This window comes from Rhinopithecus roxellana, chromosome 21 (assembly GCF_007565055.1).
Source record: "Rhinopithecus roxellana isolate Shanxi Qingling chromosome 21, ASM756505v1, whole genome shotgun sequence".
NCBI lineage: Eukaryota > Metazoa > Chordata > Mammalia > Primates > Cercopithecidae > Rhinopithecus > Rhinopithecus roxellana.
The window spans coordinates 5,639,208-5,765,542 of record NC_044569.1 but is presented as its reverse complement, the minus strand read 5'-3'; the positions used below and the strand labels follow the sequence as shown (position 1 = coordinate 5,765,542).

The 126,335-nt window shown below is 43.0% G+C and overlaps 1 protein-coding gene across 6 annotated transcripts; it reads left to right on the top strand.

The window, feature by feature from the left end:
• Positions 1-27,265: 27,265 nt before the first annotated feature.
• PTPN2 (protein tyrosine phosphatase non-receptor type 2) lies at positions 27,266-122,157 on the top strand. 6 transcript variants are annotated; one of them, XM_030925787.1, is made up of 12 exons: positions 27,266-27,547; positions 52,475-52,565; positions 74,116-74,216; positions 80,015-80,113; positions 85,893-86,027; positions 92,595-92,663; positions 94,515-94,724; positions 96,111-96,263; positions 102,321-102,502; positions 112,851-112,952; positions 113,767-113,859; positions 121,791-122,157. In XM_030925787.1, the coding sequence occupies exons 1-11, from the start codon at positions 27,479-27,481 to the stop codon at positions 113,816-113,818; spliced, it is 1,263 nt and encodes a 420-aa protein (XP_030781647.1). In that variant the 5' UTR covers positions 27,266-27,478; the 3' UTR covers positions 113,819-113,859; positions 121,791-122,157. The 6 variants fall into 6 exon arrangements, with proteins under 6 accessions (XP_030781647.1, XP_030781646.1, XP_030781648.1 ...); XM_030925789.1 differs by lacking the exon at positions 113,767-113,859 and having other exon boundaries at positions 27,271-27,547; XM_030925786.1 differs by lacking the exons at positions 113,767-113,859; positions 121,791-122,157 and having other exon boundaries at positions 112,851-113,658.
• Positions 122,158-126,335: the final 4,178 nt, after the last annotated feature.

Genomic DNA, 126,335 nt, shown 5'->3' with positions numbered 1-126,335 from the left:
CCAAATGCAGGTTATTTGGATGGCGGTACTTGCGGAGTATAAAGTTACAGCATAGAACTGCTTTCCCCTACTAGTTCTCTCCTTCAGGTCCCGTATTTTGAATTAGGATAATCTTGGATTTCCTTGCTACCTATTTTGTGTTAAGTCCTCCAGTAAAGAGTGCCTTCTGCTTTCCTTGACCCTGTTTTTCAGTATCCTTTCAATATCCTTCAGTATCCTTCTTCATTGTCCTACTTGGCCGATTCTACTTGCGACTAAATCAGTATGCCTACCACCAACCTGTGCGTCTTCATAATTGTCACTGGTGTGCATTTTTTCACCTTGTGATTATCTGGGACATTTCTCTCCATTGGAGCCTATGATCTCCGAGAAGTCCTCCTAATTACCAGTGTTCCATTCTGATACATACGTCAAGTGATGACAGCTCACTTTATTTTTAAACTTCTTAAGGGTTGAAGTGGGATTTGGTATATCAGGAAACAACCAAACTAATTCTAAAACTATACCTTTATAATTATACTGAACTGAAATATAATATTGTTTGTAGAATAGAATTGTTATAAAGTGATTTTTTTTACCATATTTAATATTATATATCCATCAGCTTTTTTGGGTTGCAATCATAAACAGAGACAAGATTTATTGGAGAGCTTCTGGGGCTCACAGAATCAACAGGAACCTAGAGAATAGGAGGGAAGCAAGGGAGCTTTGGAAGCAATGGAAACTATTATCATTCATGTATTCATTCAGTAAGTGTTTAGTGAGCATTTACTCTGTGCCAGTATTTTAACCAGTCTTCTACTGCTTGGCATCCAATTTGTTGCTATTATAAACAGTGCAATCTAATGAATAGATTTTTAAAAAGTTCATTTTCTAGAAATGTATTTTTTTTCCGTGAATTATTTACCAAGCTTACTGGCATACTGTTTTTCATTTGAGGGGAATTTGAGGTCAGGTCTTTATATATGATCTTGAGCTCTTGAGCATTATGTTTAACTTCATTGCCTTGAATGATACATTGACTTCTACAAATTAGTCATTAAGACAAAATATTGGCCGGGCGCGGTGGCTCAAGCCTGTAATCCCAGCACTTTGGGAGGCCGAGACGGGCGGATCACGAGGTCAGGAGATCGAGACCATCCTGGCTAACACGGTGAAACCCCGTCTCTACTAAAAAATACAAAAAACTAGCCGGGCGAGGTGGCGGGCGCCTGTAGTCCCAGCTACTCGGGAGGCTGAGGCAGGAGAATGGCGTGAACCCGGGAGGCAGAGCTTGCAGTGAGCTGAGATCTGGCCACTGCACTCCAGCCCGGGCGACAGAGTGAGACTCCGTCTCAAAAAAAAAAAAAGACAAAATATTTATTTATTTATTTATGAGATGGAGTCTCACTTTGTTGCCTAGGGTGAAGTGCAGTGGTGTGATCTCAGCTCACTGCAACCTCCATCTCCCGAGTTCAAGTGATTCTCATACCTTAGCTCCCAGGTAGCTGGGATTACAGGCGAGGACCACCACGCCCAGCTAATGTTTTGTATTTTTGGTAGAGACAGAGTTTCACCATGTTGGCCAGGCTGGCCTAGAACTCCTGACCTCAGACGATCTACCTGCCTCGGCCTCCCAAAGCGCTGGGATTACAGGCATGAGCCACTGTGCCTGCTCTATTGTTTATGGAAATGTCCCATAGTTAATTTTTTTTCTTAAGCAGCTAAAACATGAACTTTGATGTGCTTATGAAAGCTTTTTTGGTAAACGCCTGCCTACTTTACTGTTGAAATGCCTAAAAGATTACTGGAAGAGAGGCTGCTTGATAGTATAAATGGAGTCATTTCCTCCTTTACCAATCAATGCTGCCTACTTGGAAACTAATAAACCTGTTACGCATCAAGAGCCTTATAAATATGACTCAGGCAAAGCTGGTGAGTAGACAGTTACTGTGGGTCATTTTCCTTGACAACACAGAGACCACTGAAGCTAACAGGAAGATGTTCTGGTGCTGATGCAGAGAGGAAAGTCAACATAAAAACGCTCTCAGCGATGTGCACACTGCATCCCTGTTCAGTGTCCTCCTTGTGCTACCCACAGATGGCTGAGGTATCAGGGCTTAGGTGCTGCACGGTGACTGTATTAAGCCCAGACACCCTCGCTGTCAGGACAGCCCCCGAGTGTGACACCGAGAGTGTGAAAGGGAAAGTGTATTTTTCTATGACCTGTGGTTTCTTCTGGCCTCACAAAGCTTTAGGCTTGTTTGTGTTTGACTTTTTGCTGTTTTTGCACTTTCAGAGCACTGCGGTTTGGAGGTAAAACTTTTCAAGGTTCTTGTTAACATTTAGTTTGGCACAAAGTTTGCAAATGGGCGTGGAAAACACAGCACCTTTTTCGCTGTGAAGGCGGCTGCGTGGTTTCAGCAGCTTTTATTTGTTTGTTTTTTTAATTTTTATTTCCATAGGTTACTGGGAAACAGGTGGTGTCTGGTTACATGAATATGTTCTTTTGGGGTGATTTGTGAGATTTTGGTGCACCTATCATGCGAGCACTGTACACTGCACCCAATTTGTAGGTTTGTTTGTTTGTTTTTTACTGAGTCTGGCTCTGTCACCCAGGCTGGAGTGCAGTGGCACTATCTCGGCTCACTGCAACCTCTGTCTCCCAGGTTCAAGTGATTCTCCTGCCTCAGCCTGCCAAGTAGCTTGGATTACAGGTGCTTTCTACCACACCTGGCTAATTTTTGTATTTTTAGTAGAGATGGGGTTTCACCATGTTGGGCAGGCTAGTCTTGAACTCCTGATCTCAGGTGATTCACCCACCTCAGTCTCCCAAAGTGCTGGGATTACAGGTATGAGCCACCGTGCCTGGTCTAATTTGTAGTGTTTTATCCCTCATCCCCTTCCCACCCTTTCCCCGGAGCCCCCAAAGCCCATTGCGTTACTCTTATGCCTTTGCATCCTCATAGCTTAGCTCCCACTTATGAGTGAGAATATATGATGTTTGGTTGTCCATTCCTGAGTTACTTCACTTAGAATAACAGCCTCCAAGTCTCATCCAGGTTGCTGCAAATGCCATTAATTCATTCCTTTTTATGACTGAGTAGTATTCCATTGTGTGTGTGTGTGTGTGTGTGTGTGTGTGTGTGTGTGTGTGTGTGTGTTCTTTATCCACTTGTTGATTGATGGGCATTTGGTTTGGTTCCATATTTTTGCAATTGTGAATTGTGCTGCTATAAACATGCGTGTGTAAATATCTTTTTCGTATAATGACGATTTTCCTCTGATAGATACCCAGTGGTGGGATGGCTGGATCAAATGGTGATAGTTCCACTTTTAGTTCTTTAAGGAATCTCCACACTGTTTTCCATGGTGGCTGTACTAGTTTACATTCCTGCCAGCCGTGCAGAACTGCTCCCTGTTCGCTGCATCCACACCAACATCTATTCTTTTCAATTATGGCCATTCTCGCAGGATTGTGGTATCGCATTGTGGTTTTGATTTGCATTTCCCTGATCATTGGTGATGCTGAGCATTTTGATTTGCATTTCCCTGATCATTGGTGATGCTGAGCATTTTGATTTGCATTTCCCTGATCATTGGTGATGCTGAGCATTTTGATTTGCATTTCCCTGATCATTTGTGATGCTGAGCATTTTGATTTGCATTTCCCTGATCATTGGTGATGCTGAGCATTTTGATTTGCATTTCCCTGATCATTGGTGATGCATTTTTTCATGTTTGTTGGCCATTTGTGTATGTCCTTTTGAGAACTGTCTATTCATGGCCTTTAGCCCACTTTTTGATGGGATTTTTTTTTTCTTGCTAATTTGTTTGAGTTCTTTATAGATTCTGGATAATAGTCCTTTGCAAATGTATAGCTTGTGAAGATTTTCTCCCACTCTGTGGATTGCCTGTTTACTCTGCTGACTGTTCCTTTTGCTGTGCAAAAGCTCTTTAGTTTAATTAAGTCCCAGCTATTTATCTTTGTTTTTATTGCATTTGCTTTTGGGTTCTTGGTCATGAAATCTTTGCCTAAGGCAATGTCTAGAAGAGTTTTTCTGATGTTATCTTCCCAAATTTTTATAGTTTCAGGTCTTAGATTTAAATCCTTGATCCAGCTTGAGTTTATTTTTAGCAGCTTTTATTAAAATCACTAAAGTTTTAAAATAATGATTCTTTAATGTGACATTTTACAAACTCACAGTTCATTGTACCTTTCTCTCCCGTAGTAGCATATATGTATGTGTGAATTTCCAAGTCAGGGTTCTCTCCAATTTATTTATTCAAATCTAATAAATTTTACAAGCATTATACCAAGCTGAAGGTTATTAACTAATTCTCAACAGAATTGGGGTGAAAATATCACTGGCTAGATTCAGGCTTTCAGTTCAACAAATGGACCTGCCTGAGTTCAGTACAATCAACCTTTCCTGTGTGTCTACGTGAACTCAGATAACTTACATGACTGGTAGACCCTATTTTGTTTTAAGGGCAACTCTGAGTTGAGACTACCATAAAGATCTGTAGATCATAAACATAAGCCTGTGAGACAGAGTTGTCTTAAAGAAAGAAAGGTTATAATTTCCAAGCAGAAGGAGAAAGCACTTTTTTTGGTTACACGCCTGGCATGTTATGAAAAGCTGGAGTTAAGTATTTCATTCTAAGAAAAAAGAAATGATAAAATTTCTAAAAGTGTTAGACTAGGAGGAGAGAGAAAGAAACACAAAAGCTTTAGGTACCAGAAACGGGCTGGGTGCGGCGGCTCACGCCTGTAGTCCCAACACTTTGGGAGGCTGAGGCAGGTGGATCACTTAAGGTCAGAAGTTCAAGACCAGCCTAGCCAATATGGTGAAACCCATCTCTACTAAAAACACAAAAATTAGCCGGGCGTGGTGGTGCATGCCTGTATCCCCAGATACCAGGGAGGATGAGGCAAGAGAATCGCTTGAACCTAGGAGGTGGAGATTGCAGTGAGCCAAGATCGCATCACTGCACTCCAGCCTGGGTGACAGAGCAAGACTCTGTCTCATAAAAAACAAAACAAACAAACAAATGAAACCAGAAATGGCACCACCTCATAACACTGTCACAATCTCTGCCTGAGAATGGGCAACTTCAGGAGAATGGAAGAACATGATGATAGTCTCATTGCTAACAGGTCTGAGTTAATTCTAGTGTAGCTAACAAAGTGAAAATACTGGCTGGGGCGCGGTGGCTCAAGCCTGTAATCCCAGCACTTTGGGAGGCTGAGATGGGCAGATCACGAGGTCAGGAGATCAAGACCATCCTGGCTAACACGGTGAAACCCCGTCTCTACTAAAAAATACAAAAAACTAGCCGGGCGAGGTGGCAGGCCCCTGTAGTCCCAGCTACTCGGGAGGCTGAGGCAGGAGAATGGCATAAACCTGGGAGGCGGAGCTTGCAGTGAGCTGAGATCCGGCCACTGCATTCCAGCCTGGGCGACAGAGCGAGACTCCATCTCAAAAAACAAACAAACAAGCAAAAAAAGTGAAAATATTAAGGAGAAAGGTAGCATTTATGAGACACTTTTAGCACTAATTAAATACTTTATTGAATAAATACAATACCAAAGCCTAGGTGTCAGTAATCACACCTGTAATCCCAGCACTTTGGGAGGCCGAAGTGGGCAGACTCCTTGAGTCCAGGAGTTCAAGACCAGCCTGGGCAACATGGTGAAACCCTGTATCTACAATATATGCAAAAATTAGCCATGTGTGGTGGCCAGTGCCTGTAGTCCCAGCTACTGGGGAGGCTGAGATGGAAGGATCACTTGAGTCCAAGAGGTCGAGGCTGCAGTGAACCAAGATGGCACCACTGCACTCCAGCCTGGGTGAGAGTGGGACACGGTCCCACAACAAAAAACAAAAAACACAATACCAAACAAAATGCATTCAAATGCTTTCTTAAAAAACAATTTGAAAGGCCTTTCTACTCAGGCTAATGACAAACGCAGTAAAGACAGATACGGTCATTTAACATAGTCAGCTGATTTTATACAGCACTTACATCTTTTAGTCCACAAGTATACGATTAAATGATAGAGAACATTGAATACAACCATTTCTACAGAACTATGAAATAAATTTCTAAAGAAGAAAGATTTTACAGATCCCATGTTTTATACCCATCCCAACAGTCTAACTCTAAAGAGGATAAAGCCAAAGGCTTTCCTCACAAGACCTCATGACTAATGCCACTTTGCTATCAAAATCTGTATTTCTGGTCCATTATGAGTATTGAGACAAGATTCAATATTCCCAAAGAAAGAGGCATAATGGGCGCGGTGGCTCAAGCCTGTAATCCCAGCACTTTGGGAGGCCGAGACGGGCGGATCATGAGGTCAGGATATCGAGACCATCCTGGCTAATACGGTGAAACCCCGTCTCTACTAAAAAATACAAAAAACTAGCCGGGCGACGAGGCGGGCGCCTGTAGTCCCAGCTACTCGGGAGGCTGAGACAGGAGAATGGCGTGAACCCGGGAGGCGGAGCTTGCAGTGAGCTGAGATCCGGCCACTGCACTCCAGCCTGGGCGGCAGAGCAAGACTCCGTCTCAAAAAAAAAAAAAAAAAAAAAAGAAAGAGGCATAATGCAGGTTGTGATCCCCATTCAACAACATTGAGCCCTGCATCCAAAACTATCTCATCCCAGGAATTAAATAAGGTCAGCCACATTCATGGGCATTTCCTCCACTGTAGTAGTGTATAGAAAGTGTCAGTGTCACCAAGAATCATCCTGTCTTCTTCAGTAACAAAGCTTATAGCCACACCTTTCTTCCTAAATCAACCACCTCTGCCAATTCTGCAAATGTCGTTTTCACAATTGGTAGATGGATCATAGTTTATAACCAAAGACACTTATTGCACATCAATCCCAAAAGCCAACAAATCAGTAGTGATCAGAACATGGTTTGACCCTGATTGGAATTCCCTCATGATGACATCTCTCTCCTTCTCGTCCATGTCACCACGCAGAGCAGAAACTGTGAGGTCCGTGGCATGCATTTTCTCAGTCAGCCAGTTGACAGTGTGCTTTGTATTGAGAAAAATAACAGCCTGTGTAATGGTCAGTGTCTCCTACAAGTCACAGAGTATCTCCAACTTCCATTACTCTCTCTCAATATTAATATAAAACGGATTCCTTCAAGGTTCAATTCTGCCTTTTTCACCAGAATTCAAATTGGATCTCTCATGGCCTTTTTGGTCACTTCCACCATATCAGTTGGCACTGTGGCAGAAAGCAACACAACCTGAATACTTGTATTTAATTTTTGGAAAATCTCATTGATTGGATTCTTAAATCCTTGGTTCAACATTTCCTCTGTTTCATCCAAAACAGAAGTTTTGATCCATTTTGGAGAAAATATCTTCTGTTTAACAAAGCAAACACTCTCCCGGGTGCACCAACAACAGCATGCGATGCTTCAGGCTGCAGTTTCTGCCTTTCATTTCGAACATTTGTTCCACCAATGCAAGCAAGACAATGCAGGCTCCCATGTAGTCGGTGCCGGAATTACTGTTTGGATCTTTAATGCAGAAAATACTAGCTCTCTGTCGAATAGCTGGAGGCTTCTCAAAACCATAAGCATAGATGCCCCGAAGAAGAGACTCCTGTTAAGTTCATATCATCAAAGTTATCAACAATCTCATCCCAGGTGCTCTAGATGACACCACCTGAGTCTATTCCCTCTGGGCCGCCATGTTCTCTGTTATAATCCGAGACGTGATTTGGAAAACCACTCAGCACCCAACTGAAAAGACCAATTTTCTTAAAAAACAAAACGTTCTGGGTGACACAAGCACTTATGAGCAGACACAGTTCCTGATCCAACACCACAAGGCAAATCTATGGCCATCACGGGCGGAGAGCACCGCGGCCCTGGGCAGGGTAAGAGGCCCGGCCAGGGCGCTCCTCTGGGGGCTGCCCTGTCGCCTCCCCAACGACCCGTGGAAGGAGGAGGCAGAGCTGCCCGACAGTTGCTGTGCTCCTTGGTCTGAGCAGTCACCGGGCCGTGCGGGTCCGCAGAGGGGTCGGGCTCCGCTGCCTGGTGTGACTGCAGCGGGGCCGGGAGGGGAAGGGAGCTCGTCGCAGGGCCCCGCGTCCCCGCGTGCAGCGCAGCACAGCGCAGGGGTGGGAGGAGACGTGGCCTGCAGGCCCAATGCGCACGAGGCACCTCCAGGTCAGCACCGCCATTACGGAGCTCAGACTCTCTCTGTCCCCGGCTGCGCGGGCCCACGTTGCGGGGATTCTGCAGTGTGCAGCGCCGGCTCGTGGAGCTCCAAGGCGGGCCTTGCGGCCACAGCTCTGCCTGCGCTTCTTTCTGCGCTCCCGGGAAGCCAGCCGCCCGGCGTGGACGAACACGGGGCCTCCCGCACAGCTTGCTGCGTGGACTCCGCCGGTTTGTGGACGGACGCCAGGGTAGGGGAGACCTGATCCGCGTCCTCTGCGCACTGGCGATGTCGGGATCCTGGGAGCTGCGCTCCTCGCGGTGCCCCTGGGACTTCCAGCGCCGGCGGCGCCCATGAACCCCGGAAGAAAGGGTGTTGGCGGAGCGCGCGGTCGCCTTGCGCTCCCGGAGCTCCTCGATAGGTGGCAGGACGCGGGATCCTCGCCTGGCCAGGCCTGCCAGCTCCTCCAAGGGCTTGCCGCGGTCCCCCGGCGGAGACGGGCTGTTCTTGGAGATCAGGAACTGGACGCGCACGCGGGCAGGTCGGAGTGCGAGGGCTCCTCCTTGGCCAGTCCGATGGCCGCGATCCCCAGGCGCCAGAAGCCTGCCTGGAAGCCGCAGGCCGCGGCTGGCGACCTCAGACGCCCTCCGGAAGGGGCTGCCGAGAGCTGTTCCAGTCGGCCTGCGCCTCTGTGGGCTGCCCCGCCACCCCGGGGTCCGCCGGCTTCGCGTGGCCCTGCTCGGAGGGCAGCACGCTGGCGGCTTCGCGTGTCTGGAGTTTCTTGCGTTGGGAGTGCAGACAACAGAGGCCCTCCGGGACCTCCCCAGGGCCGTGGCGGGCCGGTCTCCTCTAGGGGACCCGAGTTCTGCAAGTCTTGCGCGCTGCCGCCGCTCTGGCCCTCCGTGGGAAACCCACACTGGGCGGCAGGAGCAGCGTGGACTCGGGGCCGCCGCACAGCTGAGCGCAGGGATCTCCTGCTGGGCGTCCTCCGCCTCCTCCGGGTCCGCTGCCTCCTTGGTGCGGGGGTGGATGCCCTTGCGCCCCTCCCAGAACCAGCTCGTGCCGATGCAGTGGAGCGTGGTGAAGAGCTAGTCGGGCCCCACTCGCGACTGGCAAGTCCCCGGGGGCGAGCCATACCGCGCCTGCAGCCTGGGAGGCGACTAGACCGGGCAGGAGTGCAGCGCGGGCCCGCTCCCGCCTCCGCCCACTCTCGGGGCCTCACCCGGCCTCCCCCGGCCTCCCCCAACCTGCAGCCTCCGTTCGCCCGGGGACGCTGGGCCTCCCCGTCTGCCAAGAAGCGGGCTCCTATGTAGGAATAATGTTAATCGATGCAACTATCTGTAGGGTTGTGGATTAAAATGTTAATACACTTCAAGTACTTGAAACAGTTTCTGACATAGTAAGAGTTGAAGGCATATTGGCTGTTATTATTAAGAAAAATTCTGTAGAATTCATATGAGGAGAGTTCTATAAGCCCTGCACTCTGCACAGATGATTGGAACAAATGGAAAGGAAGATTAAATACTGTAAAGGCAATTTCCCCCAAAATAATCTATATGTTTAAAAGAGTTTCAACCAACAAGATTTTGGTGGACTTTTAAAATTTATTCTAAAGTACATTTAGATCAATAAAATTTGTACATATTAGCTAGAATGAAAAAATAGTATTGGCCGGGTGTGGTGGCTCTCGCCTGTAATCCCAGCACTTTGGGAGGCCGAAGCAGGCAAATCACTTGAGGTCAGGAGTTTGAGACCAACCTGGCCAACATGGCGAAACGCCATCTCTACTAAAAATGCAAAAATTAGCCAGGCGTGGTGGCAGGCGTCTGTAATCCCAGTTACTCGGGAGGCTGAGGCAGGAGAATCGCTTGAACCCGGGAGGCAGAGGTTTCAGTGAGCCAAGATTGCACCACTGCACCCCAGCCTGGGTGACAGTGGGAGACTCAGTCTCAACAAAACCAAAAACAAACAAACAAAAAACCCATAAAACAGAAGGCACTCGTGTCTGGGACTTTTTTCTTTTCTTCTTTTTTTTTTTACACGGAGTCTTGCTTTGTTGCCCAGGCTGCTGGAGTGCAGTGGCCAGATGGCTCACTGCAACCTCTGCCTCCCAGATTCAAACTATTCTCCTGCCTCAGCCTCCTTAGTAACTGGAACTACAGGCGCCCGCCACCACACCCCGCTAATTTTTTGTATTTTTAGTAGAGACAGGGTTTCACCGGGTTAGCCAGGATGGTCTCGATCTCCTGACCCCGTGATCCACCTGCGACGGGCTCCCGAAGTGCTGGGATTACAGGCGTGAACCACCGCACCTGGCTGGATTTATGTTTGATAGAGATGTGAACACAATGATTTCTGACAGTAGATTTACTGAAAATGAACTGGTGCTCCTCATCCCTATAATAGCAGAGTACCTTCTAAGCCCAGATATTCACTCATCCCCACACAGTACTGCAATATAACGTGAATAAGAGTGTTAATAGCGAAGGTCTGTCTTTTTTTTTTTTTTGAGACGGAGTCTCGCTCTGTCGCCCTGGCTGGAGTGCAGTGGCCGGATCTCAGCTCACTGCAAGCTCTGCCTCCCGGGTTTACACCATTCTCCTGCCTCAGCCTCCCGAGTAGCTGGGACTACAGGCGCCCGCCACCTCGCCCGGCTAGTTTTTTGTATTTTTTTAGTAGAGACGGGGTTTCACCGTATTAGTCAGGATGGTCTCGATCTCCTGACCTCGTGATCCGCCCGTCTCGGCCTCCCAAAGTGCTGGGATTACAGGCTTGAGCCACCGCGCCCGGCCGCGAAGGTCTTTCTTGGCCACTAAAGTCCTGTGTCCAGTTCTCTCCTTTGATGAAGCAATGAATTCTTAGAATAACAACTATAAAAAGACCTTTAAGGTATAACAAAATGGTATTTTATATCCAAAACATGTTGAAAATTAGGACTAGAAATATAAAGGAATTAGCCGGGCGCGGTGGCTCACGCCTGTAATCCCAGCACTTTAGGAGGCCGAGACGGGGGGATCACAAGGTCAGGAGATCGAGACCACCCTGGCTAACACGGTGAAACCCCGTCTCTACTAAAAATACAAAAATTTAGCCAGGTGTGGTGGCAGGTCCCTGTGGTCCCAGCTACCCAGGAGGCTTGCAGTGAGCCAAGATCACGCCACTGCATTCCAGCCTGGGCGACAGAGTGAGACTCTGTCTCAAAACAACAACAACAAAAGAAATATAAGGAATTACATATCTTTTTAAAACATCTTTCTGAGGGCAGGGAATATGCATTCCTAAAAAATGCTAACATTCTTGATTCTTCTGTATTTTTCAGTACCACCTTGCTTTTTATATGTTGCATGTGGCAAACATAGGAAAACCACAACTTCATGTCTTTTCCCAGCCCCACTATAGATGACATTGGTGTCATGAGATCAGGCTCTATCATTTGAAATGAATTAACTTCTAAAAGTTTTAGTTAAAATTTCAAATCTCAAGTAAATCAAATCTTGATTAGAACAATATAACTTATAATTTGAAATCAGTGTTACTGAACAATGGCGTTCCTGGGGGTGGTAAGGAGTCTTTGTGAATGCACCACAGCTCTGGCAGTCTTCCTGGCGTGGGCCGCTGACATCAGGGCAGCGTTTAACAGGGGAATTAAGGAGCTCGACAGTGCGGGAATTACTTCTGTGACATCATCTATGTTATGCTGCCAGTAAATGTTCTGAAAAACTCTGCTTCAGAAAAGCTATGTCTGAATGAGAGAAGTCAGTTTTCCAAACTAATTCTCACCAACTCCTGCCCTCAAACAACCTAACCTTGTAAAGCAGAGAGTAACATACAAGTAGTCTTTGCAAGGCGGTGTCACTGAGAATTCATGCTGAAAGCATTGTCTGTTTGTCCTGTGCTTTAAACACAGACATAAAGTGGATATGTTAGCTAGGTGGTCTGTAATTATGAATCCAGAAGCTTATATTTTCTTTCTCTCCCTTCCTCTCTTCTTCTTTACTTCCCTCCCTCCCTCCTTCCCTCCCTCCCTCCTTCCCTCCCTCCCTCCCTCCCTCCCTCCTTCCTTCTCTCCCTCCTTCCCTCCTTCCCTCCTTCCCTCCTTCCCTCCTTCCCTCCTTCCCTCCTTCCCTCCTTCCCTCCTTCCTTCCTTCCTTCCTTCCTTCCTTCCTTCCTGTCTGTCTCTTTTCTCTTCCTTGGAAAAACATTAGAAAGACAAAACTGCTAGCATAAAGTTTTCATTTGAAAGCTGATCCTAGCGTCTAAAAACCCAGGATGGGTAAAGACTTAAAATTTGAGCGATTTTAAAAATCCATGTAACGAAGAAACAATCACTGTTCGCTCTCATAATGTGTGAAAAATTTCTTTCCCGCTTGTAAAAGATAAAAAATTAGGTTTATTTATTTATTTTATTTTATTTTTTGAGACGGAATCTTGCCCTGTCGCCCAGGTTGGAGCGCAGTGGCACGATCTCAGCTCCCTGCAACCTCCACCTCCGAGTCTCAGCCTCCTGAGTAGCTGGGACTACCAGCACCTGCCGCCATGCCTGGCTAATATTTGTATTTTTAGTAGAGACAGGGTTTCACCATATTGATCAGGCTGGTCTTGAACTCCTGACCTCAGGTGATCCGCCTGTCTCGGCCTCCCAAAGTGCTGGGATTACAGGCATGAGCCACTGCGCTCAGCCGAAAAAATTAGCTTTAAACAATCCCAAGCTGCCCACAAGCAGTCCCTTAAGCCACATATTTTTGTTAATTAAATCATTACTTTCATTTTAAAACATTCCCAAAAATGTTGTAGGAAGCATCAGTACAGCATTTTCCACAATCCAGATTCTGAATCCTTTGTTTAAAAAAAGTCATTACATATTTCCTGGAACTGTTATTTTAAAAAGTCATCCCTATCTATTTTGGCAAACCTTGTAAAAACATTAGCCTTCCTTAGAATAGCATTTTAAAAGTTAGTCTCAGAGCTTAGCCGGAGAGAGTCAAGGATTCAAGAGCCTATGAAGCAAATCTAGAGCTAAAAGAGTATTACTAAAAAATAAGCATTCGAAGTTATTTTTAGTGGATGAGAACGGTGTGTTCCCGAACTTCCCTTTCTATATTTTATAAGCCATTACTGTACATTTACTAACAGTCTGGCTAAACAGAGTGCTGGGGTACCCCTGGCTGGAAGGCACAAGGCTGTCTACATTTGCTCCCTCCCCCAGCAGTGGTAATAAGAACAACCCCTCGCTGGGGTGAATGGATGGAAAAAGTCACCATTCAGTGACTGCTGCAGGTAGAACTCAGCCTTTAGACGCAGGTGCTGTGCCTCCGAAGCCTGCTTTGTGCCGCCTTTGTAACATGTTCCAAGCCCCCGCTGGGCCTGGCTGACTGAGTGGGTACCCCAGGTCCAGACCAGGACTCTAGGGGTTTCTGTACCCATTTCTGTCCTTCAGAGCACACTCTGACCCTCTGCTTCCCACCCTGAGTGCAGATCCACAGCCCAAAGTGCTGGCCAGGGCTGGAGGGGTGGGAAGAGGGTGGGGAAGACTCCCTGTCCCAGAGGGTACGAGTCCATGCAAGCTCTTACTGGCACAATGCCTCTCCCGCTGAATCTCAAGTGGCCGGGCCACCAGAGTGTCGCCGACACACTGGCCATGGTGACTCTCGATTGCCTCAGGTTCCTGGCCAGCTCAGAGCACTGAGTTACTGACGGGCATGTGTGCGGACCAGCGTGGCCCATCTGGGTGCGATGCTGCCAATGGGCCACAGCACCTGAGGACAGCGGGGGTGGCCTCAGTGTCCTGTACCCTGTGCCCCTGTCTCTGGCACCCAAAGGGGTCGCTTCGGCCCCTCTGCAGGCCGCATGCTGTGTCCTCTGAGGACGTGTGTGACCTTTGCTATCCACTGCTCATGGGACCTGCAGTCGTCCTCTCTTGCCTCCAGTCAATGTGACCATCTCTCATTTTACCTGGTCAGGCTTAAGTCCTTCAGGATGAGTTTCTGGCTTGCTGGGAAGGTGTGGGCTCCTTGCTACCCACCACTGCACTGGTGGCAGGGTGTGGACAGCAGGTTGGGCTCAACCTGGAGAGAGATCACCTTCTAAGACTGCAGTGATTATGCTAAAGAGTTCAAGGAAAGACGTGGATGGAAGATTCTGTTCTACCTTCATGCTATAAAATCCCAAGTAGTGAATTTACAATGACCAGAAGAAGCACCAGCCTTTGTATTCTCCTGCATCCTACCGGTAGGACTGGCATTGGTGATCATCAAGGAAGCCCAGAAGCAGCTTTGAGAGCATCAGCAGAAGCCAGCATGCATGGCAGCAAGCGATGCTGCAGCCTCACGAGTGGGGATGCCACCAGTGGGGTATAAGTCCCAGGCAGCTGCAGAGACAGGAAGGTCGACACTGCTTCAGCACAAACGAGTTCCTGAGAGCCACAGCATCGGCAGTGCTGATAGCTTTGCTACCATTTCCTCCTGGAGATACGACTTTAGCCGGGAGAGGCACTTGACAATAAAAAGCAAGAAGCGATGGTGCCTGGATACTACAGAGAACCTTCATATGCATTGGCTGGATGGTAAAATACAGAAATCCCTCTTATCTCTCTATTATTCTAAATCCATTATGATTTATCAATAAATCTATATATATCATGTGGACCTATGAATATTGCAATGCATTTTAAAAACAAGTTGTTTACACATTTGTATTAGAACAAGCTGTGTGTATTTGTCCAGGATGCTGCATACCAGGAGTAGTCCCGGTGTTCAAGGCTGACTTGTATTTCCAGACTCGGTTGCCCTAGTCACACAGAGCACGCTGCCAATTGGAAGGGGATGGGTCCGGTGTCTCTGTAAGGAAACTGGAAAACCGGTTATCCAAATGCTCTTAATTGTACTGTTATTTATTTATTTTTGAGGGGGTGGTTTTGTATATTTTTTGAGACAGAATCTTGCCTGTTGCTCAGGCTGGAGTGCAGTGGTGCAATCTCAGCTCACTGCAACATCCACCTCATGGGTTCAAGCAATTCTCACGCCCCAACCTCCCCAGTAGCTGGGATTATGAGCCCGTGCCACCATACCTGGCTGATTTTTGTGTTTTTAATAGAGACGGAGTTACCCCATCTTGGCCAGGCTGGTGTCCAACTCCTGATCTCAAGTGATCTGCCCACCTCGGCCTCTCAAAGTGCTGGGATTACAGGCCTGAGCACCCAGCCCTGTACTGTTATTCTAATAGTGAAAAGTTGGAAACAATCTAAACGTCCAACAACAGGGGATTGAATAAATACATTGCAGCAGGACATTTAAATGAAACTACTAAAACACAAGCCTAGGCCATGTGTGGCGGCTTATACCTATAATCCCAGCACTTTGGGAGGCTGAGGCAAGAGGATTACTTGAGGCCAAGAGTTCAACACAGCCTGGGCAATATAGGGAGACCCTGTCTCTACAAAAAAAAAAAAAAACTAAACTAAAAAATTAGCAGGACTGTAGCTTCAACCACTCAGGAGGTTGAGGAGGGAGGATATCTTAAACCGGGGAGGTCAAAGCTGCCGTAAGCTGTGATTGTGCCACTGCACTCCAGCCTAAGGGCCAGAGTGAGATCATGTCTCAAAATAACAACAACAACAATAATAAATTAACCTTAGCTTATCACAACATCTTTTAAATTTAAATTTTTAGATATAGAGTCTTGCTTTGTCGCCCAGGCTGGTGTACAGTGGCATGGTCATGGCTCACTGCAGACTCGACCTCCTGGGCTAAAGCAACCGTTGTGCCTCAGCCTCCCAAGTAGCTGGGACTGTAGGTGCACAATCATCTCATGCAGTGAGCTGAGATCGTGCCACTGCACGCTCCACCTCCCGGGTTTACGCCATTCTCCTGCCTCAGTCTCCCGAGTAGCTGAGACTACAGGCATCTGCCACCTCGCCCGGCTAGTTTTTTGTATTTTTTAGTAGAGACAGGGTTTCACCATGTTAGCCAGGATGGTCTCCATCTCCTGACCTCATGATCCGCCCGTCTCGGCCTCCCAAAGTGCTGGGATTACAGGCTTGAGCCACCGCGCCCGGCCTTCTTTTCTTTTCTTTTCTTTTCTTTTCTTTTCCTTTCTTTTCTTTTCTTTTCTTTTCTTTTCTTTTCTTTTTCTTTTCTTTCTTTTCTTTTCTTTTTTCAAGACAGGGTCCCACTCTGTCATTCAGGCTGGAGGGCAGTGGTACAATCATGGCACGCTGCAGCCTCCATTTGCTAGGCTCAAGGGATCCTCCTGCCTCAGCCTTCTGAGTAGTTGAGATTACAAGTGTGCACCGCAACACCCAACTGGATGGATTTCTTTTTTCTTTTTCTTTTTCTTTTCCTTTTTTAAGACTGAGTTTCACTTTTGTTGCCCAGGCTAGAGTGCAATGGCGCCATCTCAGCTCACCGCAACCTCTGCCTCCCAGGTTCAAGCGATTCTCCTGCCTCAGCCTCCCTCGTAGCTGGGATTATACGCATGCACCACCACACCTGGCTAATTTTATATTTTTAGTAGAGACGGGGTTTCTCCATGTTGGTCAGGCTGGTTGCGAACTCCTGACCTCAGGTGATCCGTCCGCCTTGGCCTCCCAAAGTACTGGGATTACAGGAGTGAGCTACCGCGCCCGGCCTGGATGTCTTCATATTTACAGTGTACCTCCTACACTCTGATGCACACTTCTTACCAAGGCAGCCAGAGGACTTGCGACTTCCCGCCTACCAGGTCCAGTTAACATGACATCCTCAAACAGTGGGCTGATGTGACATTCTGCAGATTCCAAGAAGATCAAGACCCTGGTGGGCTATGTTGTGACAGAAAGTAGAGGTTCTGGGGCAAGACAGTGAGTGTGATGAATGTTGTTAATTCCAAGTAAAAACTAACTATTTTGATCCTCTTTATCGGCGGATGTTGAGAAGTATGATATTAATGGTTCAGTAGCCACATAACACAACAAGCTTTGAAAACTATGTGGATTGTTCATACCACATACCACAATGTTCAGTCCATGCTACAGTCCATACCACCTATGATTGGGGCTTTATTTATTTATTTATATATTTTTTGAGATGGAGTCTCGCTCTGTTGTCCAGGCTGGAGTGCAGTGGCTTGATCTCGGCTCACGACAACCTCTGCCTCCCAGGTTCAAGTGATTCTCTTGCCTCAGCCTTCTGAGCAGCTGGGACTACAGGCGTGCACCACCACGCCCGGCTAATTTTTGTATTTTTAGTAGAGACGGGTTTTCACTATGTTGGCCAGGCTGGTCTCGAACTCCTGACCTCGTGATCCACCCGCCTCGGCCTCCCAATGTGCTGGGATTACAGGCGTGAGCCACCGCGCCCGGGCTATTTATTCATTCATTTATTTATTTTGGAGACAAAGTCTCAGTCTGTCACCCAGGCTGGAGTGCAGTGGCGTGATCTCTGCTCACTGCAACCTCCGTCTCCCAAGTTCAAGCAATTCTCCTGCCTCAAACTTCAGAGTAGCTGGGACTACAGGTGCATGCCACCACACCCAGCTAATTTTTGTATTTTTAGTAGAGACGGGGTTTCACCGTGATGGCCAGGCTGGTCTCAAACTCCTGACCTCAGGTGATCCGCCTGCCTCAACCTCCCAAAGTGCTGGGATTACAGGTGTGAGCCACCACACCCAGCAGGGCTCCATTTAGTTAGGGGTACAGTAGTCCACCCTCATCTGCCACGATCCATGTAATTTTTGTAAGCACCACTTAGGTAAATTGAAGGGGACCGCCACCCTCCACCTTTAAAGTTGCTTATGGTGGTGCTAATCTCTGCAATTCCTTCTAGCATTGCTTCTGATTTTTCAGGGACTTCTCCCCTATGTCTTCTCCCAATGTCTACACGTCAAGAAATCATTGTAAGGTTTCTGCCAACTACTAGGTATCTATCTATCCTAATTATACATGTGGGAGCTGAGAAAATAACGACAGGCCATGTTCCTGGACCCAGTGGACCCACTGCAGGGTATACTTGGGTCAGAACTCGATGTATCATCTGCCCTTCAAAAGCCCTGAGTATAACTGGAGGAACATACTGGGATTTCAGGTCCCATGGTATCTGAAGTTTCAACTCAGATTTTCTATCCATTTCCTTGGCACCATTGGGCTGCTAGGTGGCTGTAGGTTCTATTGATGAAGGACTAGGGTAATATTTTTCATCTGTACTTTTAGTGGTGGTGCAGAGTCTTTCATTACAGAGAACTGGCAGGCTTCCCTTCAATCAATGTGCATTAGGTCTGTGAACTGACAGATCTAGCTTTGGAAACTGAATGAAGGATTGTGATTTTCCATTGCAGTGGCTAATTTCAAACTTCAGCTTCACAGCACTTCTTTTTTTTTTTTTTTTCAAATTGTCCAAGTCAAGTCACAACCTAATTGTTGTTCACCCATCTCAGCCCCTGGAACAGAGCTCACAGATCCTAGCAGGTCACAGCAGCCTAACTGCCATGCTGGCCTTGCTGCTCATGATAGCGACTTCCTTCCCCTTCTGCTGCTGCCTCCCTTCTGTGATTGCAGAATCCCATCATGCCCATTGATACCTGGCATCCATTGGCAGCATCTTCCACTGGCTGGCTCTGGCCTACAAAGCGCACTTCCTACCAAGCTTCTCAAAGATGATCAAGCCTCCCTCTCCAGTAGGTCTTTGCACTTTATGAAGGGAGTCTCCTCTGAGTTTTCCCAAAGAGCACAGCCAGGAAGTGGGTTCTCTGATCCCACACACTAAGCCTATTCTAATGTCTAATTTCCCTGAGCTCTTCTAGTATTCTGCCAAGGAAATTAAAGCATCCTCACCTCATTCACTGTAGGGCATCATCCTGCCCAAGCTTCAGGAAACTATCCGAGCAGTGGATGAGAAGTGGGTTCAGATGCCCTCACTAGGACTCCCAAACCAAGGGGTATATTCCTATATCAATAAATCCTCCTCTACTCATCCTTATATTTGCCTCTTTCTTGGCCCAACACCTTAAGCTTTATAATTGCCCATTTTCCTCTTCTTCTTGTTGGTCCACATGAGCCAGATCTTACAATTCTTTGGATACATAAGATTTCTGCCTGGAGTTTGGACTGTGTTTCCTGCCCAAGCTGTGTCGGAATCAGACCCTGCTTCTCGGTATAGAGGTCACAAGTGGTGGCAGGGGGTGCTCTCGAGAAGCACAGCATCGTTTGAGACGCTTTCTCATGTGAGGGCTTCTGTGAATCTAGTAAGAATGGGGGTGTGCATCTGCTGGCCCGGGGGAGCCAAAAAACTTGGGGTTGCAAGGTTCTCAGGCTGGTCTAAGTCCACCCAGGTATTTCTCAAGTCAATGATTTGAGGACAAGACTACTTGTGACTGTGCGTTCAGGCTCCTTTGTATCTCTGTTTTCCTAATAACCCAGTGCTGTGCCTGATTTTCATCTGCACACTCTATGAGTAAGATGAGCGTCTCCTTGAATGTGGTTATGGAGCCCCTTTGCTTCCACACCTGCCTCAAGCTGACAGTTGTGGGCAGAAACCTGTTTCACTTTTTTTTTTTTTGAAGACTTTCGGAGCATTTAACAAAGACCAGGAATCTCCAAAATCGTTATAGTTCCCCTCGCCCTAATACCACTTAGGTGCCAGAGCTGCCACACAGCCCAGTGCTTTACCTTCCCCCTGCACCTCATCCCAAGCCACCAAGGTGAGATCCTTAGCAATCGTGATGTTGCCAGATGCCACTCACTCCAGTCTTGTGTTTCTTAGCTCTGTGTTTCCCAGCTCCAAAATCCCATCCTGAGAATCTGCCTCCTAGGCCCATGTCTGTGACTAATTACCTTAGCCTGAGTTCCCTGAAAGCAGACTCTAAGAGCAAAGCTTGTATGCAAGGACTTTTTTTGGGAAAGTGCTTCTAGAGCGCGTCAGTGCAGGGAAGGGGGATGAACAGGTGAGGAGGAAAAGCAAACATGAGAAAGCCTTCTCACGTCCATCACCAGGCACAAATGATGCTTGTTCACACTGGGACTTTCTTCTTTCTTTTCTTTTTCTCTTTTTTTTTTTTTTTTAAGACAGAGTCTCACTCTGTCGCCCAGGCTGGAGTGCAATGGCGTGATCTTGGCTCACTGCAACCTCCGCCTCCTGGGTTCAAGCCATTCTCCTGCCTCAGCCTCCTAAGTAGCTGGGATTACAGGTGCCTGCCACCACACTCGGCTAATTTTTGTATTTTTAGTAGAGACGGGATTTCACCATGTTGGTCAAGCTGGCCTCTAACTCCTGACCTTAGGTGATCCACCCTCCTTGACCTCCCAAAGTGCTGGGATTACAGGCGTGAGTCATTGCGCCCGGCCCCCACTGGGACTTTCTAAGGAGCCTTAAGAAGTGCAACTGAGAATCGGCCACCTGGAGGCTCAGTGCAGTGGCTCACATCTATAATCCCAGCAACTTTGGGAGGCCGTGGCAGGAAGATCCCTTGAGTTCATGACTTCAAGACCAGCCTGGGCAACATAGTGAGACCTTATCTCTACAAAAAAACTTGTATTAAATTAGCTGGACATGTTGGCATGCACCTGTAGTCCCAGCTACTCGGGAGGCTGAGGTGGGAGGATCACTTGAGCCCAGAAGGTCAAGGCTGCAGTGAGCCATGATCACACCATTGCCCTCCAGCGTGGGCAACAGAGCAAGACCTTGTTTCAAAACAAAACAAAACAAAAGCAAAACAAAACAACATCAAATAATTGCCTGCCTGGGGTGTGAAAGGGGAAATCCACATCGGTGAAGAGTGATGCCATTGGTGCTAACTCCTGTGCACATCTGAGTTAAGAATGTTTGAATGACTGGTGTGTTCGTTTAAGTGTTGCAAGTTACGGCATCAGAGAAGCCCCAGAGCGGACAGGAAAAGGTGCTCAGAGATGATGGTTCATATGGCTGTGAATTCATTAAGATTCAGGGATTTGAATGTGTCTCCTCATGACAAGAATATACAATATACTTCATGTAAATTTTTCTAGTCAAAGAAATGTTACTTAAAACTGTCTGAACTCTGTTTCACCTGGGAGAAAGTATGTTTTTGCAACAACATCAATTCTTTTGTGTTTTTTATTAACATGATAGTATTTCATTTTAGAAGCTGCCTGATATGTACTTAAGCATAAAATAGTAAGAAGTGGGAAGTAGCTGTGGATAAAAAGAAACCAGGCCAAGTGCAGTGGCGCATGCCTGTAATCCCAGCACGTGGGGAGGGCAAGGGAGGAGCGTGGCTCGAGCCCAGGAATTCAAGACCAGCCTGGGCAATATAGTAGGACTCTATTAATTATTTTTATTTTAAAAAAGAAAGCAAAAGAAAAAACAGTGAAGTACATTTGACATTCTGTTAAGAAAATTGCAACTACCAGAGTTAATAGGGATGTGGGCAAGCATACAGTTCTAAATTGCTGCCTATAGCATTATGCTGGTTCTGTTCTTTCATACAGCAATTTAACAGTGGATTTCAAAAGCTATAAAAATATCTGGCTGGGCACAGTGGCTCACACCTGTAATCCCAGCACTGTGGGAGGTCAAGGCAGGTGGATCACTTGAGTCCAGGAGTTCAAGAACAGCCTGGGGAACACGGCAAGACCCCCTCTCTACAAAAAATACAAAAATCAACTGGTCATGGTGGCACACGCTTGTGGTTCCAGCTACTCAGGGGGCTGAGGTGGGAGGATTACTTGAGCCCAAGAGTGAGCTGAGATTGTACCACTGCACTCAGCCTAGGTGACAGAGTAAGACCCTATCTCAAAAAAAAAAAAAGAGCAGCAGGTGCTTTGAGCACATTTCTCGCATACCTTCAGCATGTACTTCTACACCCAGAGGCTATTTTCTGCTTTAATTTTTTTTTCTGGCCATGGAAACAAGTTCAGCTTACACACAGGGCAAAGTAGGAGTGCCAGAGAGCTAACTAGCTCTAGAAACAGTCTTCAAACCATGACAGGTGGGGAGTCTGTGGCTAACACTGAGTTTCCTTGCCCTTTGGTTTGGAAACTTTGACAATATGTTCTTTACTGCCCCCGAGAGTTTCCCAGCACGCTGGAAGTCCTCCTGTTGCTCACAGTGCTAACTGGTTGTTGATAAACATGCCATTGGCTTTCTTCTTTTCCCTGTTTCCCTTCCCCTCTCCCTTACTGGTGTTTCCTGGCATCACCTCCCATGTAGGACACGCTCAAATCTCCATCTCAGGTTGGCTTCTAGACAAACTCAAATGGAGGTAATAACCTTTTGGACCAATAATTACACTTCTGGGTATTTATCCAAAGGAAAAATTCTTAAAAAGAAGGGAGGTGGGCCAGGTGCAGTGGCTCACACCTGTAGTCCCAGCACTTTGGGAGGCTGAGGCGGGTGGATCACCTGAGGTCGGGAGTTCGAGACCAGCCTGACCAACATGGAGAAACCCTGTCTCTACTAAAAACACAAAGTTAGTCGGGCGTGGTGGCACATGCCTGTAATCCCAGCTACTCAGAAGGCAGAAGCAGGAGAATCGCTTGAACCCAGGAGACGAAGGTTGCAGTGAGCCGAGATCGCACCATTGCACTCCAGCCTGGGTGACAAGAGCGAAACTCCATCTAAAAAAGAAAAAAAAGAAGGGAGGAGTTATGCCTGAACAAGATATTACATATTTTTATGTAATAGGAAATTTGGAAACAATAGAACGTCCAACAAAGATTCACTGTTATTCTTGCAATCACACTGACTTTCCATCATCATAATCAGGCACCATACTGAGGCACCACACTGGTACCCAATGGTGGTACCCAAGGGAAGTTCGAGCATCGGGATACAGCAGGAGACAGGAAGAGGAGAAAATCTTTATTAAGGCAGCAGCAGGGGGAGACAGAGAGCAGAGCATTGATTTGAGAGATTTAGGAGGCAAGACACAACAGAAACCAGCGACCCATTAGATACAGAAGATAAAGGATAGAGAGATGCTGAAGATGACTTCCAGGTGTGTAGCTTGGTTGAATAAGTGATGCCATTAGCTGTGATAGGGAAAACAGGGAAAGAAGACAGTTTTATACAAAGGTCTTTTTTTTTTTTTTTTTTTTGAGATGGAGTTTTGCTCTTGTTGCCCAGGCTGGAGTACAGTGGCATGATCTCGGCTCACTGCGACCTCCATCTTCCGGGTTCAAGCGATTCTCCTGCCTCAACCTCCCAGGTAGCTGGAATTACAGGGGCGCGCCACCAAGCCCGGCTAATTTTTGTATTTTTAGTAGGATGGGATTTCACCATTTTGGCCAGGCTGGTCTCAAACTCCTGACCTCAGGTTATCCACTCACCTCGGCCTCCCAAAGTGTTGGGATTATAGGCGTGAGCCACTGCGCCTGGCCTATAGACAAGGTCTTGAATTCAGATGTGATAAGCTGAGCTGGAGAAGCTTTAATTGCTTCAACACTGTTTCACTTCTATGAGCCCTCATACTAGTTGAATATGAGCCAGGGCCCCTGGACTCCTTGTGGTCGTTTGTCACAGCAGCAGTAGGAAAGGAATACAGTGTGTGTTCCTGCCGAAGTCACGGGCCTGCTGTGGCTGTGCTCCTTCAAAGAAAGCCACAGTGCCCATCTGGCAGCCCTCTCCTGCCCTCTCTCTGGGTTTTGGTAACTGCTCCTGTCCCTTGCACCTTCAGACCCATCGATTGGTAGAATTTCTGCACAGTTGCTAACCCTGAGTGTTTGGCCCTGCTTTACTGATTTATTCTAATCTTGTTCACAACTCTGTGAATCGTTCTGTCCTTAAACTCTCTAATTACCTTTTTCAGTGTGCCAACTGTTTCACAACTGTACATCCTCTGGGACAGTGACGGATGCAGACTCAAAACTATCAAAATAAATAAAAAGCCCTAGATTTCAATAACTAAGGAGACTTGAGAACCATCTAACACATACAAAGGAATATGGTTCTAACAAAGTACTCAAGAACTAATCATTTTAGGGTCTGGCATGGTGGCACGTACCTGTAATCCCAATGCTTTGGGAGGCCAAGGCAGGAGGATCACTTGAAGCCAGGAGTTTGAGACTGGCCTGAGCAACATAGTGAGACCCCGTCTCTACAAAAGAAATTTAAAAATTAGCCGGGCGTGATGCGTGCCTGTAGTCCCAGCTCTGGAGGCTGAGACGGGAGGCTCTCTTGAGCCCAAGAGTTGGAGTCTGCAGTAAGCTATGATCGCACCACTGTACCCCAGCCTGGGAGACAGAGTGAGATCCTTGCTCTAAAACAACAACCACAAAACACACATGAATCAGTTTTAGAATCCTGATCAAAGTCACCTAGTTTTCACCTTCCTTTATTCATTATTTATTCTTCCTTCCAAGACTAATCAAGGCAAAATTGTGATATTTATCTTAACAATGTGGTAAAGTATATACCTGTTACTCTCTGGTAACTTCCCTTCCAACAGATTTTTATGCCACCCTTTGTCCTCTGGAATGGTTCAATGTGGCTTGATTTGCTAGGATTGTACTTCTACTGTAGAACCCCAAACTCAGACCTGTGTACCCCATGAGCAGTGGGGGCCAAACACTGAGACACTGGTGCTTCTGGACGTCAGCAGCCGGTTGTGACATCCTTAATGGCATCCATTCCCTCTGCAAAAATGTTTTGTGACCTTGAAGTTATCTCCTTCTCTTGACGAAGAAACAGCACATCAGCAGTTTATCATTATATTGAGGGACCAAGAGATATTGGCAGAAAGTGGGCAGTTAACATGTGCAAGTAGGCAAGGGCCTGATCAGAATGTTCATGGTTTCAGCCACTAAAAATGCAGGGTGCTGAAATCTCAAAGGGCCCAGTTACACTCCTCTCTCCCCCAGTCAACATTCATTCACTCTGCAGGTGTAAGACCTATAGCTGCTCCCCATTTCGGTCACTCTGGTGGGGTGAGGTAATATCTCATTATAGGTGTAACTGGTATATTCTGTAGTGACTAATGAGGGTAAGGTTCACGTGCTTACTGGCCATTTAGATATCCTCTTCACAAAATACCTACTCAAAAATATCTTGCCCATTTTCCTATTAAGCTATCTGTCTCATACGGACTTGTAGGCATTCTTTGTTTTGGGCCTGAGTCTTTTTGGGACGTATTCATTGGGAAACTTCTACTCCACAGTTCAACCTTTCCCTTAATGCTGTCATTTGCTGAACGGAAATCCTTAATTTTAAGGTACTTCAATTCAAAAGTTTTTTTTTTTTTTTTTTTTTTTTTTTGAGACGGAGTCTTGCTCTGCCACCCAGGCTGGAGTGCAGTGGCCGGATCTCAGCTCACTGCAAGCTCCGCCTCCCGGGTTTACGCCATTCTCCTGCCTCAGCCTCCCGAGTAGCTGGGACTACAGGCGCCCGCCTCGTCGCTCGCCTAGTTTTTTGTATTTTTAAGTAGAGACAGGGTTTCACCGTATTAGCCAGGATGGTCTCGATCTCCTGACCTCGTGATCCGCCCGTCTTGGCCTCCCAAAGTGCTGGGATTACAGGCTTGAGCCACCGCGCCCGGCCTGTTGTTTTCTTTTCATCCCCGGGCTTCAGTGAAGCCCTGTATAGGTATTTTTCTGGAGCAATCGTTCTCAAACTTCGGGGAGGCATGGGCATCCCCAGGAGAGCTTGTTTAAATAGTCTCCCGGGTCCCAACACCAGAGATTCTGACTCAGTAGGTTGGGGTGAGGCCTTCAAATCTGCATTTCAAAGAGCTCACAGCAGATGCAAATAATGTTGGTGTGAGAACCGCTGCTCTAGATTATTTGCTGCACTCAGCAAACTAAATAGGCAAATACAGCTCCCCAACCAGAGAGGCTGACAAGTGAGTTCCAAAGGGATGCTGAATACTTGGCGATAAGAACTGTCGCTTTGAGACAGAGATGCCCCTCCTTTCAGGGAAACACCCTCACCATTGCCAACCTTGATTTTAGGTGGGAGACTTGTTCTCCCTTGATAGAACACAGTATTCTTTGGTTGGAAAGCAATCTGATGAGCAGACTAATGCGAACGGTTACAGGATATTGTGTGAGATACCACGCCTTTAATCAAAACAAGCAGATTCAATGACAGAATTTCAAAACCAAGGACCATGAGACATTGTGGGGTCTTTCGGGAGAAGCTTTCCTGTATCCCTAAACCACACTATGTAAGTAGAAAGCTTGCTGACTGCTTCATGTTTTGTTACTACGATTTCTTCTAGTTCCGTAGCCAACTTTTTTTTTTTTTTTTTTTTTTTTACCTTCTGGCTAGGGTTTTCATTCTTTTATGTGATTAAGGACATTTTTCTGCCCCAAGTATTTTAGTCCTCTCAGCCGGCTCTGTCCAAGAGAACTGTCTTTGATGATAGAAGCGTTCTACATATGTACTTTGTCACACAGCAGCCACTAGCCATACGTGGTTATACCACATCTGAAATGTGGCTGGTGCCACTGAGGAACTGAATTAGTATTCAAAATTTAAATCCCAATACTGGATAGCACGGCTAAACCTTTCCTAACCCTTCACGTTTCCTATGAAGATTATATAGTAGGATATTACAAGCACTAAAAAAGAACTATCTTAAATCTGAAGCAAGATGACTTCCCTAACTAGTACGTTCGTTTGGTAAAAGAGGACGTGCTCTTTTTCACAGTTAACTCTAATTCTTAAGTTGTAGAACATTTTCTTAACAAGGTGTATTCTCCCAAATTCCGGGAGAGGCTGCCTTTCCTTTTGCTCCAGCGGTTTATTTGGCATAAAAATCTGCAGGCTTACAGGAGCAGAAAAGAATGAGGAATCTGTTCCCAAGTTGGTCACAGGCCGCTAAACTGACCTAGAAGATGTTTAAAATAAAATCCAAATACCGCACTTTAAAAAAATACGAAGGCTGAGAAGAAAACGAGAAATGGGAAAGCAGGAAGGCGGAGTGTGCCGGCGACTTCTCTGGGGACTTCCTCAGGGGGTCCTATTCCAGTAACCCCGCGCTACCCACACCACCGCCTCCCTCGTGTCGGAAGAAGCTAGCCCAAGAGGCTGCCACCCCGTGCTGCGCGCCGGGACCACGGCCGCCCGGCGGTCCCCGGCCCCGCCCCCTCCCACCTGGCCGCCCCGAGCCCCGCCCCCCGAGCGTCCCGCTCCGCCCCGCCGCCGACTCCGCGCGGCGCTCGGGCGCAGAGTCTGCGCGCTGACGTCCGACGCTCCAGGTACTTTCCCCACGCCCGGCCGGGCTTGGCGTGGGGGCGGGGCGCGGCGCGCAGGGCGCATGCGCCGCAGCGCCAGCGCTCTCCCCGGATCGTGCGGGGCCTGAGCCTCTCAGCCGGCGCAGGCTCTGCTCGCGCCAGCTCGCTCGCGCCAGCTCGCTCCCGCCGCCATGCCCACCACCATCGAGCGGGAGTTCGAGGAGTTGGATACTCAGCGTCGCTGGCAGTCGCTGTACTTGGTGAGTCGCGGAACCGCGCGGCGGTCGCCGAGCTCCTCCGAGACCCGGGCTCGTGCCCTGCCCGCAGGCTCCCTCCCGCCTCCCCCGCCTCTCGCATCTAGCTCGGGGCGGAAGTGGCGGCGCGGGCCGCGTCAGGGGCGCGCCTGCGCTGACCGCTCTCTTGCTCCTTTTGGGGCAAAAAAAAGGCATGCTCGTGTTGAGCTGCCTCATGGTTAGCGCAAGCGCAGTTAGTTCTGGAGGGCGGCGCCAAAGCGCCTTCTTGGGGAGCGCGTGGATACGCCAGCAGCGTTGAGCGGCCCGGGTCGGGGTCCTTGGTGAATCTGTGGGGGCGCTCGGGCAGCCAGTGTAGGGGCCCCGGACCCCGCAGTCTCGCCGTTGCTCCCACGCCGCTGTGCGTGGTTCTTGCTCGCGGACAGCTCGTGGTTTTTCTCTGGCCGGGTGTTTCGTGGCCGGGCAGGCAGCCGGCGTCCCCGGGAGCGGCGAAGGCGGGGGCGGGTGAGCTGGGCCGCGGCGTCCGGGTCCAGCTGGCGCTCGCGCAGGACCTGTCGGAGCAGGCCGCCGTGGGCGCCGGGCCGGCAGCCGCAGCCCTCTGCGAGGCGAAGCCCGCTCTCCCGGCGGAGCCGCGGTGGTTGGGGGTGGCTCGGGGCCTCGGGCGAGGGCAGCGCTCCCGGCACCCTCCGTCTTCGCATTCCCCCGTAGCCCAGCGGCGCCCAGCGTGGGGTCTTCCCCCACAGAATCTTCCCGGAACGAAAGAGGCTCTGCTTGTGTTCGTCCAGTGATAGCGTGTCATTTTCTTTATAGTTTTCCTTACTGAGGTATGCTTTCCCTGCAGTGAAGCGAAGACCTCATGGGTGCTCCCAAACGAGTGTCACAAATGAATCTTCCCTTGCAAGCCCCCTCAAATCAAAATAACCTTTCCTTGCCCTGAGATAGTGCTCTCGTCCCCTCCCCAGGGGCACCCTGTTCCGACGCCTGTCGCCCTAATCGTGCCTGTTAAGCTCACATATATGCAATATGTAGTATAAACACCTGTGATTCGCTTTTTTATGTCAACTAGACTACCTTTTAATTCAAACAAAACTTTCTCTTAAAATGATTTAATTGCTTTCCCCTTTTTAATCCTTGCCGTATTCCCAAGATTGAATTTGGTGACGGTTAAATTAATGCTGCTTCTGATGTTTCGTTCTCTGTGTGTAAAGTAAAAGAAAAGACGGGCTTTCCTGTAAATGTGGATGATCCTGGGTTTTTCCCCTTTCCATTTAATTAGATGACAGTGAAAAATGTGTTCAGAAAGTAACGTTTTCTTCTTGAACACATTAGTGGGAAGTATAAATATCCTGAATCCCATGATACAGAGTATGTTAGAATAGGGCTCTAAGTTTTAAAGAATGCTGTTAAGGACTCTTCCAATTATAGACAATCTGAAACGCTAATTCTAGTAGGAATCTTAATGTGAGAGAGAGCCTGCCAGCTGCATCTTCTCCAGTTACATTTGTTTTAGCAGAGGCTGCTGTATCTAAGGCTTAGGTTATATATATCGAAATGGATTTGAAAAGAGAAAAGTGAAGGTAACTTAATTGAGCTTAACATTTTGGTTTAAAAAATTTGATTTTCTTTGGTATCGTTAATATCCTTGAAAATTCAGTAAGAATTCGTGATTCCTTTTTCCAGAAAAATAAACTTACTCGCATCCACTGGAGTATTTCACATCCATTTTCCTTTTTTTTTTTTTTTTTTTTTTTTCTTTGAGACAGAGTCTTGCTCTGTCACCCAGCCTGGAGTGCAGTGGCGCGATCTCAGCTCACTGCAAGCTCCGCCTCCCGGGTTCCCGCCATTCTTCTGCCTCAGCCTCCCAAGTAGCTGGGACTACAGGCGCCGCCACCTCGCCCGGCTAGTTTTTTGTATTTTTTAGTAGAGATGGGGTTTCACCGTGTTAGCCAGGATGGTCTCGATCTCCTGAGCTCGTGATCCGCCCGTCTCGGCCTCCCAAAGTGCTGGGATTACAGGCTTGAGCCACCGCGCCCGGCTCCATTTTCAAAAAGATCAGGAAATCCTTCTATAGATTCTTACCGAGGAATCCTGTAGTTTAATTGGTTGGTCAATACTCATTTTTTCCTAGTGGAAAACAAGACCATTAGTTTGGTAATGAAACCATGACCATGCACACTGGTGTTACAGTAAAAGTAGGTCACAAACCATGAAGGTTAGTAATGGAAAGCAAGTCAGAAGGTTTGGACTGTGTGTTTTCCTGCGGCCTTAGAATTAGAACATCCATTCACCCATTCCACAAATATGCGCGGACCCCCAGTGGCGTTGCAGCTTTTGCTCCTGGCCTTGGGGATTCAGCAGAGAATGCTCCTGACAAGGTTCCTGCCCTCGAGGTGCTCACGCTCGAGGGCTTATTCTTTTGGGGTCTCATCGTAGTTCCATATTTTCATTCATTAGTTCATAACATGCTTGTTATGTGCTAGTGTTAGACAGAGAATTCTTGTTAAAAGACAAGAGTCCCAGTTTTTCAGGATGCAGCCCTGTAAATAGGTAAGCAGATGAAAACGTGAAAGTGATACATGTAAAGCTAGCCTGAAGCACAGGGTGTTGTGGAGTTGTGTACCTAGATGTCCTGTATTTCCGAAAAAGGGGTGCACATGGGAGTTCTGGTGAAGCTTCTGAGGGGAGGGAGGACTTCACCGAAGTCTTGAAAGACATTGGCCAGGGGAAGAGGACAAGGGAGGTAAAGGGAATTAGTGTTCCAGCAAGGAGGGAGTGCACAGAGGCACTGAAGGAACGCTGAGAGAACCACCCACAGTTTGGCTTGGAGACTGGTGTGAAGTTGAGATGCTGGAGAATAAGGCAGAGCCTAGAAGGCCCTTGTAGATCAGACTAAGGAATTTGAGCTGGTTAATGGGAACTGACTGTGGAATTGTAAGCCTGGAAATACCATGATCATATTTACGGCTTTTTTTTTTTTTTTTTTTTTGACAGAGTCCTGCTCTGTCGCCCAGGCTGGTGCGATGTCAGCTCACTGCAACCTCTGCCTCCGGGGTTCAAGTGATTCACTTGCCTCAGCCTCCTGCGTAGTTGAGATTACAGGCACACACCACCATGCCTGTCTGATTTTTTTGTACATTTAGTAGAGACAGGGTTTCGCCATGTTGGCTGGGCTGGTCTTGAACTCCTGACCTCAGGTGAACCCCCTGCCTCGGCCTCTCAAAGTGCTGGGATTACAGGTGTGAGCCACCGCTCCCAGCTGATCATATTTACTTGTTAGCAAGATCGTTCTGACTGCTAGCAGGCTGGATGGGGAAAGGGTAGGCACGCGGCACAGGGCAGTAGTCGGTTGGACTAAACCTGAACAGAAATGATGAGCTCCTGCACTTAGTGGTAGGAGGGATGGAGGGTAGATAAGAGATTTGAAATGAAATGGTAAAGGTGTATATGTTATGTATAAGTTTGGTTCTGAAACTGTTTAATTCAATTTGAGGTACCTTCGAGACACTGAAATTAAGCAAGTTGAATGTATAAATTTGGAGTTCGGGAGAGAGGTCTGAGTAAATGTGATTTTGGAAATCATGAACACATGGGTGATATTTGAGGTCTTAGACGTTGATGAGATCATCCAGGGAAGATACAGAGCGTTTGGAAATACCAAAGGCCAAGGACAGAATCTTGACAACCTTTAAAAGGATGGGTAGAGAAAGAGGAGCTTGCAAAAAAGACTGGCAAGGAACAGCCGCAGAAGTGGGGAGGAAAGCAGTGGAGGGAGTTGAGGGTGAGCAGGGCCGCCTGACAGGTAAGGGCCAGCCTGAGATGGCCATTACATTGAGCAGCCAGATTAACAGCTACCTTAAAGGGAGTCATGTCAGCAGACTACACAAGACAGATACGAGGAGTTCGGGAGAGAGGGTAGGAAGAAATGCAAACTACGAAGTGTACACTGCTCTTTTTAGAAACCCAACTTGAAGAAGTGGGGAGAGGCAGCTAAAACGAAGCAAAATTGTGTGACTTCTCATTTAAACGCTTTATCGGCTTCCTGTTGCTCACAATGTAAAGTCAGCCCTTCCTCTGGCTCACAAGACCTCATGGCCTGCATTTCTCACTTGATTTCCCCTATTGCTTTCCTCCCCCTTTTCCACTGTGTTGTATTCTTGGAAGGGTGTGTGTCCATTCTCCCCTTAGGGCGTTTGTAAATGTCGTTCTCTCTGCCTTGGCACAATTTCCCCCCCTTCTCTTTCCTTTCTTGCTTAAAGTACCTCCTACTCATCCCTGAAGTCTCACTTCCTTGGCAGGCCTTCCTGACCTGCCTGTGCTGGGTACGAGCCCTGGGTGCGCACTTCTCTAGCATCCCAAGACTTCCCCTTTCATAGCGGGAATTGGATGTCATACAGCAGCCAATGATTTCGGGAACACAATTTGCATCAGGCAAACCACTATCTTTAAAGGAACACAGTTTGAGTAGGAAAAGAGTGTTTAAGGTGGCTTTCTGCTTTGTTTAGCACAACAGTGGGTGATGTTTCTGATAATGTATTTGAAGAGTTGTGCTTTTTTTGGTAATGCTAATGAACCTGGGAAAAGAAAGGCTTTGCTCTTGAGCAAAAACTGGATACAACTAAAAGCTGGACTTAGTAGTAGGGGAACTTGATACCTTGCTGAAATTCTTGCAGGAAAAATGAATTTAGTATTTTGAGTCTGAAACTCTGGTCCCTTATTCCTTTTTGCTCCTGTTGAACAGTGTCTTTTATTTCATGACTTTGATAATAGGAGGTTTCTTAGAAATGAATTCTTAGGTTGGAGCAGAACAGACTCTGTTAATCTGAGTTATATTTTTTACTACCTCTTCAGAGTTTCATGAAGGCAGTGCCAGCGCTTTGCACAGCACCAGATGCTTAGTAAGCACTTGAAAATATGTGCTGAATGAATGACTTTTTACAAGGAAAGGGCAACTTGATGTATTGACGTGATTGCAGGGATGAACCTAAAGAGAGAGGTGGAGGTTGAAATAGAAGGGATGATGGTTGGAGCCAGAAATCTTGGAAAGCAAGAGTCAGTGGGACCGAGAGCAACAGGCAGAAGAATTGATCGGGAACTCATCCCTGTAATCCCAGTGCTTTGGGAGGCTGAGGTGGGAGGATCCCTTGAGGTCAGGAGGTTAGGGCTGCAGTGAGCGGTAATTGTGCCACTGCACTGCAGACTAGGTGACAGAGTGAGATCCTGTCTCTAAAACAAGAACAACAAAACAAAGGGTGCAATTGGAAAAGTTTAATTTGGTCTCATTGCATGAGGTTAATTCTGACTTTGACTAATGTTCATGATCCCTTTTTGGCTTTTCCTTTCGTCACTACTGATTGCTGTCTGTATCAGGCTGACCTTTGAGAAAGGCAGAGAGAAGGAATGGAGTCTATGTGCCTACTGAGGAAAAGAGTAAAACTGGGGAATCGCAAAAGCCATGTTATGGGATGTTTCTAAGAAGTGATGACTCAGTTTATTTTTAAATTCCTTTCTTTTTTAAAGATGGGTTCTCACTCTTGCCCAGTCTGAAGTGCCAGTGCAGTGGTGCGATCATAGCTCACTGCAACCTCAAACGCCTGGGCTCAGGTGAGCCTCTCACCTCAGCCTCTTGGAATTTGGTTGATTAATCAGGGTTTATAAACAGTGGAACTCTTGACTGACTTTTCATTTTTCTTTTTTTGCAACCGAGTCTCACTCTGTCACCCAGGCTGGAGTGCAGTAGAACGATCTCGGCTCACTGCAACCTCCGCCCCCCGGGTTCAAGCAATTCTCCTGCCTCGGCCTCCCAAGTAGCTGGGATTACAGGTACCCACGACCAAGCCCGGCTAATTTTTGTATTTTTAGTAGAGACGCAGTTTCACTATGTTTGTCATGCTGGTCTTGAACTCCTTACCTCAGGTGGTCCACCCGCCTCGGCCTCCCAAAGTGCTGGGATTACAGATGTGAGCCACCATGCCTTGCCATATTTTTCTTTTTCTTTTCTTTTCTTTTTGAGACTGGGTTTCACTTTGTCACCCAGTCTGTAGTGCAGTAGCATGATCTCAGCTAACTGCAGTCTCAACCTCTTGGGCTTAAGACATCCTCCTGCCTCAGCCCCCCACATAGCTGGGCCTGGCTAATTTTTTTGTGTGTTTTTTGTAGAGACAGGATTTAACCATCTTGACCAGGCTGGTCTTCAACTCCTGAGTTCAAGGAATCCGTCCACCTCAACCTTCCAAAGTCTTAGGATTACAAGTATGAGCCTCTGTGCCTGGCCATTTTTCTTTTTTCTTTCCTTTTTTTTTTTTTTTTTTTTTTTTTTGAGACAGTCTTGCTCTGTCGTCCAGGCTGGAGTTCAGTGGCGCCATCTCGACTCACTGCAAGCTCTGCCTCCCAGTTTCAAGCAATTCTCCTGCCTTGGCCTCCCGAATAGCTGGGACTGCAGGTGCCCACCACCATGCCTGGCTAATTTTTTGTATTTTCAGTGGAGACGGGGTTTCACTGTGTTAGCCAGGATAGTCTCTATCTCCTGACCTCGTGATCCACCCGCCTTGGCCTCCCAAAGTGCTGGGATTATAGGCGTGAGCCACCACGCCCGGCTGCCATTTTTCTTTATTAGAAATTTGTAGTTCAAATATTGTTAGAGAACAGTTTTTACCATTTGTGAGTCAGCTAATTTGTAGAAGTCAGATGTCAGGTGCACATCTTGACATCTCATACTTACAGTGGGGCAGCCAGTTAGGCAGGTGAATCAAAGCTGTCTTATTCTAAAACGCTTCCCTTGCCTGCTAGTTACACATTCTCCTGCCTGCTGTCTAATCTCAGTGCTTTTACATGGTTGCACAAACTGAATTCCCTCGAAGATTGGCTGCTCTCTCACACCTTGGAGTCTTCGTATGTTGGATATACTCCATGCCTACCGTATCTGTTTGGGAAACATCCAGACTAGACTCTAGTCTTCTCGGGCAAAGTTATATATGCTGTTCTCATTTCTTAGTTCACTGTATTCTTTTATTAGAATATGAACCGCATTGTTTTGTAGCTATTTGTCTGTGTAGCTCCTTGAGGGTGGTCTTCTTTTTCTTTGTTTTCCTGCCACTTACCTATGGGACCTGAAACATGTGAGATTCCTGGTAAATATTCAGTAAACACAGGAAAGCTGCTCCCTTTTAAAATGTCAGCACCTTAGTTTATTCCAGACCCCTCATTTGTGGCTGAGGAAACACTGAGCTAACGCTGTTGTGACTTACCTGATGTTACAATATCTGCTAGTGACATAACTAGGACTCACATCCAGTCCTGATTCTGATTTCAGCACTGTCCTAATTTACCCATGTGACTACCTATGGTGCTTTCTTCTTGTCTATTTGAGATCAGTGGCACAGAGGGAATCATCTTAATTTTGATGGCTAGGAGGGAATGGATGGATGTGTTATAGTATAGGTAGGGTCATTTTGGGACTTGAGCCCTTTAAAACAGTGTCTGGGATCCAGGGATCAGACTTGAAAGGTATTTGCAAATCTCCTGAAACTGCTAAATTTTGTGTACGTGTGTTCCCAGGTATTTCGTTTCTAGGTGATTCCTTAGCTTTTGTCAGTTTCTTAGTGGATATGTCTGTGATCCCTCAAAATGTAAAGACCACTGCTTGAAGGGAAAGCAGCCTTGGGAAGGGTGCCCCAATGAGGAATGTATACCTAGAAATCATATTGTTTTGCCTTTGACATGTGTTTTATAGATTACTGATATCTATAATTACAGAAATCCAGATAGTTGCATTTGTCCCCTAGCTTTTCTAGTTGCCTGTTTTTTGATTTCTTGATTTTAAACAGAATCTTTTTGTTTTTGATAAGGGGTCTCACACTGTCACCCAGGCTGGAGTGCAGTGGCGTGATCATAGGTCACTGCAGACTCCCAACTCCTGGCTCGAGTGATCCTTTGCCTCAGCCTCCGGAGAAGCTGGGAGTACAGGCACACACCACCATGCCTGACAAATTTCTTCTCCTCCTCCTTCCCCTCCTCCTTCCCCTCCTCCTTCCCCTTCCCCTCCTCCCCACCTCCTTTTATTGTTGTTGTTTTCCTTGGCCAGGCTGGTCTGGTCTTGAACTCCCAGCCTCAAGTGATCCACTCACCTTGGCTTCCCGAAGTGGCGAGATTACAGGCATGAGCTACCATGTCCAGCCCTTAACCAGAATTTTTTGTTTGAGACAGGGTCTCACTCTGTCACCCAGACTGGCGTGCAGTGATGAGATCATGGCTCACTGCACAGATGGCACGCCACCATGCTTGGCTAATTTTTTATGTTTTGTAGAGACGGGTTCTCATCATGTTGTCCAGACTGGTCTCGAACTCCTGGGCTAAAGCGATCCTCCCGCCTCACCCTCCCATAGTGCTGGGGAGCCATAGTGCTTGGCCAACCAGAATCTTAAAAGCCCTTTTTACTTTTTCTAGATTGTTACTCTGCAGAGGATTCCTGATTCCCAGCTGGAGAACCATTATAGCTCTCTCAGTCTCCTCGTGTTCTTTTAGCTGCCTTGTCTTCGTCCTCTTACCTGCGCACTCTCTTCTCCCCTTCTTCGCTTTGGTCCTCAAAATAGTCTGGGTAAACCGGAGAGATGGACAGATAAGGTCTGGGTATGCAAAATTCAAATTAACATAAGTGTGCTCTTCACTGTCTCGAATAAACGTTACGGATGATTTGTTTCCCTTGGAAATACTCATCTAGATTCTCTGCTCTCTATTCCTTAACTTAATGCCCCATTAAGGTAGTTTTTTCTTAATGGAAAGCTGTTGAGAGTCAGAGGCTATTTAAACCAACTAATAAACTGGAACTTTTAATAATACCAACCTTACTTTGGATAAGAGCGATTAGCCATATACTAAGTCCTAAATCAGTTTAACATATACACTTTAAGACACAGCAGATGATAACTGAGGAAGAGATACAGTTCCACAGACTGACTTTAAAGAATATAAGCTCTGACTCTCCTGAGTAGAAGAAAACTAAACTTTTCTGTTACATTCTTTTTTTTTTTTTTAATTGAGACACGGAATCTTACTCTGTCACCCAGACTGGAGTGCAGTGGCACAATCTTGGCTCACTGCAACCTTCACCTCCCTGGTTCAAGCGATTCTCCTGCCTCAGCCTCCCAAGTAGCTGGGACTACAGGCACCTGCCACCACGCCCGTCTAATTTTTGTGTTTTTAGTAGAGATGGGGGTTTCACTGTGTTGGCTGGGCTAGTCTTGAACTCCTGACCTCAGGTAATCCACCCACCTTGGCCTCCCACAGTGCTGGGATTACAGGCGTGAACCATGGCGTCCAGCCTGCTATATTCTTCTTCTTTATTTATTTATTTATTTTGAGACAGAGTCTCGCTCTGTTGCCCAGGCTGGAGTGCAGTGGCGTGATCTTGGCTCACTGCAAACTTCGCCTCCCAGGTTCACACCATTCTCCTGCCTCCGCCTCCTGAGTAGCTGGGACTACAGGTGCCGCCACCACGCCCGGCTAATTTTTTTGTAATTTTAGTAGAGACGGGGTTTCACCGTGTTAGCCAGGATGGTCTTAATCTCCCGACTTCGTTGTCTGCCCACCTTGGCCTCCCAAAGTACTGGGATTATAGGCGTGAGCCACTGCGCCCGGCCCAGCCTGTTATATTCTTAACTGGAATAACATTGCCTTACAGTGCCATTGTCTGAAATAGCTTTTAAAAATGAATGTAATGCCATTTTAAATGTATTTAAATGTAGTGCTGATTTAATGTTCTATATATGGTACAGTAGTACTAATGGTTCAAGAAGTTGTTTTGACTTAACAGTGAAATCCTTGCTTTTAAAGATCATAGATGCCTTTAGACACGTTTAAAATGAACCATGTTAATGAGAGGAAATGTCCACACAAATACAGCCCCCCAGACTCAGCTTGTGATGTTAGTGGGTTCATAGGCCCACCTGGTGATCCCCAGAATAAGAAATTGTGGTCAAGAAACTGATTCCAGGGGCCAGGCTGGTGGGTCACACCTGTAATCCCAGCACTGTTTGTCTCAAAACAAACAAACTGGTTCAAGGTTGGATACTTTTCAAACGAAAGGAATGGAGGAAAGGAATGCAATGAATAACTTTTCAAATCCAGGACGTCTGATTTAATATGCCGTTTGCTCTATCAGTTTTGTTTGGTTCATGTCACTGATCATTTATAACCTTTTTTCAAACTGCTTTAATTCCTCTAAGGAAAATCTGATACTGAATTATTTTATTTCTTCTTTCACTATATTTGAACAGTTTTATACTCTGAGAGCTATCGATTTCTCATTACAGTTTGCTTTATAGTACACAGGAATTCTTCCTGTGGTTTGAGCTAAGGCTACAGGATTCCTAGAGTTTGTACCCCTCTAGTCCCAGTAAAGGACCTGGTACGTCAGGGTAGCACTAGAAAGTTGGAGTAACTTCGTAACAGTGGGAACTGCTTCTGTTCTGTTTTTTGTTTGTTTGTTTGTTTTTTTGTTTTTTTTTTGAGACGGAGTCTCGCTCTGCCGCCCAGGCTGGAGTGCAGTGGCCGGATCTCAGCTCACAGCAAGCTCCGCCTCCCGGGTTTACGCCATTCTCCTGTCTCAGCCTCCCGAGTAGCTGGGACTACAGGCGCCCGCCACCTCGCCTGGCTAGTTTTTTGTATTTTTTAGTAGAGACGGGGTTTCACCGTGTTAGCCAGGATGGTCTCGATCTCCTGAGCTCGTGATCCGCCCGTCTCGGCCTCCCAAAGTGCTGGGATTACAGGCTTGAGCCACCGCGCCCGGCGTTATTTTTTGTGTGTGTGTGGTTTTTTGTTTGTTTTTGTTTGTTTGTTTGTTTTGAGACAGAGTCTTGCTCTGTGGCCCAGGCTGGAATGCTATGGCACGATCTCGGCTAACTGCAACCCCTGCCTCGCTTTGAGTTCAAGCGATTCTCCTGCCTCAGCCTCCTCAGTAGTTGGGATTACAGGTGTGCACCATCACACCCAGCTAATTGTTGTATTTTTAGTAGAGATGGGGTTTCCCCATGTTGGCCAGGCTGGTCTCGAACTCCTGACTTCAAGTGATCTGCCCGCTTCCCTCCCAAAGTGCTGGGATTATAGATGTGAACCAACACGCCTGGCCTACCTCATTCTTTGTACTGTAATAAAGTCCTGGTTGAGCAATAATCTAAACATAAAATAAATGAAACCATAAAATTATATAAGAAAACGATAAAATTTTTTGTAATCAACAGAATAAAAAAGGATTTTTTATGCCATGTCACAGAAACCTAGAGAAAAAAGGTTTAAGTTTGATTTCATAAAAATTTAAATTTTTGACATGAAAAAATAACGTAAAGATCAAAAGATAAAAATTTTTAAATATTTGCAATATATGACAAGAACTGAACTTTCTATGTAAAGAACTGCATATCAAAAAGAGGGCGGAAATACAAATGGCTTTTAAAAACAAGAAAAGCTGTTCACCTTCACAATAATAACATAATTGCAAATTATAACTATAATAAGACCATTTTTCACCTATCAAAGATCAAAAAGTTTGTTAATTGGGTAGGTGAAGCTCAGGCACTTTCTTACATTGTTGGTGACAGTATGCGTTGATATAGCTTCTTTGAGAGGTTATTCATAGCAACATAATTTGTAATAGCTAAAACCTAGAAATAACCTATATGTCCGTTATAGATGACTGGCTAAGTAATGAATACTATTCTTTTTTTTTTTTTTTTTCAGACGGAGTCTCACTCTGTCGCCCCAGCTGGAGTGCAGTGGCCGGATCTCAGCTCACTGCAAGCTCCGCCTCCCGGGTTCACGCCATTCTCCTGCCTCAGCCTCCCGAGTAGCTGGGACTACAGGCGCCCGCCACCTCGCCCGGCTAGTTTTTTGTATTTTTTTTAGTAGAGACGGGGTTTCACAGTGTTGGCCAGGGTGGTCTCAATCTCCTGACCCCGTGATCCGCCCGTCTCGGCCTCCCAAAGTGCTGGGATTACAGGCTTGAGCCACCGCACCCGGCCATGAATACTATTCAGTTGTTAAAAATAACTTATCATCTATATGGAAGTATTTTGTGTTTTTTTTGGAGACAGAGTCTCGCTCTGTCGCCCAGGCTGGAGTGCAGTGGCGCCATCTCAGCTCACTGCAAGCTCCGCTTCCCTTGTTCTCGCCATTCTCCTGTCTCAGCCTCCCGAGTAGCTGGGACTACAGGCGCCGCCACCATGACCAGCTAATTTTATTTTTTTTTATATTTTTAGTAGAGACGGGGTTTCACCGTGTTAGCCAGAATGGTCTCAATCTCCTGACCTCGTGATTCGCCCGCCTTGCCCTCCCAAAGTACTGGGATTACAGGCCTGAGCCACTGTGCTCGGCATATGGAAGTATTTTTAATATATACTAAGTGAAAAAGTAAAGTGCAAAACAGTATGCTAATATCTGTTTTGCGAGGGTGGGATGGATATATGGATGGAGGAAGACAGGCAAGCAGTCTGGCTTATATATGGATAGAGTATCTTTTGGAAAATATAAAAGACACTGGTTACAGTTATCACCTAAGGCAAAGGATTGAGGGAAAGGAGAAAGTGACTTGACTTTTTCACTATATACCCTTTTGTACAGTTCAATTTTTGCCATGTCCATGTAATCCATATATACATAGGGAGCATATGTATATAAATATATGTAAATATAAGTAAAAAAATGTGCTAAAGTACTGAATTCCTATCTGTATCTACTGCCTAACTGCAGTATGGTCTTGGAAGTCTGTTTTCTTATTTGTTACCACGTCTTAGATAACATATATAAAAGCACATAGCACATGCCTGACACACAGTAGGGTTCAGTGACAACGAGCTATTCTGTTCTCTAAACTCTTTTCCTAAAGGAGAGCTTCTCAAAGAAAAAAAATTTGATGAAGAAAAGAACTTATTCCACCAGAGATCTTCTCTCTCCAACCAGTGACAGGCATATTTAGGGCTATAAGTAAGTGGTTATTTTACTATCCTGAAGTAATGGTGTTTCAAAGTATGCAAGATTCTTCATACTTCACTGTGTCCTTTTCTGAGCATCTTTATAGAGAGTATATGCACAAACATCTGACTAAAAAGGGAACATTTTTCATCGTACAATTTAGGATTCACTCAGAGTCCTAAAGAAAGAAACTTAGATATGTTATCCCATAGGTAGAAACTCATTATCAATTTGGGATTATCTTAAGGTCCTACCTTATAAAATTATAAAATTAACAAGAATTCTTTTCCAGTTTCTTATTATTTGCGTCTACATTGTAGCAGTTCAAGGGAGAATATGGTCTAAGAATGTAATGTTTTCTGTATGCCATACGTAGAAGAAAGCTGTGTACGAAATACTAAAAATAAGATTTGACGTAATTTAATAGAATATTATAATTATTTTACCCCGATAATGATGGAAATTAAGTTGCAGTAATATAGATTTTATAAATAAAAGCTTCAAAACCAGGCGCCATGGCTCACGCCTGTAATAACAGCACTTTGGAAGGCCGAGACAGGCAGATTGCTTGAGACCAGGAGTTTGAAACCAGTCTAAGCAACATAGCAAATAAAAATAAAAAATTAGCCAGGCGTGGTGGTGTGCCTGCAGTCCCACCTACTTGGCAGGCTGAGGTTGGGGGATCACTTGAGCCCCTGAAGTCAAAGCTGCAATGAGCCGTGATCACACCACTGCATTCCAGCCTGAGCGACAAGGCAAGACTTTGTCTCAAAAATATAAGTAAAATAAAATCAAAACTTTACTTACTTATTTTTTTGAGACGGAGTCTCTCTGTCACTCGGGCTGGAGTGCAGTGGCGTGTTCTCGGTTCCCCGCAACCTCTGCCTCCTGAGTTCAAGCGATTCTCCTGCCTCAGCCTCCCGAGTAGCTGGGATTACAGGTACATGCCACTGCACCCAGCTGATTTTTGTGCTTTTAGTAGAGATGGGGTTTTGCCCTGTTGGCAAGGCTGGTCTCAAACTCCTAACTTCAAGTGATCCGCCTGCCTTGGCCTCCCAGAGTGCTGGGATGACAGGCGTGAGCCGCCGTGCCCGGCCTTAAAACTCTAAAACTCAGAATATGAGCCTTTGCTTTATAGCTTCACTTGTTAAAACGTAAATCAGGGGCCAGGCGTGGCTGGCTCACGCCTGTCATCCCTGCACTGGGGGAGGCCGAAGTGGGCAGATCACCTGGTCTCAATCTCCTGATCTTGTGATCCGTCCACCTTGGCCTCCCAAAATGCTGGGATTACAAATGTGAGCCACCACGCCTGGCCTGAAGTTTGATTTTTTAAAAAGAAAGGGAGTTGTTAGGCATAATTGTGTAAATAGCGGTAAAAATTGACAGCAAGAAAGGCGATAGAAAACTATGACAAATGAAGATGATGGCTCACGCCTGTAATCCCAGACTTTGGAAGGCCAAGGCGGCCGGATCACCTGAGATCAGGAGTTCAAGACCAGCCTGGCCAACATGGTGAAACCCTGTCTCTACTAAAAATACAAAAATTAGCCAGGCATGGTGGTGTGCACCTGTAATCCCAGCCACTTGGGAGGCTGAGGCAGGAGAATGCGCTTGAACCCGGGAGGCGGAGGTTGCAGTGAGCTGAGATGGCGCCACTCACTCCAGTCTTTCCGGTCAATCTAGACAGAGTGAGACTCAATCTCAAAAAAACAAAAACGAAACAAAAAAAAAAACTATGACAAATGAGTATCATTTTCCAGGACCATTAAGGTCTTGTAATCCCAAACGCTGGAAGCTTTTGTTGTTTTCTGATTTATCATTGAAGTGACCAAAGCACAGTGTAAGAAGAAACCTTTGTGATTACTTGACACTAGAGAAGGGTCTTTCCCACACATTTGAGACTTAAGGAATTGATAGTGAACAGTATAAGGAGCCACACAGGTGTGGGTTAAGAACTGATGTATTTATTCACTTTCTGTAAAGATGACCAAACATATGTTGTTAGACAAATGAAAAATTGACCCCAGGATCATTGAGGGCATGCAAAATAGTATGAGATAGAGGAAGCTGTAATTCAGGTGTCCAAATACAAGAGCAGGTGGAGAAAAGAAAATAAACTGAGAACAGTAAAGAGTTTTTTTTTTTTTTTTTTTTTTTTTTTTGAGACGGAGTCGCACTCTGTCTCCCAGGCTGGAGTGCAGTGGTGCTATCTCGGCTCACTGCAAGCTCTGCCTCCCAGGTTCACGCCATTATCCTGCCTCAGCCTCCCGAGTAGCTGGGACTACAGGCGCCAACAACCATGCCTGACTAATTTTTTTGTATTTTTAGTAGAGATGGGGTTTCACGGTGTTAACCAGGATTGTCTCAATCTCCTGACCTCGTGATCCACCCGCCTCGGCCTCGCAAAGTGCTGGGATTACAGGTGTGAGCCACTGCACCCGGCCTGTAAAGAGTTTTTAAAGTTACAACACACAATTGTTAAAATAGAATGTTCAGTACCAAGCTAGCAGAGTAGATAATGCAGAATACTGAGGTGGCTTGAGAAAAGTCTCTCAGAACTCAGGAAAAAGGTGTGAGAAATGAGCGTTAGGAGAGAGCAGCACTTCCCCGAGTCTGATAGAAGTTCCTGAAAGGGAACAGAGGAGACTGAAGCGAAACTCTGTTAAGTAACAAGGAAGACTCAAATGGAGAAACCCAGTTCCGACGAAGACTTGGCAGATATGTATAATGTATTTTTTTTTAAGTCAGCCGAAAGAAAATTTAAATTTAAGGTAAATTTAAATCTGAAAGAGTAAGCAATACAGAAAAATCTCGACAGCAGCTGAGGACCAAAAAAAAAATACCAATATTGTTGAGTGTGAGGCAAAAACCTCACTTTCAGTCTTTCTTGAGAAATATTGGCAAAATATGCCCTTGATTCAGGAGTTCCATTTTTATTTCATTTCATTTTATTATTTATGTATTTTATTTTTTGAGACAGGGTCTCACTGTGTCACCCAGGCTAGAGTGCAGTGGTGCAGTCACTGCTTACTGCAGCCCTGACCTGGGTTCAAGTGATCTTCCCAGCTTTGCCTGCCAAGTAGCTGGGACTGCAGGCATGCACCACCATGCTTGGCTTTATTTTTATTTATTTTTAGTGGTTTTGTTTGTTTGTTTGTTTGTTTGTTTTGCATTTTTTTGTAGATATGTGGTTTCACCGTGTTTCCCAGGCTGGTCTTGAACTCCTGGCCTCAAACGATCCTCCTGCCTTGGCCCAGAGTGTTTTTGTTTTTTTGTTTGTTTGTTGTTTTTTTGGAGACAGTCTTGCTCTGTCACCCAGGTTGGAGTGCAGTGGTGCAATCTTGGCTCACTGCTACCTCCGCCTCCTGGGTTCAAGCATTTCTCCTGTCTCAGCTTCCCGAGTAGCTGGGATTACAGGTGCCCACCACCACACCCGGCTAATTTTTGTATTTTTAGTAGAGATGAGGTTTTACCATGTTGGACAGGCTGGTCTCAAACTCCTGGCCTCAAGCAATTCACCCACCTCGGCCTCCCAAAATGGTGGTATTACAGACGTGAGCCACTGTGCCCAGCCTCAAAATTCCTTTATTTGTTTATTTATTTATTTAGAGACAGGGTCTAACTCTCATCCAGACTGGAGTGCAGTGGCAGAATCTTGGCTCATTGCAGCTGCAATCTCCCTGCGCTCCCACCTCAGCCTCCGGAGTAGCTGGGAGTACAGGTGCACACCACCATGCCTGGCTAATATTTATTTTTTTATTTTTTAGCTACGGGGTTTTGCCACGTTGCTCAGACTGGTCTGGAACTCCTGACCTCAAACGATCCTCCTGGTTCAGCTTCCCAAAATGCTGGGATTACAGACGTGAGCCACTGCACCGGGCCCCCAGACTTCCATTTTTAAAGGGTTACCAAGAGGGAATGGATGTGGTGGCTCATGCCTTTTATCATTTCGCGAGGCCGAGGTGAGAGGATCATTTGAGCTGAGCAATTCGACATCAGCCTGGGCAACATAGTGATACTTCATGTCTATTTCTTTAAAAAAGAAGTGCCAGGAAGTTGAAGAAGTATGTATAATAATGTCTAAGGATATTCATCATATTGTTTCTAGCAATCGTGAAGTTTTTGAAATTTAATTGCCGACGGAATTGGGTAAAATGATAGCATATTCTATAACAAAAGATTTTGCATTTTGTGGTTGCTGTGCTCTGAATGTGTATCCCTCCAAAAATTCATATAGTGGAACCTAAATCCTCAATGCAGTAGTATTAAGTGGTGGGGCCTTTGGGAGATGATAGGTGTTGAGTGCAGAGCCCTCACGCATGGGATTAAAGAGGTGTGAAGGAGCCTGCATCCCCTTCTACCATGTAAAGATACAGCAAGAAGGCACCATCTCTGAGGCAAACAGCAAGCCCTCCCCAGACACCAAGTGTGTGGCTGGATTGACCTTGGGCTTCTCAGCCACAGAACTGTGAGAAATGATTTTCTGTTGTTTATAAATTACCCAGCCTAAGATACTAATATTTTGTTACAGTAGTCCAAATGGACTAACACAGTAGTCTTTAAAAATGATGATGAAACTGTATTGACAGGAAAAGATATCTTTATTTTAAGAGATTAAAGCGGGTATATAAATAATATGCTTGCATAGTCCCATGTTTATTAAAAAAATGAAACGTATATTGATTCAACCATAAAGTAAAAAACCCGGAAAGTTTAGATTATCTCTGAATCTTGTGGTAGTAGACTTGACTAGTTTTCCTTTTGGCTCATCAGTGGAGTCCTCAGTTCTAACAGTGAATATATATGAATTTATTAAAAGGTAAAGATACTGTAAAAGATCTCACAGTTAAAAAAAAGGTGAGGGGTGAAGGTATTAGAAATTCAGTGGGCTTGGCTGGGCGCAGTGGCTCAAGCCTGTAATCCCAGCACTTTGGGAGGCTGAGACGGGCGGATCACGTGGTCAGGAGATCGAGACTATCCTGGTAACCCGGTGAAACCCCGTCTCTACTAAAAAATACAAAAAAACTAGGTGGGCGAGGTGGCGGGCGCCTGTAGTCCCAGCTACTCGGGAGGCTGAGGCAGGAGAATGGCGTAAACCCGGGAGGCGGAGCTTGCAGTGAGCTGAGATCGCGCCACTGCACTCCAGCCTGGGCAACAGAGTGAGACTCCGTCTCAAAAAAAAAAAAAAAAAAAAAATTCAGTGGGCTTCCAGGAAAAAAAGAAAAAAAAAAAGGTAAAGATACTCGTTTCTCTCCAAGGAAGTCACACAGAAACTAAAAGCACTCTGTGGCCACGTGGAGATAAAGAGTTGTATTTACTTAACAATCCCCTGAGGCTGAAATTAATGTGTGATGAAAAGGTTAAAAGATACTTCTTATATTTTTGTTTTAGGAGACTGATGAGTTTTAGAAATAGTTCTGTGAAAATGTAAATATTTTACACTTTAAAAAATATCAGTTATTTAGAATACTTCCTTTTTTTTTTGTTTGTTTTTAAGATAGGGTCTTAGTCACCCAGACTAGAGTGCAGTGGAGTGATCACAGCTCACTGCAGCCTCAACCTCCCAGGCTCAAGCGATCCTCCTACCCCATCCTCCCAAGTAGCTAGGACTACAGGTGTACACCACCACGCCTGGTTAGTTTTTGTATTTTTTTGTAGAGGTGGGAGTTTTTCACCATGTTGGCCAGGCTGGTCTCAAAATCCTGGACTCAAGCGATCCTCCCACCTCTGCCTCCCAAGTAGCTGGAACCACAGATGTGTACCACCATGCCTTGCTAATTTTAAAATTTTTAAATAGAGATGGGGGTCTCTCTGTGTTGCCCAGACTGGTCTCAAGTGATTCTCTTGCCTCAGCCTCCCGAAGTATTGGGATTACAGGCATGACTCACAGTGTCTGGCCTCAGTTTCCTTAAACTCCATCCTATAACACCAAATTAGTTTGAGGATTCTACGAATGTCTGCTTAAAGACAACCTTCTGAATTCTGTGACTCTCTTGAAAAGCTTGTTGCAATGAAAAACAGAGTATAGTGATGACTTTATGTGAAGTATACTATTGGAATTTCTTAAGCAGAAGTACTGAAACTTTTGAGTCCCTAAATTTAAATAGTACCATTTAGGCACAGTTACTGCTTATGAAATGAAGAGTAGCTGGATGAATATAAAAAGTCTTACTCTTAATTTCAACCCAGCATTATTTGAGCCCAGCAAAATTACTTCTATAGTAGAATTAGTTTAGTTCCTTATTTTAAGCCATACATATGTATCGATATATATATATATATATCAAGAGGGGTTAAATGGTATTATGTGAAAATATTAGGAGGTGAAATAATAGGAGAAAGTAAACACATTGAAAGTAGGTATGCTCAGACTGGGTGCGGTGGCTCACACCCGTAATCCCAGCACTTTGGGAGGCCAAGGCAGGCAGATCACGAGGTCAGGAGATCGAGACCATCCTGGCTAACACAGTGAAACCCCGTCTCTACTAAAAACACACAAAAAATTAGCCAGGTGTGGTGGCGGGCGCCTGTAGTCCCAGCTACTTGGGGGGCTGAGGTGGGAGAATCGATTTAACCCAGGAGGAGGAGGGTGCGGTGAGCTGAAATCGCACCACTGCACACCCCACCTGGCAACAGAGCAACACTGTCTCAAAAAAAAAAAAAAAAAAAGAAAAAGAAAGTAGGTATGTTTAGAATTTAAAATCTTTGGGCCTGGAGATAAGCTGTAAGGTGATTGATTAGAATGGACCATTTCATAATGTCCCAAAAGTTAGACGACTTTGGAAAAAGAGGTTGGGGGGTGGTCTTAATGTAGGCAATGCACGTGTGTATAAATTTCAGATACAGCTAAGGAGCTAAGTGGATTTTTTTTTTAACCAAATAGCATGTATTAATAGTAGCTCAGTTCCATTTACTGATTTGTTTTTCCTTTGTTTGTGTCATATGTTATCTTTCTGTGAGACTGTGAGTTTATGCTACTGCCAGTGTGGTATGAGGCCGGTTTTTAAAAGAGCTGCATGATACTCAGTTGGATATACCACGGTTTGTTCAACCCGTCTTTTCTTTGTCGTTAGACATTTAGTTTATTTAAAGCCTTTCAACATTATAAATAATTGTGAAAGGCATCTTTGTGCTGTGAGTTGCCTACGTTTTGGATCATCGCCACTAAGAAAGAAATTAACTAGTGACTCAATTCTTCCTTGCTTTTTCTGAGCAGAAATCATATTAAAAAGAATTAGATTTAAAATTTTTGGTTAAATTATACTTGAAAGCAAAGATTCTTGCCATTTAGATCTAGTTTTGATTAAAGGTGTGGTTTGGTATTAAATGAGAACGGTGGTTTTCAACTGCCTGTTGGTGGGGGATATGTTCATGATGGATTTTGCTGTCAAAGGACATTTGGCAATGTCTGGAGAGGTTTTTGGTTGTTACAGATGCAGGGAGGGGTGCCGCTGCAGGCTGGAGTGCAGTGGCAGGATCCTAGCTCACTGCAGTCTTGAACTTCTGGGTTCCAGCAGTCCTCCTGCCTCTGCCTCCCAAGAAGCTGGAACTCCACACGTACACCACCATCTCCGGCTCATTAAATTTTTTTTGGCCGAGCTGGTGTCTCATTGTGTTGCCCAGGCTGGTCTGAAACTCCTACCCTCAAGTGATCCTTCCACCTGGGCCTCCCAAAACACCAGGATTACAGGTGTGAGCTGCTGTGCCCAGAAGGAAACCGTTGGAATGTCTCTGTGATAGAAGGGGAAAGTTTTAGCACCAGAAGACAAGTAGAACTGGCTTTGCCTTATGTGATAGACCTAGCGAATAGCTCAGCTGTCTGCTTTCCCAATGCCAGTTAGACAGACACAATATATTTTATAGCTTATGCAATGTACTTAATAATTTTTTTTTTAATTTTGAAAGGGAGTCTTGCTGTGTCACCCAGGCTGGAGTGCAGTGGAGCGATCTTGGCTTACTGCAAACTCCACCTCCCAGGTTCACCCCATTCTCCTGCCTCAGCCTCCCGAGTAGCTGGGACTACAGGCGCTCGTGACGCCTGGCTAATTTTTTTGTATTCTTAGTAGAGACAGGGTTTCACCATGTTAGCCAGGATGGTCTCGATCTCCTGACCTTGTGATCCGCCCGTCTTGGCCTCCCAAAGTGCTGGGATTACAGGCGTGAGCCACCGCGCCCGGCCAGTGTGCTTATAAAATTATTTAGTTTTGTGTCTTGGGTATTCCTGAAAATGCCTTATCAGTGACAGATCTAGTTGTTGAGATTTGGTTTTGCTGTGTATATTAGTTACAGACCTAATTTAGCTACATGGGAAGGAAATTTCATCAGTAACTGATTTAACAAATAGGAGTTTAGGTTTCTCGTGTGATACGAGTTCTGGAGAGAGAATTCAGGGCTCTTGCTGTGGCTTCTTGATGTCACCCATGACCCAATGCTGATCTTCCTGCTTAGCTTTCTTAGGAATGTACGTTTTACCTTTGTTGTCACAGGATGGCTCCTGCCTGTTCCCACCCCTCACCCCGACAGCAAAACCTGTGTTCTAGGCAGGCAGCAGTGAGGACAAAGGTACCTGGAGCCAGTCCTCTCTGTCAGCGTTTTCCTGCAGCCCAACCCAGTGGTTTCTGCTTATTCCCATTGGCCGGACTGTCACAGGACCTTAGAGACTGGGACAGATAGTTTTCAGCTGGGCTCATTGTGGTCAGAAAGCAAAAGCAGATACCTTTAGTAAGAAAGAAAGGATGTTGGGGCTGGGCGCGGTGGCTCACACCTGTAATTCCAGCACTTTGGGAGGTTGAGGCAGCCAAATCATTTAAGGTCAAGAGTTCGAGACCAGCATGGCCAACGTAGTGAAACTCTGTCCGTACTAGAAATACAAAAATTAGCCAGGCACGGTGGCGCATGCCTGTAATCCCAGCTACTCAAGAGGCTGAGGCAGGAGAATCTCTTGAACCCGGGAGGCAGAGGTTGCAGTGAACCAAGATTGCACCACTGCACTCCAGCCTGGGCATCAGAGTGAGACTTTGCCTCAAAAAAAAGAAAGAAAGAGAAAGAGCATATTGGAATAAACAGCTATTATGCATCTCTGGGAGCTGCTTTGTGAAATACTGGTTCTTCTAAGTTCACTGAAATTTTTTTATAAAGTAAGTAGAACAAATGATTAATGTTGGAGATTTGAAAGAATGGACTCAATGCAAGAGATCTTACTAGCTGAGAAAATAAAATGTATTTATGTTATGAATGTATTTCTTAACCCCAAGAACTTGGCTGTTGTATTGTGTTTTGTAAATTTTCAATCTCCCTACCACTATACTGGGGGCCCTACCGTCTTCTGTATAGTGCACACAAAGAAGTGTGTTTCTCTGAGCTAAAAATAGAAATCTGCACCTGACAGATGGCCTTAAGTGTGGAAAATGGGTGTGTATCACAGAAGTGGAAGAAGTGGAGGGAGTCCTGTGCTGCTTGTTGTTTTAAACCTCCTCTCCCCGCAAATCACTATCTTTCCTATACACTAGTAATGGCCAATAGGTTTTTGTTTTGTTTTAATGCCATGTACAGTAGCGACAAAGCCTATCAGGTTTCTGAGAATAAACCTTTATCATACATTTATGCTAACCTTTAGCATACCTTTATGAAGAAAACTACAAAATTAATTAAAATATCATGAACTGCAATGCAAATGGGGAGAATAGAGGACCACTTGCCTTCCAGATACATTGATTACAAAGCTGTAGTAACTAAAATTTGATACTATCTCAAGGGCAAGCAAATGCTTCTGTGAAGTAGAGTGAGGATCCGGAAACAGACCCCTGCATGTGCTGAAACTTGGGTTATGATAGAGCAGGTGTTACTGATAAATGCAGAAACCAGTAAATGGTATTAAGTCAATTAACTTTCCATTTGAAAGGGATGCAATTAAATTTCTCTTCCACATTGCAGGCTAATAACAGTGTCTTGTATCTTGCAAAAGTACTGTTACCAGTCCATTCACGTCCAGAAAAATGTATGTATTAGAAATTTGTGCGTCATGTTCCATAAATAAAAACTTCAGATACTTGGCTGACAGTGATGGCTCAAACCTGTAATCCCCGCACTTTGGGAGGCGGAGGCAGGCGGATCACTTGAGCCCAGGTGTTCTAGACCAGCCTGGGCAAAAAATGAGACCCTGTCTCTATAAATTATAAACAAACAAAATGGCACCTAACTTTTAAAATGCTTCTTCTTACGTGTGATAGTGTGAGCAAAAGCACAATTTAGTGTTGGCCATTAAAGCATGCTTTTTTTTGGTTTCTGTTACACTTCTGTATTTACTTTAATTCTTGGAATACTGTTTCCTGGAAGATCAAACCTGGTCATTCTGGATACATCAGTAATGAGAGCTTAGTGCAGATACAGCCTTACAGAATGTCTTCCACGTTGAAGTGCAGAGAACCCGAGGGCACCTAGGATGAGCCTCAGGCCTGCTGGTTGTTGCAGTGGTGCAATCTCAGCTCACTGCGATCTCCGCCTCCTGGGTTTAGCGATTCTCATGCCTCAGCCTCCTGTGTAGCTGGGATTACAGGCACTTGCCACCATGCCTGGCTAATTTTTGTTTTGTTTTGTTTTTGCCGTCTCACCCTGTCACCCAGGCTAGACAGTACAGTGATGCGACCTCAGCTCACTGCAACCTCTGCCGCCCAGGTTCAAGCAATTCGCCTGCCTCAGCCTCCTGAGTAGCTGGGATTACGGGTGCCTGCCACCGTGCCTGGCTAATTTTTGTAGTTTCAGTAGAGATGAGGTTTCACCATCTTGGCCAGGCTGGTCTTGAACTCCTGACCTTGTGAACCACCCACCTTGGCCTCCCAAAGTGCTGGGATTACAGGTGTGAGCCACTGTGTCCATCCTAATTTTCGTATTTTTGTATTTTCTTTTATTTTATATTTTCTTTTATTTTTATTTTATTTTATATTTTATTTTTGATACAATCTTGCTCTGTCACCCAGGCTGGAGTGCAATGGCGTGATCTCAGCTCATTGCAACCTCCACCTCCCGGGTTCAAGCAATTCTCCTGCCTCAGCCCTCCGAGTGGCTGGGATTACAGGTGCCCATCACCACACCTAGCTGATTTTTTGTATATTTAGTAGAGACAGGGTTTCGCTATGTTGGCCAGGTTGGTCTCGAACACCTGAGGGTGATCCCCTGCCCTAGCCTCCTAAAGTGTTGGGATTACAGGTGTGAGCCACCGCACCCGGCAAAATTTTTTATTTTTCATAGAGCTGGGGTTTCACAATGTTGACCAGGCTGGTCTCGAACTCCTGACCTCAGGTGATCCACCTACCTTGGCCTCCCAAAGTGTTGGGATCATAGGCGTGAGCCACTGTGCAAGGACTGTTGCTGAACATTTATGGCTCTAGAAATAATTTTTTTTTTTTTAAGGAGAGGTAATGACAAACATGATAGAAATAAAATTTGAGGATATATCTGGGTTCAGAATAAAGTAACAGTTAAATAGCATGAAGATGAAGAAATAAATATTTTCAGGTAGAAACTCCAAAATTTAGGTACATGCTATGAGTTTTAGTCAGAATTTGAATGTGATGTGGCTGACCATAGATACCTCCATTCCATTAATTCTGCTTCATAAAGAGTTTGATGCTTGCTTGTGGGTGTTGAATAGAGCCTAATTAGCAGTAAGTAAACAGATCTAGAGCACAGACTTTGGCATCTGGAGGACCTTGGTTCAGTCCTGGGGCTGCCACTTACTAGCTATGGGACTTTTGGTGGATTTTTAACCTTTGAAAACCTTTCATCCCTCAGATAAAATGGGAAAGAAATCATTTCCATTAGTATTGTGAGGATTAACTGAGATGATGTAGACAACGTGCTTTGCATAGTACTTGGCATATCATAAGTGCTTAATGTTATTTTACACTGGCTGGGAAGATGATGCTTTGCTGTGGAAAATTTAAGAGGGATATTAAAATATATTTTTGTTATTTTAAGGAAATTCGAAATGAGTCCCATGACTATCCTCATAGAGTGGCCAAGATTCCAGAAAACAGAAATCGAAACAGATACAGAGATGTAAGCCCATGTAAGTACTTGTGGGTTTGTGTGCATGTGTATTTTTTGGTTTGTTTTAGGACGCAGGATGTAGTGAAAAGGAGGGCTTGGGGTCAGTGTTGATAAATACATTATTTTTTTTCCCCTGTTTACATAAGACACATTCTTTAAAGAAGAATTTAAAGGTGTAGAATAGTAGAAGGAAAGGTAATTACCCATAATTATTTCATCCTTCAAACATAGGCACCATTATTTTGGTGTATTTCCCACCAACCTGGTTTTCTTATGCACAATTTTTCTTTCTTTAAAATAATTGTAATTATAGATGTCTATATAATAACCGTATATATTTCCTTTTTGTATTATTCTATGGCCTTTGTAAGTTTTGCTTAAAATAGTTATTGGTGTAGTTTGGTTTCTTTCCTTGCCCAAGTTATAAGTGTAGTATGCACTCACTGTAGGAAACTTAGAAAACAGAGAAAAGTAAGGAACAAACTTACTTAAAATTAAATAATAACAGGTTTATATTCTTTGGAGTTTTTAAAAATAAACATTTTAAATGGAAAATTAGAATCTTGCACATACTTATTTGTAGCTCTTCTTAGCAGCACATTGTAAACCTTTTATTATAAACACAATTTTTAATTGCTGTGACAGTGGCTTTGGATATACCACTCTTTTGCATAAGTTCCCCTGTTGTTGGACATTTAGATTATGATGTATACACATACACAATTGTGTGAACAATTATAATACTAGAGTTCTGGTGTATTCGTCATGCAGTGATTTTATGTTTTGTTCTGATTCATGCAGCTTATTCAGATATTAAATTGGGCCTCCTTCCTGCTTCAGCATGTTTCCCTGTGTTTGATTTTAGTGGGCTAAATGTAGGTTTTCTCTTTAGGGCTCCTTGTTAGTAGGGACTTGAAAAACAGTATCAGATTGATCATGTTCTGGTTTTTGGTTGTTTCTGGTTGTTCCTCTGTTGACTAGGGTATGGTGCTGCCTGCCAAGATGTCCTATGTAAGTTGAACGATTTCACTCTGTTCAAGGACACAGACTGTATACCTTTATATACTTTGTAGCCATTAGTTCTAGGTAAGATATTTAGGGTCTGGATGTACCACTGAAAAATTCATCAATTACTGGAAAAAAAAATCCTTATTTTTATTCTTACACGAATAGAATGTTTTTCTTATGTTGACCAAGTATGTTTCCAAGAAGGGTGTATTGGCTGATTTTGGGCAAATCAAATGAGAAGCAGTCTCTCAAAATAGTTCATGTTTGTTATAAATTACTATTAAATACTATGTTTCTCTTACATGCTTTTTTCTTTACTACCAGTTAGAAGTGTTCTTAAAGATAAGTAGCCAGAAGAGTGGTTTTCCATTTTCTTCAGTTGCAGCACACTTGAAGATATGACCCACTTCCTCTGAAACATGTGGCTCATCACGGTGGCAGTTCTGGTGTGAGAGTGTGTTCAGGGAATAGCGGGTGTGGGCAGTAATTCTAATACTTAGGTGCCCTTCCCCTGCCTCCAAATCTCTGAGAATCCCTGAGCTAGAGAGAATAATTCTCTAATGTTACCATGAGTTTTGAAGACAGTATTTTCCAGTTGTACACCTTGCTTTGATGCCTTTAATTTTTTAAAAACTTTTTATTTTGAAAATTGTAGATTTGGATGCAGTTGTAAGAAATAATACAGAAAGATCGAGTATACCCCTCACCTAGTTTCCCCCAGTGGTACCATCTTGCATAGCTACAGTCCAATATCACATCTGGAAACCTAAATACAGTCCATCCAGGTTTCACCAGTTTTACATACACTCATTTGTGTGTGTGTGTAAGTTCCATGCAGTTTTATCACGTGTAGATTCCTGGGATCACCACCACAGTCTGGATGCAGACCAGTGGAGCATTCCCGTCACAAGGTCACTTGCACTGCCTTTCTGGGGCCACAGTCTCCTTGCTTGCATTCTCCTTCCCCAACCTGGTCTTGCCTTTAATTTATATATATTTGTTGTAATTGCAATTATTGGATGTACTACACTACATTTGAGTCCTGTAATTAGTTTTATCAAATTGATCTAAATGGAATTTTTGTTTGTTTGTTTGTTTGTTTGAGAGGGCGTGTCACTCTGTTACCCAGGCTGGAGTGCAGTGGTGTGATCCTGGCTCACTGCAAACCCCTGCCTCCTGGATTCAAGTAATTATCCTGCCTCAGCCTCCCGAGTAGCTGGGATTACAGGTGTGCACCACCAAGCCCGGCTTATTTTTGTATTTTTAGTAGAGATGGGGTTTCACCATATTGGCCAGGCTGGTCTTGAACTCCTGACCTCAGGTGATCCACCTGCTTCGGTCTCCCAAAGTGCTGGGATTACAATCATGAGCCACCACGCCGTACTGATAAGTTTTTTTTTTTAACTGGAATGGAGACATTTTATTTTAAAGTAAAAACATTTGTAACTTAAGTTATCCTCAAGTATATACATCAATAAAACTCTTATGATTTGTCTCCTTCGCTTTTAGACTTACGTTGTCTACCTGCAGTTGAAGGCTGCAGGGAGACTCTGTTTAAAATGTGCATGTCAGGCCTCCCTCCATCATCATTGGTACCAGGCTCTTCCTGTGTGCCTTCTCATTGAAAAGCACTTAGCCTTAAGAGAGCCGAGCTTCCCTCCTGCGGGTCACACAGTGGTTGTCCACTGGAGCTGTGCTCTGCTGGGAACAGCCCCCAGTGCATGTTCTCCCCACTCTCCTTCTTCTTTGCCCCCTCCCTCCCCACACACGCCTCCCTAGTAAGCCATGTTCTCCCGAGCTCTCAGATGGAGACGGCTCATTCTTGCTTCTCATGTAGCCACAGGATTTTCTCGTCTGAGCCAATACCCTTCAGCCTGCAAATGGAAATGATCTCTCCCAAGGCTTGTGCTGGCCAGCCCATCGCCACACCACCCTGGCGCCTCTCCTTTCCTGACTTTAGTCATTCACTGTCTTTCTCCTTACCCTCTCCTTCCCACTTTCCTCATTCTGGGGGACTTCATGTCTCTGGGAAAGAACTACGGCTCATTGCGCTAGAGTTCCTAGACCTGTTCAGCTCCAGTGACATTGACCTTGAGTCGTGTTCACCTCTGAAATCTGAAACTCTGCTGCCTTGAGGGCTGCTTTCCGTCATTCCAGCTTCACTTGCTTACTCCCACTGCACCTGCTCTTTGACTTCAGCAGGATCTTTAGTTGACTTTTTCATGTATTGTGAAGTTGGAAATGCACTGAACGGAAAATTCGATTAAAAAATGTAGTGTAGTATACTGCGTTGTCCTCTAACCTAACTATTAATAACTTTCTTGCTGTTTTTATATTTAAAAAATAACTGAATGTTTTAATTTCACCGTTTTGTGAGGCTCCCGCTTGGAAACAGTCATTCGTCCTCCCTGCCCTTTGGGCAGATGAGTGTGTGCTTTGGGGGGACTCCAGGGTCAGGTGGGCTTGGGGTTGCCTTGCTGTCCTCATGCCCTCTTCAGCTCTGCTGCCACTCTGCTCCAGCTCTGCACCGAGTGAATCATCTCTCAGAGCCCCTCACCACACTCAGAATATCATCCTGCTTTCAATTCTACAGATAAAAGTTGTAAAAATCAGGAAACATCACCTCAGCTTCATGTTCTAGCACCTGGAAGCTCACTCTCTTTTGCCCCATCCTTCCCTAAAGTCCCAGGAGAGAAGCCTCCCCTCCCTCTGTCCTAGCCGAATCCTTCGTTCCCATCCTCCTCATGGGCACTGCTCCTCGTCATCACTGCTTTTTGTGTGTTTTCAGCCTCTTTCTGTCTCATAACTTCTTCCCTTTTGTATAAATGTGGTTCGCTCTTTTTTGTCTCAACCCTTATATCCCACCCCAACCCCAACATCCTTTCTTACCTGCATGGATGGTACCTGCATGGATGGACATTTCTTACCTGTGCACAGGCACACACAGGCTTAAAAGAATCACTGTGCCATTAGTCTCTCCACCCTCCCCACCATGCATGCTTCAGCCTATGCTTCTTCCCCAGCGTCCCCACTGAAACTTATTCTGAAAGCACTGTAGCTCCAGTTGTCAAATGCAATGAGAGTCTTTCCACTGGTTTCCTTCTCTACGACTTTTGACATTATTCTCCTGCGTCAGCCTCCCAAGTAGCTGGGGTTACAGGCACACGCCACCACGCCCTGCTAATTTTTGTAATTTTAGTAGAAACAGGGTTTCACCATGTTGGCCAGGCTGGTCTCGAACTCCTACCTCGAGTGATTGGCCCACCTCGGCCTCTCAAAGTGCTAGGATTACAGGTGTGAACCACCGCACCCAGCCGACTGTGCCTTTTTTCCTAACCCCGTAATTTCTCCAATTTTCCTCTTTGGCCGCTCCCCTATTTTCAGGGTGTCTCCTCCTTACTTTGCCTTTATTTCTTCAGGAGTCTGTTTCTCTCTTCTTCTCACTGTAACACTTGGATGAATGATTTCGTCTGCTGTGAGTCTAGTTTCCATCTCTGCTTATAACCCCAAATCTCGCCTGCAGTCGTGGATTTTTCTGTCTACAGGTCTGTGCATCCAAGTCATCATCTCTGTCTGGGTGTCCTGTAGCCACCTCAGACTCAGTATGTCTGCACACTGAGTGTGTGTTCCTCCCTGACACACTTCACTGGCCTTAGCCCCACAGCTGCCTTTTCTCCTTTTCCCCATGTTCATAAGTGGTGCCATTATTTACACGTTTTCTGAAGCCGGAAACAGATTCTTCCCTCGTTCAGCTCCCACGTCACTAAGTAATACTAATTTCTATTTCCATGATGTATTCTTTTTTTTTTTTTTTTGAGACAGGGTCTGGCTCTGTCACTCAGGCTGGAGTGTAGTTGCACAGTCTCGGCTCACTGCAACCTACACTTCCCAGGTTCAGATGATCCGCCCGCCTCAGCCTCCTGAGTAGCTGGGACTACAGGTGCATGCTGCTGTGCTGCTAGTTTTTTAGATTTTTTTGTAGAGACGGGGTTTCGTCATGTTGCCCAGGCTGGTCTCAAACTCCTGGACTAATGCAGTCCACCTGCCCCGACCTCCTGATGTATTTGGGATTACAGGTGTGAGACACCGCGCTCAGCCTCCATAATGAATTTTCTTTCTTTCTTTTTTTTTTTTTGAGACAGAGACTTGCTCTGTCACCCAGGCTGGAGTGCAGTGGCGCGATCTCGGCTCCCTGCAAGCTCCGCCTCCCGGGTTCACTCCATCCTCCTGCCTCAGCCTCCCGAGTAGCTGGGACCACAGGCGCCGCCACCACGCCCAAATAATTTTTTGTATTTTTAGTAGAGATGGGATTTCACCGTGTTAGCCAGGATGGTCTTGATCTCCTGACCTCATGATCTGCCCGCTCGGCCTCCCAAGGTGCTGGGATTACAGGTGTGAGCCACCGCGCCCGGCCCGTAATGTATTTCAAATGCGTTTTCTTCTCTGTTCACATTGGCTTGGTTCAGGCCCTACTCTGCTTTTCCTCATCATTACATTAAGCCTCCAAACCGGTCTCCTTGTTTCCCTTCTGTCCCCGCTTCAGTCCGTTTTCACAGTATCTGGAGTAATTTTTGTATAATGCAAGTGCGTTTTCCACTCGCCTCTCTGATAGTGCTGCACAATTTTTATGAAAAAGTCAAACTTCTTTAGCAATTACGATGCTGGGCTTTCTGGGGATTGACCCCTTTACACACCTCTCTCAATCTTTTCTAGCCGTTTTCCTAGAAATTATTCATTTCAGTAAAACCTAATCACTTGGAGTTCTTCCAGTGTGACTTGGTTTTAATACCTCAGTGTCTTCAAATATGTCATTCCCTTTTTGAAATATCCTTCTCCTCCTCTCTCCGACCCACCTCAATCAAAATTCTCCTTCTGCAAATACCAGCTCAACAACCTCTGTCCCGTGAGTGGTGTTCTCATCCAGTGGAGGTGGTGGTTCTCATTCACTAAGTCCAGAGGGGCTCAGGAATGTGTATTTTTAAAAAGGTGGGATGGTGTTGGTGTGCCTTTTCTAACTGATAGTCATTATGTCATTTAAAAATGTGTTTCTGGGGCCGGGCGCGGTGGCTCAAGCCTGTAATCCCAGCACTTTGGGAGGCCGAGACGGGCGGATCACGAGGTCAGGAGATCGAGACCGTCCTGGCTAATACGGTGAAACCCCGTCTCTACTAAAAAATACAAAAAACTAGCTGGGCGAGGTGGCAGGCGCCTGTAGTCCCAGCTACTCAGGAGGCTGAGGCAGGAGAATGGCATAAACCCGGGAGGCGGAGCTTGCAGTGAGCTGAGATCCGGCCACTGCACTCCAGCCTGGGCGACAGAGCGAGACTCCGTCTCAAAAAAAAAAAAAAAAAAGTGTTTCTGGGCTGGGCGCGGTGGCTCACGCATGTAATCCCAGCACTTTGGGAGGCAGAGGCGGGTGGATCACGAGGTCAGGAGATCGAGACCATCCTGGCTAACAAGGTGAAACCCCGTCTCTACTAAAAAAAAATACAAAAAAATTTGCCGGGCATGGTGGTGGGCGCCTGTAGTCCCAGCTACTCGGGAGGCTGAGGCAGGAGAGTGGCGTGAACCCAGGAGTCAGAGCTTGCAGTGAGCCGAGATCGCGCCACTGCACTCCAGCCTGGACGGCAGAGCGAGACTCTGTCTGAAAAAAAAAATGTGTTTCTGGCTGGGTGCTGTGACTTATGCTTATAATCCCAACACATTGGAAGGCTGAGGTAGGAATATTGCTTAAGGCCGGGAGTTTGAGACCAGCCTGGGCAACATAGTGAGACCCCATCTCTACACAAAAAATTTTTTTTAATTAGCTGGGGCGTGGTGATGCATGCCTGTAGTCCCAGCTATTCGGGAGGCTGGGACAGGAAGATCACTTGAGATCGTTAGTTCGAAGCTGCAGTGAATTGCAATGGCACCACTGCATTCCAGCTTGGGTGACAGAGCAAGAATGTCTCTAAACATTTTTTAAATGCGTTTCTATACATAGTACTTGACAGTTGTTGATTTGGTTCAGAAAACATTTGTTGAAAACCAGCTACATGTCTGATACTGTGCTATGTATTGAGGACGCAATGATGAATATATGTGGTCTGCCCTTGAATAATTTACGGTATACTTGAGGAGATTAACACATAAGCATGTTACAGATATTTTAAGATATGACAGTGCATCAATGGAGCTGAGAAGAGGCTCTGCCCAAGGAGGCAGGGATGGCTTTTAAGAAAAAGAATGGTAGCCCCAGCTAGGTAAATAAAGGGGAATGGAAAAAGAATTTTTTAAAAATTCAGAGTCCCAGATCTTTCTTTTCTAGATGTGGATTCAGCCGGTCTCGAAATGTTTATTTTTAAACAATCTTACATGATTCTTTTACACTCACCATGGCACCATTCCTCAGACTGACATATGGAAACTACATTTGGAGTTCTGAATATGAGAAACATAAAGAAAAAAGGATATTTTAAAATAGAATGAATTAGGCTGGGTAGCAGCACATGCTTGTCCCAACTCATTGGGAGGCCGAGGAGGGAGGATTGCTTGAGCCCAGGAATTTGAGGCTACAGTGAGCTATGATTGTGCCACTGCACTCCAGCCTGAGCAGTGTGAGACCCTGTCTCAAAAAATGAAGAAAATTTAAAGGATTTGAAGAGGTCTACAATTTTCATTTAATTGCTACAACCTAGAGATGCCTTAGTTATCTCAGTTAACTGTGAGACAGTATAGAAGAGATGGACAAGAACTTGGTTGTTTGAAAAGAGAGTAGCTAGTGATGGTTACTTTGGGAAATGTCTTTATGCTATTAGAGACTACCGCCAAATTTTTGAAGCCTTCCTATTTGCAATACAGGTAGAAATCCCAGTTTACTATTTGGTCTGAAAGGGAGTGCCAGCAATTGAGTCAACTGTCATGTCTTTTCACTGGCCATGAAAGAGTGTGTGTGTGTGTGTGTGTGTGTGTGTGTGTGTGTGTGTGTGTGTGTGTGTGTGTTAAAAACCCATAACATAAATTTCTTGTAGGTTTATATTAACAATATTGTTAACTGTATGAACATTGTTGTACAGTAGATTTCTGGAACTTTTCCATCTTGTATAACTGAAACTAAATCCATTGAACAACTCCGTATTTTCCTCTTGCCCCAGCCCCTGGCAGCCAGCATTCTGCTTTCTGTTTCCATGAGTTTAATTACTTTAGACACTGAATATATGTATAATCATGCAGTATTTGTCTTTCTGTGACTGGTTTGTTTCATTTGACATACTGTCCTCAAGGTTCATCCTTGTGAAACAGTCAGACTTTAAAGGAAATTAACAGAGACTCATGATTGTGGTAGTGTCAGGTTACATAGTCCATGGTTTGTTGCTGCTACAAAACAAAAAGATTCTCAAACATACTTTTTAAATGAGTTACTGGAGGGGGAAGAAGGAAGGGAAAACTTCTGTACTTCCTGCCTGCTCCTCCCTATGATCTTAGCAAGTGGCATAGCTACTTTGAATGCAGATGTCAGTATCAGCTCTGAGATTTGTATGCAGCTAATAAAGTAGCCCCAAGATGTATTAAGCAAAAATGAATAGAGTTGTGGAGAGAAATTGACAAATCCGTGTTCATCGGCTTCTTAATAAGACAAGATATTTGTAAATAAATAGATTTATGCAATATTATTAACGTTAATATAAGAAGAAAAATACATAGAACCCTGTATCCAGCAATTAGAAAATGCACATTTTTCTAGGAGTTACATGGGCTATTTGTAAAAAATAGACCATTGACTAGGCTATCAAGTACATCTTAAAATTTAAGAATTCCTGGCCGGGCACCATGGCTCACGCCTGTAATCCCAGCACTTTGGGAGGCCGAGGCGGATGGATCACCTGAGGTCGGGAGTTTGAGACCAGCCTGACCAACATGGAGAAACCCCGTGCCTACTAAAAATACAAAAATTAGCCGGGCGTAGTGATGCATGCCTGTAATCCCAGCTACTCGGGAGGCTGAAGCAGGAGAATTGCTTGAACCTGGGAGGCAGAGATTGCGGTGATCCGAGATCACGCCACTGCATTCCAGCCTGGGCAACAAGAGTGAAACTCGGTCTCAAAAAAAAAAAGAAAAATTCCTATCTTATAGCTCAATTTTTTATCTTAATGCAATTAAAATATAGGTTATTAATAACAAGATAAACATTTCCATAAATTTGGAAATTTTAACATTTCTAAATCATGAGTCAAGACAAAATTATAATAGAAACTTAAAAATACTTAAAAATATACAATATATAAAATACTGCTTATCAAACTTGTATAAAGCAGCTAAAACAGTACTGCAAAGAAAATATATTGTCTTAAATATTTATATTATATTATACTTATTGTTAATTTTTAGATGGAGTTTTGCTCTGTCACCTAGGCTGGAGCGCAATGGTGTGATCTCGGCTCACTGCTCTGCCTCTCGAGGTGCCTGCCACCGTGCCCAGCTAATTTTTGTAGTTTCAGTAGAGACGAGGTTTCACCATCTTGGCCAGGCTAGTCTTGAACTCCTGAACTTGTGATCCACCCACCTCAGCCTCCCAGAGTGCTGTGATTACAGGCGTGAGCTACCGCACCCAGCCTCACTTTTGTAATTTTTTTTTGATAGAGTCTCCCTCTCTCGCCCAGACTGGAGTGCAATGGCATGATTTTGGCTCACTGCAACCTCCACCTCCCGGGTTCAAGCAATTCTCCTGCCTCAGCCCCTCGAGTAGCTGGGACTACAGGTGCCTGCCACCAGGCCTGGCTAATTTTTGTATTTTTTAGTAGAGACAGGGTTTCGCTATGTTGACCAGGCTGGTCTCAATCTCCTGACCTTAAGCGATCTGCCTGCCTCGGCCTCCCAAAGTGCTAGGATTACAAAAGATATTCTAATGTTAGCTACCCTTATATTCATGCAATAAACTTAATGTGAACATGATGTATTATCTTTTTAATACATTGCTATATTCTGTTTGCTAAACTTTTGTTAGAATTTCTACATCTATATTCACTTGCATTCATTTGCATTATTATGAAACATGCCTGTAAAATCACCTGGTCCAGTGTTTTTTTTTGTGGATTTTTGTTTCTTAATGTCTTTAACTGTAAGTGGACTCTTCAGACTCTACTTCTGCTTGAGTCAGTTTTGGTAAGTTATATTTTTCTAGGAATCTGTTCGATTTTTTCTAATAATCGTATTTATTGCCATAAAATGGTTGGCAGTATTCAATTCACGCTTTAATTCCTTGTATACCTATATTTATGTGCCTACTCTTTCTTCTTATATTGTTTATATGCACCTTCTTTCTTTCTTGTTTGATTGTTCATGCTCAATCTTGACAGAGTTGGTCAGTCTTAACCGAGGTCAACATGGTGAAACCCCGTCTCTACTGAAAATACAAAATTAGCTGGGCGTGGTGGCTGGCACCTGTAATCCCAGCTACTCGCGAGGCTGAGGCAGGAGAATTGTTTGAATCTGGAAGATCGAGGTGGCAGTGAGCTGAGATTGCTCCATTCCACCCCAGCCTGGGCAACAAGAGCAAAAAAAAAAAAAAACAAAACTTCATCTCCAAAAAAAATTTTAAAAAACTTCAATTTTAATCAAAGCCACATCAAAGCTATTTATAATGTTAATAATTTATTCCTGTGAGCCATTGATGCACTGGAGTGGTTCCAAGGAAGAAGAACTAGAACTCTTAGAGAAGAAGCTAGCATTGATTAGACAGGGAAAGAGAAAACCTAAACAGAACAGCGTGATAGCTGACTTCAGATACCTGAACTTTTATATGGAAAAAGGAGTTCTTTATCCTGTGTTAAGCCCAAAATATAGAACTAGGGTTCATGAGCAAATAATAGCCTTGGTGAGTATCAGGTTAGCATTAGCTCTTAAAAACTGTTTTAAACCTACGAATGAACCCTCTGAACTGGTACACTTGCTATTGGAGGTATTCACGCAGAGGGTGGATCTCCTCACTGTCAGATCTTCTAGAGAATATTTGTGAATGAATTATAGAGGGTTGTATTAGATTACTTTGATCTGTTTCTTGTGTGCTTCATTTCTTGCCCCTATTCATCTCTTTCTCACCTTCTTCCTGCATTCACCTTTTTGTCCTGTTATGTTGTTAATTCCTTAACAGGTGCAGCTTTTTTTTTGACTGATAACAAATATTTTGTACATAGTTTTGTTATAGGGTAGTAAAGGCGGTATTAAAGATATCATTAAGCTTCTTCTTCTCTCTCCCTGAATAATTAAAAGCACTTGGGGTTGGGCCCACATGTGGAAGGCATGTAAGTAAAGGTGGTAATGTCCTTGAAGATGAAGCCTGTGATGTTGGGTTGGCATTAGTGAATCCAGGTACAAATGAATGCGTGGTTTCAGTGAGTATAGATACACAGATAGATATGAACGTAGGTGTGTGTATATACATAAATGTCTTATCCCTGTCCGCTGAGAAATTTTGAGAGCAGTGATAGCTGATTAGCACTGGGTATGCTTAGCTTTTGATATCCAAATTTTATTCTCCACTAGGAGGAAAATAGAGCTTTGGAGAAATGGCTGGTTCCAGGTCACAGACAGGGAAAGTGTAAGAATAGCCTGGAATGTCTGGTAGTGACAGAACGTAACAACATGCTCAAAAAATGATGATGACATATCAGAAGGATGTAGAAGCCAACTTGAGTCCACTGGCCAAATCTGGGATAATCTAAGCATGAAAATAAATAAGATTGCAACCTATTGAATAAAATAGGAATTAATGAGCCTATACTGATGTAAAGAAACAAATGAATACATAAATGAGGGATAGGGAAAGTTCTACCTTTGTATAGGTTGCCAACTAATAAATATTGAAATGGATGCTAAACTTAAGTGGGTGAAAATTTGGTGAAGGACAAGATATTCACATAATCTTGAAGTATCCCTTTATAAAATACTTACTAAATATAAAAACAGGAATAGTAGCTCTACACTGGAGAAGTCTGGCCAACACCAGCCTTAAATATGTGATCATGACCCGTAATGAGACCTGAATCCTGAATCACGTCAGAATCCTGAACCACCCGATCAGATGTAGTGAGCACATAGCATCCCTCTGAGATGAACGTGCCGGACATACACAAACTGAACTCATCTGTAGGGAGAGAGATATCTGACAACTCAAATGGAGGAACACTGTGAAACAACTTACAGTTTTCAAAAGGTTAAAAAATACCAGAAAGAACAGAGTGTATCCTTTTGTTTAAAGGACATTATTGGGACACTTGGTGGAACTTGAATGGTGTCTGGTCTCTGTGCTTGGAAGACTGTTAACTAAAATATCCGTGAGACTTTGATGACTATACTGTAAGTAGGATTATGTCATTGTAGAAGATAAAAAATGGAATCATCAGTTATGTTTGCAACTTGCTGTCATGACTTGGGAAGAAAATTCTTTGTACTTTACTTGGAATTTTTCTATAAGTTTTAAAATTATTTTAAAATACAAATTAAAAATAGATATAAACGGGATACTGAATCCTAGCCAATACATGAAGTCAAGAAAAGGAAATAAAAGGCATAGACGTTGGAAGGGAAGAGATAAAAATGACCTTATTTGCAGATGACACGTAGAAGATGCCAGAGACTCTACCCAGCAGCGTCCTGGAATTAGTGAGTGAGTTGAACCCGTTGTGGGATACAAGGTCAGCATACAGAAGCCAGTTGTGTTCCTGCGTATTAGCAACAAACACGTGGAAATCAAGACTAAAAACACATTGTTGTTTACAGTTGCTCTAAGAGAATGGAATATGTTGGAATATATCTAACAAAATATGTATAGGACCTGTATGTTGGAAAGCACCAAACACACTGATAAAAGAAATCAAAAGATGACCTAAATAAATGGAAAAGGCCTACCATGTTCATGGATTGGAAGACTTAGCATAGTGAGTCAGTCCTCCCCAAGTTGTTCTATAGGTCGATAGTGACTCATGGTGTCAAATTGTTCCTAAAGAGCTATCACAGTTTCTGTCAGAATTTCAGGAAAATTTTTTTGTAGATAAAAACAAGCTTATTCTTTTATGTGGAAAGGCAAACGAAGTAAAATAAAATGGCTAAAATGATCTTGAAAAGTAAAAACTAGAAGAAGCAGTCTACCTAATTTTAAAACTTAATGCATAGCTACAGTAATCAAAACAGTGTGGTAGTGGCAGAGGGATGAATACATAAGTCAGTGGAACAATCTAGAAATGGACTTGTAAAAGTATGGTGAACTGATGTTTTGACAGAGGTGCAAAGCAATTTAAAATGAAATCTCACACCTTACACAAAAGTTAACTGAAGATGGATCATAGATGGATCATAATGTAAAAGCTTTCATAAGAAAATGGGAGAAAATTCAGAATGTGAGGCTGGATGAAGAGTTCTTAGCTGTGACACCTAGAGCGCAATTCATGTAAAATATCAATAATTTATACTAAATCAAAATACCTTTGCTCCTCAAAACACCCTGTTAAGAGGACGAAAAGTTGAGTACAGACTGGGAGAAAATGTAAACCACATATCTGACAACTTAGATCTAGACTATATATAGAACTCTCAAAATGTAACAGTAAAAAGAAACAAAAACCCCAGTTAGGAAATGGGCAAAAGATATGACACAGATGGCAGATAAGCCTATGAACATATAAAAAACTTCATTAGCCATTAGGAAAATGCAAATTCAGATCATGGTGGTGGAATGTCACTAGACATCTGCTAAAACAGCTAAAATAAAGAGATCACAAAACCCTAAAAACGCAGAGAAGCTGGATCTCATATATGGCTAGTGGGAATGTAAACTGGTCCAGCCACTCTGGAAAGAATTTGGCAGTTTCTTAAAAAGCTGAACGTATACTTCGCCTGTATGACCCAGTGCTTGCACTCCTGGGCATTTATCCCAGAGAAACGCAGTCGTCTGTCCACACAGAAGTGTGTGCGTGAAAATTCACAGCAGCTCTATTTGTAGTAGCCCCAGATTCGAAACAACCCACGTGTCCTTCAGTGGGTAAGTGGTTAACTGTGGTGCATTCATAACACAGAATACTACTCAGCAATAAAAAGGAAGAAACTTGATGTAACAACGTAGATAGCTCTCAGAGGACTTACGCTGGATGAAAACAGTCCAGTCCCCAGTGGTGGCATAGTACATGATTCCATTTATATAACATTCTTGAAATGATGAGACTTCTCGAGAGGGAGAGCAGATCGGTGGTTAGGGGTGGAATGGGGAAGAGTGTGCCTGCCAAGGGGCATACAGAACCTTTGTGCTGATGGAATAGGTATGTCTTGTGGTGGTCATGTGAATTTATTTGTGGTAAAATGGCATGAAACTGTACATACACAAATGAGTGCCTGTAGAACTGGAGAAATTAGAATAAGGTCTGTTGATTGCAGCAGTGTATTTTCATGCTTCTGAATTTCATGGCCTTCTGGAACTAGGCTCTGGACAGCGAGCGCATTGCTAGGAGTGGGGCTCTGTGGTGAGCCCGACGGTGTCCCTGGCTGCAAAGAGCTTAACTCTGGCAAGAAGGCTGCTACTGGTCAGGCTTGACAGCTCCTGCTGCCCTCCCCCAGTGGAGCTGATCAGAATCTTGCCCTAAGAGGCCCCTCTTAAAAGCCACCTTCCTTGGGTGGGCTGGCCTGCCCTAGAGCACTTAACACTGGGCTGAGGGAGCTGCGGAAGCGTGCAGGGGGAGTGCTGGAGTCCAGGACAGTCAGCTGTATGTGAGATTGGGGCGAGGGTGTGGTTGTTTCTAGATTAAAATGCAGATACATGATCAAGTAGAATTTTGAAATTCCTGTAAATTTTTAAGGTAAAATAGTAATTACCAAGGAATTTTGTTCTTTAATACCCTCTTAGGGTATTAAGGAGGGTTTGTCAGTGAAAATGATCAAGAAGGACTGGTCCAGTCGAACCACTGATTTTGACAGACAAGAAAACAGACCCCAGAGTGCCCCTTATCACAGGACTGTCAGCGACTGGGATGCTGATAATGTTTCTCAAGTAGTAATCACCCTTCTCTGGGAAATCGTGGCTCTGTCTGAAATCATGTAGGCTGGTAGAGCCAAAGCAGAGATCAGAATCCACATCTTTAGATCCCTCAAACTCCCCTCACCCATGTTTTTCGTCTGCACCGCAAAATTCCAGATACCTGTACTAAAAGTCCTGAAGGTTTCTGCACTGAATTAGTTTACGCTTAAGAAGGTCAGTTAACGTCAGTCCATTTCCTGCTTATGTTTCAGAATGGGTTGGTAGTGATTTGTCATTCTGACAAAATTCTAGCAGGCGTAGGAATTTGAATATGTGAAAATCTTCTGGAATTCATCATATAAACAGTGCAAATACTTGGCTGAATTAAATTGTTATGACACTCTACTAGGTAGGCCCTCTGAGAAAATGGAAGTAGCAGCCCTTTTTCCCTGATAGTCAAATTTAGGAGGTGAGAGGAATGAATCAGTACAGGATTTCTCGACTCTCCGAACCTAAACTGCAGACTGCTCCTCTCCCCTTTGTCTCCGTGGCTCAAGCCACATTCTTCATGTGCCTCAGACATGTTAGGTATGTACCACCTTAAGGCATTGGTCGTTCTCTGTGAGACTGAACCCTTCCACATCTGTGCTTACATGTGACCCACCTGCGTGGTCAGTCACAAGGCCGATCCTGCCCACCTGTTTAGAATTGCAGTCTACCCCTCTCCCCAGTGCTGTGAATCCCATTACTCTACCTTTTTTTGTAGCATTTATTACTCATGTACTTTACTTAGTTATGCTTAATGCTATATCACCGATTATAGATATTTGGTCCACATTGTTTGCATGGTGTCTCATGGGCCTTTGGATGTGATGAAAGTAAAATCCTTTCCCCTAAGTCCCTCTACCCTCAATTTATTTAGGTTCTATCTCTCCTAGAAGCAGAGAGTCTGAGTTTCAAAGAAAATGGTGCAATACTGCCGGGCGCTGTGGCTCACTCCTGTAATCCCAACACTTTGGGAAGCCGAGGCAGGTAGATCACCTGAGGTCAGGAGTTCAAGACCAACCTGACCAACATGGAGAAACCCCGTCTCTGCTAAAAAAACAAAATTAGCCAGGCATGGTGGCACAGAACTGTAATCCCAGCTACTCGGGAGGCTGAGGCAGGAGAATCGCTTGAACCTGGGAGGCGGAAGTTGCAGTGAGTTGAGATCGCGCCACCGCACTCCAGCCTGGACAACAAGAGCAAAACTCCATCTCAAAAAAAAAAAAAAAAAAGAAAAAATGGTGAGATACTTACTGATTATTTTAAAGTGAAGATTAGTATGTCTTATTTTATACAAGCTACCAAAGAGGAAAAATTTCCGTTTTCCAAACTAATGAATTTTACCTAATTTGTAAAGACACTTCTCAGGTATTCTTTCCATTGCAGACTCTTGGGGACAGATTAAAGAGGACTTTTTCAATTAGGAGATTTGTGGAATCAGAATGTAGTGTCATTGTCCTGTCAAGCTTAGGATCTTGAAATCATGATGGGTTGAAAGACACTGACAATTTCAAGGACAGTAAACTATTGTTTGGAAAAGGTTGAACTGACCAAATGTTTCCTAAACAATGTTTACTTTATTAGCAAGGTTGTGATGGTGCTACCTTGGAAATACCCTTTCCATTCCCACTGCCACTGCTTGATTCAGGCCTCATCACCTCTTGATTAAGCTTTCAGTGTATTGGTATATGAAGTTGCCTTCCTCCTTGTTCAGTCCATCTTATATGCTGCTGAGAGTTATTTTCATGAAAATCAAATGTGTTTACACCAGTCCTTTAAAGAACTTCATTGGCTCACGCCTGTAATCCCAGCGCTATGGGAGGCTGAGGCAGGCGGATCACGAGGTCAGGAGTTCAAGACCAGCCTGGCTAACATGGTGAAACCCCATCTCTACTAAAAATAAAAAAAGTAGCCGGGCGTGGTGGTGCATGCCTGTAATCCCAGCTACTCGGGAGGCTGGGGCAGGAGAATCGCTTGAACCCAGGAGGCGGAGGTTGCAGTGAGCCGAGACCACGCCACTGCACTCCAGCCTGGCAACAGAGCAAGACGCTGTCTCAGAAAAAAAAATAAATAAATAACTTCATTGGGGCCCTGTCCACAGACTGTGCTTGTAGCACAGCCCACATCCCTTCAGGGTCTGCCCTTACTGTGTTTGGGGACCCCTCTTTCTAGCTAGCTCGTCAGCCTTTCTGAATTTGCCAGTCCTGCACACTACACCATTCCCTTTCATTCCTCTTTATGATGTGCCCTCTGCTGGAATTTCCCCTTCCTGCTGATCTCACTAGGCCTATTCAGGTAGCAGCTACTCAAGCTTATTTTATGCGATAAAGTATCAGTACTCAGAATCATCGCTTGATAGAATTTCTTTTCTCCTTTTTAAAAGCTTCAAACAAATAATGTCTTACCTTTAGATCCCTATAGGTTAAAATATATTTGTTGACTAAAAATTGTGTATGATTACCGAAAGTGTTCAATGCAGGGAACACATCAGTTCATCATGGAGGCATTTCGTCAGAGAGTCTAGTTAGAGAAGATATGTCATGGACTGCGTCATCACAGAAGTGGGGTTTATGTGAGAGAGGAGTTGGAAATCACACCTGAGTGGAGAGCAGTGTGAAAGGTGATGTCAGCAAGAATTTAGGATGTATGGAAAGGATAGTAAAGACACCAGCTGGATGGATCAGGGAGACATGGAATGCAGAATGCAGGAAATACGTAATCTCTTAACTTGCACAAACCTAGGTTTCATTTTTGTGTTCTAGTGTGTGACACTGGTGATGACTTTACTTCCCTGAGTGACCGTGAGATGGGTGTGGTCCATATTCATATGCACTTCATAGGGCTGTGAGGACTGAGAGAGGCGACCCAGTGACTAGTGTCACACAAACGTGACATGTCGTAGGCACCAGATGATTCTAGACAGTGGTTCTGGTTGGTTTTGTGGTCAGTTAGAAACCTTTCATCAAGTGAAACTTTCTTTGCAGAGCAAACAATTGAACAGTTAATATAAAATCTATATGTACTAAAGTTTGTATTCTCCATTAATATGGGGGAGTATATGGTAACCTGGTGTTTAGTGCTAGCTGTGTTTTTGGCTCATTGCTCAATTTATGAGAGAGAACGCATAATATTTGTTGTTCGACCATTTTACTTGCAGGATTGAAGAGAGTTGGCATATCTAGAAAATGCTTTGAGTTCTTGGACATGACTCTTTGAAAACGTACCGATTACCCTTAGTTGAGAATGGGAAAATCTAAAGGGGAAAAGTCACTGGTTGACGCTGTACTATTAGAATTGGTCATCTTCTTGCCTGACTTGTAAGTTAAGGATGCATGATCTTTGCTGTGATGTAACTTGTTGAGGATACATTGTAACCAGTTACAATGAACACAGATTCTCCTCTGTTTGACCTGGAAAACTTTCCAAAAGGAGATGTCTTTACAATGATGATATATTTGGTGAAATCTGTGGGTTTGTTTTTTTTTTAGAGCTGATGATGACAGTATTGAAAGAGGAAACTAATCTGTATTGTCAGCACAGCCACAGCTAGCACTAGTCATTTCTTGAGAGGTGGAGCTGTTTCTCAGAAAACACGCTGTTTGAGGGTAGGAGGTGAAGCTCCTTGTCAGAAATTGGCTTAATTTTTATCCAAGTTATAAAACACAGTTCTGTTTGGGTATTGCATTTCTTCATTCACTCAGTGACAAGAATTAAGGCAGATGATGCCTGTAGAAAAAAAAGTGTATGTTCTTGATAGTTCTGCTACTGGTGCTAGTAGAGGTTGAGAAATAAGATTTCCTGTGAAGTGTGGTTTGGTTGTTTTTGTGGTATCTCATGCAAAACAGTTAGAACTATCTTCATTTTTCTCCGTTTATTGGATCCTTTAAAAGATAGGAAAGGGTGAGATAACCAACCAGACTTACGATGGTAGAGTATTGTGGGCTTTGGACTCCCTTATATAGACCAAAGGTTATGGGATGCTGCTGTTACGATAATCTCATTTCAGAGGTTCCTATGGAAGAGGAGAAAGGATGTACCTTTCTGTGTGTTCTCATTCAGAAGTCAAAAGTTTTTAATGATTTTTAATGGTTTTTAATGATTCGTTTACAGATTTGGGACTGACTGATAGTATCTGGGCAGGGTAAAGAGACCTGTGACTCAGGTTGTAAGGGAACCTGTGTATGCGCTCACAAACTCGAAACTATGTGTTACGATCCTTAACTGGAGAAGAGGCAGTGCCCTTCTTTGTTATCTTCACTAAAGAGTATAAATTATAAAGTCACAGTTTCTCATAAAAAGGCTTTCATAGTTTCACTTCCTGAAATGTGTATATTCACAATCTTTTGCAATAGTTATTTTAAGGTGATGTGTTTTAGTTAATTTTTGTCTCTACAGCCTCTTCTAAATCAAAAAGTTATATATACTTTTTATTTTATATTAATCTTTTTAAATTTTTGTTTTTTGTAATTTTAATATATTTTTAATTTATTTTAAAGTTTTATTTCTCTTTTTTACTTTAAGATTTTTTCTTTTTAAATTGTTTTTCCTTTTTCCTTCGTATGTATTTTTCTTAATAGAACAGAAGAATTAAAATAATATCTAGTGATGTAGGTATTTGAGTTTTGTTTTTAATCAGCCTTGAGAAGAAAATGTAGGCTCAAATAACATTTGTAGTCAGTTGTAAATAGCTATAGAGTGTTCCCAAGGATTACCTTTCTTAGTATTATCTGATAACAAAATTAAAAAAAAAAAATCCTGAGAAAATTCACTGTTCCTTTGCTTTTATTGACTCTATAAATTAATATTAAACAGGAAGCGAGGCTACTGCCAGGGGCTGAGCCCTGTAGACCCAGTGCCCTGCAGGTAGTGCCCTCCTCCATACTGCCTCCCAGGACTGGATCTGGGCTTTTCTGGTTTGTGGTTACTGTGCTTATAGAGCATTGAGGTAACACCTGGTGCATATTTTACAGATTGAAGGAAAATAACAGTGAATTATAGTTCAGAGTCCTGAGGGTGAGGTATCAAATACTCTGGCTGAAGGTCTTTCTCTAGGTTTACTTCCTCCATAGCTGGGCAAGGGTGTGGGGTGGTGCCATGTGGGGTAACCAGATTCCCAGCACCCTGTGAGGTAGACCTTCCCAGGTTTTATGGATTCCTACCGCATGTTAGCCAAATGGCTGTTTTCAGTTGTGCAATAGATATGAGTAGCCTTTGGTTTGTGTTCTTTCTGTGATTACAACATGAGGAAATACATTCCTCTGGTGTGATATTTTAGTGGAACTTTAATTTTAAAATCGTGTAGCTTTCTAAAACCAGGCATTATTTTTTTGATATGTTGTCTAGGAGATACGTGGTCTTTATTTTAATTAGGTTGCTGACCTTTTTACTGTTTTACATAACAGTTAAAGGGTGATTAAACTGTTAAAAAAAAAAGTGATTTTTAAAAAAGTGCTTGTTGACATCATCTTTCCGAGAACACTAGTATAAGTGATTTACTATAACAAGATCTTAGTTTTTCCTGTTGGCAAATGACATGTAATATTTACAGAGGTCTTGGGTTTAGTCCAGCAGAAACATCTCAGATAAATGGATGTGTGAAACCAAAGCCATTTTACATTTCCTTTCATATGGGGATAATATAAACAGTTTTTTCGTTTAAAAGTAAAGAGAGACTGGCTATTTAGTATGGATTTCTTTGAGGGGACAACTTGTAGTGTAGTATATATTCTCTAGAGTTAAACATCAAACACCGTGTTTTTAGTTTTATAATTCAGTGGTATGCATCCAGCAGTTGTGTGTTGAGGATTCTGAGTTAATTCATGGGCTTTTTCTCCTGGTGTCATGCTTGTCTTCCTTTTCCATCTAAATGTATAAGGTCACATTTTGTATTTCACTTATTTAAATTAGCATAAATTCTCAATCTATGAGATTTTTACTTTTAAAAACTAGAAATATCTCTAAACTGTTAACAGTCTAAGTAGTGAAGTATCTTCAGTGGTCTTTTAAATACAATTGGAATATTCCAGCTGTCTTTAAATGTTTTCAGCATTTAACCTAAACACAGTTCAGTGCTAAAATTTATTTACAGTGGAATTCTTATCTATTGAGCAGTGAAGAGGGTGAAATAGGTTAACCTCGGAAATCTAGTCTCATCTATTTGAGACCAGTTACCGTTTTGTAGGTAGACCCGTCAATTCTTAGGTACCAAGAAGCTGAATGATCCTTTTACTTTTAGGAAAGTAAGTACTTTATTCATTTAACTATGTTTACTTCTGTTCGATTTTTCAAGTCACAATGGCTAATGTGCTACAAACAGAAGCACTTCCCTTCTAGCACTATAGTAACAAACAAGATTACATTTTATAGTTCTTAAAAAAAAGTAGAGAATAGTTTAGGATTTGTCTCAACTCTCTTACGATGCTAATTCATTTTTCTTATTTCTTCTATCCTTTTGTAAATACCTAGAATATTAATATGAAGATAAGACAATGGTAAGTTTGAAATGACATTGTGGTTTATCATTCTCTGTTTTCAGATGATCACAGCCGTGTTAAACTGCAGAATGCTGAGAATGATTATATTAACGCCAGTTTAGTTGACATAGAAGAGGCACAAAGGAGTTACATCTTAACACAGGCAAGTAGATACCAAGCAAATGTCTGAAAATGATGTGTTTGTGGTCGTTCGGCTGTAAATCATAGGGAAAAGTATATCTTGATTTCTTTTGGAAATGAAATGGTAATTTAGTTTTTTCTGACGATGTAATGAATTTTGGACGTTATAAAGTTTTGAAGCTTTGAGTATTTAAGATAAAAGGCAAGTTATTTTTAATATTACACGTTCTGTGAAGGAAAATTCTTATGAAATGGCTTAGGCCAGTTCTTTGGGCAGGTTGTTCCTTACATTATGTCTGACACAGAGCTCTGCGAATGCTTCTTAGCGTCTGCTGTTTCTCTTCCCATAACCTGTGGCAAAACCAGAGGCCCTAGACGCCTCTTCTGTAGCTCTCCCTGCCTCGCATATACCTTCAGAGAGTACGCCAAGCCCTGGATGGTGTCTGGTCGTCTTTGAGGACCTGTGCAGGTGCTGAGACCAGGTGCTCCAGAGGCCCAGCTGCAAGGCCTTGTGCTCCCTTTGGCCTTCTGTCCAGTTGTCTCTGAGCACATCAGCCACACCTGTGTGCAAGCATGATTTTCTTTCCATTCTGAGATAATAGGAGAGATTTTTGTGTATCCACAGCTACTCTTTATTCATCAAGTAATAAAGACTTGATTAATGGTGCTGTCACTTCCCCCTAAAGATTTTTAAATATTCAAGAGATACACCATAATATTTGATATTTTTGAAAACATAACTTGAATCAGAATGACTTACTTGAAAGAGAAAAATGTTTGATAAGTAAAAACATATGCAGATTAATGTAACTAGGAGCTATTAGACTACATCAGTCCAAAGGAAACTAAAATGCATTATTTTACTTGAGGTAATACAGCTCCTGCAAGTCAAAAAAAGAAAAACAGCCCATGAAGAAAACTGGCATAGGACATAAATTCCTAGTTCAAAGAATGACACAAAGGTGGACACTTTGCACATGAAGAGATGCCCCCTTCATTCAGCAACCAGGGAATGGGCCACCCCCTGTCAGAACAGGAGAGATTTCAAAGTGTGTGGAACTCAGTCTTCAAATACTCTGACCGACCAAGAAAGTCTACTTAGAGAAATACAGTCAGACATAAAGACATACATGATAGGCCGTATGTCTCATGCCTGTAATCCCAGCACTTTAGGAGGCTGAGGCACATGGATCACCTGAGATCAGGAGTTTGAGACCAGCCTGGCCAACATGGTGAAACCCCATCTTTACTAAAAATACAAAAATTAGCTGGGTGTGGTGGCGGCCACCTATAGTCCCAGCTACCCAGGAGTCTGAGGCAGGAGAATCGCTTGAACCTGGGGGTTGGAGGTGGCAGTGAGGCAAGATAGCGCCACTGTACTCCAGCCTGGGCAGAAGAGCAAAACTCTGTCCAAAAAAAAAGACATATGTGATCATGTTCATTGCAGTCTTATTTTAACGCATCAGACTCATGCTGTCTGTGAGGGACTGGTTAAATAAGTTAATCATACATACACCATTAGTGGTTATTTTTGGAGCTTGGGAATAGAGACTTTAATTTTCCATTTTCTTCCTTTCTGTAATATTGGAAGTTTTTTTAAATGTGCATTCATATTTTAAACTACTATTTAGAGTTAAAAATTTTATTTTCTGTTTGAAATAACTACAGTTGACCCTTGAACCACACAGGGTTGAACTGTACTAGTCCACTTACAGGCAAATTTTTTTCAACCAAAAACAGGTCGGAAATGCGGTGTTCATGAGATGTGAAATCCATGCATACAGAGGGCTGACTCTCTGTATCTGCAGGTTCTACAGGGCCACCAGTGGGGTTTGGACATGTGTGGATTTTGGTATACTGCAGTGGAGGGGGGCGGATTGGGTCCTAGAACCAGTCCCCTGTGTATATCCAGGAACAACTAATAACATTACAAAATAGAGAAGAATTACCACCCTAGATCCCTTATCACAATACTTTCTCCCTCTGTACCATTTTTCTCCTTTTTTTTTTTTTTTGTTTTTGTTTTTTGTTCTCTTCTTAGTTCTTAAAAACATAGGTCTTTCTCAAGATTCTAAATTAGCTTTTTTTTTTTTTTCTCCCCTCCAGTCTGCACCACAGCCCTTTAAGACCATGGTTTTAACCTTTGTAACCTAAGATAGGGTAGACTACTGTCATGGTACCTGTGCTTGAATCTTGGTGCCAGCATTTCATTGGGTATTCACTGACCCAGCAAAGGCTTACTGAGACCTACTCTGTGGCAGGCATTGTTTAAATAAAACAGACTTGTTAAATAAAACCCTACTATTATGAATTTTACATTCTGGTGGGAAATAAAATTAATAGCAGTTAATAATTTTGTAATAGTGTTTTTACATGCTTTGTATAATTTAAACCTTAAGACAACCCTCTGTGGTAAATAGTATTACCTTTATTTTATACACGAGGAATCTAAGGAGGTCCAGAGATATTAAATAACTTTTTTTTTTTGAGATGGAGTCTCACTCTGTTGCCCAGCCTGGAGTGCAGTGATGCGATCTCAGCTCACTACAACCTCTGCCTCCCGGGTTCAAGTGATTCTCATGCTTCAGCCTCCCAAGTAGCTGGGATTACAGGTGCTCACCACCACTCCCAGCTGATTTCTGTATTTTTAGTAGAGACAAGGTTTCGTCGTGTTGCTCAGGCTGGTCTCCAACTCCTGGCCTCAGATGATCCACCTGCCTTGGCCTCCCACAGTGCTGGGATCACAGGTGGGAGCCACCACGCCCAGCCTCCTGGTGATTGTTTTTGAACTTCTTTTCGCTGTGTGTGTCCTGAAGGAGCCCTGCACATTTAATGCGAGCACTCAGAAGCCCGTGTCTGGCTTTTTGTTCTCTCCTGAGTTCCTCTCTATATTTGTCAGGTCTCTATTGGATATTTTTACTGGATTTCAAAATCTGCACGTTTTCTATCTTTTTTACCAAGGCAGCTGCCTTCCTGTTTTTCTCATTGGGATTGAAACTGTCCTCATTGTCTGCCAAGTTCTTTCTGATCTTCTGTTGCCCCTCCCTTTTTTCAGAGCTCTCTTCAGTTACACCTGTCCTATTGCAGCAGCTTTTTAAGGTCTCCCCTTGCCACCATCCCTGTCACTACCGGTGTAATTGCCGACTACATCCCTCCACTTCCACCTCACTGATCTATTTGTCTTTTCCCAAATATGCCCTAAACTTTCATGCACTTTGCCTTATGCTTGGAGGGCCTGGAATGGACCCTAACTGCCTCCCATTCTTCTGCATTCCCTCTCTGTGTTAGGACGTTTTCTGAGGCTCTTCTGTAGTTTCCTTCCCAGCCTTTTCTGCTCCCTAAAACCTGGGTTTAATTTACTCATATTCTTGTGGTACTTAAGTGTGTCCATGAGTCATACAAGTACTCCTTGCCACCTGTGCAAGCTCTTCAAGAGCCAAGACTGCATCTCAGTCTAGCTCTTGGCCTTGCACCTAGCAGGTTGTTGAGAATGGAGGATACAGAAAACTAGAGATGCAAAATGCTTGTTACCCCAGCGCTTCTGGTTGTCCTTTGTAGATTATTGTTTCAATCATCTTTTTCTTCTGAGTTGTATGAATTAGTATTTTTTTAAAAGTCACCTCCTTGGTGTGTTATGTCTGTTCTGCAGATGAAGAAAATTGGTAGCATTGCTAGTAAATAGAAGAGCTGAGATGTGAATCTCTGTCCCTCTGATTTAAAAACCTGTGGTTGGGCGTAGTGGCTCACGCCTGTCCTCCCAGCACTTTGGGAGGCTGAGGCAGGCGATCATCACCTGAGGTCAGGAGAGTTTGAGACCAGCCTGGCCAACATGGTAAAACCCCGTCTCTACTAAAACTACAAAAATTAGCCGGGCATGGTGGTGCATACCTGTAGTCCCAGCTACTCAGGAGGCTGAGGCAGGGAGAATTGCTTGCATCCAGGTGGTAGAGGTTGCAGTGAGTTGAGGTGGTGCCATTGCACTCCATCCTGGGCAACAGAGCAAGACTCCATCTCGAAAAAAGAAAAACCAGTGTTCTTTATACTATAGCAGCTATGTTTATGTTTATTATTTAGTCTTTAGGATCACCAGTGGAATGGCATGGGATGTGATTGTGTGTATACACCAAGGAGTGACCTTACTGGGAAAATGCTACATCCATTTTTTTTTTTTTTTTTTTTTTTTAAATAAAAAGGCATTCATTTTACTGGGGATTTCCTCGTTGCTGTTTTTACCTCTACACTCTGTTTTGTTTTGGAAGTAGATCAAGTAATAGAAAAACAAGTTGAGTGAGGAAAACGCTGTTCTCAAATATTAGGTCGTAGTTTGTCGGGATCCTCAGTAGACTTCTAGCATTTTTACAACTTAACCTTGGTTTATTCATTTAAGTAATATTTATTGAGTATCTGCTACATACCAAGGAGTACACCGGGCCTAAAGATGCTTTTAGTCGGCCAGGCACCATGGCTCACACCTGTAATGCCAGCACTTTGGGAGGCCGAGGCAGGTGGATCACTTGAGGTCAGGAGTTCGAGACCAAACTGGCCAACATAGTGAAACCCTGTCTCTACTAAAAATACAAAATTTAGCCAGGTGTGGTGTTGGGCGCCTATAATCCCAGCTCCATGGGAGGCTTAGGCAGGAGAATCTCGTGAACCTGGGAGGTGGAGGTTACGGTGAGCTGAGATCGCGACACTTCTCTCTAGCCCGGGTGACAAGAGACGCCATCTCAAAAAATAAAAAATTCTTTTAGTCTAGAACCACTTTGACCCCCTTGTTGCACGTGGGTCTGAAGCTCTGGGCAGCCCTAGCCCCCACTCCTGACTCTGCCCCTAACTCTTCCCACTCTGCTACATTCCATGAGAGTTGAATGCATGTTCAGAGTTATTTTAGGTGTAGCAAAACTACATCTCATTTAGCCTTCTCATTTAAAACTAGTTAAAATTTGTACATAGGCTTTTCATCTCTTATTAGTCCTTTCTTTTACCCTATGCTATCATTAAAATGTGAAAGCAATTGGAAATACATGAAATATTTTGCTTTTATCGCCATGGCGTTGTTGTAACATGGACTGTTGCCCCTTTTTAACTCTGCCCAGTACTCTTCCATCAAGGCCATACATACTGTGCATTTGTAGATTAACAGTTTCATTGTGGTTCAGGTACTTTAATGATTCCTACTTTTTCTAGAAATCTTTTTGTAGTTGACTTGAGTTGATTGGCTGGCCAGTGATAGTGGACTTTTTTCTCATGGATCTTCTATGATGTGTGGGAGGCAGGTCCTGTCTTTTGACTGTGGAAGATGAAGAGGACAGAAATTACCTTTGTCTACCTTCTTTGCAGCTAGAACATGATCTGTCAGATACTCCTACTTGTGATTTTGTCTCTGGTTTGCCTATAGATTGTTTATGAATACTACGGCCACCTTCATATGGCAGTGCCAGCAAAAGCAAGGGGATAGTAGTGACAATATCAAGAGCAGCATCCCAGGTTGACTTTCTTTGTGGCAGGACCTTGCTTGTGCCTCAACCCCTTGGTTCCTACCCAAGCTTGGCTCTCTAGTCCTCAACTCTGAAAGCCACCTGATATCTTAATTCATTTTTTGCCTAAGAAAATAAAAGTCAATTTTAATCATTTACAACCAAAAATCCTAAGTAGCACAGACCTGGTTTTGAAATCAGGTGGATTGGAAGTCTTGGTTTTCTTCTTATAAGCCCATCCACTGTCTGTCTTGTAACATCCCAGGAGCAGACTTGACGAGGCCTTCCTGAAGCCTCTTTCTGTCTGCTTGCCTCATCTGCTCTCTCTCCTCTCTCCTCACAGGGTCCACTTCCTAACACATGCTGCCATTTCTGGCTTATGGTTTGGCAGCAGAAGACCAAAGCAGTTGTCATGCTGAACCGCATTGTGGAGAAAGAATCGGTGAGTAATATTTAATATTTACAGCTTAGTATACTGTATGTGATCATTAGCATATAAAGATTTTCATTTTGGGGCCAATATTCATTCCTTAGTTTTGGCCTTTAATTGCTAAAGGCTAGTGGTCAAAGTGTTTCTGTCCAGAAAAACTTATTCATCCTTTTCCTTTCTTATTTTAAGTATTTATATAACAATTGCAGACCTTTCATCTCCAAGATAGAAATATAATGGAATAAATACTGACTAGCAGTGATACATAGATCTTTGGAATCCCTAGGAATCCTTGTTGACATATTTGTCACTAAGTCCCTCTTCCAGCTTTAAGATCTTGTACTGTTCTACTTCAGATTTCTTACTTTATTCTACATTTCGTAGTTGCTGGTTTTTACTGATGATGAAAATTTCCTAATCCACTGCTAATCAGATGTGGCAATGACATGCCAGAATTTCCGGCAGTGTCAGCGTAGTCATTTACAGTGGTTTTTCCTGATCTTCAGTATCATTTAAAAATTAAGGATTAGGCCATGCACAGTGACTCAAATCTCTAATCCCAGCACTTTGGGAGGCTGAGGCAGGCAGATCACTTGAGGGCAAGAGTTTGAGACCAGCCTGGCCAACATGGTGAAACCTCGTCTCTACCAAAAATACAAAAATTAGCCGGGTGTAGTCCCAGCTACTTGGGAGGCTGAGGCAGGACAACTGCTTGAACCTGGGAGGTGGAGGTTGCAGTGAGCCGAGATTGTGCCACTGCACCCCAGCCTGGATGGTCAAGTGAGACTCTATCTCCAAACCACTGCACTTCAGCCTGGGCGGTAGAGTGAGACTCCATCTCCAAAAAAATAAATAAATAAATAAAATTAAGGATTATGACATTGTCAGTTTGAGCAGCATTGCAAACTAAATGATTTGCAAATTTCATTCTCTCATTTTGGAGTATAATTACTGTATTAATAAGATAACACTGCCACCAGAATTTAGAAATCATGCTGATGGTGGTTGGACCTGGATGGTTAACAAGTGTCAGGTTTAATTATTTTGGGGAAGATTCCTTCAGAGGTGGTGGGTAATGTGCTATTCATCAAGAGACCCGTAATGTCTGATTATTGTTCTTTTTATTTTATTAATAGCCATTATTGGTGCTCAGCTTCTTAATTCATTATGGGTTACAGATGGTGATAATCCAATTCTGTCATTACCTCTCTTAAAAGCAATTTTCCAAAAAAAGTGGATTCCCTATTGAGGTCATCTGTCCTCAACAGATGACCAATTAGGAGTTTTTCTGGTGGAGAGTGGCAGGAGAGGATGAAGTATTATGGGTTTAGACATATTGGGTTCATTTTACTCCTTTGCAGTTATTTTCCTTATTTTTGATCAAATTATCCTGTCATTCGCTAGCAGCAATCTCTTTAGGTTGGGTCCTGAGTCCTTTTTGTTTTTGAGATGGAGTCTCGCTCTGTTGCCCAGGCAGGAGTGCAGTGGCGTTATTTCGGCTCACTTCAACCTCCATTTCCTGGGTTCAAGCGATTCTCCCGCCTGAGCCTCCCGAGTAACTGGGATTACAAGCACCCACCAGCATGCGGCTAATTTTTGTAGAGACTGTTTTACCATATTGGCCAGGCTGGTCTCAAGCTCCTGACCTCAAGTGATCTGCCCATCTCAGCCTCCCAAAATGGTGGGATTACAAGCATGAGTCACCTCACCCAGCCCTGAGTCCTTTTTAACAAACCTTTAATAGTTTCCTTGGCTGGGTGCAGTGGCTCACACCTGTAATCCCAGCACTTTGGGGAGTTAGGTGGATTGCTTGAGCCCAGGAGTTTGAGACCAGCCTGGGCAAATGGTGAAACTCTGTCTCTGCAAAAAATACAAAAATTAACTGGGCGTGGTAGCACATGCCTGTAGTCCCAGCTACCTGGGGGACTGAAGCAGGAGGATCGCTTGAGGCCAGGAAGACGGCTGCAGTTAGCTGTGACCCTGCCACTGCACTCCAGCCTGGGTGACAGAGAGAGACCCTGTCTCAAAAAAAAAAATGTTTTTTTTCTTGCTGTCTGTAATGACTGCATATTGCAGGCTCATCTCAAACTCTTGCTGCCCAGACCTGGAGCCAGCCGTTTCTCTGAGGAGCTTTGGTTTCTTTTAATGGGCAGTAGTATTTCAAGATCACAGCAAAAATAAGGATGTGTGTTGCTCCTGGACTGGCCATTGTTGTGAGGGCTTTCAGTGGACAAAAGCTGAGGAACAATATGTATATGTTACGATAACATACTTTAAGAGTTCATAATATTTCCAATTTAAATTTGGAGCTGTAAGGGCCGCTTAGCCCCTTCTATCTTATATCTGCTGTTTCCTTTTTCATACCAATAATCCTGGTTCTCAAAGAGATGAGAGAGATAAGCTATCTTGTAATGACTCATTTCCTTCTTCCCATATCACATACAAAACATAGCCATAATCATATCATCTACTACCAAAATAATTACTGAAAATGGTTTACAATTTTTAATATTTTTTTCTCTTCCTGATGTTTCTGAGTTGTCCTTTACAAATGTAAGTCTCTCCCTTATATCCCTTGTAGACTCTTAGTTCTACAAGCAAGCATTAGTTAATATTCATCAACAGTCTTTCTTGATGTCTCCCCAGTCATTCTGACTACAGCTCATTCTCTAGTGGATCCTAAGGAAGGACTTGTGAGCATTATAGTCCCCGATTTTTTTACATGTCAGTGATGGTTCATCTGCTGTCTTAATATCTGAAAGTCAGTTTGGCAGGATATGAAATCCTTGACTCCCGTGCTATTCTTTGAACAGCTTAAACATTTTTCCATTTCCTTCTGGTCTTCCACCAACGTCTAATGGACATCTTACTTCCTTTATAAGTCTCTTGTTCTTTTTTATCTACACTACCCAATAAATTCCTTTTTTCTTTTTCTTCAGATATTATTCATTTTACCAAAAATATGTCTTAGTGATTGGCCATTCTGGGTCAGTTTTTACAGGTACACGATGTCTTCTTGAGTGTTTGACTTCAAGTACTTTTTTCTTACTTTTTAAATACTTTTTGTTAAAGAAATATTTGTTGAGTTACAGTCCTTAGTATTTGTTCTGCTCCCTTGCTTGCTTTAATGCTCCTCTTTGGGTCTTCCTATTATACATATGTTGGATTTTCTTTGCCTATCTTTTTTGTTTGTCACATTCTCTTATCCTGTTTATCTCTCTATTTCTGTTTTACTTAAAAAAGATTTGCTTTTTCTGGCCAGGTTTGAGGGCTCACACCTATAATCCCAGCACTTTGGGAGGCTGAGGCAGGAGGGTCCCTTGAGCCCAGGAATTCAAAACCAGCCTGGACAACAAACTGAGACCCTACGTCTATAAAAAGTACCAAAAGTAGCCAGGTGCGGTGACATGCACCTGGAGTGCCAGCTGGGGTTGGGAGATCGCTTGAGCCCAGAAGATTGAGGCTGAAGTGAGCCAGGTTCACCCCAGTGCACCCCAACCTGGGCTACAGAGCTCTTAAGACCCTGTCTCTTAAAAAAAAAAAAAAAAAATTATTTTCCTCTTAAGGCATTTTTATCTATTGTGTTTAGTTCTCTCTTCCTTCCAGTTTAATCCTCATTTGTGAAATGATGTGTTCTATTATTTGAACTTTTCTATCTCCTATCTTGTTTCTGAGTTCTAAATTTTAGTCTTTTACTTCTTATATCATTTTTTGTTTGTCCTTTTTTTTTTTTTTTTTTTTTTGAGACGGAGTCTCCCTCTGTCGCCCAGGCTGGAGTGCAGTGGCCGGATCTCAGCTCACTGCAAGCTCCGCCTCCCGGGTTTACGCCATTCTCCTGCCTCAGCCTCCCGAGTAGCTGGGACTACAGGTGCCCGCCACCTCGCCCGGCTAGTTTTTTGTATTTTTAGTAGAGACGGGGTTTCACCGTGTTAGCCAGGATGGTCTCGATCTCCTGACCTCGTGATCCGCCCGTCTCAGCCTCCCAAAGTGCTGGGATTACAGGCGTGAGCCACCGCACCTGGTCTTTTGTTTGTCTTTTAGCACCTTTTAAAGAATTAATTCATAGTATTTATTGGTTTGGGAGACATTTTTATTGTTGTAGCTGTTATTTGGAAAAGGAGAAATGGCCATTTTTAAAAATACTTTTTCCTGGTGTTTTGTCCTGCCGAGATGACTGCCTTGCTTCAGTCTGCTGGCTTCATACTTCGGCATTTGGGAAGATATGTTTATTGTCACAGATTTGAATTTCGTATCAGTAGTTCTGCCAAACTCTACGTAAAAGGGGCTTATCTTCTCATTCTCTCCCCCAGTTTAATTTTAGTACGCAAATATACAATGTTATTTCTAAATGTCATTTTTTTGTTTGGTTTTTTTGAGACTGGGTCTCACTTTTGTCATCCAGGCTGGAGGGCTGTGGCACAGCCTCAGTGCAGCCTCGACTGCCCATGCTCAGGTCATCTTCCCACTTCATACTCCTGAGCAGCTGGGACTACAGGGGTGCGCCACCGCACCCAACTTGCCACCGCACCCAGCTCATTTTTTTTTGTATTTTTTGTAGAGACAGGAATTCGCCATGTTGTCCAGGCTGAATTTCACCCTGTTGCCCAGGCCAAACTCCTGGGCTCAAGTGATCCACCCACCTCAGCTTCCCAAAGTGCTAGGATTACAGGCGTGAGTCACATGTGCCTGGCCCTAGATAGAATATTGAGTAGTAGATTCATAGGCATTTGTGGAAAATACTTGTAAAATAAAGCCGGTTCAGCAACAAATTTTTTTTTTTTTTTTTTTTGAGACGGAGTCTTGCTGTGTTGCTCAGGCTGGAGTGCAGTGGCGCGATCTCAGCTCACTGCAAGCTCCGCCTCCCGGGTTCACGCCATTCTCCTGCCTCAGCCTCCCTAGTAGCTGGGACTACAGGCGCCCACCACCACGCTTGGCTAATTTTTTGTATTTTTAGTAGAGACGGAGTTTCACTGTGTTAGCCAGGATGGTCTCAATCTCGTGACCTCATAATCTGCCCACCTCGGCCTCCCAAAGTGCTGGGATTACAGGCATGAGCCATCGTGCCCGGCCAGCAGCATTTATTTTGAAGATAAAATTATTGCAAGGGTTTGATAATTTTAGAAACGTAAAGTGAATGTCCTGACGTTAAAATATAGGTAATCATGCTTTAAAAATGATAATTTTTATTTTATGAATATGATATCTGTGGCTTTTTTAGTTTATAAGTTACAGGAACACTTTAAAAAGGCCTTATAAGACCGGACGCGGTGGCTCATGCCTGTTATCCTAGCGCTTTGAGAGGCTGAGGTGGGTGGCTCACTTGAGGTCAGTAGTTCAAGACCAGCCTGGCCAACATGGCAAAACCCTGTCTCTATTAAAAATACAAAAATTAGCTGGGTGTAGTGGCAGGTGCCTGTAATCCCAACTGCTCAGGAGGTGAGTCTCACGACTAGCTGGGATTACAGGCGCCCGCCACAGGCCCAGCTAATTTTTGTATTTTTAGTAGAGATGGGGTTTCACCGTGTTAGCCAGGTTGGTCTTGAACTCCTGACCTCAGGTGATCCTCCCGCCTCAGCCTGCCAAAGTTTTGGGATTACAGGCGCGAGCCACACCTGGCTGTAAAATTTCAATCTTACTAAAATACATTAAGCGTAGAATATAGTAGTGACTTCTTAGTTTTGGGTACTTGAAAAAATATAACATGTACATGTGTGGTTTGTTTTCATTTTTTAACTTTATGGTTTCATGATGTCTATAAACTAAAAAAAAATATACATATTTCTAAATTTAGGTTAAATGTGCACAGTACTGGCCAACAGATGACCAAGAGATGCTGTTTAAAGAAACAGGATTCAGTGTGAAGCTCTTGTCAGAAGATGTGAAGTCGTATTATACAGTACATCTACTACAATTAGAAAATATCAATGTAAGACCTTTCTTGCCCAGAAGTCTGGACTTTATATGATGGTTTAAAGAATTACTCTTTATTATTAGATTTGAAGTTTGATAAGCACATGCATTTGGATAATACCTATAGTATCTAGTCATAATCACTTTGTGTGCCTGCACGTAGTAGCTTTCTGAGGACTCTAAAGAAACAGTAGAAACTACAAATTTCAAAGTTCAGGTTGTTACTTGGGGTTTGAAAATTAATTAATAGAAATACATGAGGATTAATAGAGAGGGCTTTAGAGTCAGGCAAGCTTGAATTCAGATCCAGCTCTGCTGCTCAGTAGAGGTATAATTTAGACTTGTTCCCCGCCCTCCCTGAGCCCTTCCTCATCTGTAAAATGGAGATTACCACGCCTCCCCTCCAGGGCTGTCCTGAAGGTCAGATGAAGGTGTGTATGCAGAGCACCTGACCTCAGTAGATGCCCAGGAAACAATAGCTCCCAGGACCTGTGACTGCCAAGAATAGCAAAATCCTCAAGAAAATAACTTACAAAGCTATTGTTAAGTGATTCACAACACAAAAATTTGTCCTTACTGAGTTGTGAAAAAATGGTGTTTTTTATATATATGTAACACACACATACGTATATCCATACATACATATACATGTATAAATGTAGCATGTGGTCTCAAGAATATTTACTTGGGTGTTTGGGTGGTTGGTTGATTGGTTTTTTGAGAGAGTCTTGCATTGCCACCCAGGCTGGAGTACAGTGGCATGATCAGAGCTCTCACTGCGGCCTCCAACTCCTGGCCTCAAGAAATCCACCCACTTCAGCCTCCTGAGTATCTGGGATTACAGGCATGAGCCACCATACCTAATTTTCTTTTTTTTTTTTTTGTAGAGATGGGGTCTTGCCTTGTTATCCAGGCTGGTTTCAAACTCCTGGGCTCAAGCGATCCTCCCACCTTGGCCTCCCAAAGTGTTGAGATTACAGTCATGAGCCACCATGCCAGGCCTTACTTGCAGTTTTCTTCCCCAGAAACATATGAAGTGTTCCTTGGGCCTTGGTTGAAATACACACACATAGTGGGTTACGAACCTGCTGTTGCCAGGGTGATGATCGGGGCATTTCTCCCCCTTTTGCCATTTACCTCTTTTGCCTTCTTTGTGTTATAATTAGAATAAACTAGAAAATAATGAAATGAGAGTAATTCTGAGATGCTAATAGAAACTGTGATAGCTTGAAAACAGGAAAATGTTTAGCCTCATATGACTTTAGGAATGTATGTAGTCTTTAACTGAAATACTGTTTTAGTTAACCATTAAGTAAATTAAGTGATCACTAACAACACAAAGCCTTAAAGAGAAGGGAGAGATATATATATATATATGTATACACACATGCTTTTTAGATGTGTGGCAATCCCTTTTATGGTGGATCCCTTGGAACACTTGTGTTTTTTGCTGCATTGAGTAAGCACAGGTGCAAGCTCTGTGCGTGAGGCCTAGGTTCTGGTTTTCCTTCTGTCCAGCTTCCCATGACATCCATAACTAAGCTTATTATGCAGTCTCTTCAGTCACCTAAAAAGGCTCAAAATTAGGAATGATAATGCTTAGATTTATTTATAAATTCCCATTAGTATATTTGTTTTGTCACAACTCTTTCCATTTACATGTGTCTTAAAAAGTGCATTGAGATACATCAATAACTCTTTGATATTGGACTGAGCTGTACATTATTCATTCCCAGAAACAGCACTATATTTCCACAAGGTTCTCAAAGTTCTCTGAATCATCTTCTCTTGGTATTTATCCCAGGTAATTACTCATTTGCTTGTGGCATTAAAATTGATTTAGATGAAGGGCATAGAAGTGTTTCCCTACTTCTGAAACAGTCCTTATTGAGAATTGATGATACCTGAAGTAATAATAAAATAGAATGATTTTTGTATTTTGTTTATCAGATTCCAAAATGCTTTCACATTATATCATTTGACCAATAGTCTTCAGTTAGTGTGGACAGTGTAAATATTCTTATTATCCCCATATTTTACATTATAAAAATGAATAGTTATGTTAAAATCCATTCGTTTATAGGACTTTTTCCACTGATTACTTAGCGATTAAGTGACAGACTGAACTCATTAGTTCTCCTGGTCCCCTATTTCTTTAAGACAGAGTCTCATTCTGTTGCCCAGGCTGGAGTGCAGTGGCATGATCTTGGCTCATTGCAGCCTCCACCTCCTGGGTTCAAGTGATTCTCCTGTCTCCTCCCGAGTAGCTGGGACTACAGGTGTGCACCGCCATGCCTGGCTAATTTTTTGTATTTTTAGTAGAGATGGGGTTTCGCCATGTTGGCCAGACTGATCTCGAACTCCTCCTGACTTCAGGTGATCTGTCCGCCTCAGCCTCTCAAAGTGCTGGGATTACAGGTGTGAGCCACTGTGCCCGGCCATCTCCTAACTTTTGACATGGGGATAAGTCCTTTTGAAAAGATGCTAATTGTTGTAAAGAGAGATTATTGATTCTGAAGCATCTTTCTGGAGTTGAGGCCGTCATGTGAGTTGGCCAGCCACCGTGTTTTAGTTGCTAGCAACTGTGTGGTATAATGACATGGTCACTGGATTTTTTATTGGCCTGGGTTTAGAACATACCATAGTATAATAGCAAGAATTTATTTGTGTTCTACTTTATAATTTTTAACTAGGGATTCTTTATTCGTTAGAAGGATAAAGTGGCATTTCAGTATGGAAGGCAGAATTACATTTGCCTAAGTAGATAAACTGTAGAATCAGATAGCCTGACTTTAAATCCTGACTCTGCCACTCTTGCTGAGTGACTTGGGTCACATTACTTCACTATGGATGATAAACAGTACCTGTTTTATCATCTATGAAATGAGGGTGATCATGTACCTACTACATAGGATTGCTGTAAAGATCAAGTGAGTTAATATCATGACAGTGTCTAAGACATAATGCGGGAGCCGCAATGAGCTTTTTAGTTGATTAGTTTCTTTTCTGTAGTAGTCATGAATTGGAAGGGACAGCAGAAACGGGGAGTCGTTGAAAAGGATAAGTTTAGAGAGACGGAAAGAACCAAGGGAGTGACAAAAAGTGATGATGAAGTAGGGAGCTGATAGCCAACCTCAGCTATCAGTCAGGACCCACAGATCTCTGTCTTTATTGAGGTCTCTGCGGTGCAGAGATCAGTGTGCATCTAAGGGAGTCTGACTTACATCTATTAACAGGTCCAAAGGTAAAGCTGTTGTCTGAGCAAGCCCTGCGCCTCCTCCAGTCTAATGGAGCAGCACAGTGACATACCAGGAGTCCTTTTCAGTGACTTACTTAAAGCTAAAAGTCTGGACTCTTGCTCTTGAACGAAGAGATTGCATCTCTGCTTGCAGCGTGGCCTGTGGCTTAAGCTATGGAGATAATTGTGAGGGGTTTTAAAAATACAAGGTCATCTAGAGTACTTGTCTTTTAGTTTTTCCTTTTGGTTGCCCTTCAATATTTTTGTCATATTGTTGGCCAGCTTTATGTTTAGTGAGTTCCAGGAATACTGTTATAATGCTGACTGTCTTCTATTTCCCTGTCCCTATAGATTAAGCAAGATGAGACTCTAATTATTATGATGCTCACCTGGGATTTGATTCAAAATCGTTTAAACAGTTTATTCTACCTAGAATGTCCTCTCTCTTCTCTGCCTTTATATCCTACACATCCTTAGTAACCCCTGTGGCCCACTTCTTTCTTAGGTCTCTCCTGACATATATCTGTGACACATTTATCCCTAACAGCTATGATTCTTACACTTTTTCAGTAATTTAAATATTATCATTCTGCTGCTTGTTCAGTACTTCTCTCTATCTAAATCTTGACTCCATAATGAGGTTTTTAACTTCCAAGGGGTTGGGAGTTATCTGCTGCCTTGGTACTCCCTGGCCATTGGATGGAGTACATTTTAAGCACATTGCACCTGAGTGATTGTTGTAAAACACAGATGCAATCTTTCCACCGGCCTCTAAGAATTCTTCTGTAGCTTCCGTTGGTTACTAAAAAAAGTTATCTGTCCAGTGCACACGACTGTGACCCATTCCAGCCTGGTCCTTGCCTCCTTGTCTAACTCCCTCTCCTTTGGGTATCCAGGATTTGTCCATGCTAACAGACAGGCTTCTCTAATAGGTTAATTCCTTGGTGGGGGTGGGTGGCATACCTTTGCATATTGCTTTCTCTCTGCTTAGAATGCAAGCCTGTCCGTAGCCGTTTCTGCCACTCCTCCTAATCTGGTGAGTTCGATCTGTCTTTCACAATGAATTGCAGTCAGTAAATATTTATCACTGACATACTGACTCTGGCAAAAATTGATGAGAGACCCAACTAAGGCAGTGATAGTGAAGGTACAGATTGGACATCTGGTTAGGACATAGGGTTGACAAACTTTGTCACTCTTTAGGTGTAGAGGAAATACCCAATGAAGAGGTTGAAAATGTGTTGAGTTTTACAATTGACTGGAGCTTTCTAGGGGCCACAATAAAGGCAATTGGTGAGTATAGTTGTTTTAAAAATACCCAGTATCTGTTACGCATTTACCATGTGCAGGGATATGGCAGGCACTTCACATTAATTGTTTCATTTGTTCGTTAAAACAGTTTTGTAAGGTAAGTAGTATTATTAACCCTATTCACAGATGTCAGAACTGGGGCTTAGTGAAAGTCTTTTAGAAACAAAATCTTGATACCCTCCATATATACCTAAAGTGTGAAAGTAATTGGGCCTGGGGTCATAGAGCTGTATAGATTTTTTATAATTGGAAAATATATACTCTTATTATATATTTATGATGATTATTAACTTGCATTTGAAGGCTGTGAACAGGGCATACACTTAAATTGCTGTGGCCTAACAATTCCTGTTGTTACACCTGCTCAACTCACAGGTTATTTTCCTGGCTTTATATATACAAGTTTGCCATCCCTATAAAAATACTTTAAATTTAGAATTCTCTTTTAAAAATGTAAATGGGATTTTGCCTTAGAACAGCAAGCCGTTGACATTTTGTGCAGAATGTAGTATACATAATGCAAAGTTTTAGACAGAAAATTTGGCAGGCATGTGTGGAACAGCTGCAGACAGGGACAGCCTATAATTGTGGGTGCAACCCGGGTGTGTGTAGGGAGTGGGGTGAAGCGGCGAGAAGGCTGGGGGGCAGCGGCTGGGGATCAGAGAAGTAGTGTGACTTGGTGACCAAGGAGAAGAAAAAGGTGCTTCCGCAGTTTTGAAAATAAGGAGTTTGCCAAAAATTGTAAAGTCTAAATGCAGACCTTGTTTGGAATAAAGATGAGTTTTGTTTTAGCTCTGTATCCTTTGGCAACCCTTTTTTTTTCCCCCCTCTTTTTTTTTTTTTTTTTTCTGCATGAAAAAGAGGGAAAGGGGTCCATCCAGTCATGCATATGAAAGTTTTTATTACCAGAGTAGTAAATATATGAATCTTATGCCTTCATGTGGTCCTTTGTAACTGTGAATTACATGATTTTGGAAAGCTGTGTTTTTTGAATCTTGTTTCTGTAAGGATAAATTAATCAAAGTTAACCTCTCAAAAAGTCCTGGCTCTGTAGGGGGGGAGAAAACAACAACTGATTTTCAAAAATCTATTAGTGGGGAAGACGTTATTATACAAACAGTCATGAGCATTTCTGGGAACTGGCTTCCAGTATCCCAGACAGTGTGACCTGAATTTGAAAAAAATTGAGACCAGTAGTCTTGAGCCAAAATCATACAAGCAAAGAGAAAGCAAGCCGTGCCCAAGATTGTAGGGTGACCGTGTGTTTGAGCCAGGACATGATGAAGTAATTACACGCAGGACCCCAGGACCCCATAGGAGCTCTGGGCCGGAGACCACAGAGCACTGCAGGCTCCTGCTCAGAGCGGACCAGAGAAAGGCCCACACAGACTGAGTCTGGTCCTGCCGGTGGCCACAGCAAGTAAGAAACAAAGTGGGTTGTTAATGTCACTAGAATCTTAACCTCGTTTACAGGAAAACTTGACTTGGAGTTAACTGTGTCCCCCGCTGTCAGGAACCTGCCTCTAGCCCATTCCTGTCGGTGTTGCCTTATTAACTGCCCATCTGCTGTTTTGTAAAAGGAGACTAGAGTTTACCCTTCTTATTTTAGAATGTTTTGAATTCTCTTTTTTAATGCAATAAATTTACCTTTTTTTTTTTTTTATACCTACAATAAGATTGACTCCTTTTGGTGTACAGTTATGTGACTTTTGACAGTGCATTCAGTCATGTAACCACTGCCCACAGCAGAAACGTAGATCGGTTCTGTCACCTCTCCCCTGCCCCAGATGTTCTTGTGTTGCTTGTGTACAGTCAGTCATGGTCTCTACCCCCAGCCTCTGGCAACCAGTGATCTGGTTTCTGTTACTGTGTGATTCTGCCTTTTCCAGAATGTCATATAAATGGAATAGTATAGTATATAGCCTTTAGTCTGGCTTTGTTCATTTACCATAATTAATTTAAAAAGAAATGTCTTAAAACGTAGAAACCGTGATCATTTTAATTCGTAATGGAGAAATTTTTTATTGCTTTTAGTATATTGAGAACTTGTGGATCACACTGTATTTGAAATTATTAATGCTGGATGTTAAAAGGTCACTAAAAGTATGTACTTTTTAAAAAATTTATTTCACTGTACTTTATTAGTATTATACCTTATATACTGAGTCTGGGACGTAGAAGTCAATTTCTACTGCAAAATAGGGGGTTTTGTTTGTTTGTTTGTTTTTGAGATGGAGTTTTGCTCTTGTTGCCCAGGCTGGAGTGCAATGGCATGATCTCAGCTTACCGCAACCACTGCCTCCCAGGTTCAAGCAATTCTCCTGCCTCAACCTCCCAAGTACCTGGGATTACAGACATGCCCCACCACGCCCAGATAAGTTTGTATTTTTAGTAGAGATGGGGTTTCTCTGTGTTGGTCAGGCTGGTCTGAAACTCCTGACCTCAGGTGATCCACCCGCCTCGGCCTACCAAAGTGCTAGGATTACAGGTGTGAGCCACCGCGCCCGGCCAAAAATTTATATTTTTAAAGTGAAAGCTAACTTCAAATTTTGGAAATTTTTATTGGGAGCAGGATAGTATTATAATAGTCTTTAGTTATTACACCATTAAACATCAAGGTTTTTTACGTTGTTTCTGTGCCTCCTCCCTCAAAAAAAACCTCCTACAATAAAACTGAAAAATTGCGCAAAGATGTATTAGTGGAAGACCACTGCTTAATTTACACCAATGAAGAGTATAAAGCAGAGAAGTGCTCCTTGGGGCAAAAGGCAATTGGCAAAAAGCTGAAGAACATTTTCATAATGAGTTAGAAATACAGATCATCAGGAATATCCAGGAAGCGTTAGTGAATGCCAGGCAGGCCTAAGAGACAGGAAACATTTAGCATGTTGGTAAACCATTTTAGCACATCAGCAAAAGCATATAAACAGCTTTAGGACTGGAAATTATTGCCATGGGGAAAGGCAACAATTAGAGGAACAATTCCAATTAAAAATGTAAAGATTGGTTGTTTAGATTAATTCTTGAGTTGCTCCCCATGCCTGTGTAGCAGAATCTAACAGATAATCATGTTAAACAGGAGATTACATTTAAAAAATAAACTTAGAAATTCATAAAAAGGAAAATGTTAAAGAATGTAAAATTACACTGGTAGAATTTTTTTTTTTTTTTGAAAATAGAGTTTCACTCTTGGTGCCCAAGCTGGCATGCACTGGCATGATCTCTGCTCACTGCAACCTCCACCTCCTGGGTTCAAGCAATTCTCCTGCCTCAGCCTCCCAAGTAGCTGGGATTACAGGCATGCACCACCACGCCTGGCTAATTTTTTGTATTTTTAGTAGAAACGGAGTTTCACCATGTTGACTAGGCTGGTGTCGAACTCCTGACCTCAATTAATCTGCCCACCTCAGCCTCCCAAAGTGCTGGGATTACAGGCATGAGCCAGTTGCGCCTGGCAGACATTTTTTAAAATAGAAAAAAATAGTCCATTCATGATGCATGAATTAAAGAAAATATTGGTAACGTGTATAGTAACAGATTAGTAACTGAGAACCCAAAGGCTGCCCCAGGTTGCTTCGAATCCTGGTTCTGCCACGTTCCAGCTGTGTGACCTTGGGCATACTACTTACCCTTTGTTTCAGTTTCTTCATCAGGAAAATGGGTTTTAATAGGATTATTGTGTGGATTTAGTTAATAAGGAAAGTGCTTAGAACAGGCCTCCAAAATAGTAAGTGTTGTATGTGTTAGCTATTATTAATACATCCCAAATTTCCACTAAAGAAAATCTTACCTAATTTGTATATGGGATTGTCAGAAAACAAATGGAAAAATCATAGTATAAACAGCCTATATGGCTGTAAAGGATTACACAAAACACATGATCTTTCTGAAGTAGTTTTTTTAAAAGAAAAAAAAATAGAACTAACTTCTCCTCCCTTGATTTTCACTTTTTAGAGTGGTGAAACCAGAACAATATCTCACTTTCATTATACTACCTGGCCAGATTTTGGAGTCCCTGAATCACCAGCTTCATTTCTCAATTTCTTGTTTAAAGTGAGAGAATCTGGCTCCTTGAACCCTGACCATGGGCCTGCGGTGATCCACTGTAGTGCAGGCATTGGACGCTCTGGCACCTTCTCTCTGGTAGACACTTGTCTTGTTTTGGTAAGTGCTGCTTGTGATCTCATTTTAATCTCATTGATTTTTTTTTTTTTTAAATTGCTTCCACTGGCAAGGAATAAGCACTGATGTTGTATCATAGAACTGAGGTTTTTCAACTTTTAACTTCTACTTTTGGAAAAACCTAAAAATCTCATTTCCACCTTTGCAACTGCGTCTTATTCATGACTAGTAGAAATGTATCCAAGATGATTTTAGAGATTCCTAAGAAGATGTTTTTCTTCCTGGTAGCTTTATATTACAGAAATAATAGGTCTCTTCCCCTCATTTTTTCAAATATAAATCCATATGTAACACTGACTTCCTCAGACAAATACTTTATCTCATGTTTTTAAATTTAAAAACTAGGGATAGTGATAGACATATTTCACAGGGTTGCTGTGAGAATTCAATGAATTAATACATTAAGGGACACGTAGAAGAGTCCCTGGTGTTTTCTGAGCATTCCATAAATGTCAGTATTACTGTTACTCGCCTGAGGTTCCTGTCTCTGCCCCCAAGGGCTAATTCTTTCTGCACCAGTTAATCCCAGTCCCAGCCTGTATACAGCCTAAATCTTTTTTTCTCTTTTTAGGACCTTTATTTTTTCCTTACTGGTCTCTTTCCCACCATCTTTAGATGGGTGCTGTGTATCCAGACATTGTGTCTGTAGTGCAGACATGAAGGAGGCGGAAGGGCAGTGAGCAGAAAGGTTGACTCCTGCCATGACTTAAAAAAAAAAAAAAAAGTCCTTATACTAGCCAGAACTGATTATAAATCCTTCCTTTAACCAATGACTGGCCAGAAGGAATGAGATTACTATGATTGGTTTGGAATCAGTTGTGAATCAGCTAAAGAATCAAAGTCCTCCATCTACTTGAGTGGTTGAGATGTGGGGAGGGATGAGTAGGCTGGGATAGTTGTTGTGTATGTAACAGTTATAGCTGCAGGGTTAAATTATCGTTGTTCTTTCAGAGGAGAAAATGCAGAGCAAAAATCTTAACAATGGGCCGGGCGCGGTGGCTCAAGCCTGTAGTCCCAGCACTTTGGGAGGCCGAGATGGGCAGATCACGAGGTCAGGAGATCGAGACCATCCTGGCTAACACGGTGAAACCCCGTCTCTACTAAAAAAATACAAAAAACTAGCCGGGTGAGGTGGCGGGCACCTGTAGTCCCAGGTACTCGGGAGGCTGAGGCAGGAGAATGGCGTAAACCCAGGAGGCGGAGCTTGCAGTGAGCTGAGATCCGGCCACTGCACTCCAGACTAAGCGACAGAGCGAGACTCCGTCTCAAAAAAAAAAAAAAAAAAAAATCTTAGCAATGATCTTGCATTGATTCTGTTTCCTGGGTTCCAATAACAAAAGATTTGTCTGATTTTTGCCTTTCTTGCAGATGGAAAAAGGAGATGATATTAACATTAAACAAGTGTTACTCAACATGAGAAAATACAGAATGGGTCTTATTCAGACCCCAGATCAACTGAGATTCTCATACATGGCTATAATAGAAGGAGCAAAATGTATAAAGGGAGATTCTAGTATACAGGTAAACTTTATACACGTTTAAAATCATATCTATTTGTTAAATACACATAGCATCAAATAACTGCACTCCACTTGAGCCCTTGTCGTCTTTGTTTCAAAAAGTATGTTTGAATTTTTGTGGTTAATCCAGTTGGCTGTCTTAAAATTGTAAAATTTTAGCTAGCTTCCTCATATATACTCAGCCTCAGGTTAAATCCTGTCTGTTACTTAAAAGCCCTTGTAGAAACAAGATTTCATTAAAGAAACGGAATTTTTCATTTTGGGGGTGGTTAAGCTTTTAATTATTAAAGTAACTGGAAACTTCAGATACTTTTGCCCTCATTACACACTAATACTTGGTTTATGTAATATTTGGTTTTATAACAAGCAACTTGAATATTTATGGCAGATATAATGAAATTCCAGCAAAATGTTACATTCTTCTGGTTGATGGCTTTATTCTCATGAAGGTGTTTTTACTGCATATTTGTAGAACCTAAATTCTTTTTTTTTAATGGCCAAATAGTATTACTATATATGTGTGTGTGTATATATGTGTGTATATGTATATAAAACATATATACGTGTATAACGTATATACGTATATATGTATATATAATGTATGCATATATGTGTGTATCTATAACGTGTACGTATATATGTTGTAGATACACGTATATGTATATACGTGTGTGTGTATATATACATTCCACATTTTCTTTCTCCCTCCATTCGCTGATGGACATTTAGGTTGATTCCATGTCTTGCCTATTGTGAATAGTGCTGCAGTAAGCACAGGAGCACCACTATGCCTTTGAAATCCTAATTTCATTTCCTTTGGATAAATACCCAGTAGTGGGACTGCTGGATCATATGATAGTTCTATTTTTAATCTTTTAAGGAACCTCTATACTGTTTTCCAAAATGGCTGTACTAATTTACATTCCACAGCCATGTACAGGAGTTCCCCTTTCTCCACATTCATGCCAGCATTTATCTTTTGTCTTTTTGATAATAGTCATTCTAATTGGGGTATGGTAATATCTCAGTGTGGTATTGGTTTGCATTATTCTGATGATGAGTGATATTGACCATTTTCTCATATAGCTATTGGCTCTTTGTATGTCTTTTAAGACATGGCTATTCAGGTCTTTTACCTGTTTTTAATTGGATTATCTGTGTTTTCTGCTCTGCTATTGAATTTTGTTTGAGTTTCTTACATATTTTGGATATTCATCCCTGTCGAATGTATAGTTTGCAGATATTTTCTTCCATTCTGTAGATTGTCTCTTCAGTCTGTTGATTGCTTCCTTTGCTGTACAGAAACTTTTTAGTTTGATGTAATCCCATTTGTCTGTTTCTGCTTTTGAGGTCTTATACAAAAGACCCTTCCCTTGCCCAGACCAATGTCCTGAAATGTTTCCCCTATCTTTTCTTTTAGTGTTTATATTTGGGGTCTCATATTAAGTCTTTAGCCCATTTTGAGTTGATTTTTTAATATGGTGAGAGAGAGGGGTCTAGTTTCACTCCTGGACATCTGGATATCCAGTGTTCCCAACGCCATTTATGAAAGAGACTGTCCTTCACCAGTGTGTATTCTTGGCGTCTTTGTCAAAAATAAATTGGCTGTAAATACGTGGATTTATTTCCATGCTCTCTCTCTGTTTTATTGGTCTTTACAGCCATTTTTATGGTAGTAGCATGCTATTTTGGTTACTGTAGCTTTGTAGTATATTTTGAGATCAGAGAGTGTGATGCCCCCAGCTTTCTTTTTGCTAAAAATTGCTTTGGCTTTTGGCGTCTTTTATGATTCCATACAAATTTTAGATTATTCTGTTTCTAAGAAGAATGTCATTGGTGTTTTCACTGGATTGCACTGAATCTGTAGATCACTTTGTAGCATGGACATTTTAACAGTATTAATTTTAATCCATGAACATAGGCTGTCTTTCCATTTATGTCCTCTTCAACTTTTTCCTTTAATGTTTTATAATTTTCATTATAGAGATCTTTCACCTCCTTGGTTAAATTTATTCCCAGGTAATTTTTTTGAAAATGGAATTGCTTTCTTGATTTCTTTTTTTCAGGTAGTTTGCTAGTGATGTATAAAATTCTACTGATTTTTATTTGTTGATTTTGTATCCTGCAACTTTACTGAATTTGTTTATTATAACAGTTTTTTGGTAGAGGCTATAGAGTTTTCTATGTATAAGATTATGTCTTCTGCAAACAGAGACAATTTGACTTCCTCCTTTCCAATTTGAATGCCCTTTCTCTTTCTCTTGGTTAATTGCTCTGGCTAGGGCTTACAGAATTATGCTGAATAAAAGTGTTGGAAGTGGGCATCCCAGCCCAGTGCAGTGACTCACACCTGGAATCCCAGCACTTTGGGAGGCTGAGATGGGCAGATCACGAGGTCAAGAGATTGAGACCACCCTGGCCAACATGGTGAAACTCCGTCTCTACTAAAAATACAAAAATTAGCTGGGTGTGGTGACACGCGCCTGTAGTCCCAGCTACTCGGGAGGCTGAAGCAGGAGAACTGCTTGAACCCGAGAGGCAGAGGTTGCAGATCATGCCACTGCACTCCAGCCTGGTGACAGAGCAAAACTCCATCTCAAAAAAAAAAGAAAGAAATTGGGCATCTCTGTCTTGTTCCAGATCTTAAGAGGAAAAGCTTTCAACTTTTTCATGTTCGGTATGATATTTACTATGGGCTTGTCATACGTGGCTTTGTGTTGAGGCACAGTTTCCTCCATACCTAATTTGTTGAGAGTTTTTATCATGAAGGTATGTTGATTTTTCTTTTTTGAGGCAGAGTCTTGCTCCGTTGCCCAGGCTGGAGTGCAGTGGTGCAGTCTTGTTCCACTGCGCCTTCGCCTTCTGGGTTCCAGCGATTCTCGTGCCTCAGCCACCCAAGTGGCTGGAATTACACGCCTGTACCACCACATCCAGCTGTTTTTTGTATTTTTAGTAGAGATAGGGTTTCACCATGTTGGCCAGACCGGTCCCAAACGCCTGACCTCAAGTGATTCACCTGCCTCAGCCTCCCAAAGTGCTGGGATTACAGGTATGAACCATTGCGCCCAGCTGGTATGCTGAATTTTATCAAATGGTTTTTCTGCATCTATTGAAATGATCATATGGTTCTTGTCCTTGATTCTGTTGATTTGATAGATCATGTTTATTGATTTGCATGTATTGAACCATCCTTTCATCCCTTGGATGAATCCCACTTGGTCATGGTAAATGATGTTTTTAATATACTGTTGAATTCAGTTTCCTATTATTTCATTCACGATTTTTGCATCCATGTTCATCAAGGATATTGGCCTGTAGTTTTCTTTTTTGTTGTATCCTTGTTTGGTTTTGGTATCAGGGTAATGCTGGCCTTGTAGAATGATTTTGTAAGATTTCTCTCTTCAATTTTTTGAATAGTGTGAAAAGAATTAGTATTATTTAAATGTTTGGTAGAATTCAGCCATGAAGCCATCAAGTCCTGGGCTTTTCTTTGATGGGAGACTTTTTGTGACTGATTCAATCTCACTCTTTATTGGTCAGTTCAGGTTTTCTATGTCTTCATGGTTCAGTTTTGATAGCTTGTGTATGTCTAGGAATTTAGCCATTTCCTCTAGGCTTTCCAATTTGTTGGCATACAGTTGTTTATAATAGTCTCTTACAACACTTTGTTTATGGTATTAGTTATAATGTCTCCTTTTTCATCTCTGATTTGAGTCTTTTTTTTTTTTTTTTTAGTCTACTATAGGTTTGCTGATTTCATTTACCTTTTCTAAAAAATAATCTTTGGTTTTGTTGATCTTTTGTATCTTTTTTAGTCACTTTATTTCCATTCTTCTGGTCTTTATTATTTTCTTTGTTCTGCTAATTTTGGGTTTAGTTTATTATTTTCTAGTTCCTTTACATCAGGTTGTTTGAGATCTCTCTACCCTTTTTTTTTTTTGAGGCAGAGTTTCTCTCTGATCCCCAGACTGGAGTGCAGTGGCACGATCTTGATTCACTGCAACCTCTGCCTCCCGGGTTCAAGTGATTTTTATGCCTCAGCCTCCCGAATACCTGGGATTACAGGCGCCCACCACCACACCCGGCTAATTTGTGGTAGAGACGGGGTTTCACTGTGTTGGCCTCACCTCCTCACCTCAGGTGATCCTCCCACCTCCGCTTCTGAAAGTTCTTGGGTGTGAGCCACCCGCCTGGCCTGATTGTGAATTTTTTCTTTTTTTAATTTGTTGAGACTTGTTTTGTGGCCTAATACATGGTCCATCATGGAGAATGTTCCGTGTGCTGATGAGAAAAATGTGTATTCTGTGGCTGTTGGAGGGAATGTTCTGTAAATGTGTGTTAGGTCCATTTGGCCTAGAGTGCAGTTTAAATCCTATGTTTCTTTGTTGATTTTCTGTGTGGATGATCTGTCCATTGCTGAAAGTGGGATGTAGCATTCCCTGCTATTATTGTATTGCAGTCTATGTCTCCCTTTAGGTCTAATAATACTTGCTTTATATTGTGTGCACCAGTGTTGGGTGCATAGATATCTAAAATCATTACATCCTCCTGCTGAATTGACCCCTTTGACCTTTGTTTCTTTTTACAGTTTTTGACCTAAAGTCTACTTTATCAAAATATAGCTACTCCTGTTCTCTTTTTGGTTTTAATTTGCATGTAATACCATTTCTCATGCCTTCACTTTCAGTCTTAGTGTGTCCTTACAGGTGAAGTGAGTGTCTTGTAGGCAACATAGAGTTGGATTTTGTTTTTTGTTTTTTCATCCATTCAGCCGCTGTATCTTTTCACTGAAGTATTTAATCTGTTTATATTCAAGGGTATCATTGATAGATAAGGACTTACACCTGCCATTTTGTTAATTATTTTCTGTTTGCTTTGCATATTCTTTATTCCTTTCTTTCTCTCTTATTGTTTACCTTTGTGGTTTGGTGATTTTCTATAGTGAGAAGCTTTGATTTCTCTTATTTGTGTGTCTGCTGTAGTTACTTTTTTTCTTCGTGGTTACTATGAGGCTTACACTAAACATCTTATAGTTGCAATAGAGTGTTTTAAGCTGATAACAACTTAATGTTTGTCTCATAAAATATTTTTGACTTTTGCCCTCCCCCAAACTTATACTTCTGTTGCTTAATTTACATCTTTTTATATTGTGTGATCCTTAACAACTTGTAGCTGTAGTTACCATTAACCATTTTTTACCTTTAACCTTCATAATGAGGATTTGAAAGATTATATTCCACAGTTATAGCAATGGAGTTTTCTGAATTTGGTAATTAATTTACCTCTGTCGGTGAGATTAGATTATCATATGTTTTCATGATAGTAATGATACTTTTGCTTCCAGTCGAAGCAACTCCCTTAAGCATTTCTTGTAAGGCCAGTCTATTGGTAATAAATTCTTGCAGCTTTTGCTTGTCTGGGAAAGACTCCATTTTTCTTTCATTTCTGAAAGATAACTTTGCTAGTAGTTGTTATCTTTCAGCACTTTGAATATATTATCCCATTCTCTACAAGCCATTCTTTCTTGGCATGAACAGGTTTTCTGAGAAATCTGTTGATAGGAACCTGCCGGATTCCCTTACATGTGACTTGATCCTTTTCTCTTGCTGCTTTTAGAATTCTCTATGTCTGACTTTTGATGGCTTTATTATAATGTACCTTGGAGAGAGGACCTCTTTGCATTGAATGGATTTAGCATGCTGTGAGTTTCGTGGATCTGGATACCAATATTAAAATTATGTAACTATGACTAATAGTTGAGTGTGGTCCTAGTATGGTTTGCCCTCAAATAGGTAAAAGTCCATGAGATTTTATTAAGATTATTATATTCAACTATATATTGATGTACATAAATATTAAATGCTTTATTATAAAATTTTGAAATTAAAATAAGCGTAATTACAAGCTACAGTATGGCAAAATGCCTTTTTCTTTTTCACTCATCTTTTAGCATCATTGGGTTTTCTTAACTTGAATATATGATTTTAATTCATAAATTTCTTTTATTTAAGGAAAATAAATTTTTAGTGTTTGTTTTTTATTTATCTTCCCTACCTAGAAACGATGGAAAGAACTTTCTAAGGAAGACTTATCTCCTGCCTTTGATCATTCACCAAACAAAATAATGACTGAAAAATACAATGGGAACAGAATAGGTCTAGAAGAAGAAAAACTGACAGGTGACCGATGTACAGGACTTTCCTCTAAAATGCAAGATACAATGGAGGAGAACAGTGAGAGGTAAGCTTTCTATAACTACATGCTGAAAGATGAGGCTTTTTGATTTTAAAAATAAATTTTATGGGACCAGGTGCCATGGGATTTCAGGTATGTAATTTTTTTTTTTTTTTTTTTGAGACGGAGTCTTTCTCTGTCGCCCAGGCTGGGGTGCAGTGGCCGGATCTCAGCTCACTGCAAGCTCCGCCTCCCAGGTTTACGCCATTCTCCTGCCTCAGCCTCCCGAGTAGCTGGGACTACAGGCGCCCGCCACCTCGCCCGGCTAGTTTTTTGCATTTTTTAGTAGAGACGGGGTTTCACCGTGTTAGCCAGGATGGTCTCGATCTCCTGAGCTCGTGATCCGCCCGTCTCGGCCTCCCAAAGTGCTGGGATTACAGGCTTGAGCCACCGCGCCCAGCCCAGGTATGTAATTTTTATATTAGGAAAACACAATCACGCCTGTAATCCCAACACTTTGGGAGGCTGAGGCGGGAAGATCACTTGAGTCTAGGAGTTTGAGACCACCTGGGCAGCATAGTGAGACCTTATCTCTACAGAAAATAAACAAAATTATCCAGGTGTGGTGATGCGAGCCTGTGGTCCCAGCCACTCTGGAGACTGAAGTGGGAGGATTGATTGAGCCGGGGAGGTCGAGGCTGCAGTGAGCTGAGATACTACCACTGCACTCCCACCTGGGTGACAAAGCAAGACCCTCTCATAAATAATAATAAATAATTATGTGGATATGATTGATATATGATATGAAATAATATAGGCCCTTTTTTTATTGAATTAATATAACCTTTTTTTTTTTTCTCTGTCACACAGGCTGGAGTGCAGTGGCACAACCTTAGCTCACTGCTCCACCTCCTGGGTTCAAGCGATTCTCCTGCCTCAGCCTCCCATGTAGCTGGGATTACAGGCACCCACCACCACACCCAGCTAATTTTTGTATTTTTAGTAGAGAGAGGGTTTTGCCATGTTAACAAGGCTGGTCTTGAACTCCTGACCTCAGGTGATCCACCCGCCTCAGCCTCCCAAGGTGCTGGGATTACAGGCGTGAGCCACTGTGCCCGGCCAAAGAGCCACTGTGCCCGGCCAAATACATACAACCTTTGTTTCTTACCTGAGGGTATTTGATGACAAAGATGTTCTCAAGGAGCTTTCAGCCAATACTTATAAATAGAAACCAATTCAAAAATCCTTTGAAACAATCATGATTGAGTGTAAAAGTTAATATAATTAGGTGCTAAAATATATGCTATGGTACAGAAAGTAAGTAATATGAATATCTGCCATTTGTACTATAGTTACAACATAACTGATAATATGCCTTTAATAAAACATTTAAACATGTAAGCTTAATTCCATTACTAGAGGAAGAAAAAGGCGTTTTTTAAAAAATCCGTATGAATGTGGCATCTATTCAGAATTTTAAATTACAACTACATTTCTAAGACTGTCTGTCACAGATTAGGAAGCTGTTAACCTGGTATAAGTCACATAGCAAAGTGAATGAGCTTTTTCTTTGCTCTGTCCTGCATCTCTGAATACCTTTTCTTCTTCTCTTTTTGCCAAATGTACTTCTTGTTGTGGGGAATTTTATCTTGTGGTTATATTTGTTAGATTGGAATGAAAATAGTCAAGGTCTGCCATACATTATAGCTTCACTGCTCTATTTTCCTAATATAAAAATTAAACACCTGAAATTTTATCAGTGCTAATAACATATTCCAATACATAATACATGTATTATTATAGATTACAGTGGAAGAGTTTTCTATGATTTAGCAATGTTATTCCTAATTTTTGGCTTCAGTAGTTTTAGACTGCAAAAGAAAGAATGATGTTTTGTGGTTCCCTTTTTCATCTTAAATAGAATACCTTTAAATCAGGAAATAATAGTTCTAAATTACCTTAGATTTTTCAATAATAAGGCTTTTAGATTGCTAGTGTTATTGCTTTTTTCCCCCTTTTATCTAGTACTATCTGCAGAATTAAATGAAAAACAAGCTTGGTGACTGAAATGGCGTTCTTAGTATTTCAGAAGTGTTGAGTTTTAATCTACAAAGATTCAGACCAACCATGTTAATCCCAGTGAGTTAAATCACTCATCCAAGGTTGTGAATACAGAGGAGACTAGAAAAACCACTCAGGAGTTATAGAGTGATTGCAAAAGGCTGTTTTATGGGGTCTGTGTGTGTTTATGTGCCTGTACATGTTTTCACATGTGGTGGCGGTGTTTTCTTCTTTCCCTTTTTTCCTTTCCTGTCTGATAAATGAGACTGGTGCGTGTTTGAAAGCAGAGAGAGAGTCCCAACAGAAAAGTAAGCGGAGAAGGCTGATTGCAAAAACAAGGTTACAGAAATAAAAAAGAAGAGGCCGGGCGTGGTGGCTCACGCCTGTAATCTCAGTGCTTTGGGAGGCCAAGGCAGGCAGATCACTTGAGGTCAGGAGTTCGAGACCAGCCTGGCCAACATGGTGAAACCCCATCTCTGCTGAAAATACAAAAATTAGCCAGGCATGTTGGCACACACCTGTTGTCCCAGCTACTTGGGAGGCTGAGGTGGAAGAATTGCTTTAACCCAGGAGGTTGCAGTGAGCCAAGATCATACCACTATACTCCAGACTGGGCAACAGAGCAAGACTCTATCTCAAAAAAAGAAAAAAAGAAATGTAAAAGAAGAGCATAGGATCAGGGGCGTGAAATAAAGGTTACTCTGAACAGTTTTAATTTTTAATCAGTCCCAGTATTTTTAATACCTATAGATAGCTTTGCATTAAAGATCCTAATAAGTCTTATCGAAAGAATTTCAACTTTTTTTTTTTTTTTCCTACAAGATGGAGTCTCGCTCTGTCACACAGGTTGTTGGAGTGCAGTGGCGCAATCTTGGCTCACTGCAACCTCCGCCTCCTGTATTCTAGCAGTTCTCCTGCCTTAGCCTCCCAAGTCACTGGGATTACAAGCCCCCGCCACCACACCCAGCTAATTTTTGTATTTTTAGTAGAGACAGGGTTTCACCGTGTTGGCCAGGTGAAACCTCCTGACCTTGTGATCCTCCCACCTCAGCCTCCCAAAGTGCTGGGATTACAGATGGGAGCCACCACCATGCCGGGCCAGAATTTCAACTTTCAAAAGAAACAGAACACAGTACTTTCTTGTATTCATTTTCATTGTTGAATATCCTCCAAAGCAGTGTTTTTCAAATTGAAGGTCAAATCACATAGTTGTGAAGTTTATTGGATTATAAACATTTTTTTTTTTTTTTTTTGAGACGGAGTCTCGCTCTGTCGCCCAGGCTGGAGTGCAGTGGCCGGATCTCAGCTCACTGCAAGCCCCACCTTCCGGGTTTACGCCATTCTCCTGCCTCAGCCTCCCGGGTAGCTGGGACTACAGGCGCCCGCCACCTCGCCTGGCTAGTTTTTTGTATTTTTTAGTAGAGACGGGGTTTCACCCTGTTAGCCAGGATGGTCTCGATCTCCTGACCTCGTGATTCACCCGTCTCGGCCTCCCAAAGTGCTGGGTTACAGGCTTGAGCCACCGCGTCCGGCCAGATTATAAACATTTTTTAAAATTATCAGCATATCAAAAATAATAACATGAATTTAACAGATGCTGGCAAGGTTGTGGAGAAAAAGGAAAGCTTAAACGCTGTTGGTGGGAGTGTCAATTAGTTCAACTATTGTGGAAGACAGTGTGGTGATTCCTCAAAGACCTAAAACCAGAGATACCATTCAACCCAGCAATCCCATTACTGGTCTACACCCAAAAGAATATAAATCATTGTACTATAAAGACACATGCACGCGTATGTTGATTGCAGCACTGTTCACCATAGCAAAGTCCTGGAATCAATCTAAATGCCCATCAATGATAGATTGCATAAAGAAAATGTGGTACATATACAGCATGGAATGCTGTGCAGCCATAATAAAGAACGAGATCATGTCCTTTGTAGGGGCTTCGATGGAGCTGGAGGCCATTATCCTTAGCAAACTAATGCAGGAACAGAAAACCAAATACCACATGTTCTTACAAGTGAGAGCTAAATGATGAGAACACATGGACACATAGAGGGGAACAACACACACTGGAGCCTGTCGGAGGGTGGAGGGTGGGAGGAGGGGGACAATCAGGAAGAGTGACTAATGGGTACTAGGCTTAATGCCTGGGGGATAATAATCTGTACAACAAACCTCCACAACACAAGTTTCAAGCTTATGTAACAAGCCTGCATGTGTACATAACTGAACTTAAAAAAGAATTTTAACCTGTTTTTATACATGTGTGTGTGATGTATAGATTCTATATATTGGCATGCACACTGTGCACATATGTGTGTGTGAGGGTACTCTGTTGTGTGTGTGAGGGTATTTACATGCACACTGTGTACATATGTAAGTGTGTGTGAGGGTATTTACATGCACACTGTGTACATATGTGTGTGTGAGGGTACTCTGTTGTGTGTGTGAGGGTGCTCTGGTGTGTGTGTGAGGGTACTCTGTTGTGTGTGTGAGGGTGCTCTGTTGTGTGTGTGAGGGTGCTCTGTTGTGTGAGGGTGCTCTGTGTGTGAGGGTGCTCTGTTGTGTGTGTGTGAGGGTGCTCTGTTGTGTGTGAGGGTGCTCTGTTGTGTGTGTGTGAGGGTGCTCTGTTGTGTGTGTGAGGGTGCTCTGTTGTGTGTGTGTGAGGGTGCTCTGTGTGAGAGGGTGCTCTGTTGTGTGTGAGGGCGCTCTGTTGTGTGTGTGAGGGCGCTCTGTTGTATGTGTGAGGGCGCTCTGTTGTGTGTGTGTGAGGGCGCTCTGTTGTGTGTGTGAGGGCGCTCTGTTGTGTGTGTGTGAGGGCGCTCTGTGTGAGGGCGCTCTGTTGTGTGTGTCAGGGCGCTCTGTTGTGTGTGTGTGAGGGCGCTCTGTTGTGTGAGGTTGCTCTGTTGTGTGTGTGAGGGCGCTCTGTTGTGTGTGTGAGGGCGCTCTGTTGTGTGTGTGTGAGGGCGCTCTGTTGTGTGAGGGCGCTCTGTTGTGTGTGTGTGAGGGCGCTCTGTTGTGTGTGTGTGAGGGCGCTCTGTTGTGTGTGTGAGGGCGCTCTGTTGTGTGTGTGTGAGGGCGCTCTGTTGTGTGTGTGAGGGTGCTCTGTTGTGTGTGAGGGCGCTCTGTGTGTGTGAGGACGATCTGTTGTGTGTGTGTGTGAGGGCGCTCTGTTGTGTGTGTGTGAGGGTGCTCTGTTGTGTGTGTGAGGGTGCTCTGTAGTGTGTGTGTGAGGGCGCTCTGTTGTGTGTGTGTGAGGGTGCTCTGTTGTGTGAGGGCGCTCTGTTGTGTGTGTGTGAGGGTGCTCTGTTGTGTGTGTGAGGGCGCTCTGTTGTGTGTGTGAGGGCGCTCTGTTGTGTGTGTGAGGGCGCTTGTGTGTGTGAGGGCGCTCTGTTTGAGGGCGCTCTGTTGTGTGTGTCAGGGCGCTCTGTTGTGTGTGTGTGAGGGCGCTCTGTTGTGTGAGGTTGCTCTGTTGTGTGTGTGAGGGCGCTCTGTTGTGTGTGTGAGGGCGCTCTGTTGTGTGTGTGTGAGGGCGCTCTGTTGTGTGTGTGTGAGGGCGCTCTGTTGTGTGTGTGTGAGGGCGCTCTGTTGTGTGTGTGAGGGCGCTCTGTTGTGTGTGAGGGCTCTCTGTTGTGTGTGTGTGTGTGAGGACGCTCTGTTGTGTGTGTGTGTGAGGGCGCTCGTGTGTGTGTGAGGGTGCTCTGTGGTGTGTGTGAGGGTGCTCTGTAGTGTGTGTGTGAGGGCGCTCTGTTGTGTGTGTGTGAGGGTGCTCTGTTGTGTGAGGGCGCTCTGTTGTGTGTGTGTGAGGGCGCTCTGTGTGTGTGTGAGGGCGCTCTGTTGTGTGTGTGAGGGCGCTCTGTTGTGTGTGTGTGAGGGCGCTCTGTTGTGTGTGTGAGGGCGCTCTGTGTGTCAGGGCGCTCTGTTGTGTGTGTGTGAGGGCGCTCTGTTGTGTGTGTGTGAGGGCGCTCTGTTCTGTGTGTGAGGGCGCTCTGTTTGTGTGAGGGCGCTCTGTTGTGTGTGTGTGAGGGCGCTCTGTGTGTGAGGGCGCTCTGTAGTGTGTGTGAGGGTGCTCTGTAGTGTGTGTGAGGGTGCTCTGTAGTGTGTGTGTGAGGGCGCTCTGTTGTGTGTGTGTGAGGGCGCTCTGTTGTGTGTGTGAGGGCGCTCTGTTGTGTGTGTGTGAGGGCGCTCTGTTGTGTGTGTGAGGGCGCTCTGTTGTGTGTGTGTGAGGGCGCTCTGTGTGTGAGGGCGCTCTGTTGTGTGTGTGAGGGCGCTCTGTTTGTGTGTGAGGGCGCTCTGTTGTGTGTGTGTGAGGGCGCTCTGTTGTGTGTGTGAGGGTGCTCTGTTGTGATGCTGTTTCTTACTGTAAGTTGCAGTCTGAGGCTGAAAACCAGTATTCTCAATTACAGTCCAACCGGAAACCCGGTTCACTGAGAGTGAGAAACAACTTGGACATGTGAAAAGTCTGGGGCAGGCAGAGTGGCTCATGCCCGTAATCCCAGCACTCGGGAGGCTGAGGCGGGTGGATCACTCGAGCCTAGCAGTTCAAGACGAGCCTGCGCAACATGGCAAACCGTGTCTCTACAAAAAATACAAAAATTAGCCAGATGTGGTGGTACATGCTCAAGGGAGGCTGAGGTGGGAGGATTGCTTGAGCCCAAGAGGTTGAGGCTGCAGGGAGCCGTGATCACACCACATGATCTTCCATGGGCAAGGGTCCACGGGAGGCATTCCCATTGATTAATGGCCTCAGTTGCATAAATATATGGGAAAACCTGGGCAGGTCCCACTTGGCAAGTCATTACACAGACTAATTTCTTTAGGCCCCACTAGGGAAGAAAAGATTTTATCACAAATTGAGAGTAGTCTGTCATTCTCTGGAATTGTGTTCTTAAATTAGATAAAGGCATGCCGTGGTATTTGTCTCTAGTCCATTCCTGAATCATGTAGTGCACGTTTGGAAAACAAAAACCTCCGTTCCATTCTTTTAAATGAGAAAAATAGTATGTTCTCAGCCCAACCAGAAAGCATAATCAGTTCCCCCAAATATAGTACAAAACCTTTTAAACTCCTATATAGCATTAAAGCACTAATTATGTAATTATATAACACTTAATGGACTCATTATTGGGCCTATATGGTAAATGACAAAATACTAGATACAAATTATAATTGCTTTTTATACCGCAATGAAAATAAAAAATGAAATAATATGTTAAAGAATATATCTAAATTGGAAGCTTGTTAACGATACCCCTAGGCTCCTGGCAAAAGCTAATAAAGGGCCCCTGGGAGGCTAACCCCCCCCTCTGTTTTTACACATATTTTGCCTACACTTGAACACAAATGTTTTTCACTAGCAGGTACATGCATATTTGTGAGAGTGAATTTTCAATTCAGAGAGTCAATTCTGAGTAAGAATTTTTGCAAGTCATTATAGCAAATATTCAGATGGAGTTCCGACAGCCAGGGACACCTGTGTATATAATAACAAAAAGTGAAAAAGACATGAGAAAGCACCATAAGATGAACAAAAATAGCAAAATACAGTCCGTCCTCAAGTTGCGGAATATGTTATGAAGATAAAACAAGTACCCAAGTTAGCACATTATTAGTAAATTATAAATTACTTCAAATTAAATGCTGTAAGAATAGAAGGGCTAGAGGGGGTGGAGCAAGGATAATTGAGTATAATTGAAATGAGAGGACAGGAGAGAAGGGAAGGTTTCTATTTTAGTGGGGAACAAATTGGGAGAACAGCAAAAAATGGCAAGAACAAAGTTCTGCATAGCAGGAGAATATTGGCAAGCACTTGCGTGGACATGTGTTCTCAGTTCTCTTGGGTATGTATCTAGGAGTGGAATTGCTGGGTCATATGGTAACTCTATGTTTAACTTTTTGAGGAGCTGTCAAGAGCTGTTTTCTATGGCAGCTGAACCATTTTACATCCCACTAACAATCTCTTGGGGAGAGAAGGTTCCAGTACACCAAAGAAGTGTAACATTGATTAAAGTATTCTAATACATAGTTCAATTCAGATTTCTCTTGTCTGAAAGGTTCACCATATAGCTTTTTAAATAAACAGTTTTATGGAAAGATAATTTATATACCATAAAGTTTACTCCTTTAAAGTATACAATTCAATGAATTTTAATACATTTACCAAATTGTGTAGCTGGCACCACGATCTAATTTGAGAACATTGTCCTGATCCCAACTTCTGTAGCTGTTTAAAAAATATTTCAAGATTAATCAAAGATTGATACTGTATTTAGTTGATGTGAGTCTTTGGTCTCCTGTAATCTGGAACTGTTCCCTACCTTTTTCTTCCTTCCTTGACATTTGTATTTTTGAAGCTTCTAGGCCAGTTATCTTTTAGAATGCCTCATACAATGCATTTCTTTAATCATTATTTATCATAGTTAAATTCAGGTTAAACATCTTGACCAGGAAAAAAGTAGTCTCAATGTAGGAGACATTGAAGAGGGATTTGAGATTTGTAAGCACTATTGTGCACTAGGCCCTGTAACCAAAAAAAAAAAAAAGTTTTAAATCAAGCTGCATGTCTAGGAGTATGCTCTAGAAAAATTACCATGGCAATAATATTTAATTTGAGGGCAGGGAAGCTAGTTAGGCCTTTGCTGTAATACAGAAAAGTGAAAAGAGGGGATGGAAGAAATAGTGACCTACATGTTGCCATTGGCTGTTTTTGTGTGTGTACATGTGCGTGTGTGTGTGTGTGTGTGTGTTTTGAGATGGAGTCTCGCTCTGTCGCCCAGGCTGGAGTGCAGTGGCCGGATCTCAGCTCACTGCAAGCTCCGCCTCCCGGGTTTACGCCATTCTCCTGCCTCAGCCTCCCGAGTTGGGACTACAGGCGCCCGCCACCTCCCCCTGCTAGTTTTTTGTATTTTTTAGTAGAGACGGGGTTTCACCGTGTTAGCCAGGATGGTCTCGATCTCCTGACCTCGTGATCCGCCCGTCTCGGCCTCCCAAAGTGCTGGGATTACAGGCTTGAGCCACCGCGCCCAGCCTTGTGTGTGTTTTTATAGAGGCAAGATCTTGCTGTATTGCACAAGCTGGACTTGAATTCCTGGGCTTAAGCCATCTTCCTGAGTAGCTGGGTGGCATTATTATTTATATAGAACAGGACTAAGTATCTTGGGAGTCAAGAGACCTTCCATTGAAACAAAATTTCTGAGACCAGATGCGGTGGTTCATGCCTGTAATCCCAGCACTTTGGGAGGCTGAGGTGGGCGGATCACTTGAGATCAGGAGTTCGAGACCAGCCTGGCCAACATGGTGAAACCTCATCTCTACTAAAAATACAAAAAAAAAATTAGCAAGGCGTAGTGGTGCACGTCTGTAATCCCAATTACTTGGGAGGCTGAGGCAGGAGAATTGCTTGAACCCGGAAGGCAGAGGTTGCAGTGAGCCAAGATCATGCCACTGTACTCCAGCCTGGGCAACAGAGCAAGACTCCATCCCCCGCCCAATCCCACCACCCCCCCCAAAAAAAAAATTCTGTATCAACTATGAAAATGGGAGCTAGAAATGTGTATGGTCAAAGAAAAGAATAGGTGCTCCCACAACAGAACATTCATGGAAATATTAAATAGATAGCTTTTGTAAGAGCCTTAACCATCAAACATGACCAGGAAAGGGGATGAGATGCAGGCAGTACCCCCTTGTGTTCCCACTCCTGCTTCTGCTGACTAGTTAACAAAGAAGGAAAGAAAACTAACAGTCATCATTTCACGTTTCCAGGAAGTTCCTTGCTTATTTTCAGGTCCCACTAAAAGCAGTTATCAATATAAAACTGTACCAGGAATGGTTGTCAAGGTACATCTCTGAATCATTTAAGAATATTGAGGCTTTTCTTGGCCGGGCACTGTGGCTCACTAATCTCAGCACTTTGGGAGGCCAAGGCGGGTGAATTCCTTGAGGTCAGGAGTTCGACCAGCCTGGCCAACATCGTAAAACCGTGTCTCTACTAGAAATACAAAAAATTAGCTGGGCATGGTGGTGCACGCCTGCAATCCCAGTTACTCAGGAGGCTGAGGCACGAGAATCACTTGAGCGTGGGAGGCGGAGGTTGCAGTGAACCAAGATTGCACCACTGCACTCCAGGCTGGGTGACAGAGCAAGACGCTATCTCAAAAAAATACATATATATATATATATATATATATATATATATATATATAGAAGCTTTTCCCCTCATTATTCCAGTGTTCAAGTAGGGTGAAAACTATGTGGGTATGGATGGTTTTATTTGCGCCCAGGTCCTCTGTGTTAGAGTACTCAAGTCCTGCTCTGTGTGCACTTCCTTTTACTTGTTTTTATTTCTTCATAGTGCTCTACGGAAACGTATTCGAGAGGACAGGAAGGCCACCACAGCTCAGAAGGTGCAGCAGATGAAACAGAGGCTAAATGAGAATGAACGAAAAAGAAAAAGGTGGTTATATTGGCAACCTATTCTCACTAAGATGGGGTTTGTGTCAGTCATTTTGGTTGGCGCTTTTGTTGGCTGGACACTGTTTTTTCAGCAAAATGCCCTATAAACAATTAATTTTGCCCAGCAAGCTTCTGCACTAGTAGCTGACAGTGCTACGTTAATCATAGGGGTTTGTCTGCAGCAAACGCCTCATATCCCAAAACGGTGCAGTAGAATAGACATCAACCAGATAAGTGATATTTACAGTCACAAGCTCAACATCTCAGGACTCTTCACTGCAGGTCCCTCTGAAACCCAAACTGTAAATGGCTGTCTAAAATAAAGACATTCATGTTTGTTAAAAACTGGTAAATTTTGCAACTGTATTCATACATGTCAAACACAGTATTTCACCTGACCAACATTGAGAAATCCTTTATCACAGGATTTGTTTTTGGAGGCTATCTGGATTTTAACCTGCACTTGATATAAGCAATAAATATTGTGGTTTTATCTACGTTATTAATGGAAAGAAAATGACATTTAAATAATGTGTGTAATGTATAATGTACTGTTGACATGGGCAGCAACACTTTATATTCTTAAACATTTCAGGGTAAATATATTTTATAAATATCTATTTAATCTTTTGTAGTTAACTGTACTTTTTAAGAGCTCAATTTGAAAAATCTGTTACATAAAAAAAATAAATTGTGTGTTGATTGAATTGTACTGGATACATTTTCCATTTTTCTAAAGAGAAGTTTGATACGAGGAGTTAGAAGTCGGAATAAGCAATTTCTACTATACATTGCATTTCTTTTATGTTTTACAGTTTTCCCCATTTTAAAAAGAAAAGCAAACAAAGAAACAAAAGTTTTTCCTAAAAATATCTTTGAAGGAAAATTCTCCTTACTGGGATAGTCAGGTAACAGTTGGTCAAGACTTTTGTAAAGAAATTGATTTCTGTAAATCCCGTTATTAATATGTTCATTTTTCATGAAAATTTCAATGTAGTTGGGGTAAATTATGATTTAGGAAGCAAAAGTAAGAAGCAGCATTTTATCATTCATGATTTCAGTTTACTAGACTGAAGTTTTGACGTAAACATTTTTCAGGTTCTTTCTACTTCAATAAATAGTATGATGATATGCAAACCTTACATTGTCATTTTAACTTCTTAGTATTTTTTTAAAGCATACTGTTTAATGAATTTAACTGCTCATTTGAGTGCTAGCTTTCTTCAGATTTCAACATTCCATTCAGTGTTTAACTTTTTTGTCTTAAACTTGAAATTGTTGTAAATTTAATTGCTAGGAGGCATGGATAGCAAACATTATTATGGATAGCATACCTTATTTCAGTGGTTTTCAAACTATGCTCATTGGATATCCAGGTGGGTCATCAAGTTACTTTCAACCACAGCTTCTCTGCCTTGTCTCTTTATGTGCCACATAAGGTGCCCGCATAAGGCTTAAGTATTTTAAAGGGGGGGCAGTTACCATTTAAAAACAGTTCGGTCAGGCGCGGTGGCTCACGCCTGTAATCCCAGCACTTTGGGAGGCCGAGGCGGGCGGATCACCTGAGGTCAGGAATTCAGGACCAGCCTGGCTAACGTGGTGAAACACCGTCTCTACTAAAAATGCAAAAATTAGCCGGGCGAGGTGGTGGGCGCCTGTAGTCCCAGCTACTCAGGAGGCTGAGGTATTAGAATTGCTTGAACCCAGGAGACGGAGGTTGCAGTGAGCCGAGATCGCACCACTGCACTCCAGCCTGGGCGACAGAGCGAGACTCCATCTCAAACAAACAAAAAACAGTTTGTGGCCGGGCGCGGTGGCTCACGCCTGTAATCCCCGCACTTCGGGAGGCCAAGGCGGGCGGATCACGAGGTCAGGAGATTGAGACCATCCTGGCCAACATGGTGAAACCCTGTCTCTACTAAAAATAGAAAAATTAGCTGGGCGTGGTGGCACATGCCTGTAGTCCCAGCTCCTTGGGAGGCTAAGGCAGGAGAATCGCTTAAACCCGGAAGGTAGAGGTGGCAGTGAGCCGAGATTGCACCACTGCACTCCAGCCTGGTGACAGAGCAAGACTTTGTCTCAAAAAAAAAAAAAAAAAAAAAAAAAAGTTTGAAAACCATTGGTATAGATAGATATTTTGAATTGATTTGCATAGTCTCCTTGAATGTGTTAAATTATGTTGAAAGTATGAAAGCAGGATGTAGGTGGTACTATATATTAAATAAGATTTATATAACATGTGCCTGTGTCCTGATTCAGTATTACTGTGTCCTGTAACCTTGAAATGGAGAGGAGGTAAGAGGGACATTTTTTTTATGTCTGTCTGCATTAAACATGTGTTGAGGCATCCAAAACCCTTCACATTTCAGGTTTTTATTGGTTTAAAACCTCTTTCCAGTTTGTACTGGTTTGTCTTTGCGAAATACAGTATGTTACTCTGCAAGTGAAATATAAGTAGACCTTATGACATTTCCAGTTGAAACTAGGCTTGTTTTCGGTACACAGGTGAAGACTTGAGGAAGCCGGTGCCAGGGAGGACGTGCCTCACCCCTCTGCTGGCTGAATGTGCTTCATCCGCTTACGCTTTGCTTTCTGTATGCTTTCTGTCCTTCTGGGTGGTGTCGCGTATATTTTTAAAACCACATTCAGTGTGATGAACCCTTGTTGGTACACTTCTAAGGTTAGTCATCTTTCCTTCTCCGAGCAGATCCTTGAGAAGGGCATTGACAGTGGATGCGTTAGTGTTCAGTTTTTACCAGTAATATATATTTTTTGGTGGATGTCATGAAAACACATGACATCGTGTTGTGCCCATGGTCATTATCCTGACTTTTTATTCGGTGAGGTGTGCTGGTCAGAGACAGACGTGGCTGCCTTCTCTGGTAACAGCCAGAGAAAAAAGTTAGCAATTCTAGATGGGTTCTACAGCTTTAAAAAAACTTGTTGTATCCTTAGGTCCTCATGATATTAAGTATTTTCTAATTTTAACAGATTTTAAGAGTCAGATATATACTTTGACTTGAATGAGGTAGTGTTGCTTTTTGAATAGGTTAAGGAAGAAAACAGTTTTAAAAAACAGGGTTTTTTTTTATTTTCAGGAGTTTTTAATTCGTATCTGGCTCATTTCCACTCATACCTATTTCTGCGAATAGATTGACAGCAACCTTTGTTTTAATGCCGTGTTCTCTGGCTACACCAAGAAGTTATATATTCCTTTCCAATGTTAGACAAGTATTTATTTTATGTTAGCCTATGACTGACTTTTATCTATGCTTGCACATATATAGAATGTAAAAATATAATTCTCCATGTTTAATGTATCCATATAAAAATGAAAATACTCATTTTCTGCATTCTTAAAGAGTTAAAAAACATAACATGTAATAGTAAGTACATGGAGGACTTTAGAGCAATATAAAGGCCATTTCTTGTGTTGGAGGAGACTTTATACATTTGTCCGATTTTCTGCCTTTTGGTCCTTTCATGTTCTTAGTCCATTTCATTGTTGTTCTAATGTTTCTACCAAGAATGAACAAGAAAAGAGAAAAGGAAAAAAAATGTGTTAATCGTTTTCTTTTAATGGTATGTCAGTGGAAGGGGTTCTGATTCTACGCTAATGTGCACTTCTTGTGCCTGTCCTCTTTGTCTTAAACTAAAGGTGGTGGTATGAATCAAAAAGTGTGTATTGGTTTAAAAAGCAGTTTATGATATGAAATGGTCTTCCAGTTTTTATATCAACTGCTTTGCTTTCAACAGTCAGTTCAAAGCACCATTTATTGATGGTTTACTGTATTCCAGACACTGTATTTTTTCTTTACTTATTACTCTACTTAATCCTCAACACAATTTTATGAAGTAGGTATTGTTGTTAATCAACCTGAAAGTGGCATTTCTCCATCCTTTTATGGTGCTGTCATTGAAAAGTCTCAGATGTTGTAACATGTACTAGAATTAGATAATTCTCAAAGAAAGACTGCAACTCATTTCCCTCTGAGAAAAAATATCACTGACTAGATTACATACCTAGTTCCAGACCGGAACCTGGTGGTATTAAAAGTGTTTTGGCTGACTGTTCTATACCATAATGAGTACCTACATTCCCAAATTGCCTGCCTGGTTATTGTACAGACTTAAAAATCTAGTCTGCCTCGATTTTTACTTTTCAGATACAGATGTTTAAACATTTTCGCTGGGCACAGTAGCTCACACCTGTATTCCCTGAACTTTGGGAGGGCAAGGTGGGAGGATTGCTTAAGCCCAGGAGTTCGATCAAGATCAGCTTGGGTCTCTACTTAAAAAAAAAAAAAAGAAAAAAGAAAAAAGAAAAATTTTAGCTGAGTATGTTGGCATATGCCTGTAGTCCCAGCTACTCGAGAGGCTGAGGCAGGAGGATCGCATAAGCACAGAAGTTTGAGGCTGCAGTGAACTATGATGGAGCCATTGCACTCCAGCCTGGGCAACAGAGGAGACTTGTCTGTCTCTATGTATTTGTGTCTCTCACGCGCATGCGTGCTGTCTCTCTCTGTATATACATACACACGCACGCACATATAGAGATGTATATAAAATAGATATAAACATTTTAAAGATATATATATATATTTTAAATATAGTCTATTATAAGCCAAATGTCATTAGGCATGTAGTCCCTTTCTATGTTCAAGCACGAGTTTCAGTTCTCTAAACATTGGTTTATCTTTTTTTCTAGCAGGTGCACATGTGGGTTCTCAGTGATGTGTAGCCAGGGCATAGATTCCTCTCAGTCTGTTGTACCCCGCAGGGAGAGGTGTCTGAGGTCATCCCTTACCTGGCTGTGCTTGATGCACAGTGCATAGCAGAACTAAGTGCATAGCAGAACTAAGTGCATAGCAGAACTAAGTGCATAGCAGAACTAAGGTGCATAGCAGAAATGCCTGTTCTGCATTCCCATTTATACATCAACAGCTAATAAAGTCTCTGACTTTTAAGAGGCCCTTATTTGGCTTTAACTTATTTAGATGGTAGGGGCCTAGAATCTTATTAATAAAATTTTGAAAAATAGAAATGTGTTTTTTCACGATTTAAAAGCCACCTGTGTGGTTTACTCTGGAGTTGATCTGTTCCACTCATCCTTCTCCCCAGTTCATTTGTTTGGCTTCAATTCCACTTTCCCTTATACCCATCTTCAAAGCAGTGTCTATGGGACAGCATTACCAAGAGCCCTGACTGGGCCTGGCGTGGAACTCACTCCTGTAATCCCACCTCCCCCTAGAAGTGCAGATACACTAGAAATTACAGCTGTCTTTGTTGCAGTGAGTATGTGTAAGGGGTAACACGCCTTGGTAGAAAGCAGCTCAGGTTGTGTGGACTCCTCAATCCCTGCTCTACCGAGAGCTCCCCAGTTCCAATACTGCACACTCAGTGGCTGTGTTCTGTGTGCCTGGTCCTAATATAGCCATTATGTTGTTCATCCAGAATTAAGAATTTAAGCTTTTCACTCCTCTTTGGGGAGTATTATTTCAGTAAGAACTTCTAGGAAAATAGTATGAGTTTGGTTATTTTTCCCTCAGCAGCAGGAATTTTCTGAATATTTAGCACATTCGGTTGCTCCAAGAACAGTATTGAGCAGTGCTGCACATGTGCTTTCTCCTAAGGCTGCCTCCCCTGGCGCCTGGGTTCTGGAAAGACTCATTGTCCTTCAGGGAGGGGAGCATTTTTCCTCACTGCCATTGCTGAGCCTTTTCTCCTGCTGTGTACGGTTTAGCCCAGGATAGAGCCATAGCTGACTGTGAGGAGTGATGCATAGAAGTGTTTTACTTGGTTTGCGAGGCCTTGTCTCTAGTGGGTAACAATCTGACAAGGAAAACATTTCAAAGAGCCCTGACCGGGCCTGGCTTGGTAACTTACGCCTGTAATCCCAGTACTTCGGGAGACGGAGGCTGGAGAATCATTTGAGCCCAGGAGTTCGAGACCAGCCTGGGCAACACGGTAAAACCCCATCTCTATTTAAAAAAAAAAAAGCCCCGACCCTCTCTGGGCATTGGGAGAATGAAAAGTTCAGACTTTTGAACTCTTCCTACTTTATTTTTTAAATTTAGGATAGAAGGTGGGAATTATGCAATTTGGTGAGGATGTTACAGAAACTGCTTCAGGCCTTTCTGGTTTTGCGTTAGACAGTATGTTTTGAGGAGCTCCAGGAATCACGTAGGAATTTTTTTCTTTATACAGACCATTTTTTAAAGACACATCAAGTTCTTTATTGTGGCTCTAATTTGGCAGATTTTTCAGAGACAGGTTGCTCTTGATATATCAAATTTCTGCTATTAAAAACTTCAGTTATTTTGAGTTTGGTGAATTCAGGAGCGGGAACCTAGGTAAGTCATCTGTAGGGCATCTTTGCACCTTAAGAGAAGTTTCTGATTAGCCTCAATTCAGTTTAGTAGAATATTAGTGTGGATATCTGGTGGCACAACCTATTCTTGGTGCAGTTTGGCTTTCCGTGGCCTCAGGCGTAGAGCTGACCTGGGAGTGGACCCTCTGTCCACACCCACCCGACCCTTGCGCCTTCCCAGCATAATGCAGTGTGTGAGAGCCACCATCTCCACAGAAAGCACCACGTTTGTTTCATTTGACTTGTTTGAACCCATTTCTCTTGCCTTTGCCTTTTTAAATAAAAATAGCAAAAATTGATTCAAGTGAATCTATTAGAATTTTTTAAAGTGGAGCCCATTTTGCTTTTCAGTCTTGCAGGCAAAGTCTTTAAAACAACTAACCCTCCCAATGATTTAACCGTATTTTCTTACCTTCCTCCCTGAATAATATTCACAAATAAATAATCACGTGAATTTTTAAAAACACGGTCCTTCAGTTGTTATAAATGATAGTTCATTCTTGGTAAGTATATCTGTAACAAAATACTGGGGAAGGACATGAGGTATGGTGAACACCTACAGTTCTGCCAACCAGCTTAAATACATAATCTATATTTAACCCACATAACACCTCTTCTAGGTAGACAGCATTCTCCCTATTTTCAGATGAGAAAACTGAGTCAAAGAATAAGTAACTTGCCCAAGATTGCACAGCTAGTACATAACAGAACTGAGATTCACTCTCCAATCTGTAGACTTCCAGTAACTCCCAACCTCATACTTTTTCTGTTATGTTACACTGACTGTGTTGTTGTTGTTGTTTTGGAGACGGAGTTTGGCTCTGTCACCCAGGCTGGAGTGCAGTGGCGCAATCTCACTGCAAGCTCTGCCTCCCAGGTGCACACCATTCTCCTGCCTCAGCCTCCCAAGTAGCTGGGACCATAGGCACCCGCCACCATGCCTGGCTAATTTTTTTGTATTTTTTAGTAGAGACGGGGTTTCACCATGTTAGCCAGATGGTCTCAATCTCCTGACCTCGTGATCCGTGCGCCTCGGCCTCCCAAAGTGCTGGGATTACAGGCTTGAGCCACCGCACCCAATCGACTCTGTTTTAAATGGAATATTTAAGTGGGAAAGTAATAGACAACCACTCTTACCTGTTAAAATCCAGAGCAATTCTCTATTTTTTAAATGGAGCACATTTAAAAAACTTGGTGCACCAGTTTGAATTACCACTGCAACAGAGAAATACTAGAACATCAGAGTATTCTCTAAACCAGATCATTATTTCATTCACTTTGACTGATTGACTTTTTTTTAAAAAAAACATGGATGCATGGAAAACATATATTTTGCAGCACTCAGAATCAATAAAAATAGCTTCAAACCTGCACTTTGGTTCAGGTTCTGAAGATTCATGTAATAAACATCCATAGTAGTTTTGAACTCACAGATATCTAATGAGAATGTTTTCTTGATGACTTGACATTTCTCTGTCAGTGTTGGATAATCAAAGGAAAAAAGGACTGTTCAGAACACCAAGGTGCTTGATACAATTATGCCAACATATCCTGTGTTTAAAGGGAGTAGCCTAATTCTCAGCATTTGGGAGTTCTTGACTAAATGTGTGGGTACGATTTATATATATGTGAAGATATAATACTGACAAGTGTTTAGATTTGGAGGTTTTGTGGTACTGAGGGGAGTTGGGGGAAGAATGGAAATACCACTGACCTAAAAAGTTGAGTTTCTTGCAAAGTTTGTGAAGTGACATCAAAAACTCAACTGCCCTTACAATAGTCATTCCATCTGTCTGTTGCTTATTTGAACTCTCATTTATTTTTACTTTTTGGCATTAAAATGCAATAAATCTGTCAGTTATTTTGTCTTTTATATTAATAGTAGCTTAAGATTGGGTCACTTCATTTCAGTAGATATAATTGTTAGTATTATTCTTCAGGGCAAAAAGCATCTGTTAACAACCTGTGATTTAAAACTATAGGCCGACTTTATGTTCAAACATAATGTTGATAATATTTTTAGCAGTATTACACAGTGGAGGTCCAAATTGGATTAGACTTTTGCATTGAATTCCAAAGTATTGGTAAGTCTAGCACATACTATAAAGTCTTGCTAAATTCTTGTGGGTACATTATTTTTAAAACCTGTCTGTCTGTCAGTATCACATAGAGGTCACTTCTTGAGTAAAACAACATGACCTTAAAAATTCACATAATTCTTGAAAAAGAATATAAGTCACGACGCCTCCACATGAGGCCGCGCCACCCCACCCCCGTGTGATATCCGACACCTGAGCCATTTTACCAAGATAACAGTGGGGCACTTAGTGTGGTTGGATGCGGCATGTGGGGATGATTTTTGGTGGCCTTTTCAGTTCATTGTTAGTCCTTTTATGTTTGTGTGCATCTCTGTTCGTCTGTGTTTGGTAAATATGAATTGAATAGATGACTTCTTATTTTATGTTTTAGGCCAAGATTGACAGACACCTAATATTCATGACTTGAGAATATTCTGCAGCTATAAATTTTGAACCATTGATGTGCAAAGCAAGACCTGAAGCCCACTCCGGAAACTGAAGTGAGGCTCGCTAACCCGCTAGATTGCCTCACGGTTGTTTGTTTACAAAGTAAACTTTACATCCAGGGGATGAAGAGCACCCACCAGCAGAAGACTTTGCAGAACCTTTAATTGGATGTGTTAAGTGTTTTTAATGCGTGTATGAAATGTAGAAAGATGTACAAGAAATAAATTAGGAGAGATTACTTTGTATTGTACTGCCATTCCTACTGTATTTTTATACTTTTTGGCAGCATTAAATATTTTTGTTAAATAGTCTTATGTTGGTTTGTGTGCATTATCTTAGGACAGCTCTGCTTCTAATAATGAATATTTTCCTGTGGGTTTATAATTTCTGTAACAAGTAATTGACATATTGCCGAGGCGGGCGGATCACTTGAGGATTTGAGACCAGCCTGGCCAACATGGTGAAACCCCGTCTCTACTAAAAATAGAAAAAAAATTAGACCTGGTGGCAGGCACCTGTAATTCCAGCTACTCGGGAGGCTGAGGCAGGAGAATCACTTGAACCCAGGAGGCAGAGGTTGCAGTGAGCGAAGATCTCACCACTACATTCCACCCTGGGCAATGAGTGAAAACTCCGTCTCAAAAAAAAGGTTTTTTAGTTGCCCTTCAGTAGTCTTTCTATCCTTAATCGTACAGGTTAGGTGAAAGCAATAATAGAAGAGTTAACGATATTCCTTTGTTACTTGGGAGAATATTAATATGGATAATGGTGTTGCCTTAAGATCGACATTAATTTCAAACCAAGTACAGCAGTTCAGTGCAGTTTTTAGAATCACAGCATCATTCCTGTGTTGGATGTTGTGCTTTCCCCAAACAATTCCCATTACAAGAAAGCCAGGGCTGGGCGCAGTGGCTCACGCCTGTAATCCCAGCACTTTGGGAGGCCGAGGCGGGCAGATCACAAGGTCAGGAGATCGAGACCATCCTGGCCAACATGGGGAAACCCCGTCTCTACCAAAATACAAAAAAGCCAGGCATAGTGGTGCGCGCTCATAGTCCCAGCTACTCGGGAGGCTGAGGCAGGGGAATCGCTTGAACCTGGGAGGTGGAGATTGCAGTGAGCCGAGATTGTGCCACTGCATTCCAGCCTGGCAACAGAGCCAGACTCCGTCTCAAAAAAAATATATATATATAACAATTTTTTTGTTTTGCCAACTTTGAAAATCAAAATATTCATAAATACATCTATTTCATATCTTTAAATGACTTCGGTTCCTTTTTGCCTTATATGCCAGGTTTTCTGGGTCTATTTTAGGAGTACGTAAACTATTCCTGCTAAATAGTTCCTGAGGGATGCATGAAAAGTTGCTTATACTACAAAGTAGTATGGGAAGGTGATCTTTCCATGGTGTCAGCAAAGCTGCTGGAAAGAATCATCTACACTCGGCTACCTCTGTCTGCTCTCTTCCTGCACACCCTACCCCCACTCCCAAAATGACCCAGAAACGTCATTTTAGCTTATACTGTAGCTTAATAAAGCTACTGCTCTTCAGGTTTCCCTTCTATGATTTCTTGGCAGCATCATTAAGAACTCTGTCTTTGAAACTCTCCTTCGACTCCGAAAGACTTGCTCTGGGTTCTCTTCGTCTCAGTTCTTCTGCCTGACTCTGGAATACTGGGGTTTTCAAGGACTCCATCTTTGGGACTTTTATTTTAACACACTTAACCTTGGGTGATCTGATTTTTCCGCAAGTCTTTTAATATCTGTAAGCTGATTACATGCAACTTCTTCAACTCCAGGCCAGATGTCACTTCAGAGTTATAAACCATATATCCATTTTCCTAAGTGGTCATTGCATAAGCTCCTTACCCTCTAAAATTAAACATGATTTCCCTCCTTTCGTCTCTTCTACTGTATTCCATTTATCTGGTGGCACCCCCTGGAAACCTGAAATTCATCTTTAGTTCCTCCACTTAGACTTCACGTCCAGTTTGGTTACAAAGTCCTGTCAGTTCTGCACAGTGGCTCTCACTCCCACTGCCCCTGCCTTGGTTTAAAGTTCCATGCTTGTCCAACCCATGGCCCACGGGCTGCATGCCACCCAGGATTGCTTTAATGCAACCCAACACGAATTTGTAAACGTCCTTAAAACATGAGGGATTTTTTTGCAATTTTTTTTTTTGTTTTGTTTTGTTTTAGCTCACCAGCTATTACTAGTGCATTTTATCTGTGGCCCAAGACAATTCTTCCAGTGTGGCCCACGGAAGTCAAAAGATTGGACACCCCTGACTTAAACCTTCCTTGTGTGTGCGGGTCACAGCAGCAGGTTCCTGCCTAGACATGCCTGTTTGTGCCAATCCACTCAGCACAGCTCCCAACTAATTTAAGATCTGTTACCCTCCTTAAAATTCGCTTATAGCACCTTAGACAATTTCGTCTTCATTTTAAATCACAAAGCCTCAGCACCCGCCTGCCCTGATAAGGCACCCTAAGCTGCAGCCATCCCAAATGATTTGGAATTAGTGAAATATTGCTCATTTGCTCAATGAATATGTAGTGAACACACTTACGTGCTTGGCACTATAGGAGACAGTGGATGTTCAGTGATGGGGAAAACGACTGTAGTCTACTGTGGTCTTATGGGAGAGTTGAAACAACAAACCTGTAAATAAGTGAGATACTAGGAGTAGTTGGCACTGAATGTTCTTTTGGGATGGCCACGTAAGCCCGAGTTTGGAAAGGGCAGTGACAAGGCAAGACTCGAGCTTTCTGGATTGGATGCGACTCTACCCTGTGCTCTGCAGGACAGGCAGGCATGTATGCCCAAGGCAGCTCTGGAAGCCACGAGAAGTATCTCTGAAATAAGCCGTGTCTGCCACTGCCCTATGCGGTCACTTATTTTTGATGAAAAACCAGTATCTTAACCAATAGAATCAGAAACTTATATTCTGCTTGGAAAATAATGGCATCTAAGTAGAAAACTAAAAATTCTTAATTCAGGCCGGACACAGTGGCTCATACCTGTAATCCTAGCACTTTGGGAGGCGAAGGCGGGCGGGTTTGCCTGAGGTCAGGAGTTTGAGACCAGCCTGGCTGACATGGTGAAACCCCATCTCTACTAAAAAATACAAAAATTAGCCGGACATAGTGGTGCACGCCTATAATCCCAGTACTCAGGAGGCTGAGGCAGGAGAATCGCTTGAACCTGGGAGCCAGCAGTTGCAGTAAGCTGAGATTGCGCCATTGCACTCCAGCATGGGCGACAAGAATGAGACTCCATCTAAAAAAAAAAAAAAAAAAAAAAAAAATTCTTAATTCAAATGCCCCCAGGATGACTTGATTTTAATGCCAACAAATCTGCTTCAGTCTGTGTGTGGAGCAAGTGGTAGAGACATGTACTCCTTTCCAGATACAGGTGGTTCTCCGTATTCGTGGGTTCCCCATTTGACATTTGTGGGTTCAACCCACGACAGATCAAAAGGAAACAAATAATACCACAATAAAAAGTAATACAAATAAAAAGCACAGTATAGGCCAGACACGGTGGCTCATGCCTATAATCCCAGCACTTTGGGAGGCCCAGGTGGGCAGATCACTTGCCGTCAGGAGTTCGAGACCAGCCTGGCCAACATGGTGAAACCCTGTCTCTACTAAAAATACAGAAGTTAACTGGGTGTGGTGGGGCCGGGGGGGGGGGGGGGGGGGGGCGCGGGGGCGCCTGTAATCCCAACTACTCGGGAGGCTGAAGCAGGAGAATCACTTGAACCCGGGAGGCGGAGGTTGCAGTGAGCCGAGATCGCACCACTGCATTCCAGCCTGAGCGACAGAGCAAGACTCCATCTCAAAAAATAAAAATAAAAATAAATAAAATAAATAAATAAATACAGGGTTGGGGGAGTCACTCAGTATCGTTTTCGGTTCAGTGTACCAAGAAGCACAAGGAAAAGCGTCTTTTCCCACCCTGTGGAACTCAAGCAATGATCACAGATTGCAAACGCGGAAAAATGGACGGAGCAGTTCGTCCATGTAAGGATTCAGATTTCTGCGCTGAGTTTTCCATGACTGTCCTGCCCTTCCTCCAACAGCGAAAAGAATGGCACTTTTCTAGCCAGGATTGGAGGTGGGTGCTGGTGAGCAGGCGCAAAGTGGGCATCGTATTGCAGCCTACGGGCGTTACCGTCTCAATGCACAGTGTCTCATGAACCGATGCTTGTGGAACGCAGGCAATACGAAGAAAATTATATGAATGCAAAGAAACCACGCCGCCGGAATGTCTTTGGATGAAGTGACTAAAGCACCTGAATAATTAATATTAATTTGCTTGTGTTTCTGATAGTCTTAACGGACTTTGAGGAAGTTTGAATAAAAATGCCAGGTAATGCATATCTGTTTGCGCAACAATCTGCTAAGCTGGAGTTCGACATGAATAATTTTAGCCGAACATGAGTGAGGGAAGCTCAGCGCTCTCGAGCTCTGCGAGTCCCCAGCA

What these genes read in the sequence shown, in the direction of transcription:
- PTPN2 (XM_030925786.1), top strand. Translation starts at nt 27,479, where the DNA reads ATGCCCACCACCATCGAGCGGGAGTTCGAGGAGTTGGATACTCAGCGT. An exon ending in ATACAGAGATGTAAGCCCAT is followed by an intron (nt 52,566 to 74,115) that starts GTAAGTACTTGT and finishes CTCTGTTTTCAG; the next exon opens with ATGATCACAGCCGTGTTAAA. An exon ending in GCATTGTGGAGAAAGAATCG is followed by an intron (nt 80,114 to 85,892) that starts GTGAGTAATATT and finishes TTCTAAATTTAG; the next exon opens with GTTAAATGTGCACAGTACTG.